Genomic DNA, 144,179 nt, shown 5'->3' with positions numbered 1-144,179 from the left:
ACACATTAGGACATGTTGACACTTTGTGGCTAGACAATGAGATGTTATATTCCTCTATACAAAGCAAATGGACTTTAGAGGAAAGAGGCTCTCTGATGTGCTTTGGAGACATGCAGGTGTAAAGAGGCAATATGTGAAAAACAAACATGTCCGCCTTCTTGTCTACTTGTAGTCCAGATGCAGTCTTCATCCTGAGATCAGTCTGAGCAAAGACGAGGGACAGGACAACAAGCGTAATCTCCTACTGATCTGGTAAGACAAGACAGAAGATGATATTTGATGAAGCAAAGCTGTTCTTGAGACATGGACTTTCTTCTTTATAGATACATGTGCTTCATCATGTTGTACGCGCATTTCAGTGTTGCTAAGATATTCTATATGCACCTGAATTTTCTCTCTCTCACACACACACACACACACACACACACACACACACACACACACACACACACACACACACACACACACACACACACACACACACACACACACACACACACATGGTATTACAAGTTCAAGCCCAAACAGGTGAGAATTTTTTAAAATAAGACCTCTATAAAGTAACACTTTATCATTCAATCTAGTATCAGGAATGCTGTGATTACTCTATGCACAGCTGCTTTGTAGGGATTCAATGACATATTCATACACAACATAGTTGTAATTACTTTTTTTCCAGGTCAAGTCTTTTGTGTTCTGTCTTTTAGTTCCTGGAAGCATGCATGCTCTGTACGTGTCTGTGCTGCTCTATTTTCTTCTCCTCGGCTTCCTGCCTCTTACAGGTATGTCAGCAGCTCATACACACCATTACATATGAGGGGACTTGACATTGTGATACACAGCAATTCTGAAGCGATGGACCAGGTGTGAAATAATGGTCACACCCTCGTTCTGCCACTGTCTTCTTTGACAGGAGCAGAGGAGAGCGATGCAGCTGGCAGGAGGGGGGAGAGAGAGAAACGAAGCCTTCCCTACTGGGGAATGTGGTCGTCAGACTTTTTTGGGTGGTTGGAGGAGCTGCAAGCCCAGGCAGCTCACAACGGGATGCAGGACCTGGCTCGTACCTTCTGGGCTCACTTCCCTATCGGCAGCCAGCTGGGCTACGATAGTCCCGAGTCTGACCCTCAACCTGAGGAGTGAGGCAGAGCGAAGATGAGAGATTTAAGAGTCTGAGGGAGAGTAGAAGTGCATTTGTTTTAGTAGGTGTACCTAATAAACTGGCAACACTATTTTGCGATTAATACTGCTATGCTTTTATTTTGAATGCAGGCCTTTTTCATGTAATGGTAATGGAGGATTTTTACATTGTTGTATTGGCACATTTACGTAATTAAAGAATCGGAATACTTGGTGTTACTTTGAAGTATCTGAGACGCCAAACTGAAGTAATTCATTATTTTCCTGGAGCACACTTCTAAAATATGTCATCAGTTAAAAATCCTGTTTATAAGCAATTCTCATAAATCTAAGAAAAGTGAATGTCAAGGTGATAAACAATGATAAGTGTTTTTTTATTGAGCTGTTAAAGGGGGGAGCATGGGCTCAAACAGAAAATTTGGGTTAAATGGAAAGTTGAAGTTGAAAACTTCACATCTGCACACCGTTTAAGTAATAAAAGGTTTTCATTAGAGGTCGACCGATTAATCGGTAGGCCGATTAATCGGTCGACCTCTAGTTTTCATTGTATTCTGACTTTTGTCAGAGTTTGTATTTTATGAGGAGTGTTCGAGTGAAATTTGAGAGGCATCTGAGATGACACTAAATTAAATTTGATGCCAGTCACAACGCTCAGATAGTCAAGACAAGTGTGGGAATAAAGATGGAAGAAGAGACAAAGAGTTAGACAGAAGTGGAGGAACAAAAGGAGTACATTGTGTTTACTTCAATTATCTTAAAAGCAACGCTCTAACATGTACCTTACAAGAGGGTTAACTTATTCTGCTTTATCTTTGTCTCGTTTCATTGTATATACCAAGGCTCTGATCTTCTAGCTCAGTGTTTGGTACTGTAGATGTGGATGGGCAAGATCAAACCGAATTTTAGGCTTTCAAGTAAATATTTTTGGATTTTATAATCTGCTCATAAATCCACAGACATCTGTTTTCGATGAGTATTTTCTATTTCCCATTGGCAATGAAAATACGTGCCTTAGGACCGTGATCCTGTGATAAGACTCACTGTAAGAAGCCAGGGACTCAGAGGCATCTGATGAATGCAAACACAGGGGAAATCATATCTACAGGCATGTCTGCACTGAGAGTGGAAGCTTTCACTATGTTTGTCAGCACAAGGGTCATGATGACTCAAGACAATTCAGATCAATCTACTTCAGAATGAGCTGACTGCTGTTCTCTTCTCTTCAATGCCCCGTGTGAGTCTGCAGCTGAATTCTGCTATTGTGGGAAAGCTGGAGAAATGCAGGCTTCATAAAGAGGATGTAGCCACTTTTATCAGAGTCTGAACCATGAAAAAAGTAAAGCAAGAGTTCACTCTTCATCTGTATTCTTCAGCCTTCAATCTCTTTCTTTCTCTTGTGTTGTCGCTCACTTTACATTCTTTCCAAATCCATCATGAAAGTAGTGCAATCGTCTGCCAGTTTCTGGGTTTCCTGCATTCCAGCTCAGCTTGTGAGAGACAGAGAGACTGTGTAGTTCCAAACAAAACGCTTTGCCTTTCCCTCTCTCTCTCACACAAGTGAGAATTTATGAAAATAAGACCTCTATAAAGTAACACTTTATCATTCAATCTAGTATCAGGACTGCTGTGATTACTGTATGTACAGCTGCTTTGTAGGGATTCAATGACATATTCATACACAACATAGTGACACAGCAAGGACTAAAATGAGACTGTGTAACTTTTTTTATAAATAATATAACACAATTTTCTTTTTACAAATGAAAAGTAGAATTCTAATGCACACTTTCTCAATTTAATTCACTCAGCACAGCCTTACTTGATCTGGTATGAGCAGTAGCTGATGGTTACAACAGCCCAGTTCTAGGGATGGCAAGATAAAGTACACACTTCGTAAGTAGTTAACGTGGTATCTCCCTGGGCTAAAGGTTTTTTAGTTAATAACCCAAGGGGGAGGTTTAGCTGGAGCTTAAATTGTATAAAACAATTAGCCTGAAATATCTCAAATTCATGCTGAATTCAGTTAATTACATGTGCAGCATCACACTTTAAATTCACTGCAACAACTTTTTAACATTCTTGGCTTCTATGTTGTTGGCTGAAAATGACACTCCCCCTAAAGAGACGCACTGTGCCTTTCATACATGGTAGGCTGAATGATTGTTGTTTTCCACAAGAGGAAAGATATCCTTAGATATTTCACTACTGGTCACTGACTTACTGTTGGATTTAATTTTAAGTAGCTACTGCCACTCCCCAGATTTTTTGTGTAAAGTCAGAAAAGACTGCTGAGATAAATACTACAGAGACACCTTCAACATGCATACAAATCCAGAGTTTGTGATTTTGAATTACTGTGCACAGTTGGTTGCCAGAAAAAACATCTTTTGACAGAACCTTTATGGCAAAACACATTCTGGCACATGCAACTCAGAATTTTCTTCTTTCTCAATGCTGCTCGTGTACCGTTTATATAGGAGATGGAAAAATACCTGGGACACACATGGAAATGCATTTAAGAGCGGAAAATCTCCCAGCTGCAGTCTTGTTTCTGTAGGCGAGGAAGTAAACGACATTCCACCCCATAGGCCAGTTTCCATTTGGAAAGTCTGGGTTGCCGCCCACTCTTTTTCTCTGGTTATGTGCAGCACTTATTTTTTGCACAATAGTTGCTGTAAAGACTCTGAGCGGGTACAAGATGACATCCCATCAGCTCTATTTGAGGTTAATGGGTCTGGCTGTATTGCTGACACTCTTTGCTCTTGGAGGTAAGCTCTATTCTTCTGCTTTGCTTTAAATATGTCACATTATTTAGGTCCAAACTACCAAAACGGTACAAGGCCAGATGGTGAAGGTCAGACTACAATTACCATCTGGCATTGTACTGTAGTGTGTGGGGTATTATTTAAGAGAGTTCGTTCTTAAAGGAGAAATGCTCTGGAAAGAATGACTCATGCTGTACATGTCTGCTATAGTAATTAGAATTATTCGGCAGGAATGTTGTTGCAAACTATTTTCTCCAACTGTATCCTTCAACTTCTTACATCACAGCACAGAAGCTTTGTGCTCAAGCCAAGATAAAGTCCACCTAAAGATATGGATTTCTGTGCATAATCTCAGGGTAGACCTAGATGGTATTCAGAGGCAGCAGAGAAAGACCTCAGTTTCAGGTTTTAACTTTTTTTTTAAACAAACAGATTAAATAAACCCCTCTAAAGACTAAATAAATGCGACCAAGATTAAGCGAGGTATTTAAGTTCACAAACAGTCAATTGCAATAGTACTGTAACAGTTATCTAACTGAATTGGCTGTGTGCAGCGAGGTACAGTACAACTCCTTAGTGCACACTTTGTCTACATGAACATTTGGTGCACACTCCAGTGTTCCAGTGGGAGGGAAGAGCAGCAGGAAGTAACTGTAAATAGATTTACATTGAAATTGGCCAACAGATAGTTTCATTGAATGGTGTGTTGGCAACTTTTCGAGTAACAACACTCAATGCCATTTGCACATTTTTCATAAAGATTATTTTTTGGGGCTTTTTTCCTTTATTAGACATTGACAGTGAATAGATAGGAAAGGGGGAGAGAGATGGGGGATGACACGCAGAAAAGTGCAGCAGGTCAGACACGAACCCGCGCCGCTGCAAAGGACTCCGCCTAAATGGGGCGCATGCTCTTACTGGGTGAGCTAGAGGCTGCCCAGACATTTGCATATATAATAAAAACCGAGAACAAACTTATCCATGACACTGGTTTAGTTAACTGAAATGTTAAGGGGAAAAGTGACAAGTGTAAAACTACTGAGGCTAATCAAAAAAGCTGATGCAGTGCAAACAGAAATGCTTTTTGTTTTTTTTTAAGAAAATGAAGCTAGAGGTTTGACTACCCATCTACAGTATAAGTAGCATTCAAAATCCACTTCACATGTATTCTGCTTGCTTATAACTGGCAAAAACCTACAATTTACACTGAACATTAGCATTGTGACTGAAATGATTGACAGCTGATTCAGTTGTTTGGCATTCTAACTTACCTGCCATCTTCTTAACAGATGTATCCAGTGACAGCAGCTTGCACAATATCTTAAGGAAAAGAGACGGTAACATGTTTAATTAACAGTATGATCATACTGCTGATACAAAGGTCAACTCCAGTAAAACATAAACAAAAAAGCCCTTTCATTCTTTTGCCCAATTGTGCTTCCATCCAGTGGCAGGAGCAGGAACTCCCCCCTCAAAGTCCTCTGTTGCCGTCCCATCTTCCAAGGCTCAAGAGTTCCTTGCAAAACTAAGCAGAACCAAGAGGAATATTTGGGATCGCACTAGACCAGACGTACAGCAGTGGATTATGCAGTTTATGTACATGGGATTTGATGAGCAGGTGGGTTGCGATTGTTCCAGGAGAGTTCAGATTTCTTCTGAACTCCTGAAGACACACACACATAAGTAACACTGGCAAACCTAAATATGTGCAGCCTGTTCACGTCCCCTGATCTGATGTTGAATGTTGGGAAGCGGCTCTTATGCATAAAACAACATGACGGGTCGACCTTAAGTCAAGTTAACACTCATCATAACATGAAATAACTCCATAGCTTTTCATTTCAGAAAGCATCACCACCAGCATCAGTTAAAGCCCCAAAACCAGTCTTCAACTGTCCTATCAAATAAAGGACTAAAATGCCCCAAAAAAGAATGGTCTTCTTGCTACTGAATGAAAACAACCCTCTGTTCTGCTTTGCCATGCATTTAAATGCTATTATCTCCTGATGTGTTCCATCATTCCAAGAACATCTTTCACCATTATGTTAATGCATGCAGACACACCTGCAAGCCCCCCCCCCCCAACAGATTTTCAGACTTTTAGCTCAGAGGATGGGTCAAGCTCTCAATACACTGGATTCTACACTTGTTTTTGCAAGTGTAACATTGTCTTAAACATTTTTTTTTTTTATATTTTCTGATGAAGTTGAAACACTTTTTGTTGTTTCATATTGTTATTTCTTTCTGTGCCATTTTCTCTGTGCGCTTCTAGCTGGTTTGGAGTGGGCGGGCCTTGTGAAAAATGTGTTGTCACATACTTCCATGGTTCTAAACCGTCTCTACTTCCATGCACCAATCAGGATTTTAGCAATATTTGAATCTAGATTTGTTGACACTTGTTGGGTCATTTGCGGATGTTGCCGGGCAACTGCCAATCAAATCTGATCAAACTACACCTACACAATCTGATAAAGCAGTTTTGTTTTTTAGTGGTAAACTCTACGGGGGATTTAAACCTGGCTAAAAAAAATAGCTCAAGCAAAAACACAAATACAGATAAAACAGACAATAAAATCTTTAGTAATCGGGATCTTTATACTTCATAGAAATGTGGATGACAAAAGCGTGGAGTGACATAGCTGGTGTAAACTGTAGTCTGATCTCTAGAAGAATCTTCTCAAAAGGCACAGTTATCCTCACAATGTTTCCGTATGACTGAATGAATAACTACAAATGTGGAACATAATACATGGCAATACATTAATGACTCTCATATACAAATATAATCCCACAGAGCCAGTTTCAGTTTTCTTTCAGGTCAGTGACTATCATGTAGAATTCACCAGGGACACCAAGGAATGGAGGGAACAGATAACAAGGGCAGAAAAAGAGAGAGCAGAGTGCCCGAAATTACCCCCTCACCGACATCATTTTCGTTTGTGAGGCCAGTGAAGCAGTAAATCTCACACAGCCCAATTCACGATGCCTTTTTTTCATGTGTGCCATTGTTACTTCCGTAAAAGGCCAAAGCCATGAAAGCATTGGCCTTTTCAATGTTTGGCTTTCATGCATGTCTATTCGCGACAGCTGAGCCTGCTGACAGTCTCAGCGGACACCTTATCAGCTACCTCTGTGTCTATTAGCTTGAGATTTGTTGAGGCGGAGTTTGCTAACGAGTCACGTACTGTGGTCTTTCTTCCTCACTAGAGGCTGGAGGCCGACCTGTCGTACTGGATGGACCAAGCTCGCTCCACTGATCAAGGGCGTCAGCACCACTACGATGAAAACGCCCCCATCGGCCCGCGTGACTCTAGTTCTTACAGACACGGAGCGAATGTCAACTATGACTACTATTAACTGCATCTGTTGGTTTTAAACCTGCAAATATATCCAAATACTCCACAGCTGCCATGGCTTCTTTGTATTGATTGGTTACACCCACCAGTACTGAGTACAACCCACTCAACACTTTCTCACCATCCTCACATAGGCTATTAGTTAGAGCAGCAGCGATGTTCAATGACAGCAAAAACACGTGTGCTATTTACATTTTTATGAGTAAGGTTTTGAGGCAGCTGATTTGTATGAAATACTGTTAAAATCTGATTTCTCTTATTTTATTATTGTAAATAAAGATGTGGCTTCATATTTAAGTCCCCTGCTTTTCACTTCTACTAAAACAATTGTAGCTGTCCACGAACACACTTGCATGCGCACACACTTGCACACGCACGCGAACACACACGCACACACACTTCCCTAATTACTGTATATCATACGCAAAATATTAGAAACATTTTTAAAAATAGCATCTTTATCTGAAATTGATAATGCACACCCTGACATGAGATTTATCACAAAGTAGAACACAAGTTTCTGATAAACACCTAATGATGGTGTAACAGTCTTCTAGAGGATTTGCCCAGTCCTGCAGTGCGCTGCATGAACAGAACGCCACTGATAAGAAGACAAAACATCCAGTGGAAGTGTAAGTCAGGTAGCTCACCTCTGGAGACAAAACACCATGAAACTGGTTAAATAAACACAAAGCACTGATGCACAGTGCGAGCTGTTTGCAAGATTCTTATGTCTGCAATTTAAATATGAAAAACACAAATTCACAAATAAAATGTAGGCTGGGTTTCAGATTTCTTGCCTGAAATGTCTGTTTTTGATCCAAGCTTGTCCATCCAACACGCAAGCTCCTGTATGGAAAGCTCTTCGCAGTGCAGCTCCAACGCAAGGCAACACAACATTTTTTAAAGAGAAAGTTTTTCTCTACTTTACTAAAAGACACCATTTCCCAGTGCTATATTCAACAATGTATTTTAGAAAACTGTTGCTTTTCGAGGGTCCTCTGAGGAGTCTTAACATCCTTCTGTGTTTTGGGAGTCTGTGGTGGGAATCCCGACCTCAGTTGTGTCTGGGTCGTCCTTTCTTCATGCGGGCGGCTTTAGGTTTGGGGATGTACTGGTTGTTGGCCTGGTGCTCGAGTTCCCTGCTGAAGTACTGGATCGTTTTGTTCAAGCCTTCCTCCAGGGGCACCTGTCCACAAAAGACACAACACATATAACAAAGATACTGCCACCGAATGGCACTATGCATTACAGCTATATTAATATATTGATCGGATAATATGTCAGATATTGTCTGCAAAAGGTCTTTTTAAGACGGTAAGCGTCATTTAGCCTGCGTAGCCGCTTGGATCCGCTTGGTCTCAATGTGCTCCTCGTGTGAATAGACAGGCAGACAGGCGCTCTGCGAGTAAACCATGCATGGTAACCATGGGGCTTCTGTGCACTACTGTATCCCTTCAACTGAAAGACATTAGATGACTGTGGTATCATATTTCCCTAATCACAGTTCTAAACCACAGGCAATCCTAAACCACAGGTATTGTTTATAGCTAAAGTTAGCTGAATTAGGACAGTCTGAACTTTATAGCGTAATTTAAGTTAAAACTATATGTAATGTAACCCGATACATCCAGTCTTGCACCCATGCTCTGCCTTGCAAAACTGTTTTATGTCCCGATAACTGTTTAGAAAACAGCACTGCGCGTCACAAAGGAAAAAGTTAAAGACAATTGAACTCTGGCAGCAGGCGGGCGTGTGTGTGAAACGAGTATAACTGCAACGGTATTATACGGTATATACGAGATTGCACCCACTTGTCACTCGTTTGTCACATTGCACGCCTCCCTACCTGCCCGCTCACCTCTCATTGAATTAAATTACTAGGCGCATCTGCTTCCCGTCTGAAAAAAAACCTTAATGACAGGGTTAACATTTTCCAATATACACTTTTTTTTTTATATATTGTGCATATTATATATATATAAAATATATATTATATATATTACACAAGTGCAACATTTATTAGTAATCAGAGAATGAGAGGCTTCAAATGTGCCTTCTGTTGATGAGACACTTATCAGTTATAACTAGTTGATCAGATCTGCAGCATTATTACACCACACAGGCCCAAAAGTTGTGTTTCACAGTCTGTCTACAGAAGGTTTGAAGGACAGTGCGTGTGCATGTGAGTCTGTCGTGTGTCACATACCACCGGCTCCCAGCCCAGCATCATCTTGGCTTTTCGGATGTCAGGTCTTCTCCTCTGTGGGTCGTCCTGTGCCTCTGGAAGGAACTGGATCTGACTTTGGCTCACTGTGTGTGTGTGTGTGTGTGTGTGTGTGTGTGTGTGTGTGTGTGTGTGTGTGTGTGTGTGTGTGTGTGTGTGTGTGTGTGTGTGTGTGTGTGTGTGTGTGTGTGTATAAGAGTGTTCATGGACAGGTACAAATGTACAGAGAGGAGGACATATTATTAAACTTACTTGGCTGATGATAATATAACAGTAGGAGAGGGTGGGTCAAGGCTGATTGATGCTTCTGTGTGTTGTGGTGGCTTCATGCATACAGTAGGTGAAGTAACTCTGCCAGAGGTATTTCTAGAGCTGCACCTCAAAAATGTAACTATAAATTCTGGCTTTGGATCAGCACAGCTGTGATTGGGCTGCTTGCTTTTCGTCCTTTGTGTTTCTGATCCGTCGGTAGAGATTATTCATATATAGAGATATTGCAAATTTCTACTTTTACTTAAGTACTGAGATTCAGTACTTCCTCCACCACTGTCCCCCATACAAAAACAACTACGGTCAGAAATCCTTTTTCTATATTTACGCCAAAATTTGGAATGACATTCCCCATCACATTCGAACATCATCATCCATCACATATTTTAAAAAGCCATATAAACAGTTTCTTCTTGATAGTCCTACTTGCACACATTGATTGTTCATGTATTGTTTTTAGTCTTGTTTGTCCGTATTTAATGTTTTATTTGTTTGTATCTGTCTAGTCCATGATAATGTCCTGTATAAATGTGCCGAAATTGTGTTCAACGTTCTATGTTGCTGCAGAACAGGAACCTGCTGGAAACCAGTTTTTAAACTGAGCCAGGCCCGTTTATTGTAACTTCATTGTTGCTTTTAAATTTTCCTGTATAATAAATGAAACGACAGCGGCATCAACAGGTTGCTGCGCTGGGTTGTGATTGTTGCCTCGATTTGGAAAAATTGGAAATGGGCTTGAATGGGCTCTTGGCCAGACTGACTTGCAGAGCAAATCTCAAATTTGCCGGAAGTTCGTCAGGGTTTTCCCAGGCTAGCATTGGCCTCTAACAGGTGCGGATGCCAGGGAGCGCACAACTTTCAGCCCAGACACGAATATCAAGAAAAATTAAAATATCTTTATGCAGCAACAAGAGAAAAGTCCCCTTAGAGAATTAAAGAATCACAGTGCACGCCGGCGCGGTGTTGGTGCCGCAAGCTGAGGCGGCAGATGCTTGTGGACACCACACCGCCAAAACGCCTTGAAACTGCACTTCAAATGGCAGAGTTCAGCAACATATCTAACCGTCCTGCGGTGCTCTATGACCGGCGTATATAGACAATAGAGATTGAGATTGATTGTTGTGATGTAACACTAACTGGAAGGGGTCTTTAAGAGATAACGAGACAAATAAGCAAAGCTTGACTGGACAAGGACTGAGATGGCAAGGGTCAAGAGTTTGCAGAAATACACAGAATGACAACTATCTTTATCGATCGGACGCCTTACCGACTAGACTTTTGATGAGACGAGCAAACTCCAATATGGTGTGTTCCTCTGGGTTCCCCTGCAAACAGATTTCATAAACTTTCATCACATCAGTGTCGACATGAGACAGCCACATAAACTGACTCACTGGTAAATTGTCTGCCTATGCAGAATTCATTTTCGCTTTCAATTTGTGAAACACAGCTGGGTATGATGATCTCACCAGATTGACTGGACTGCTGATGTTACTGTTCATCAACAACACCAGGCCGTTGACCAGATCGCTGTAGAAAGATAATAAACAAGAATTAATACAAATTAAAATGGATTCCCTTCTTTTAAAATTCACTCTGTGGCTTTGCTTTGTATGAGGGACATTCCATAAGCATGAACTTTCCATGCAGAGGTTTGATTATGAGAACATTGTATTGTAACATAATACATTTCACATAATTTCTCAGCTGAACTAGACCCATAATTCTTTCAATATTACTTTTCTAATCAGCACATCATGATAGTGGAACAAATCTTTCCAAGACCAGGTGAGACATGTAATCTCTTCAGCACATCATGCATAACAAGTCTTCTTTCAGTGTTGCCATTTATAAAAAATACACTTTATACACTGTATAAAAGTTAGAATTATCTTTTGTTTGTTTAATGTGTCATGCATACAACTATATAACATCAGGCTTATGCTATGTTCACACTATGAGGGACAAAGCAACAGACTACAAGTCAATTTCAATGGAAGCCGGTGACATGAAGCTACACACTAATGCCCGACACTCCAATGACACAGTAAAGCGTCAACCAGTTATATCTTTTGTTTTACAATTTACGGTCACCTTCTCTCTCCCCACAATTCCGGTCCGTTCTCAATGCTATTTAACCCTACCCATTTTATTTTTGACTGACACTAACAAAAGAAATGCAGCTTGGCAAAGGGTGGCAGTTATTACAGAAGTACCATGTACATAAGATACATTTTTAAATGCACAATGGCTAGCTGTAGTACTGTGATATTTAGCTCAGTTAGCTGAAGCTATCGCTATGACGCTTTCGGTGTATTGCGGCGCACACAGGATATGGGAAATGTTAACACAGGACATGTTATCGATATCTATCTAAGTGCTCTCAAATGACGATCCATGTTTGCAGACACACACAAACCCATGACGACATTCACGATTAGGTCAACGAGCACTTGAGCAACACTTCAATGGCAACTCTGAGACAATGTTGCTGGCCACGATTGGCCATTTTGTAGCTTTGTCACTCGTAGTGTCAACACAGCGTTACATGACACCACAAAACAATATAAACCAGAACCAAATTTATTTAAACCAACAACAACAAAATTAATAATTTTCTGATGATACATATAGCATGTTATTATAACCTAGTGGGACACTTTACCACGTTGCCCACACAGTTACACACAGAATTCATTAGCACAATTCTGTCAACATGCATTAGACTTTGACATTAGAAGGCACATTATATATATATATATATATATATATATATATATATATATATATATATATATATATATATATATATATATATATATATATATATATATGGCACAGATATAATGATATGGCGGGCTACTTTACCTACCACAGGTTGGGGAATAGTCGCTGCAGATTAACTATTCTAATCCCCAATGTATCCCCCATTTATATCAATAATATAATTTCTTTTTTACTTAAAGGGGTGATAGAATGCAAAACCGATTTTACCCTGTCATAGTTGAATAACGACAGTTCGGTGGGTAAATAGGACATACATAGAAGCTCAAAATCCCATTGACACCCCTTTACTATGGAAATCTCATTTTTTGAAACTGCCGCTGAAAACGGGCGAATCTCAACAAAGCTGGAAGTTGACGTCAACCTCCCAAAAACTGGAACCTTTGTCAGCCCATGGGTGTATTAAGAGAATGGTCATGCTCCAACATTAACATAGGCTACACAACTGACCTGAGATCAGGTAGTCTTCTGAATCTAGCTAGGTCACGCAGATCTCTGCTATTCCATTACAAAATTCACTTCTGAAACTTTTTTATGCGAGAAATCAACCATATAAAGCTCAAATATGGGCCGCTTTACGAAAATGGGTGGCTAATTGCAAATTTTCTCCGACTGTGTGTCGGAGTTTAGTGCCGGTGTTGGTGCTGCCTGGGTTGCTACATCGCCGCCCTGACCGCAGTGTCAGCGAGCTTGTTACGCCCGCAATCTTTTACCGCAGCCCGCAGGTTCCAGTTAATCTTATAATGGGTATGTGTGTTGAGTTATTTAAACAAACAATCGGGGAAATAAACACCTCTTGTCCGCGAGTCTTATTGATAGAGCCGCGGTGAGATGGAGTCCATCAATGAGAGCTAGCCTCCTCCTAACTCTGACATTCACAAAAATACTTTCAATTGAAATCTGAAATCGGACAAGTGTTATCTAAGCTTTGTAAGACCTTGAGGAACCTGTAATATTCATGCCGTGATGAAATTCAAACTGTACATATACTTTAGTTATGCGAAAGTGAGCAAGCTGCGATATTTCCCGATTGTAATGAATGGGACATATAGCAAGCAGCTGCTCGTCCTACAAAGACGCCTTGCGTTCATAAAAATGCCTTAAAATCAAATCGGACACAACGGTTAGCTTTATAAGACATTGGGGAATGATGTTATATAAGTGGCGTGACGAAATTCAAACCGTAAATATATTAGTTATGCCGGCAGCTGGCCGCGGAGCCCTGTAGTGCAGTATCCACAAAGGGTGACTTTGCCCTGGGTATGGAGCCCAGCAGGCTGCCACTTTCTCGTCAGACTGTGTGGAGCTCCTAAAGTCCGACACGTCTTACCAAATTTGCAATTAGCCATCAATTTTTGTAAAACGGCCCATATTTTCAGCTTTTTATAAGTCTCAGAAGTGAATTTGGTAATGAAACATTGCAGTGTCTGGAATATGAGATTCTGTCGCTTCTCTAATGTATGTGTATTGGGGATTCGCTCAACCAATCAGCGCGCGGCTCTAATGTGTGCGTATGGCAAGTCGCTCAACCAATCAGCGCGCAGCTCATCTAAATATTCATGACCATACCATATTTGGAAGAAAAGCTCTTGTTACAAATAGGGCCAAAACACAGGGATGCATAAGGGCCCATAAAATATCAACCAGGCCATTTTCAGCCCAACCAATGTTACATACCCCATTAGGAGACCATAAGGAACAGTGTGAAATACCCTATATAATCATTCTATCAGCCTCTCAAATGACTGTATAGTTAAACAAACACCTTTCTAGGAAACATTTTTTTTCCTACAAACAAAAACTATTCATAAACGTAGAATTTATTTGCAGGGCTGTTGTATTAGACTGTCTATATGGATATGTAAGTGCTAAAATGCTTTAATAATAATAATTATATTTAATATAGCCCTTTAAAAAAGGTACTGAAAGGCATGTTACACATAAACAAACTGTAAAAGCATTAAAAAAATATACAGCATACAACAATTACAACAATGAGAAAAATGGATTTCAATAGGTAGGTTTTGAAAGAGGGGAGTGAGGGAGAATGTCTAAGGTGTTGTGGAAGAGTTTTAAAGGGGCCGGACCAGTGCTTGGACCGGGAGAGAGGGGTAAGACGTTGGCGTACATACCTCCTGCGGGTAGGAGTATGTCGTGCAGGAGGTCAGTGAGGTAGGAGGGGGAGAGGGAGAGGGCTTTGTGGGTGATAAGGAGCATATTAAACTGTAATTTTGTTGAATGGGGATTTATATAAGAATACGCTTTTAATAATACCTCTTCATACAAAGGGGATAGTTAAAAATGCTGATTTATTTTCATACAATTGTTCTGATTGTCATCTTGTCGTTCAGAAGATTTTGTAGGATCTGAATTCATCAACATTTCAGAGGTTAATGAGGTAGTTAAAGGTGCCCTGAGGAATTTTCTTGTAAACTAACTAAAGTTCGGTTTGCATTCAATCTTTCCTCACTCAAAAGCTGTTTGTATCCTTGAGGTCTAACGTAATCTAGACCTGAATAGTTTTAACATAAAGTTTTAGTAATTGAGTCAGTTCAGCTTTACTCAGAGTTTACTTGAAGACCTTGGCTTTTCACTGTTTACACAACGCAAAAGTCATGCAGGGCGGCGGGTGAATGCTTCGAAGCGATAGGAGTGCTTCAAATGCTCCGTGTCTCTGATCCCTCTTCTTCAAACTGATCAAATTAACCTGCCACGTTCACATATTGCTTCCAGGCAGAGAGACATGCACATGTTGGTATTTCATGATAAACTTCAAAGTCTAATTTAATTCAGTCCTCTGCCTTATTCCAAATTCATGAGTCCATGTAAGCATCAGCATCCAGATATCACTTTGATATTAAACACCAGAAGCTTTAAACACCAGAAGAAATATTGTCTGTCTCGGTAGGAAAAAAGACATTATTTAACTCATAAAATAAAATACCGGTAATAACTAACAGTTAATATGATGTATGATGGCATGGTATTGCTAGAATTCATATAATACGTTATGTAATATGATTATTATTAATGATATTATACACGTATTGTTCTATTGTTTCCTAATTGGTGGGTAGACCACAAAACTAAAGATTCTTGTGACAAATAATTCGGTACAGATTTTAGAGAAGAATGATTGACAAAACAAAACGGGTTTAATTTAGCAATCTTACCTTACATACTGAAAGGCTCTTGTTTGGGAACCAGAACCATACACCTAGAACAACAGAAAACCGCTTGTCATATACACATATACATACATATATAGACACACACACACACAGTATATAACAGATTTCTACTCAGCAGACTTTTAAAAATGAGCACACTGAAAGTTTATTTTCATCATGAGCAAGTCTACTTCATATTTTTGGCCTGATCATGTTCAAATTATTAGAACTCATGAGTTCATTGCAATTTGAAGTTTCCACTTTCTATTCTCCCTCTTAAAATCTTATTTTCAGTATATATATATATATATATACACACACACACACACACACACACACACACACACACACACACACACACACACACACACACACACACACACACACACACACACACACACACACACACACACACACACACACACACACACACACACACACACACACACACACACACACACAGTACAAGCCAAAAGTTTGGCCACACCTTCTCATTCAATGAGCTTCCTTTTTATTTTCATGACTATTTACATTGTAGATTCTCACTGAAGGCATCAAAACTATGAATGAACACATATGGAATTATGTACTTAACAAGTGTGAATATGCGGCGGAAATGTCATGTCTTATATTTTTTACCGACTGTTTTTTACCGTTTTGCTTTTTTAATAGCGAAAAAATTCACTAAATACCCCTGACAAAGCACTACCTCATGAAGCTCATTGAGAGAACACCAAGGGTTTGCAGAGTTATCAAAAAAAGCAAAGGGTGTCTACTTTGAGGAATCTAAAATATAAGACATGTTTTCAGTTATTTCACACTTTTTTGTATATATATATATATATATATATATATATATATATAAAAACACATTTCATATAACTAATTATACTAATAAGACCTGCATCCTTATTAGAAGGATTACACTGAAGTGTCTGAAACTTTTCAGTTACAATCATGTTCAACCAAAGAAGATTGCCAAGTATCATCATCACACTGTGGCTAATTCAGTGTGGACATCCTCACACTGCTAGTACTGAAAAAACACAAGCCAAATAGTGGTTTGTCTCAAACAAGTAGAAATCTTAAAATGCATACATACAGTGAGAGGTTCTCCCTGTAAAGCCTGCAGGATGAAGTTGCTGACAACTCGTCCATCGTTCATGTGCATTCGGGAGCCAAACGTGTTGAAGATTCTCGCTACCCTCACCTCTACTCCTTCCTGTGAGCAAAAAAACAAGAAAGTAGGTGACTCATTAGTCATTTATAAACTTGGGTGTTCCTTGGTTTTAATGCGATCTTTACTTTGATTACTTGTCGTTTTATTATTCAGCATTTTTGTAGTTTATATACTGTATTGTTTTTTAGAATAGAGAATACAAAGCCAAATACAAAATTAATAATTTGTGCCCTTGAAATAATATGTATGTATGAACTAATAACTTATTCCAACAAAATGGCAGCCAGTAGCGGTATAATGCTAATCTGGATGACACCAATAAATTAACTATTGAATGTCAAGATAAAAGAGCTGATTTTAACAGTGTCCCATGCTGTGTTGCAGCATCAGGATCAATTAGCAGCATGTCTGAAATACCTACTACCTGCCATATGAATATACCAGACACAGCACAAGCTCCATTTGGTTAGAGGCACATGTCACATATTACAACAGAAGATGCTTAAAAACAAAGCTGCACGTGTGCAATTCAGTACAGGATTTCTTTATCAAGTGCAGGGGAACATAAAACAAGGCTGTGCACACTTGTCAATCACCCATTTGTACATTGTTTTTTGTATTGATGCATTTTCCAACCAAAGTCATCAGTTAGCCTTCCCTATCAAAGTCTCAATAAAAGTAGCAGCGGTCACTGTAAATGGCTGGGAAAACATATCTTGAAGAGCAGCAAAGCATTCATGTTAAGAGTTTGACAAATGTTTGCATGATTCATTAAAACACTTAGTAAGAGAGCCCGCCCTTTACCTTAAACCACGTTTCTTTGTTTTCCAATTTTCTGGGCAAAACCATCTAGAATTTTAGCAAAATCTGTTTTCTGACCCGATCACTAGATTCAAATAGTTAATTACGTCCTCAGAACAGGAAGGTTATGTGTCCCTCTTGGGGATATTGTACATTTTCCACTCATCACCTTTCCGATTTATTGCCCAACAACTACTTATTATTTAGATGCCCCTATATATCATTCTGGTTTAACAGTGTGCATGTTAAGACTGTCTTTTCTGCCTATACTGTATATGTAACTCCTTGCCAATGAAAATCAGCACCTTTGGCTTTGGCATATTTTACATGCTAAAGTCCCCTTTTTGATCAATAGGAGTTGTCCCTACATATATACATACATACATCTACATATTTGTCACATTTCAAGAGTACAACAATAATTTATGTTACATGCTCTCTTACATGAGCCAAGTGTTATAAAAATATTCTTTGAAAAGAGAACCAGAGTACCAGGCAATTAAGACACTAGGCTCTCCTTATACACACTATTCAACAAAGAATGAATGAAAGGCCAAGTACATCATGGATACTCACACTGATCCCAGAGATGTAGAAAACTCTACCTTTAAAAAAATCTAAGGCCTTCATAAGTCAGCCTTATGCATTAATACATGCTACTTCAGATGGGATGTAAATCAATTTTAGGTCATAGAACATGAATAAAAACATGGAAATTATGCAGATTTTTCTCTTGAAATGTAATTCGATGGTCACAACCTGCAAAAATATTCAGTGCGATGAAGAACAAGGACACAATGAGGACAACATAAGGAGGTAGTCTTGGAAGGTGTGTGTAAAGGTAAAAGATGGTGTGTGCACAGGCATACTTACTATTGTGAAGAAATAAAAAAAGTTAACATGTCAACAAGTGCACAAATTCAACAAAACAAGGATACACCAAAGCCCTGATTAAAAGCAATCAATTAAAATGACTTTATATATGTATGAAGTTTCGTTTATTTGTAATAATTCAGCAACAAAACTTTCAAACCTATTTTTAGCATTTCTAAAAAAATTTACAAAATTATGGAGCATCAGTAAAAGTGCCAAAATCCTAAAGATGCTCATCCCTACATATTACACTACTTTTTCGTGCCTACTCCATAAAATGGAGTAGGCACCTTGATCATAAGAAACAGCGCTTTAAATATTGCTGTGCATGTATGCATGTACATGATAAGATTTTGTTTACATGCATCAACTGATGCAGTTTTCCATCAGCAGGTAAGACAAACAAGACAAGCAAAAACTACTGACATTTGGATATTGAAAACCGTTCATTTCCAAGATTGAAGATTTCCCAATTGATTGAAGATTTCCCAGTGTGATAAAAATAATTAGCAGGTGAGGAGGAGCAGAAGATGAGGAAGATAAATAAATATCACCTGCCTGGAAGAAAGGCAAGGGAAGTCAATCATATCTGATCATCAAAGGCTGGCGTCAATCAAGTCACAACAGGAGACTAGAATTACCACCTTGCGGTTCTATGCCTTTGCCAACCAGTCAAGTTGCAGTTTTCATCCATGTCTATCCATGACTCATATAATATACTGTGTGTAGTGAAGGCTTTGAAGGACTTTAATAAAAAGGTATTAAATGTATTTCTTGGCGAAACATTGATGCTTCACACACATCTTCAAACTGACAGCACAGAAGATCTATACAGTCACCAACGTTTCAATATTAGTGTCACAGATTCAGTCTCTAACCAAATGTTGCCCCGTCTGTTCCTGAGTTATAGTGTTGAATGATGGCCAGAAAAGCATTTTTGCAGAAAATAATTAGATGTTGTCTAAAGTAGCGCAGGAAATCTTGAGTTTCTGTAAGGTCGCGGTGACGTTGACCTTTGATCACCAAAATCGAATCAGTTCATCTTTGAGTCCAAGTGGATGTTTGTGCCAAATTGAAAGAAATTCCTTCAAGGCGTTCCTGAGACATTGTGTCCACGAAAATGGGATGGACAACCAAAAAACATAATGTCGTCGGCACAGAGGCATAAAAAGATTGAAAAGTCTCAACATCATCTGGATGTTTAAAGAAATACGCATGAAAACGAAAACCTGTATCACTACCTTCAGAGTCACTGATATACCTTTACTGATATCAAACTATCTTCTCAAAAACAGCCTATTCACATAACAAGCATCATGGTTACATATCTTATTTAATTATCTTGATCAGTGTTGGGCAAGTTTACTTCTCAGTTACAAATTATAAAAGTAACTAGTTACTTCAGAAAGTAACTATTGCGTAACTTTCAAGTACATTTTTAAATGCTCAAATGTGACCTCACCTCCACCCCTCTTTAACGGAACTTAAAATACATGTGCATGTTCAATTATTTATGAGAAATCTGAATATTATAATGAAATGGACACTTAATACAATACATTATTAACAGAAACAATGTACACAAACCTAAACTATTTTAATGTTGCTGTGGGACAAAGTGAGACTAGCCTCCAATCAAATGCCATGTATGTAGATATTATGTTTATATAGTGGATCGATAAAAAAACACAACACCTCAACAGGCCACAACTGGGCAAAATTAAATTATGCTTGTTAAGCACTATACAAAATAAATAAATATATACACTCTTTGTACTGCAAAATAACGTAAGTGGCCTGATGTTGTAAATGATAAGGCTGGAGAAGTGAGAGAGTGACGGCGATTAGCTTTGGACCGAGTACCGACTCTAGAGTCATAGTGAGAGATAAGAAGTGTCTCCCCTGTGTTTTCTGACCAAAGTGGAAAATCTGTAGCAGGAAAAGTTAACCCGCTCCTTGATATCATAACGCCATACCTGTCTCTCTCTCTCTCTCGTTGACTGACTCGCTTGTGTTGTTCGTTGTGTGTCTGACTATATGTGCTTTCGAACACCCGCTCAACTCTACCTCTGATTGGCTTACCATGACATTTTACTCAACCAATTGTCAGCATTTATGCGCTTGTGTCGTGCGCTGCCCACTAACCAAGGAAGAACTGTTAAAAAAGTCTTTGCCTCTCGGCTCAGACTCTGAGATCTAGTTGGTCTGATGAAGAAAAAAAAAAAAGGCTTCAACTATAGTAAAGCATTTTTTGGCAGTAACGGCGTTATTAAGATGGGAAGAGTAATCAATTAGATTACTCATTACTGGAAAAAAGCAACGCCGTTGGTAACGCCGTTGGTGACGCCGTTACTTATAACGCCGTTATTCCCATCACTGATCTTGATAAAATAAACACGTTTTCTTATTGATAAGATTGTGAAATGCAGAAATGATGTTCTTTTCAACGTCAAAGAGGTTTGGACTATATGGAGCAAGCCGTTAAATTTTCTTTATCATCAAAAAATCCTATAAATCAACCATGATGATTAGCATAATTATTCTATTATTTTACAGTTTAAGCTAATGGCTACATTTGCAGAATTGTAGTGTTGCTCCAAAGCATTTAATTAAAAAAAGTCACATAGTAACTAATGTGACCATCAATCAACATACATCAAATGCATACTGTACAGTTATGATACCTGTTTCATGTAGGCATAACACATGGTCTCTGCTACACGCTTCCCCTCATCGTAGCACGCACGAGGACCAATTGGATTCACATGCCCCCAGTACTCCTCATTTTGTGGGTGTACCTCTGGATCTGAAACACAAACATTTCAGAAGTACTTCAGACACATTTTAAAAGCTAAGGGATCTGGACTAGCATGCTATTCACAGCATGTCTGTCCAGATATTTCTGCTGCGTTTAAGCACTCAACAGATTGCATCAGAATGGATGACTAACCTGCCGTACTAGAACTGGTTTTCAGAATAAAGAATGTCTCTCGGTCATTGTTTTGTACAAATAAATCAGTTTGCGTTTCAGAGAAGCTGGAGTATAGATCGTTATTTAAATAAATGCTAACTCTTAAACAAAACAGACCATCATTGTTGTGCTGCTGAATTGAGAGACTTAAACATGTCATCAATTTATACTTGTAAAGCTGTCCGTTCATGACCAACTACAATTAAACCCCAAAAAGCGATCACAAAGAGAGTCAGATGTGGCAGACAGTTGACTTCCTCAAATTACAAAGAAATGTAGTGTCAGAAATGCTAATGATGGAACATAAGGTACGTAAATACTTATGTACGTACACATGCATACATATGTACACACACACACGACCATCCATCCATCCATCCATCCACCCGCAAAGTAATTGGAAAGCATAACCAGCACCAGAATATTCAAAGATGAGTGGGAGGCATCTGCCTTACCTCCATAAACCTCAGAAGTAGAAGCCAGGAGAAGTCTGGCGCCCACACGTTTGGCCAAACCTCGGAGACAAAAAACACAGTGAGAACAGTTGAAACAGGGTTCTTTGTGCATCTTCCAGCAGCAAGCAGTTGAATCATGTGCCTCTTAGCTCAAGGACAACAAACGTCCAAAGGAAAAAAGGGACTGGAGCACACCGATTGATTTCCTGCCTTTAATAAAGGCTGCAAATCAAGTGTTCTCCAGTCCCTTTCTCTCCCTTGGATATATTGAGAACAGTCTTTGAAGTCTACAAAGTCCATGTTAATATTAATTCAGTGATAGGACTATATTTTATCTGAAATACGTTATCATTCACAGGAGAAAAACTGGAATAAATAAATGCCTCTCAAAGCTCGTCTGTGCTTCTCACGATAAGTCCTATCACCGATTTAATTATTTATCAAATAAAGGATTTGCTACCTAATTTTGAACAGTCTGACTGGGATTTTGACTCTCATTTGAGGCACAAATCATTTTACTGTATAGACTGTAAGCAGCTGGCATTGATAAAAGTTGAAAATGTAATGAAGTACAATAATGGTCTGGAAAGTATTGTGGTTCTCCAAGTTTTGTTTTCCTCTTTCGCGCTACACTACAAGGGAAAGAAATACAATTAATAAAAACACATTTTCCAAAGTGGAATCTCAAAAAAATTCCAAAGAAACTTCTCATCAACTTGAAACTAGATTTACAGTATTTTGTGGTTTATTAAACTTTTATTTTCTTGTTGCATTATAAAATGATCAGACTTGGAAGTCTGAATTGAATCTGTTCCTAGAAAATGTCTCAATATGAAGCCTTGGTACTCACCAAGCATGTTAAGAGTGCCAATGGTGTTGGTCTTGAGTGTTTTGATGGGATTGTACATGTAGTTGGGAGGGGAGGCTGGAGACGCCAGGTGATAGATCTGGTCCACTGTAAAGAGCAGGAGAAACAAAAATCATTTCACCTTGAAAGAACGGAACTATTTCAGTTTTCTAAATGCTGCACCTTTTAAGGAACATTAAAGCCTTTACTGATAGCCAGCTATATTTAAGACTGAAAAAAGCTGCACTGATAGTTTCAAGTTAAAGGAGAGTATAGTATAGTCAAACAAAAATGTCAACCGCTGAGGGAAGCAAATTATATCTATACTTGTGATGTGGCTCAGGAGCACCGGAATTGCAACCGGTTCTCCTGGTAGACACATGACTTACAAAGACAACGTGTACGAGGTGACACACTCGCTACTTTATTAGTATTTACTGAGTCAATATGAATCTCAATCAATCAAGCTTTATTTATATATAACCTTTCAAACATAACAAAATGCAAGTCAAAGTGCTGTAACAGCAGACAAAAAACAGGGGTTTAGAGACCAATGCACACTAAGACAAAGAATATGAATTTCTGACCACAGTAGCTAATATATTTAAAATACTGGTATGTGCAAATGGCTTAGGTCTCACAATATGGGTCATGCACATAAAAAAGAACTTTACAAGAAGGTCTGATTGCCTATGATGTCCTCAATAAACTTTTCTCCCACAACTATTTATGTCCTATTCATCTTCCCATTATCTAAATCATCTCACATCTTTTCTTCTTCTCAATGTGAATGTGATGCAAGTTGATGGTTTGACCTCTTGATCCATGTTGTCACCTTGAGAGCTTGTTCGATTTTCTCTTTCAGCATTTCTATTCATTGTAATACTTCATTACCTCCTTAAATATAGAGACACTGATGTCAGATTTTCATGTAAAGGCATCTGTCAGTGTGTGTTATTAGTTCATGTTTTTTTTAAAGCTACAGTGCGTGGTTTATGTAAGTAATGACAACAAAACTGTTGATGCTTACACATGATACAAGCCTTCAGATCGTGCACCACCCCCACCCCTCCTCCACACAGTTGCTAGTAGCCAAGTAGGACACGGAGGATTAAAAAAACATGATGGACTTTACAAAAGAGGTAATTATCTTCACTTGATTTTCTGCGCGCGAGAGTCTTCTGAACATAGCCATACTGAGAAAGACAGAGAGAGTTTTGTGGAGCTGATAGTCTTAATTAGCTTGTATCAACTCATTTGGCAATGGCTTGAATTTATTGGATGTTCATTAATATAGAAAAGTAACGCACTAAAGCTTTAAGTGACTTCCATTTTCAAGCTTTTCTTTTCTACAAAATTTAAGGACATAACTAACAGTCATGGGACATCATAGTTGCCAAATAATTTTCATGGAGTCCACTTTACTTCTTCAATGAATAAACTGAAAAACTCCCGGCGATTTGATTTCGCCCTGCAGCTCAGGCTGGAAACCTGTACGTTATCTATCCTGCTTCCATTACAATTTTGCGGGGACCAATCACAAACTGGCTTATCCACCACTGGCGGGTTTAACACGATGACAATAGAGAAGTTACCAAGCAGCTTCTTGTTTACATTCGGCCACCGAAGCACAGCAACCTGTTGATGCCACTGTCGCTGCTACGTCACCCGGCTCGTCAGTCTGATTGGTTGAAGGACTATCCAATTTGCGTACAGTCATTTGAACTATACCCGCTGATCACGCCTCTTGTGCAGTAGAAAATACAGAGCAGACTCCCCAGACTAATGTTCAATCTTCAAAGATTGAGCTTGGTCTGGTGATAGCCAGACTACTGAAAACCTGTAATCTTCCCTTGTTTTAACATTTGCATAGTAACATCATAGACTAACGTATGGCATTCAATGCTGGAATATTATTTTACTACAATAAACAGGGATACAGATAGGTTTATTATCCTGATGTGTTCACTAGAGTCATAGATTGTCAGAGCTTGTCTTCTGATGCCTGTGTAACCGTATGCATAATTCTGATTTAATGCTATACAAATATTCAATGCAACCTTTGCAGTTGGTAGGTTATCTCCATTTATGTCAATCATAGCTGACTCTTTTCCTCTGCCAATGCCTTCTATGTCACTTCTATGCTGTTAAGCAAACAAACAAAAGACAAGGAACAGATCAGGCTTTACAGTATATACCCAATACACCTGTAGCATTTTACTAGCATCTTATGCGCAGATTTCTTTTGGTGCTCGGGAGCTCTAGCTGTAAACTACACCTGTGTCCATTTGTATACTTAACTTTCTTAGCGTCCTGACAACCTCCTATAGGTTTTGACTGCTCTGAGGTTTTATACAGTGATACAAAGTGGCCCAAGAACCGCCACTGAGCAAACCGACTTCTGCAGATGGCTATATTTGTATTGTTGCAAGAATTCTTTTATCATGTTACACTCTATTTGCAGCCCTTGTCACGTGTGAAATATTAAATACATCTGTTATATAATTTGAGAACAATCTATACATCTGAATTACTTTTAATGACTGCTTTGGAAAACATTTTTCAGAAGACGTGACATCTGCATTTCACAGGGGAGAGTAGAGAATGATAATTTTCTTAGCTGCAAAAAAATGATGAACAAACACTGTGGAAAAAAAGTAATTGAGAATATAGCCGCAAGAGGCAATTTGCGGGTGCAAACCCTTTTTTCGGCTTCTCAAAGCACTTTCATTTGTTACAGGTACCTTTCACTCACATTCATACACTTTTTCAAATTAGACTGCAGGGCCTGGGTTCGACCCGCCAACCTTCTGATTGTTAGGCAAACACTCTACCGCCTAAGATACAGCAGGCTTGGGAAGCAGCCCAATCGCCAAAAGTCAAAGCAGCATTCCTTTCTTTCTATTTTGTTGTAGGTGTACTGCTTCATTTTTCTGATGGATATGTGTGTCTGTCAAAGCATCATTGAGCAGATGCCAAATCGCCAAGGTCAAATCGCCGCAAGCAAAGTTGAGCGGGTTTGTAGCTTCACAAAGCTGAGCAAAACCAATTCAGATGGTTTAATGCTCTATAGAAAAAGTGGTGAAACCAACCACACACCTGTTTCATCCCTACAACAGACGCAGCAAGTCCCACGATTTCGCCCCCTTTATCGGATTTTAACAAAACTTGGTATGTATACAAATATTGTTCAGAGAGACACAGAAAGCTCAGTGCCAGGGGGCTGGGCATTCCCCTGAGCTATTAATCAATAGCTCAAAACAAATAATTTTTCTGATATTAAAATACTGAGTTAGGTTTAGAAATAATGAACAATGTCTGATGACATCACTCATGTGCATATTACTTAGCCATGTGGATTTACATGAGGGGATGGTTTGTTTATGCCAGCAGCTAAGTTCACAAGAGTTTTTCCAAATTTCAAGATTCATCGTAAAACTAAGAATACAGACAATTACAAACCAACAACTTTCGCTTTATACTGTTAACATTCGCTATTTGCAGAGGAGTGCGTTGTGTGAAACAGCGGTGGCGGCGGAGAAACTGCACGCAGACAGAGAAGATTTAAATATGGCTTCCTACATGTTTATGCCTGTTGTCTAAGCTAATTGCTGATTTGTGATCAAGTAGAATTTAGTTTATGAGACAATAAAATCACTTACTGCTAACAAAGCTAGCCACTATATAGTGAAGTTGTGGGGCGCCATATTGGGAGGACGTGGGATGTTTATCTGTGCCTGGATATGTTTTCTTCCCTTCTACATCAGATGTGACTGAAGCTGTGCTGATTTGCATAGCATTGCACTTATACAATTATAGGGGAAACTCTTGAGATTACTGCAGAAAGCGGCGAGTAACCTAATTTATATGCAGGATTACTCTCAAACCCCATTTAGCTTGGGCAAAGCGGAAAACTAATAATGTATATTTCCATAGAGAGATCCACAATGCTTTTATCTTCATTTATCTCAATTGCATTTACATTTTTTCCCACAGTGTTTGTTCATCATTTTATTTTGGCTAAGTAAATAATCATCCTTTTGATTTAACTTTAAACAACTTTTTAGCAAAAAACAAACAAATAAAAAAACAAGGTAAGCAGGTAACTACCGTAGCAGGCACAGGTAGACATACGCACGTACTAACATTTTAATCACCGTGAAATCAATTTCCCATTCTCTGTACCAGCTGGCTGGAGATAATGTGTTGCTAATGCAACAATTCAAGTAACTAACTGTTAAATTGCTGCGTACTTTACTCTTTTTTTTTTTCATTTACTTGACTCAATGTGCATGTTTACTAGAATAATAACTATACTATATATGCTTCCTATGGAGAATTAATGTTGAATTTTAAATGGTGATATACATATTGTTTCTTCCTGGTATGAAGCACACTTTAACTAATGTGACAGCTAGTATAAACTTTTTATGAATCCAGCTTCTTTGCTACTGTACGAATAATTTTTTTTACAATATCTTTAGTCTTGTTTATAGTATATATTGCTGCATAGCTATGCACCAACAAGCATAGTGAAAGCAGAACATACAGAATGATAATTTGTTTTGCCATTATAGTGCAAATATTATTACAATAATTACTTGTGAGCCCCCCTGGACAACCTGGTCCTGTTAGTGAAAACCAATTCATCACCTCCCACATTAACTCTGTTGCTCACCCTCAATATAGAGAGGCTCCACCACATCATGATTGATGAGCTCAAAGTTTTCATGTCCAATCCAGTGCTCCACATTCCTTTTCCTTCCTGTGAAGAAGTTGTCCACCACTGTCACCTCATGGCCATCCATCATCAGTTTGTCAGTCAGATGGGAACCAACAAAACCAGCCCCACCAGTGATCTAGTGGAAGAATAAACATGTATGATTACATCAGTAAAGGATATTAGTTTATTAGGCAGCTTTCAGTGCTAGTTTAGTGATATAATAATAATCATTTAAATTTTAGAAATGTTGCCGTGGGGGGCCGCCACAGTCAAATCAACATATAGGAAACACTGCACACACATGCTCAGTACCTATTAGAGGATGGATACCCAAACCGAGCCCGTCGGGGCCTGCGCTAATCTGTTGACATTTCCAAATGCCTTCCTACAGTTGCTTAATAAAAGCAGGCTTTCCACACAAACAATGTGCACAAAAATTGATTTTAACTGTCGGGCTCGGACATAAATATCTTACTGCTCTGTCGGACACGGGCCGGGCTGGGGCAGAAAAATGCGGCCCGATCCGCACTCTAGTACCTATACCTATACGTGCACTAATTGAAAGATGTCAGAGTGAGGGAGCTGCAGCTATTGATGGACAGGAACCCCAAAGCAGTTGGGGGTTCGGTGCCTTGCTCAAGAGCACCTTGGCAGTGCCAAGAAGGTGAACTGGCACCTCTCCAGCTACCAGTCCACCACCATACTTTGGTCCGTATGGGGACTTGAACCAGCCCCTCTAGTTCCCAACCCAACTCATTACAGACTGAGCTACTGCCACCCCAATATATATATAGTGCAATTCAAAAAGCTTTACAGGTGACTGACTACTAGAAAAGCTAATAATAAGCCTATATAAACGGTCACAAATTGGAGACTATTGCACACAAAGAAAAAATTATCTAATCAAATGTAAACTATTTATAAAGGAAATTAAAGGAAATTGTACGATACACTACTGTTGTTTCAGCACTGATAGCTAAAGAATACTTCAAAACTTTACTTTGAGGTAAAGGTTTTTCTACAAATCCTTTTTTCAATTTAACTAAAGAAGCCAATATTCTTGAATATTAACGGTGGGAAAAAGGCAAGTATTCGTACAAGAATTTGGCCTAAATGAAAAGGTTTTTAAGTAATTTAAATAAGGGACAATGTGATCAAAGAATAAGTGAACAAGATTACAAATCCGAACAGACATTTTAACTCTGCTTTCGTTTGTGTTGTGGTAGTTCTTAGTAGTTTAAAGGTTTGGATAATAACTTTACAGTTTGCCTTAATTTTCTATTCCAAATATGTTTGGCTAACCTGGGGGTTTACTTATAACCTGTCTGATGCTCTGACCGCTTACATTTAAGTTTCTAATGCTCGTCTAACGTCTTTTTTTTTTTTTTCCTTTTTTTAAGCAATGTAGCCATAGTGAATACAATATTTTTTTTTCTTTTAGGAATGATGGTTTAAACCACAACAAGACAAAGTGCTGACAGCCATTGTAGTGGCTCTGTGAGACTGTACTGAGACACAGTGTTGCTTTGAGCTATAATGCTAACGCCATCCAACAGTTGAGACATTTCATTCAAACCCCAAAATATCACCTTCATGGTGCATGTGATAAAAAGTCAGGGGATCAAGTCAGTAGGATTCATTAGCTGGAACCATTAATGTCTGTGCAAAAATGTGTATCAATCCATCGAGTTGATGTTGAGATATTTGGTAACACTTTACTTGAAGGTATCGACATAATCGTGACATGACAGTCATGTCATAGTTACGAAACAGTGTCATGACATATCGATATCTTCAAGTAAAGTGTTACCAGATATTTCTGTCTGAACTAAAGGGGTGAAAGAGCCGACGGACATTGACCTCCATATGACACATTGCTAGTGTTGGCTCAAAAGAAGATTGAGCTAACGTTGGAGTTTTACTCTGCATATAGCCCATGAGAAATAGTTATTGTTAATGTGATTGTTGTTTGAAATTGTGCATGTTGCATACCAAAATTCTCTTCCGATCCTTTTCTGACAGGAATTTCACAGGTGGGTATTTCTGAGAAAAACTAGAGAGAGAAGGAAAAGAAAGAAAAACTTCATGAGAACGAAGCACAAGAGAACAATATGATTTAGCGAAATGTAAATCCAGTTCTTGAATAATAAATAAATAGGCTTTCACTGCATTTTCCTGAAAGCTCTGTGCTCATAACATGCACCATACATTAAGTGAATTGCTTTGTATTAGAAACTATGCTTTTCTGGTCAGCAGGCACTGGAGTTATATGGTGTCTTATTGTACCTTTCTTTAACATAAAGATCTAGATTTTCAAAGCTAAAATGTTGGCAATTACTTTTGTAAGAATGTTGTTAGACCGGATAGAAACGCTAGCCAAACCAAAAGCCAAAATAACCTCTGAGACATAGGGCAATGTTCGCGATCTAAACAAGTGGCTTTGAATTTCTGTCTCCTTAGCAATCATGTTGTAAACCCGACACAAATAATTAACCTCTGACAGCAGACTTGTTACACGATGAGTAGCTGCAATGGAAAAGTCAATAATGGCTTCATTCATCGATAGCCTGCTATGCGGAAGTCACGTGACTTCTAATTTTACAGTATTAAATATCTGGTAACTAGAGAAGAAAGCTATGTAAAACAGTACAGCATACTGCTCTTTAATGGACATCAAGCTGGTCTAACACTGCTCTGAGCATTGAGTTGGTATTGCAATAAAGAAAATATGCTCATATTGACAGTGAAGAGAAATGCCAATTGTTGTTTCCACAAGTCTTTAGACAATTTTCGCAACACTTTTCGCTTACTAACTTTGAGTGTGTGTATGTGTACAAATGTGTGCATTAAAAAAGGGATACACACCTTTGTTCCAGATCACGAATCTTCTCTCGGAGAGGAGCCACAGCCTAAAATAAGATGAGAAGTAAGCGTAAAGCTTTTTTTTTTTTTTTTCATGAGCACAAGAAGAAAATCGAGAGCCAAATTATGTACTGTATTTTACACCAGCATGGTTCAAAGGTGCGAGACAAGGTTGAGCTTAGGACCACATATACACTCAATACCTCATAGCAAGCAAGAAGAAACAGCATTCCATTAACAGGCTAAACCGACAGAATGATACAATTATGTGAATAAAGACTGCAACTATACATTTCTTTTTAACAGAGCACAGAATAAGTCTACAAAGTGTTTACATGGAGCACCTTACTTATATTTCTGTTGGGTTTTTTTGTCATGCAAGTTATTGATTGAACAGTAATGGCATTTGTCAACATGTGTCATCAACACATTATCAGGACCCACTTGAGGAAATGTAATTCTGGTGACTGACAGCAGGTCACGCAGCACTTGAAAGCTGGTATGTGTATTTATGTTATCTTGTGTTAATAATATACTGTGAATCGAGCGCATGTTAAGAATAATGAGAAACAGGCAGAGACAGGATGAAAAAGAGGCGTCTTGTATAGGGATGGGTCTCGAGACCTGGTTCTATTAAAGGGTAATTACCGTTTTTTTTTTTCAACCTGGACCATATTTCGCTATGTCTTTATGCCTAAGTGACTGATGGGAACAGCAATCATTGAAATTGGTCCAGTATTAAGCAAGATTGCTGCAGTCGGCAGCGGCGAAACAGGCTACAATGCAAGTTATAAGGCAATTGTTTAGCTTGTATTTACCTTCACAATAGTGCTCGTTTTGCCACTGAAAGGCTCAGATTAATATTCTAAGTGTCTGACATTATGGTAAGGATCCCTTCAGAGATAGACCTTTAAAACCTCTTTGAGACATTTTGTATTACTGGACAATTTCAAAGATTGTTGTTCCCATCAGTCACTTAGACATAAAAACATAGCAAAATAGGGTCGAGGTTTAAAAAAAAAAAAAAAATAAAATAAAAAAAACGGTAGTTACCCTTTAAGGACCCGGTTCCAAATTTCTCAAAACTCGAAAATCAATAATATCCGAGCTTATCGATACTGCTAATGAGACTAGTGGATCATATAACGTTATGTCTAAAAATAGATACGTGCGCAAACGGGAAAAATTATTTACGAGCACAGTGTGTGCGTAAAGACCATAGGTAAAGACCACCGCAAATCATTCAAAACATAGTTGGACTGGCTACTGAGAGCACCGCTCTGTGGGCCGCTTAATCAACTCATTAAAACAAAAACAGCGACAGAGAAATCAAACGGTCACAGACTCACAGTTTTTGCAATAAAAGCAATAATAGAATTTGTTGTCTCGTCTTTCCACCAAATAATTGAAAAGTATCGATAATAATTATATATATATATATTATATTATATAATTAGGGGTGTGCAAAAAAATCAATTTGAATTTGAATCGAGATTCAAGCCCAACCAATTCAAAATCGATTCATAGAATTCCAAAAATCAATTCATATTTTTTTTTCTTTTTCGTTTTGACACTACTGTCCTGAAATGACATTACCTCGCCATTCCCATAGATGGCGATGCGTCAAATTCACACTGACGCCTGGGCACTCTTGTCAAAATCAGAATCGGAACAAGTGCAGCGAAAGTAGTTTAGTCTGCGCAAACAATGGCAAATCTCACAGAAAGAATAATGATAGGATAGCATCTTGCAGTTGATGGAGATTTGTGGGATGCACATCCAGGGCACAAAGCTCCCGTTCCACCACATCCCAAAGCTGTTCTATTGGGTTGAGATCTGGTGACTGTGGGGGCCATTTTAGTACAGTGAACTCATTGTCATGTTCAAGAAACCAATTTGAAATGATTCAAGCTTTGTGACATGGTGCATTATCCTGCTGGAAGTAGCCATCAGAGGATGGGTACATGGTGGTCATAAAGGGATGGACATGTTCAGAAACAATGCTCCGGTAGGCTTTGGCATTTAAACAATGCCCAATTGGTACTAAGGGGCCTAAAGTGTGCCAAGAAAACATCCCCCACACCATTACACCACCACCACCAGCCTGCACAGTGGTAACAAGGCATGACGGATCCATGTTCTCTTTCTGTTTACGCCAAATTCTGACTCTACCATCTGAATGTCTCAAAAGAAATCGAGACTCATCAGACCAGGCAACATTTTTCTAGTCTTCAACTGTCCAATTTTGGTGAGCTCATGCAAATTGTAGTCTCATTTTCCTATTTTTAGTGCTGCATACCTCGGTTGTAACGAGTGGTTATTTGAGTCAAAGTTGATCTTCTATCAGCTGGAATCAGACGGCCCATTCTCCTCTGACCTCTAGCATCAACAAGCCCAGAGGACTGCCGAATCCTGGATGTTTTTCCTTTATCAGACCTTTCTTTGTAAACCATTGAAATGATTGTGCGTGAAATTCCCAGTAACTGAGCAGATTGTGAAATAATCAAACCAGCCCGTCTGGCACCAACAACCATGCCACGCTCAAAGTTGCTTAGATCACCTTTCTTTCCCATTCTGACATTCAGTTTGGAGTTCAGGAGATGGTCTAGACCGGTCTAGACCTCGAGCAATAACCAGCCATTTTGCGCTGCACTTCTCTCTCCCGAGGTGAGAAAATGTATAACAGATATCTGTACCCTGAGCGAAGCCGAAGAAATGGCTGTGATCCTGAAACTAATAAAGTCAACGTGGTAGCTGAAGTACTCCTTAAACCAAATTTAGCAGTATTTTTTGTTTGATCCGAGTACAGCACTTTCAAGCTAAATGTAAAAGCTCTTTTTATTTAACAGTTTTATACTTGAATTGAATGTATTTGAAGGCTGGCCAAAGCGTGGCACTTTTGCAGTTTTTAGTTGCAAAAGTTTTTATTTTTGTATGAAGACAAAGTAATATCAAACTACATTTAATTTGTTGTTTCTTTTCTTTTAAAATTGTATGTCTACTGCAATCACATGGGAAAAGTAACTACATTTACATACTATGAATCGTTTTTTTTGAATCGAGAATCGTCTTTTAATCAAAAATCGATATTGAATCGAATCATGAGCCTAAAAATCTGAATCGTGACATTTTCTGAATCGTACACCCCTATCGATAATGGTATCGATAAAGACTCAAAAAGGGTATCAATATAAATAATAATTAACGATCCCCATCCCTAGTCTTGTATAATAATATTCCTGCAAGTAGAGCTGGCCGATATGGAGAAAATCAAATATCACGATAATTTTGAGCAAATACATCAATGTAGAGATTGCCAAGATATTGTAGGGTTGACTATTGGTGCTTTCACAAATTTACACAATGAGATTTTTGATAAATAATCATCAGTACCACGCAGCCTTTAAAACTAGGATTAGACAACACGTGTCATTTTACGATATCCAAAATTTAAGACGATATCTAGTCTCATATATCCATGCCGATATAATATCAATATTTTACCCAGTCTTACCTGCAAATGTTATTGTGGGATTGCTATGTCACAACAAACCAGTTTTAACTACTTTTGACTCAGATTGATCGTACACGTATGTTGCTGACGTAAACAGTGGGTATGGAAAGTATTCAGACTCCTTTACATTTTTCACTCTGTTTCATTGCAGCCATTTGCTAAAATCAAAAAACTTCATTTTATTTCTCATTAATGTACACTCAGCAGCCCATCTTGACAGAAAAAAACAGAAATGTAGAAATCTTTGCAAATTTATTAAAAAAGAAAAACTGAAATATCACATAGTCATAAGTATTCAGACCCTTTGCTCAGTATTGAGTAGAAGCACCCTTTTGAGCTAGTACAGCCGTGAGTCTTCTTGGAAATGATGCAACAAGTTTTTCCACACCTGGATTTGGGGATCCTCTGCCATTCTTCCTTGCAGATCCTCTCCAGTTCCATCAGGTTGGAAGGTGAACGTTGGTGGACAGCCATTTTCAGGTCACTCCAGAGATGCACAATTGGGTTTAGGTCAGGACTCTGGCTGAGCCAGTCAAGAATGGTCACAGAGGTGTTCCGAAGCCACTCCTTGTTATTTTATCTGTGTGCTTAGGGTCATTGTCTTGTTGGAAGGTGAACCTTTGGCCCAGTCTCAGGTCCTCAGCACTCTGGATGAGGTTTTCTTCCAGGATATCCCTGTACTTGGCCGCATTCAGCTTTCCTTCAATTGCAACCAGTGGTCCTGTCCCTGCAGCTGAAAAACACCCCCATAGCATGATGCTGCCACCACGTTTCACCGTTGGGATTGTATTGGGCAGGTGATGAGCAGTGCCTGGTTTTCTCCACACATACCGCTTAGAATTAACGCCAGAAAGTTCAATCTTGGTCTCATCAGACCAGAGAATCTTATTTCTCATAGTCTGGGAGTCCTTCATGTGTTTTTTGGCAAACTCTATGCAGGCTTTCATATGTCTTGCACTGAGGAGAGGCTTCCGTTGGGCCACTCTGTCATAAAGCCCCGACTGGTGGAGGGCTGCATTGATAGTTGACTTTGTGGAACTTTCTCCCATCTCCCTACTGCATCTCTGGAGCTCAGCCACAGTGATCTTTGGGTTCTTCTTTACCTCTCTCACCAAGGCTCTTCTCCCACGATTGCTCAGTTTGGCTTGACGGCCAGGTCTAGGAAGAGTTCTGGTCGTCCCAAACTTCTTCCATTTAAGGATTATGGAGGCCACTGTGCTCTTAGGAACCTTGAGTGCTGAAGAAATTCTTTTGTAACCTTGGCCAGATCTGTGCCTTGCCACAATTCTGTCTCTGAGCTCCTTGGGCAGTTCCTTCAACCTCATGATTCTCATTTGCTCTGACATGCGCTGTGAGGTCTTATATAGACAGGTGTGTGCCTTTCCTAATCAAGTCCAATCAGTTTAATTAAACACAGCAGGACTCCAATGAAGGAGTAGAACCATCTCAAGGAGGATCAGAAGAAATGGACAGCATGTGAGTTAAATGAGTGTCACAGCAAAGGGTCTGAATACTTATGACCATGTGATATTTCAGTTTTTCTTTTTTTAATAATTTTGCAAAAATTTCTACATTTCTGTTTTTTTCTGTCAAGATGGGGTGCTGAGTGTACATTAATAAGAAATAAAATTAACTTTTTTGGACAGCTTTTGTAAAAGAATGCTGTTGCTAAGTAACAATGCACAATGCTTATAGGAGTCGAGTTATGTCACTGCTAATGAATCCCCAACATTTCCGGATTTTGCTGCTTCATAATAAAAACATTTAAATAACAAAATAACGGAGGACTTTTATTGTGAAGAACTTATAGGAAATGAAACTGTTCACAGCCGGGGCTTTGACCACGCATATTTCCGTCAACTCCAGACTTTTGTCGAGTAGTTTTCAGTGCTAGTTCGTGACACAATGTAGCTGAACTAAGGTACAGACGAAACCAAAATTATCGGTTAAAAAAACGTGGCGACATATCCCCGGTGTTAAGAGGCCCTCCGCGGAGTCAGCAGAAGCTATGACTGTACAAAATCTTGAGGGCGAAGTAAAGAAAAAGAGAAGGTACTTGTGGAACAAGTGGCACATTGACAAAACTAACAGCGAAAGATCGTGCTAAACATTTCAGACCGTCCTGCCAACCTGTATTAAACTTCAATGTATGCTGTAACAATTTTTCAGTCGCTGCTGCTGTTTAAATCCTGTCGACACTGCTGCTCAGTTCCCCCCCACGACTGACTGACAGTACAGATCCACTTGTCCGTGCGACGCTTCTGTCGCGCTGCGCTCCACTCTATTCCTATGGGTGACGCTCCTGCAAAGCATTCCGGGAAGGCAGCGCTACATTGGAAAAAATGCTGCACGTCAAAAAGCTGGCCGATGCCCAGCTTTATGCAAATTATTCCTATGAACGCGACGCGACTATCCAGTAGAAGTAGACGAAAATCTTTCAAACTAACCTTTGTCGATCTGAAATGAAGACAAATTCAGCAACTGCATGGCCTATTTCTTGCTTAAAATGTTTTCAGAAACATATTTCGGTGAACTATTTTTGTAAAATACGAGATCATATTCTCAACGAGCCACCATGACACTCTTTTGAAATTCTCGAGTAGCCACACCCACGTCACGCATTCGTCCAATCAGCTGCTGGTCAAGGGCGAGGAGCATCAAGCATGGCTGTATGACGTCGCGACACCACCCGTCAGTCATGTCGCAAAGTGGATCTGTACTGTGACACACACACACACACACACACACACACACACACACACACACACACACACACACACACACACACACACACACACACACACACACACACACACACACACACACACACACACACACGGTGGATGTAGGAAAAACCGGCGATGAGACGTACAGGATGACCTAAATTGAGGACAGCTACACTTGTTATTTTAAGTGAAATGATAAATAAGTTAAAGTCCTTTATCAAACCGTATGAATGGGTGTCCCAGGCCAGGTTAGGAAATAAACTATTAATGCAAAGATCAACACGCCACTGACAGAAATGTTCAAATGTATTCATTCAATAAATAATTTTTTGTCTTAAATCCACCAGCCATTTTCATATTATACCAACATTTGCAGCATCCTGAGCCTTTTTTGAAAGGTTACTAGGACAACTCAGCCCAGAGTAATTTTATTCCCTCCAAAATAAGTTTCCTTTTTATTTTTAAAGAACTATACATAAAAGCAACTTTCACTGTCTCTCGCAACTTCATTGTAACAAAAATACAAAAGGCATCACAACTTTTATCGCAATTTTTTACAAAAGCCCCCGCAAAATCAGGCATTTTGGGCCGCAACAATCTAAAAAAAAGGCCGCAAAATCCTGGAGGGACTGTTTAATGCTAGGTTACTGAGAGATGAGTCAATATTTTTTCTGTTCATTAAACATGTAGGCCTACAATTACTGTAGATTATGATTGACCAAACAGAATTTAACCATGGTCTCACAGGCTTTTTTCACATCACTTTATATTTGCTTATATTAATAACATATGTATTAATAATAAAAAATAATGTATTGAAGCAATTCAAAATATGCTAGTGCACTTTTTATAAATTTGAATTCCGGAAAAAGTGGCTGGTAAAAAATTAAAGTGGCTGGTAAAATTGGGCATCCACCAGCCACTGCGTTAAGTTAATTTCCCACCCTGACCACACGCCTGCCGCCTTAACTACGGCGTCAAAAAAAAGTGAATGATTTAAATCTAATGAAGCAGAAACGCTTAATGTCAGATAGCATCCATAATAATTGGACTTTGGGTTAGATTTTTTTGACAGTTTTCAGTGGTTATGAGGAGCAATATGTCGTTTATGCACATTTAAAGGGATAAATCGCGATTTCACGGGGTGAGTGGACTTAATGGAGCGCTGGCATATGGCAGGCAGAGAGCATTTATGTATCGCTGTCCTGTTCTTCACATCAGTGAGGCTTTCTTCTCGTTTCAACGAAGTGAATGCATGACGAAGTAACTGGAACTATCCATCACCTCTCACGCGTGAATTCTCAACGTCCTGGCTGTTGCCCGGTCTTTGAGGCACAGCTGTTGTCTGTTGTTTTTTTGATCATTACACATTATTACAGTTAGTTAGCGTAGTTAAAGATGCAGTAGGTAAGTCTTATAAAACTAACTTTCTGTCATATTTGCTGAAACTGACCCTATGTTCCAGTAGAACTACATAAAATAAAATACGTAAAATTAAAAAACTCCTCTGGCACCTCCTACAGCCTGTAGTGCCATTGGCAAAATTCCACCGTTCCCGGTTGATTTTCTCCAATCAGGGCCACAGGGGTGGTCTATCTGCCTGTCAATTACTGCTCAGGCACGTACACGCATATATAGCGTTCTCCCCTCCCCCCTCCCCGCGCACGAGCTGCAGAAAGGTTTCCCAAAACTCGGGTGAATATTGGAGTGGCTTTTCAGAGGTGGCGTGGCTGCAGGATTTTAAAGATCTGAAGAACGATGCAGATGTAGCCACATTTCCTCTCAACAGGTAACATAATTACCATGAATGATTTATCTTTCACTTGGTTATTAGCAGTCAAAAGTCCATAAAGCTACGTTGGTGAGGATGATAGTAACGTTAGCACAGTGGTCGGTCAGATATGATGCTGAAATGGCTAAGGGTAGCCTGCTAGTTAGCATCGTTTTACTGTTGGTGAGTAAAGTTAACGTTGTGTTAGTGTTTAGTTATTGAACATGTTGTCTGACATGCCGGCCGGCAGTTCTGTCAAACTCCGTTGTGTGGGAGGGGCTTAGGAGACGGTTTTGGCTGCAGCAGAAAGGGGGGAGGGACTGAGAAGTTGTCGATGTTCAAATTTGTTGGCAAAGTCCTGGATCTTTACAATTTTACCTACTGCAGCTTTAACTCTACACACAGTGAAATGATGTGTCCTGTTTTTATTTCACGCATACTATCTGCTTTGAGTGAGTGAAGCTATGGGCTGAGCTCTGTTATCTCAGTGCTGTTTGTTTTGGAGAAGAGTTGTCAGGCAAAGTGGAAGAGAGCGTGTCACGGAGGATAATGGGAGCCATGCGAGTAACACTGTTTTTAAATTTGTTTTAAATAGTGTTCAGGGGTAGGAATTGCACAATCAACGTTTATATCAAGAAAGTCAAGGTAACAAGGTTACTTGCTGAATAGATCCCATCGTTTTAATCCTAAAACTTGCCAACAGCCATTTAACGTGCACACATGCTTCGATTGTGGGGAATCAATAAAGTGTTCATCAGAAACAAAACCACAAGATTTCCCCTTTTTTCCTCAAGACTATTGTCTAAAAAAGTATAAAAAGCCATTGAAACGTCAGGGATAATTCACATACAATATAAAACTGAGTTGTACTTATATAATAAAGAAATGTTTCCCTTTGTGTGTTTGTTTTAATATAAGAAATTTAATTTTAAGAAAAAATATATGCTAGCCTGACAAGCCAGACCCACATCAAGATGCTGGGTCTGGGAACTCACCATTGACAGGGCTCAATCCAAGGGGCGGGATAGGTGGGATAAACGGTTGTCTTTCAAATTCCCTCTGCACGCAATAAGATAGCGCTACAACCAGGCAGAGCAACAAAGAAGGTAGCAGAGCCAGTTGATAGATTAAACTTTTTCCGTATCCGGTCGGCAAAACTCCGAACACATCTTCCTTTTTTAAGAATGATTTCTGTGCCGTTCTTTGTTCATTTCTCAAAGAAAAGCTTAACTCCAAGTCTTCCAGAAGACCACTGTTCCCAGCAGCAGCAGCAGCCATAAGCCCGCCCACCGACTCTATACACGATGTGATTGGCCTGACTAGAGTTTGGTTTTTCCAGCTCGGAAGTCAACGGAGAGTGCCTAGACCCCCCTGGCTGCAAATTAAATTTGCTGCCGCTAGGGTGCGTCTAGATTTCTAGGCTAAATATATACCTATTTTACTTCTGACTTTTTTACTTGGCTGCTGACTAAAGTTAGTCACCATGGTGCAGTTTAATTGTTTCAAAATTCCCGATTCAGGAGCATTAACTTTTTCTCACAGAAGGGAAATGTTTGTGAACAACTTTGACATTACTGTTGGCACTTACCTAATATCTTTGTCAAATTTGTGTTTGAGGTGGACAGACAGACAGACAGACAGACAGACAGACAGACAGACAGACAGACAGACAGACAGACAGATAGATAGATAGATAGATAGATAGATAGATAGATAGATAGATAGATAGATAGATAGATAGATAGATAGACAGATAGACAGATAGACAGATAGACAGATAGATAGATAGATAGATAGATAGATAGATAGATAGATACTTTATTTATTCCAAAGGTATAAAAATATGTGATGGTTAGGCTAAAATTTAAGCAACACGATTCAGGCCCGGCTGCACCAGATTTTTTTGGGGCCCAGTCAAAAATCTAGATTTGGCTATGGTATGTAGAGGTTGCAAATTAGTGTATATCTAGTAAATGTGTAATATGTGCATGAAAAAGAGAAATACTAGCTGATAATATACATATATTATATATAGAGCTCCTTTGACCTGTAAAATACAAGGTGTTTGACCACATGTTAAACTCACTTCATCAATCCTCTGCTCAATCTTCATTTCTCCGTGTTCTTGTATTGATCTATGATGAGAGAAAGACAAAGCCAAGGAGAGGGGGGGATGAGATGATGGCAGCAATTATCACAAAGCCAAAGAAAATAGCTCGACTTGAAAAATGCTTTTCTTTAGTGACACGTGGCGCACCACCCCCATCCAACCATTAACATTTTTGAGTAAAATCCTCTACACCAGTTTATATAGCCTTTATATCACAATATGTAGGCTATTTAATAGTCGCTTCTGTATACGGATTGTGGATAAAAACACACCATGAATGTGTGTTTTGGGCTAATTCAGCAAATTAAATAGCTGTCAAATTATGGTAATAATTACAATAATGTTAAATCACATAAAAGTCTGATACTGCCATAAAGCAGTGCGGTTCACTGGTTTGCAGCACTGCCAATAATGGCCTAATACAACCAGGTACTATGTAAACAGTTGACAAATATATATATAGTCTCATATCATTACAAAACAAAGAGAAAAGATAGAGCTCTGATTTTTAGACAGAACACGCATTAGTTTAATTATATAAAAACATAAAATTGATTTACATGAGATTTTGGCATGTTTACCTCTCACATTCAGAGAGAGAAATTACATTTGTCTTGACAATTTGAACCTTTATTAAATAAATAAATTAATTCAGTGCCGCTGTCATCTTTGATCCAGATCAACTAATTCTGATACTACTTTTTTTTTAACCATCCCAATCCCAACATAATATCACTAGAGAGAAGCTGTTTTGTGCTACGTATATACTGTACATGTGTATGCAACAGTCTAATTACAGTCCAGTCTGCTGCTGATGATAGCTTGCGCTTATCACAGTGCCAGATCAGGAGTAGGGAGACTGTGTAACTTCATGAGAATTATGTGCTCAGGATAGAATGGATTTGGTCCATTTATAAAATGACAGCAATGTATTCAATAATTGAGCATAAAATTACTTTTAATATTTCATATTTTATGACCGAAGAAAATCCATTACAGTAAAATTCTGATTTTGCCCAGTGGGTAGCATTTGTGCATTTACATTAACGTTTACATCATGCCTAAGCGCAAATCAGTACGGTCAGCAAGTCGTACCAAATAGAGGAGATAGGCAGTAGTGAATCTCCAGGGAAGTCAGATTAGCCTATCATGCATGGTGTCCACTATAGGCATGTTACAATTTAGTCTACAGTATGTGTCAAAACCTATACAGACATTTTCATGTCATTATTAGTTTATTGACTACATTACTACATGATGATGCACTGGATTGTCTCACACAACAATCTGAATTTTCAGCAAAGCCCCATTAGGAAAATCAGCAGAGAATGAGGCTGACCTGAGGGGTATTGCACAAAAGTAGAATTTATAAATCCAGGCTAACCGATAAAGCGAGGCTTGACCTAGTCTAATCTGTGCATCCTGGTTTGGTGTGTTTCACAAAGGCCAAGCCAGGCTGAGAAGGAGCGACTAGGTCCAGCCAGGCTGAAGTAGCACGGCTTTCGTTAACAGACCGCAAGGTCGAGCACAGATTTACAGATGCTAAAATGGATAATACGTATTGTACATACTTTATGCAGGGTGAGCAGCAGCTTCTTATGGAAGTGAAACACATTATTTGTAAAAAATAATGTGTTTTTTTTTTACACAAATTATTTATGTGTAAAGGCTGTTAGCCTGGTCAGGAGCAGGCTAGCTGCACAGAATAAATCTCCATGGTAACTTAGGTGCCTCTGCTTTTGTGCAAGGTTAGGCAAGGCTAAACATATTGCAATACCCCTCAGGTCACTCGAGCGGAATTTGTGTATGCAGTGTGTATGCTGTGTGTAAGTGTGCAAGAATGAGTGAAATGATCATGTAACCTTCCCAGAAGATGCACAGAAAATAAAGGCATTTTATTATTACTGCACTATGATGTGAGAGTTGTGTGTGCTTTGCAGATGTGTCATGCACCTTTCGACACATCCCTACCACATTCACCATTAATACTGCTCTGAGTTCAGCCCTCTGCACAGGATAATTTATAGGTGGCAGAGGGTCAAGGAAGATCAGGAGAGGTGGGGAGTCGGGGGGGGGGCACGCGCGTGCAATAGTGAGGGCTGGGGTAGAGGGGAAAGTCTCAGGTATCAGTTGAGGTTGTTGTTTCTTCAGTAGTTAGGTAATAGAGAAATTAATTACTGTACCTCATGTTCGTATATGTTCCCCAGACAGCTGGAAGAGAGAAAGAGAAAACTTGTCACAAAAATGGGAGCATTATGAATGTAAAGTGCATGTATAGTGCAGTATAGCGTTCAGCGATATCAGTCTGTCTAACAAAGCCAAAAAGCAAAACTGCCAAAGAGACACAATCGAGGAAAAGAAGCTCCAGCAGTTATTTTCTTTTTTTCTCGGCTCCTAAAACTGTACTGTCCTATGAGTGGATTGTAAATGATTGAGCTGTAAACAAATGTGGCAATTTTCAAATGGATTAGCATGAAAATCCAACCCTGTCTCTCAAATCTGGGTATTTCCCATTTACTTCCTCTGACCTTCAATTTAATCTTCACACTAAAGATTCAGATATTAATAAAGACTTGAAGATCAGTCTCATTTTATATGGTCTTTTGTCTTGACCATGTCCAGTGTTACATAATATATTAACCCCTCTTCTGCCTCACAATTTTGCCTCAAATGTTACAGAAGTAAAAAAAGAAAACGTATACAAACTGCACCAAACCCAAACTTAAGTGATTTTCTCAGGGACCCTCAGGAAAGACAGAGTTTTCTGCATAAAAGGTGACACTCAATCGTTAGCAGAAAGATGTGTACTTAACAAGAAAACTACTGTTTTAGCTCTGTTGCGAGGATGTTTGACTATACAGTGCATACATTTTCCAATTCAGAATTCAGACACTCAAATAAAATGGCAGAGTGTAAATATAGTGCACTACAGAAAATAGGGAGTGATTTTAGACAGTGAGTCTATAACTTTTAAAGAGCGGGAGACAGAAAGATGGTCGATAAAATTTCCCACTGTCAATCCTTATTTTGTATGTGTGATGCAACATTATTTTCTAATCTTACTAGATAATCTGTGAGTGCGTTTACATTAGGGCTGCACATTATATAATTTTGTTTTATCGTCTTCATAACGCTTAAGGCTCTGACATATTGCGAAACACACTCAGAGATTTTTGTGTTAGTTAAAAGAAAATATCAGTAGAAAACTGTACTTTAAAATGTAACTCATTCTTCTTTTAGTGGTGCCTTTTATATTCAATTCGATATTCAATTCGATGTTCAATAAAATAATGTTGGAAATGATTTCCTTTCATTTGTTTTAAATTCAACAAGCAATTTGTTGTATTTTAGTAGAATACTCAAAGCAGCAGAAGTGAGTACACTTTAATATCTGTTTATTTATGGCAAGTAATTTCGTTTTCGCAATATTCAACAATATTATTGCAGATTTTCCACATATAATGTAGCCCTAGTTTCCATGGACATGAATAACCCACTTATCTTGTTTTTGGAGTATCTCGTTTATGTGTTTTAGCATGTAAACCATAGATAAAGGCTAAACAAACTGGTTTATATCTATTATGTAAACACCATATCAAGAATATGATCATAAACGGAATAAGCCTCATTAATGGGTTAATTATGTCCATGTAAACACACTCACTGTGGGTGACGCAGTCTGTCTTAATTGGTTTAGGATTTAGGTTCTCTAATCTAATCTTGAAACTAAAGTTATATTATATTGAAGTGTATTTCTTCAGTTCAGCAGAGGTGAAATTGGTTTATGACTTGACAGAATTTCCAGTAGTGTAATCACCTGATAGCAGCAATGTGTGAGCTCACCTGAATTTGGAGCAACATCGACACAATGATCTACATTACTAAACCTAACTTCTGTCAGTCTGCCCACAACAGAGTACACTGCTGGTTATTTTCTGATAATGCATGTTTAAAACCAGGGGACTTTTATAATTGATTATTGAGGTTATATCCTAGTCAACTGTTAAGAACAAACTAAAATTAATAACAAATGACTGAATAGATGCTGTTTAAATCCTAGTTTAAATCTTGGTCTTGGTGTAGGACTCAGTTTTGTCTTGAATCTGACTCGGCCTTGTCCCGGACACAGCAAAGGCAATGTTGACTACAGCCCTGCTGTAACAACAACTCATGCTTAATAGTCAGCCACACTATCACAGTTAAAATGCCAGTTCAACCTTACAAAGCATTAGCCTACTAGTTACCTGTGATGAGAATCAAATAAAATGAACAGATGAGCTCAGCTTCTTATCAAATACTACCTGTTTTTGCTGCCAAATCTAGTCAATAAAACTAGTTCTATGAATATAAATCAACATGGTAAATGTATTGTGAAAACTTTGCCGCCACGCCGCCTGATGGGCACAAAAGCTGACATCATGGGTTTTACAGACACACCATGTTCATTATGCAACACAATCTTCAATACAATAACTCAGTTGAGCAAAGCAGGCCAAACTAACATTTCTGCCAATGTAAGCCAATCAAAAATTCAAATAGGTCACTTGTTTGACACTTGATACTTTTGGGAAATGCATAAACAATTACTTTCAATGTTGATTAATCCGGCGCTGATTATATTTCAATTAATTGTTTAGCCTTTCAAATGTCAGAAAATCATGAGTTGTCCATTAAAAATTCCCAGAGACAAAATTGAACTCTTGAAAGTCACAATATCTATCTATAAATTGCAGGAACGTCTGTCTGTCTGTCTGATGCGCATATCTCTCAAACCGTTAGTCCGATGGATTTCAAACTTGACAGGGGTTTTGCTACAGGCACAAGTAAGTGCAGTTTGACGTTGTTTGGATTAGAAATGCAAAATATATCGTTAAATAAATAAATTATATATATATATATATATATATATATATATATATATACACACACAAATAAATAAAAGAAGCACACATTGGCTTGTGCCGCTCTAGCCGCTGGCCACTCCCCCTCTCACACTGCAACACTGATGCTACGTTTACATGTGGCCGGCTATTGTCATAAACGGACATTTCAACCTCTCAGTTTTCAGAAAAGTGTTCGTTTATATGTACCCGTGTATATGCCGTCAATGCCGTCAAGAGCATGCCAGACCTGTAGGTGGCAGTGTAACGAGAAGCTCAAGCCCACATTAGCAAATCAGAATCCCGACAATAGCAACAACAGCAAACAATCACGTCTTCTTTCTCTCTCTCGGCTGCCTAAACCTCCGTTTGTCTCCGTTTACATGCAAACGAAGTTTTCCAAAATCTCCACTTTGGCCGGAGTTTTTAGAAATAATCGTTTTCTGTGATAAAAACGGGGTTTTCGTGTAAATGAGAGGCCAAACCGCAGGAAAATATCTGCGTCTTCCCTTCGTGTAAACGGGTCCTGAGTGAGTACAGGGCAGGACCAGAGACAGAGAGGGTCGAAGAAAGCAGCAGAGCTGTGGCAGCTAAAATGTGAAATACACCTCAGACCCACAAAAATGTACAAAGCAGCACTACTGTCTTTGACTTTGAATAAACAAACGACAATTCCCAAATTTAAGGACATTTCAGAATCCCACACATTCAAAGCACAACCAGCTACAGACAACAAGTGGCAGACAGAGCGCGATGCCACTTATAGGCAGGCTACCAGACACTGTTTTTGAGTCACTATACAATATTAATATTAAGTTGCTGTGAGCTCTAACCTACATTCACCACTTCTAACCAGAGGCAGAATATAAAGTAATCTTGGATAATATTCCTTCACAGCGCTGTGCAATGCGAGAAAATCTCAAGAGCTGAACTGGGCAGACACAGCACTTTTCATCGGACTCACCCTGGGTTAATTAAGTCTACTGCTAACTAATAACATGACCATCGCCAAAATACCCACGCGAATCAAATCCCCTACTTCACCGCTAACTTTCAAGCCACTAAACCTCTATGGAAATTAACACCTCTGCTGAAATGTTAAATTGGTTAAGAGACAACACCCTCTCTCTCCACACACACGCACGCACGCACGCTCTGGTGGTTGATTAACGCAAATATGTGCTGATTAGCTCTCATAACGGGCCGGGTGGGTAGCGCACTGCCATGAGTCCATGAGGCTAATGTCTGATTACTCCACATATATGATATGTGATATTTTGTGATTACATTCTGAATCTGCACCATTCTGTCAGGCAAATACAGCAGTACAATGTCTTCCTCTGATGTAGAAGTAGCCTACACTGTAAGTCAGTAGTAGGCTATACAGGGGAGTTGCATATTAAGTGGTTTGGGGTCCTTCTGCAAGTAATTTTGGGGTACAATTTGGTTTTGATGAATTCTACAAGCAGCAATACAACCGGCCAAGCAATCGGCCCGTTCCAAACAGGCACATTTTGAACGGGCTCTGCACTAGTATATTTAATTTACAGTGATAGTTATTAGGGGTGGTACGGTTCATGAAAAAACATCCGAACCCCTCGGTCTGCTTGTCTCGGTTCGGAGCGTGTGTGTGTGCCACACGGTTCGACGCATGCGTGCCCGTCAGGTGCCCGTATGTGACCTCAGACAGTGAGTTTCCCTTTCACGCGAAAGAAGAGGTGTGGACAAGTTACCAACAAAACGTACAGCGAAAGACCGTGGAAAACATTTCAGACTGTCCTGCCAACCTGTATACTTTTTAACATCAATGTAAGCTGTAACAATTTTTCACTCTAAAGTTTCTCTGTCGGCTCTCTGCAGCAGGCTGGGCTGCTCAGTTCCCCCCGTGACTGACGCGCGCACACACACAAACACACACGGTGGATGCAGGAAAAAACTGAGATGAGACGTACAGGAGGACCTGACAGCTACGCTCATTATTGTAAGTACAATGATAAGTTAAAGTCCAACAAGTACTTGTCAAACCGTATGAATGTGTGTCCCAGCCCAGGCCAGGATAGGAAATTAACTAACAATGTAAACTGTTTTTATGTTTAACGTATTCTGACTTATTCAAAAGACAGAGCTTTTAGAGTTCCTCTCTTTTTCTTTTAAAGGATTACATTTTTGTAAGAGCTACACTGAAGTTGGCAGTTTGATAAAGTTATTTCAATTGATATTCTGTAATATTTCAATCTTCATGTGCTAAAAAGGCACATAAGTTCCTGTAGATGGCAATACGAATTCTCCTTTTTTTGCCAAATAAATGAAAAGCTTGTTGAAATCATCAATGTCTTCCCTCTTGCTGTATCAAAATCTCACCTAGCTTTCCTCAGAAATGGTCCCAATAATGTGCTTAAAGTCAAGTCAAATTCAGTTTGTGCATGATTACATGATATAACAATATAATTATTTAATACTGTATCTACATTGTGGGTAATTAAACTATAATATGCTGAAGTATATTTCTGGAGTGTTAAATATTAAAAGAAAAAAATAACAAAAACCGTACCCAAAAACCGTGATACGAACCGAAACGTGGGTTTTGTGAACCGTACCACCCCTAATAGTTATAAAAAGCAAATCATCACATTTGATAAGCAGAAACCAATAAATGTTTGGTATTATTTCTTAATAAATAAATCAAACAATAGCAAAATTGTTGGTGATTAATTTTCTGTTGATAAATTAATCGTAATTGTCTCTCAACAATAAATATCATAGCTTTCTGGTTGTAAATTCCCTTTACCAATTCATCACATTAAACTGTAACTCTCTCTCTAATGATAATGGAACACCTTGAAAATGAGATGGTACACCATCCTGAAATGCAACTAATTTGTATTGTATGTCGACTGCTTCAACACTTTACCAGAAGGATGATTTAGGTTTTTCGATGTATGAACTCCCAGTACTCGTCTTGCAAGGTACATTGTTGGGGCTTGGCCACCAAACAGTTAGTGGTATCGGTTTAAACTACTCACACAAGTTTACAGTTTGGTTGGCAACAAAGTCACAACAGGTATGATACCAATTTAAGGTGAGATACGTTCAATTACACAAATCGTGCACTTACAGGCAATGTAGGCGATCAAAGCGAGGGCAAAAAGTAGCTTCATCATTCTTCTGTTTAATCCTGATATCAGCCAGATGACCCGCTTCATCATCCGCTCAATGCAACAGGACCAAGAACCCAACGAGCCACACGTTCAAGTCCAGCTACAGCATTTTGAGTCACAATTGTACATGTCCTCGGTGGAGTTCGAGTCTTCAGGATGTCTTGGTTTATTAGGCAGACTGTCAATGACTTGGTGCTCCTAATTCATATAAAATAGAACTAGCTTGACAGGACAGGCAAGCGGCTGCTGCTACGTCAACACCAAGCAGGAGCAGTTTACGTGGCTAGCAGGGTAACTGTACACATTGGTAGCAAACAGTAACGTTAAGTTACCAGGCTACACGGTGTAGTGTCAACACTAACTACATATAAACGTATTTATCAGCAGCATTTGTCCACCGACTAAGTAAACAGGTATATTAGCTACAACACATCATGTTTACGTAAGTGGATATCTTAAAGTTACGTTACAAACTGCAGCAAATAATACTGTGAAGCCAAATGGATTTGCGTTAGCACCACATTAGCAATCAGCTACAGCTAGCTAGCATGCTACTAAACTGACAGCGTATATTTCTTCCATTCATAGCCGCCGCTTATGAACAACAGACTCGAATCCTGCCTCACGTTTATATTCAGGTAAGTACCGGGAAAATAAAAAAGCTGTTCATTTTAACGACGTAGAGTTGCATACATGCCGGAGTTTGCTCTTCACAGTTGGGCCGAGGAATAGCAGATGAGCGATTAGTCTTTGCTCGATTTCGCAGCCTGACTTTTCCTGCAGAGACTGCGTGACGCTCGTTTTAGTCGTTTATTTTATTTGTATGAGCTTACTAAGGCCGTTGCCATTAATAGACTAATGGAACAGTATACTATTGTGACAAATATTTAACATACTTTATAAGGCGTAGCTTTGAAGTTGCAGGATAATTTATTCTGAACACTGACACAATGGCTCATTCATTCCATCACACGAAACTTTCCACAGTCCAGTAAACCAACCTTGTTGAACACCTTGTTGATTTTCCCATTTCAACAACTGTAACCTGTTTGGTGCTGTAAGCTTTTGTGTGGTAAGATGTAATTAGCATTTGCTAAAAGTGTACTATACTGTATGTTATTTTATACTGCAGGTATTATTTCACTCTGGTTAGAGAACAGGACTCACCTCAACGACATACTGTACATGTTTTCCCTTAGCAAATATTTTAATTCCTACTGCAATTTAAACTCTTTTTATTTTCATTTCAATCAGATGGTAAAATATTAACTTTTGAGAATTAAAAAAAAAAGAAAAGAAAGTAAGAAATTGCAAATGACTATGTCATAATAAAGTTTGTTTTGTTTAATTTTGAAAAAAATATGTTAATGTTTTAACACGTGTTGTATTTGTTACGTCAATTTGTGGATCAAGCTTTTATCATATATGTTTATGAGGGAGACATATACTGTATTTCTAAACATATCAGGTACCACATTCATGCTCCTCCACTGTTTACACACTGTTTACCTCCACTGTGCACCATATGATGTAGGAAATTATAAATAAATAAATACATGTAAAGACAGACAACAGACTGGTGATCTGTTTCATCCCCGTCCACACCTCCCTCAAGCTTCCTCCTGGAGGAGTCTTTAAACTCCCTCAGTTTCTCCCGCAGTTCTTGCTGTACTTTCCTTAGCTTCTGTCTGTCCCATGACCTGAAAGCTTTCTTCTTCTCATTTAGAAGAACTTTAGGCCACTAGTGATTGCTTGTTATTGGGAAGGCAGCGTACAGTCCGGGAGGGCACAGAATTCACAGAATTTAATGTACTCTGTGATGCAGTCTGTCAGGTTATTGATGCATCCCATGTGGCCCCAGAGCACATCCCAGTCTGTAGACTCAAAGCAGTCCTGCAGTGCCTCCTCAACCTCCTGAGTCTACCTCCTCACAGTCCTTGTGTGGACAGGCTGCCGCTGGACAAGAGGAACATACTTTGGAGATAGAAAGACAAGGTTATGACCCCATTTGCCAAGTGGGGGAGGGCAGTGGCACTATGTGCATCCTTAGCATTTGCATACAGGAGCTCCAGAGTTGTGTTGTCTCTAGTGGGGCAGTTTAAATATTGTTGAAAGTCCGGGAGTGATATGTCCAGTGAAACAGGATTAAAATCCCTAGTGATAACCATGAAGGCATTGGGCTGCAGCGTCTGAAGTCGTGAGACAGTGGTGTGAATGATAACTGATGATGTTGAAATGTGTGGTTTTAGGTGAAATGGCTCTCAACATATTAGATGTATGAAATTTGGTGCACACATCCAGTGCTCTCAGAATTATTTGTTTTCTGTTTTATTTTTGCTTAGCCCTTTATTGTCTTCACAGCCAATGAGCGGAGAGAGACAGAGACTGGCAATGATCACTTAGTTGAATTCAACTAAGTGACATCTGCCCATCTGAGTTAAGTATACACAGAGGCTAAATGCATTAGGATTAGATTCTGATAAATATGGGCTGAAGACAGTCAAAGTTCAACAATTCATTTCCTGGCCATCTTTGTACTCTGAGACCTAGCAGAAGTTACAGATATGAACACTCATCTGAGGATAATCCAGTTGTTCACATCTTGGCGCATCTAATTTTTATTCTGAATGCAGCTGCCCATTTTGAGTCACTGAGATGGCAGAAAACACAATTAATTCATTAAATTACTCTGCAATGAAACACATCTTTCCAATTGACTGTTTTCTTTCAAGACCATGAATATCCTCACAAATTGCCATCCACTGTAAGACAAGATAAATTAACTAAATTAGACCGAAGCATCGGAGGTTAGATGATCACAGCGTGATTATTTGTAAGGACTTTTTAATAGAACCTTACAGCACATCTAAAGACTTATTTTGTGTCCGGAAGGTTTGTACATTGACTGGAGCTGACTGAAATAAACAGAAGCAATTTCCCTCATAAATTACTCATGTATAAAATTATTCCTTCGTCAGCAGATAACTGCTTAATGCAAATTAAATGTCAGAGGAAGAGGGACACATTTTCATTTTATTATCAAAGACCATGAGGATGCATCACACCTTATCTGCTTTCTGTATGTTTGTTGTTTTTTGGCATGTTTTGATATGGTTACACCATTGGCTGATAGAATCCCTCAGAGATCATTTTCAGAACAACCCACCTGTGGACGGAGGTGTTTGGTAATTGACCATCTGACAGTTGTTAATATTGGATGAAAACACAGAGCTTCTGTTTCATAATTTGTGGCCCTGCTGCATCATCAAAAGTAAAAACTTGAGGAACTGAACTGACATTGGCAACTGAATACCAGAATTGCAGGGTCAGTGCAGAGGGAAAACACAGTTATGATCCAATGAATTGTACATCACCCACTTATCAACAGTGGATCTCAGAGATTTTGAGTAAACAAGGATTATCAGGAAGGTCAAGATAACTATCATTTTCTAACTATTAAAATATATGTTTTTCAAAATAAAATGTGTATCTTTAAATTGTACAGAAATCAACCGCGTAAACCAAAAGGTTTCACACTTTCATCAACATGCCTTTTTACATGAAATATTTTGACATATCACAAGCAAGGATCTGCTTAGTATATTATTAGTCTTAACTATACAACATCAGCAACTCTCATGTTGGACTTTGCTTTTTATCAGTATAAAAACTACCCAACAGTGATAATAAAGAACAAAAGCATACATACAGGCAGCCACATTAAAAGCACCATGTTAAACCAGAGGTGTGATGTGAGGACATGCACAGATGGCCTGCAGGACAACAGATATTACCGGCTTGAAGAGATTTTGGTCAGTTTTACAAATAACCATTACATGCCAAATATGTCATAAAAAATATGACATTCCTCCAGCGCACAAACTACAGAGACTCAGCCATCTACTGCTCATTTGGTGCTTAAGCTACCTAAGTGACAGATAAGCAATTACATTTACTGCAAATGGATTTTAATGTGCAGCTATGTAGCCTCAAAAGAACCATGTGCAATTGAACAGGGTTGTTGTAGATTTCCCTTCCTTCAGCAGGTCTGTATTTTAAAAGCAGCTGACCCTGCTGTACCTGAATACATGTACAAGAAGCCTCTCTCTCTCTCTCTCTCTCTCTCTCTCTTTTTTTTTTTTTTTCTCTCTCTCTCTCTCCTTTACACGCACGCGCACGCACGCACGCACACACACACACACACACATTTCGTGACGTAAGAGTTGCCTTTAAAAGATGCTGGGTAGCGGAGAAGAGCGCTCTTCACGCAACACCTTTCATCTTGCGAGTGTCTATGCGCGGATTAGCCTACTATTCATCTAAAAGTGGTGACTTGGAGATGCCAGACTTCCCCAAGCATAAAACCACAGTCAGGAAAAGATTGAGTGTTGTGATAAACGGTGATGAATAATGACAGTTTTGGCCAAATATTAACGAGGCTTGTGCGCTACTACTGAAATGTGCTGAATACGGAGAAGGGGACGCGCGATGCGTTAACGTAACAGGTGGCACTTTATGGTTACAATGGGGTTTTTTAGCATTTGTGTCAGTGTCAGTTTTATAGTAACAAGTTAAAAGCTAGCTACATGCTGCAGTGGAGGAATGCGCTTTTTTGAAAACATGAAGCGCAGGTCTTAACGTCCCAAAGGAAAAACAACGTCGAGAAAGACTTGAAAAGGAAGCTGCTATTCATGAACTTTCCACGTGAGCAAAGTGACTTTTTAACTACCAAAACGGTTCGAGGGAAGACAAGTTTTGATTAATGGACAGCAGGATGTTTTCTGGTCAGGGTGGTTTGAATTACAGCTTCAACATGAGCGATGACCGGGAGCTGGTGGACGCGCCGGCGGGCACGGAGAGGCTCTCCCCTACGGGCTTCGTAGTGCTGTCCGTGGTGCTGGGCTTCATCATGATTTTTGGCTTCCTTAACAACTTCATTGTGCTGCTGTTGTTTTGTAAATTCAAGAAGCTGCGAACACCGGTGAACATGCTGTTGCTGAACATCAGTGTCAGTGACATGCTGGTGTGTTTGTTCGGCACCACTCTCAGTTTCGCCTCCAGTATTCGGGGGAAGTGGCTGCTGGGACGCAGCGGCTGCTGCTGGTACGGCTTCATCAACTCCTGCTTTGGTAAGGTCCTTTTATTTCCTGATACTTTGCAGATGCCTGAGCAAAAACACGGTTTCAACCGGTAGCCTATGTTTGAGAAACTAATTGTGGTTTACCATTTCTACCATATAGCCTATTAAAAATTACAAACACATTTTTTGTCTTATAAATAATTTAGACCTACAACCGTCATCATCCGTTTAGTTATTTTAAATAGGGCTGTCCTCGACTAAAGAAATTCTTAGTCGACTAACACTTATACGATTTTGTCAACTAATCGATTAGTTGATTTAACTGACAGAGCTGTGCGCTTTGAGAGGTGGTTAAGACTAGAAAAGCACAATATAAATGTAGTTAATTAACCATCTGTAAAACTGAGTTTCTCCACAATTAATCCTGCAAAAGCACCACTTTAAATCTTGTGTTTACCATAAATGTGCTCATAAGTTCCTTGGAAATGAGTAATTAAACATGAATAAGCATAAAAAATGACTTATCAACTAAAGAAATCTTAAACGACCGATGAGTAGACTAATCAACTAAGAGGTGGCAGCCCTAATTTTAAATAATAATTAAATGAAAAAATAAGACAAGATAATGTGAAAGGCTATAGCCTACTGTAGCGTATTACATTTTTTTGGGAAACTCAAAAGTGGAAATGTCTGCTTTGTTGCTACATTACCTACAATAGCTACGACCTGAGATATTTAAGGGTAAGCGACCTCAGTATAAATAGCATGGCAAATCTCCATCGCCCCAATATCGCCAATCCTATTGTTGCTTTATATTCCCTGTTGCAGTATAGCCTACATCAGTGACTGGATTGGATGCGTTAATGTTTTCAGTGGTCATCTGCACCATCTGTTTAATGACTTTACTAAGGTCATTCACACAAATTACCCATGCAAAGGTCAATGCTACTGGAGTGGGTTGAATAAAAAGCCCAATTTGTTGTCCCCCTGTCCATAATTCCTGACGTTGGGCCTGCCAATATCCATATTTTACAGTGGGACATTGTAGAGTTTAAAAAATACACAATACACGCTGGTGGACAAAGTAAAAGTGACACTGTTTCTTTATTACCTCTAGCTCTACTTTGTATTTGACCTTTTCTATCCGAATGCAAAAGGGAATAAGTATATTCATGCACCATGCTGTTTATGATTCGCAGAGGCATCTTTCCAAATGAAACCACATGAGATTGTTTGCTTTACTGCAATAGCTGAGCGTTCTGGGCAAAAGTCCTATACCTTATGAGTTAACCCCTCTGTGAATTAAGGGTCAAACATCCGCATTTTTATATTTTACTTAATACCTATCAGAATTTTACTGTTTGTCACACAAAGACAAATTTGCTGCCTTTATGCAGTCAAGTCTGAGCTTTTTGGTGGTGTTTATTGTTCTATTCCTCCTCCAGGAGATAGTGTGATAATGTAAGAAATTGGATGCATTGACCTTTAAGCCTATCTCACAATCTTTTAACTAGCCTATTTGATGAAAAGAAATTACTCATTGATCCTTGCGGACGTCTGTCTTTGCTTTTTTAGAGATGTTTATCTATTGATCTCCGTTTCAATAACGTTTTAAAATGAGATATAGTTTTCCTAGAGCTTTAAGCCAGGGGACCTCATGTAATTTAGAAATTATAGTAATGCTGACAAATATGCACCATTGCCATGGTTGTTAGTTTATTCTTCCTTTTGTTCCCTTTTTATTATAATTTCCCCTGTCTATATTTCTAGTTTCTCAACCCTCTCACATCCTTTGACAGAATATCTTGTATTTCGCAATGTTCTGTTACGTTTGCTGTTGTTTATTCACCTGCTGTGCTTTGTTATGCCTCACTGATAAAAAAAAGAGAGGGAATTTTGATTGAGACAATTTCAGACTGTGTTTTTCAAATCAGCAGATGTTTATTTTTACTTTGTCTCCCTCCTCTGGGCTCCTCTGGGCTCAGTATTTGCCTATATGCAGGACTTGACTCAGCATGGTGCTGAATGCTGGAGATAGCGCTAATCTCATTGGCCTGCTGTCCAATGATTAAGTCAGTTGCCAGACACCATTAGACACAAACATTACTTCTCTCATGACACCTGCAGGTATAATTATTGCAGGATATTGTTCTGCAATGCCAATGATAATATGCTGCTGCATATTAACAAGACATTGTTACAAATACACTCAGGTATACTTCTGTTCTTCTTCTGTTGTGACATGAATTTCTACCCGGCCATAAATATAGTTTCTAGAATAACAAAGATTACCGAATTCAGGAGATATAAAAGCTTTGGCCTTAAAAAACTGGCAATGAGAATATAAAGAACATTAACGTTTATGTTAGAAAAACTCTAAAGCAGATACAAACGGATATAAGTGATTCCTAAGTCCTAAGTCCTATTTTACAAATGTTTAGACTTTTATATCATAATATCTTCTTTTGCTTATTTTTCTACCATTGTGAACAAACATAAAGATGCATAAAGATAATTTCACCTTGACATTCTAAGACGCATCTGCATGTAAATAACAGAATGTGTGCTTTGTTGTGCATATCTGTGTATCATGTTAACACTCATGCAGTGATAATTCACTATAGTTTTTGATTCTCATCCTTCAAATAAAATTAATGATGAAAAAGTAAATGATTTCTTATTACAAACAACATTTTATCAATGGAAATTACATTAAAAAACAAATAATGCCTCTGTATGTGTCTTAGTTGTATTAGTTATTTTTCTTGTCCATGTTTTCTTTTTGTTTTGACATGTGATGGCGCATGGGTCAAAATGTTTAATGCCTAAAGTGCGTAATGCCTAAATTTAAACACACAAGCAATCTCACATCCTGATTCACAATAAGTTCTCTTATACCTGAATCAAGTGTATAAAAGATGTTATTGAGATGTGTTTACGTGTTCACCAGCATCCAGCACACTCACATCTTCCAGAACATCTTGTTCTAGCAACCGCATTACACATTACACATTACACATGTCTGTTTCACATTTCCATTGATGCATGGCTACACCTTAACATTAAAGTGCTTATATTATGCTTTTTGCCTTTTTCCCTTTCCTTTATTGTGTTTTATATCTTTTTTGTGAATGTTATAGGTTTACAAAGTGAAAAAGCCCAAAGTCCACCCCAAAGTCACTTACCATCTCCAACAGAAAACACTGTTCACAAACTGCTCCAAACAGCTCTATTGTAGTTCAGCCTTTAATTTGGTGACGAACGTGCGTCACTTTGTAACACACGTTATAATGTTCACCTAGCTGCTAGTGTGGCACACCCTCAAACTCTGCTTCTGACTGGGTAGTAGTCCTTACCTAGCTATTGCGCATGTGCGACTCCCAACAAAGATGGAATAGAAGTGTGATGCCTCACTCTGTAGCTAAAATGGAGAGCTCAACAAGCTGAAAAGAGGAGCTGCAGCAATCTGCAGTACAACAAAAACTGAGGCGGCGTCAGCCGATTTTGCCGGGGCTTCAGCCCCGACTGTTTTGAGTGTAGCCCCGAATGTATTTTGAAAAGTTGACTGACAAATATGAAACCGGACAATAGCCTATGTAAACGTGCCTGATCGCATGGCCATTCATACCGGACGCTTATTTCCTCTCTCTCTCTCTCTCTCTCTCTCTCTCTCCAATTGACCCTTCGCTAAGCCCCGCCCTCTTTAGTTACTGTTGCTACGCCTGACAATCTTTCCTGCCTGGCACGTCTATTACAGTATGTATGCACCGGTGTCAGACATTCCCAAGGAGATAATTAGTATTTTTTGGCGAACAGTTGAAATATCTGAGAGAGCAAGACAAAAGGGACTGCAGTATGCATTTGAGGGATATATCCATGACATAATATGCAACCCATTGGCGATTAATGTCATCAAAATTGAATGTGTTTGTAGCTTGAAGCTAGCGAGGACTGCTGATTAGCTTACAACGCTAGTATTCGGAGCACAGGGAAAGTAAAAACAAATCGCTATTTATACCACTAAAAAGGCTCAAATATCACCACACGTCAACGGTAGTATAATGAGGGTCCCTAGATGTTAACCGAAGCATTGAGAACATTGTAAGTGTACAGTTTTGAGAGACAGTTTATTAAGAGACAGTTTATTAAAAAGATAGATTAGAAAGACCGTAGCTCCCAAGACGGCGGCTGCCTGTATACGAAAACGCGTCTTTATAATCTCTCTTTCTTCAATTTATTTCTCAATGCTGCTGTTAACATTTAGATACCCTCATTATGCTACCGTTGAAGTGTGGTGATATTTTGAGCCTTTTTAATAATAATAATAATAAATTGAATTTATATAGCGCTTTTCATGGACTCAAAGTCGCTTTACAGGGCAGGGTAGATTATAAAAACATAACAAAACAAAACGAGCAAACAAAACAAGTAGAACAAAACAAGATACAGATGAAAAAGGGAGGGGGGCAGGTGGACTATGGGTAGGCTGAGGTGAAGAGATGGGTCTTGAGGCGGGACTGGAAGATGGTGAGGGACTCAGAGGTGCGGATCTCTTGGGGGAGGGAGTTCCAGAGCCTGGGAGCTGCTCTGGAGAAGGCTCTGTCCCCAAAACAGCGCAGGTTGGACTTTTGGATGGAGAGGAGACCGGCTGAGGTGGATCTGAGGGACCGTGAGGGTTGGTAAGGGGAGAGGAGGTCAGTGAGGTATGAGGGGGCCAGATGGTGGAGGGCTTTATAGGTGAGGACCAGGATTTTGTAGGTGATCCGGTGGGAAATGGGAAGCCAGTGGAGTTGTTTTAGGACTGGAGTGATGTGGTGCCAGGATTTGGAGCAGGTAATGAGGCGGGCGGCTGAGTTCTGGACCAGTTGGAGTCGGTTGATGTTGGTAGAGCTGATGCCAAGGAGAAGTGAGTTGCAGTAGTCCAGTCGGGAGGAGATGAAGGCGTGAATGAGTCTTTCAGCAGCGGGGGGTGTGAGAGAGGGTCTGATTTTGGCGATGTTGCGGAGGTGAAAGAAGGAGGTTTTAATGACTTGACGGATGTGAGGCTCAAGGGAGAGGGTGGAATCAAAGATAACGCCAAGGTTGCGGGCCTGGGGAGATGGGGAGACAATGGTGCCGTCGATGGTGAGAGTGGGGTTATTGGTTTTGCTGAGTGTGGATTTGGAGCCGATCAGAAGGAATTCTGTTTTGTCGCTGTTGAGTTTGAGGAAGTTGTGTTGCATCCAGGTTTTAATAGCTGACAGACAGGAGTTGATGTGGGAGAGGGGAGGATTGTGGGGGGATTTGGTGCTGAGGTAGATCTGGGTGTCGTCAGCATAGCAGTGGAAGTCCAGGTTGAAGTGGCGGAGTATCTGACCAAGAGGGAGGATGTAGATGATGAAGAGGAGGGGGCCAAGTACGGAGCCTTGGGGAACACCTTGAGTGACTGTGGCTGTGGCAGAGGTGTGGTTGTGGAGAGAGATGAAATGGGATCTGTTGGAAAGGTAGGAGTGGAGCCAGCTGAGTGCAGTACCGTCGATACCGAGGTCTTTGAGTCTGGTGAGCAGGATGTTATGGCTCACAGTATCGAAGGCTGCACTCAGGTCGAGGAGGATGAGGATGTTGAGGGAACCGGCGTCAGCAAAGGTGAGGAGGTCGCCGAGGACCCCGAGGAGAGCGGCTTCTGTGCTGTGTAGGGGGCGAAAACCAGATTGGAGAGGTTCGAACAGGTTATTGGCAAGAAGATGGGTTTGTAGTTGTGAGGCGACTATGCGTTCCAGGGTTTTAGACAGAAAGGGGAGGTTGGATATTGGGCGGTAGTTGTTGAGAGAGGAGGGATCCAGACCAGGTTTTTTAAGGATTGGGGTGACAGCGGCAGTTTTGAAAGCAGAGGGGACAGTTCCAAGGGACAGTGAGGAGTTGAAGAGGTTAGTGAGGTAGGGGCATAGGACCGGGAGGCAGGACTTCAGAAGTGGATAGGGAGGGGGTCAAGGGAGCAGGTAGTGGGTTTGGAAGAGCTGATGAGTTTGGAGATTTCAGGAGGAGTGACTGGGTTAAACTGGGAGAGGAGGAAGTGTGGAGGAGGGGTCGGGAGGTCTGGAGGGATGGAGAGAGGAGGGTCCAAGGTAGGTGCTGGAGTAGATCCTGGAAGGTCAGATACAGGGGATAGGGATTTGTAAATGAGATTGATTTTGTCAGTGAAAAAGTGGAGGAATGAGTTGCAGAGATCCGGAGTAGAGGTAAGGAGGCTGTTGGTCCGAGGCGTGATGAGGTTGTTCAATGTGGAGAAGAGGGTTCTGGGGTTTTTGGCAGGGTCGGTGAGGATGGTGGAGAGGTAGGCAGATTTTGGCAGCAATGAGGGGCATCTTTGTAGGCGATGAGATGGGATTTATAGGCTTCATGATGGACTGTGAGGGATGATTTCTTTGTCAGACGTTCAAGTTGGCGGCCAGTTTGTTTCATTTTTCGGAGTGCAGGTGTGTACCAGGGTGAAGAGGTGTTAAAAGTGAGCGAGTTTTGTTTTGAGGGGGCCAGGGTGTTGAGGGAGGTAGACAAGGTGGAGTTGAGGTGGTCTGTGAGGTCATCGGGTGAGGTGAGGTTTGAGTCCAGGTGGAGAGTGGTGGAGAGCAGGTCAGAGAGATGGTGGGGATTGATAGATTTGAGGTTGCGGAAGGTGATTTCTCTGAGGAGGCGGGGGCGTGGGGTTGGAGAAGGGATGGTGAACCGTATCAGTTTGTGATCAGAGAGGGAAAAGAGGCATGGATGGAGGTCGAGCACTGGTTGGTTGGTGGAGCAGACCAGGTCGAGGATGTGACCTTTTCATGGGTGGGGAATGTGACATGTTGGGTGAGAGAGAAGTTATCCAGTAAAATTTTGAATTCTGATGAGAGCTTGCATGTGGGGGAGTCCATGTGGATGTTTAAGTCACCGAGTAGCAGCAGACGTGGAGAGAGAGATGAGGCTAGTGTGAGGAGTTCAGTAAAATCAGAGAGGAAGGAGGGATTGGTTTAGGTGGCCGGTAAATGAGGATGACTGTCATGGAGGAAAGAGTTTTGAAGGCGAGATATTCAAACGATGATACTGAGGGGAGGGTGAGTTCTGTGATCCGGAAGTTCTGATTGAAAATGACGCGGCGCGCCACCTCACGGTGGGAGGGGCGGGGTTTGCAGATGTAGTTGTAAGCGGGGGATGCTTGGTTGAGGGAGAAGAAGTCGTTGGGTTGTTGCCAGGTTTTGGTGAGCAGAAGGAAGTCAAGAGTGTTGTCGAGGATTAGTTCATGGAGGACAGGGGCTTTATTGTTGAGCGCGCGTGGGTGTTGAGGAGGGGCAAAGTTGGCATGGTGAGAGGGTGGTGGGATGGGGGCAGGCTGGAGAGATCTGAGGTTGTCCCGGTTAGCAGTGCGTGTGGTCGTTGGGGTGTGGGGGTATTGCAGTTGAGGGGGGACAGTGAGCCGATTAGCAAATGATTGGAGAGTATGATTGAGTGTATGTGAAGTGGGGAAAGCACTGTAGTCCGGTCCGGGTTTTCTGTGTAGCCTGATGATGCGTTCAGCCCTATGTGAACCAGTGGGTGAAGCATTCAGATGACGTGGGACAGGTGCAACAGAGCGTGCAGGTGACCAGATGGATGGAATGGATTGTCCGTGGTGGAAGAAAACAAACTTGCGGCGAGAGCTTCTGTGGATGTAACGGCGTCGACGTAGAAGTCCGAGCTGTTTGATGACTGGGATGCAGGATGGAATGGAGTAGTTGACGAATTGGACCAGTTGCAGAGTTGAATATTTGATCATGATGCCGAGCAGAGGGACGGAGAGCTCCGTGATAGTGGTTAGCCGTGGGCTAGGAGCACAGAGGTGGAGGTGGAGATGGATGAATGAGGTGATTGCCAAAATGATCCACAGCATGACATTTTTAGTGGTATAAATAGCGATTCCCTGTGTCCCGAATACTAGCTGGCGTTGTAAGCTAATCAGTGGTCCGCACTAGCTTGTTTCAAGCTACGAACACATTCTATTAGCATGAAAACATGTACCAGAGAGCGATCGAGTGGGTACACATCTGTTATTATCCCCTAGGTTCGTTTTGCGCTGAAGTTTTCCTTTATTTTACGTTCAAATATATGCATTATGAGCAAAGAACCGTCATTATTTCCAAGCAATGCTGTGCTGAGTTGGCTAGCTAGCTAACATTAGCGTGTTCTAGCCTTGGAGCTAACGTAGCTAGCTAGGTGTTTTTGTTAATCTTGTCGAGATTTAGTTGTGAATGGGGCCTCCCACACTGCTTGATACACGCCCGGCATTTCTCCCCTTGGGTTTTGGGAAGGGAACAAATTCCACCACCCTGTCCAAACTTTTAGGATACCGGGTATCGGTTTTGCACTTCGGCATGTTTCCCTCACTTGAAAGCTTGACAGACCTCCTGCGCCTAGTTACGGTTGCTAAGACATGATTGGCCTGTGGCGGTTTTCAGGTGTAGCTTAGCGAAGGGTCAATAGAAGAGAGACAGGATGAGTGGGGAAACTGTGGTAATTGTAGCCTATATGTGGCTGTGTGTGTGTGTGTGTGTGTGTGTGTGTGTGTGTGTGTGTGTGTCTCTCTTCTCTCTCTCTCTCTCTCTCTGTCCGTCCGTCGGTCTCTCCCTCCGTGTGCCTGATCGCGTGTCTCGCTGTGAAAAGTCAAGACTACCAAAATCACCATAAACCTACAGTGAGAACTCGCCCTCTCAACACGGGTAGGAGAGACTACAAGACCACCGCCGCGGTACCGTCGAAGATCCAGGAGATCAGATAAGCAAAGCCCATGGCGTGTTGTCGCCATAGCGACTGCAAGCAACGGTGATTAGACGTTGTTGGTATGGAGGAAATATTCATTCATAATTCAAATTGAAAGTCCAAAGAGAAAACGAAGCGAGATCAAATTAAAAATATTATTATTTGACTATGCTACTAGGAAAAATCATGCCATAATTAAATTTAAAAAAGAAAAAGGAAACTGAAAAAGTAAAGTTGATATGTAAAATGATTTATCTTTTGAATTTTCCATTTGGCTTTTCCATTTGGATTTAATATTTGGCTTTTCAATTTCAATTTAACATTGGCTTTTCATTTGGACTTGACACATGTCAATGTAAATGAGGAGGCGTGGCCCAAAGGCTGGTGGGAGGGTCTGAAATGAAAGTGGTGCAGAGGCACCTTATGAACAGCAGGGGGAGCTGACTGTTGAGGAGCATCTGTCTGCAGCTTCGCCACCAGGCTGACTTGGCCTCTTGTTTCACATGATAGAAACTGATGATGTAGGCTAAACACAAACGACATTTCATGCAACAACAGTGAAGTTTTCATGTAGTTACTATAATTGGGCATGTGTTAATGAGGACTAGCTGATTCTGGTTTCCAACTTCGCCCCAGGTGTGTCTGTTTAAAACACGGACGGAGACAACTTCTCTCTTTTGATGTTTTATTTAATTAAGCAACAGTAGAAACAGGGTACAAGCGGCCGGAATGGGTTTCCTCAGGAGGGTGGCTGGCGTCTCCCTTAGAGATAGGGTGAGAAGCTCAGTCATCCGTGGGGAGCTCGGAGTAGAGCCGCTGCTCCTTTGCGTTGAAAGGAGCCAGTTGAGGTGGTTCGGGCATCTGGTAAGGATGCCCCCTGGGCACCTCCCTAGGGAGGTGTTCCAGGCATGTCCAGCTGGGAGGAGGCCTAGGGGAAGACCCAGGACTAGGTGGAGGGATTATATCTCCAACCTGGCCTGGGAACACCTCGGGATCCCCCAGTCGGAGCTGGTTAATGTGGCTCGGGAAAGGGAAGTTTGGGGTCCCCTGCTGGAGCTGCTCCCCCCACGACCCGACACCAGATAAACGGATAAAGATGGATGGATGGATGGAACAGTAGAAGCATGGGTGTGGGTAGCTCTGCTACGTGTGTTTGTGTGTGGTCAGATCTCGAGGACGCACGCACATACACAATCTCAACCGGGTAGTCATCGTCCAAACTGCGACCTCTCCTTTTTCTTTCTCTCACTTTTTTCTCCGGGTGGTGCGTGCGGTGTGAGGTGCGTGTCCGCGCTATTCTCCAACATGTACTCACAACAATCACTCCTGATTGATGGCCTTTTGTACAGCCCGTGTACTTTTTCCTTCATTTGATTTCCGATTTTGAAACGATATCCCAATTTGAAAAATGGGTAATTTTAAACCTTGTTAATATTGATGACTGTGTTCAAACGGAAAATGAGCCATATTTCAGGAAATAAACTTGTCAGTGTGCTCCCCAGCAGTCAGCTCCCCCTGCTGTTCATAAGATGCCTCTGCACCACTTTCGTTTCAGACCCTCCCACCAGCCTTTGGGCCACGCCTCCTCATTTACATTGACATGTGTCAAGTCCAAATGAAAAGCCAATGTTAAATTGAAAAGCCAAATGTTAAATTGAAATTGAAAAGCCAAATATTAAATCCAACTGGAAAAGCCAAATGGTATATTCTAAAGATAAATCATTTTACATATCAACTTTGCTTTTTCAGTTTCCTTTTTCTTTTTTAAATTTAATAATGGCATGATTTTTCCTAGTAGCGTAGTCAAATAATAATATTTTTTTTAATTTGATCTCGCTTTGTTTTCTCTTTGGACTTTCAATTTGAATTATGAATAAATATTTCCTCCATATGTTGAAAGTACAACTTTTCAAGCTGAAGCCAAGAAGCGCTCTACCATTAGGCTACATTGAAGTTAAATGAGAATTCCGGCCAATTTTTACATTAACCTTGATCGCTATAAATATGCGTTTACTTTTGATTGAAAAAAACCCGACCCGAATCAGTGCAAGAAACACGGAGTAGCTGCAGCTACGTGTATGAGCTTCCACTGAGCTAAAACAGCAGTTGTCGGGGCAAGTTTTAGAGTGCCTTTGTGCCTCTTAACAGACACAAAATGCAATTAAAATGTCTGTGTAACATGAACAGGGCCCTTACATAACAACAAGATGCGTTTTCAACTCAGACATCGTTTAAATTCACCTACCCTGTCTCGATCCTGCCGGCAGGTAGTTCGCCCTGTTAGCTGGTAGCTGCCATCTCTCTTCTCTTCTCCTTTAAAGTGGTGTGAGAAGTGGTTCAACTTGGAAATTGCAACTAAGGACTCAGCTCTATTAACCTTGCATTACAGTGCTTTGGGGATGACTCTAATTTGCTGCTGTTTCTGGTTGTTACATGCTACAAGGTGTAAAGGGGAATCTAACTCCATAAGGGAGTGAATACGTTTTTAGTATAAGGTGAAAGAAAAGGACAACATAAGTTTTAGTAGGCCTACTCCTCCACGAATCCTCTAAATCACAGAGAACACAGATGGGATGAGTTATATTTTGAATGTACACAAAGTTTTGAACATGAGCAGGCCTACTCCTGCAAAATCTTGCTCGAACACATCTGAAATATTACAGTTTATTAATTCATTAAAATGAATTAATGTATCATTGAGATGAATAGTTGTCACATGCACATTTAAGGAGGTTACTTCCCCAACAAAAGACGCAAAAGAGGAGGGAAGAGTAAATTATGCATGGCTATGTGCTGACTCAGATATAATTAGAAAAGTCAATTCAAAGGAGAATAAATAGTTGAAAGCAATACAGAATGCCTTAGAGCCTTACTGCAATATATTCCATTATGTTTTTATATTTGGATTGTAATCTGTTTCCCTTTACATAAAGATATTTCCAGCATGTTAATGAGCTAGTATGCCAATACTGTTACACAATGTTGATAATCATGATTAAATCAGTTCTGTCTGAAATTCATATGGATTTTATGTGGATGGTAATTAGCCATGCTGTATATTAACCTTTGTAAAATAAAAAGATTGTTAAGGTTTTCATCCCTTAACCCTTTAATTGGAAAAGATAATCTTTTGACACAAGATAGATCTTTTGACACATTACACAGTTCAAGGCACTTATGGCTTTTAATCTTAAGTATTGTAGCACTTGAACCCCAAAATGTTTTTGGTAAATACACCACGTCTTCATTTTTATTCAAAACATGTTGCTGCAATCAATTTATTCATTGTGAAACTATCTGTCTCTCTGATGCGTTAAAATAAAAACGTGTATACCACCACTCATCAAATTTTTGATTCTACTCTCATGTACCATAGTTAGCTCTCCATAAATTAGCTGGAAAAGATTACCCTTGGTGTGACGGGGCGCATAGCTGCCGTCACGGTAGCGATACGCTACCTGTTTTGATCTCAAAGACTGAGTAAAGAAGTTGCTTGTAGATGTTTGTTTGACTGTCTATGTTCGGTTTGTATACTGGTTTTATATAATCTGTCATTCATCGTATTCTCCATATTAATCCCGTTGTTGTGTGCACATTTTTAACATCTAATACTGCGGTGATTTGTTATCTAGGCCTAGTTATATTCCTCTATACATTGTTTATTGTTTAAGACCGTACGGATTGTCACAAACTTCACTTGTCATAATAATCAAGCGACCATGTATTTATTAACTATGTATATTTATTGAGTTTAGAAGTCTGGTGACTTATTTATGAGGACGTAAGTCTGCTGTCAAATGTTTAGCTTTATAGCTTTATGTATTTTTGCTGTATTAAGCCATTACGGCCTACTCACCTGAGCCACCCCTGTGTTTTATAGGTTGGTATGTTCCAATTTGAGGGGTGGCGTCAGGCTATATAGAGTGGCCATGGTATTTGCTCGAGACAGAGCTGGAATGTACTGGGAGGGAGTAGGACGTAAGTCTGCTGGATGTGCTCTACGTGTTAACCTGATTTAAGGTCTATTAGGACATAGTTGTGTATTTATATTTCTGATCGTTTTGACTGGCAAGTCAATTTTTATTTAAATTCTTGAAAGTGCTTTTTAGTTACTTTCCTTAATTTTGTTAATTTTTTTCTATTATCATTTTTGCCTGTGGGCCTTAATTGGGTCAGCTATAATAAAAGCCCATCATTTGCACATCACCTTTGACGATAATTTAAAGGTCATGGTGCTACGGATGTAAAAACCTATAGGAATTATTTTTAATGATACCAAGTTTTATCAGTCTGGGAATGTCAGTCCTATGAGGGAAACGTGTAATTAGATAGTTTTTGTGTTTTGCCCTCATACGAAAGCATTGCATCTGATCTGCCACTCCTCTGCTTAAAGTATAAGTTTGGCTTTATTCTTTCATTTTCATGTTGACAACAAATACCTTGAAAAGACCGAAAGCAACAATGCATTATCTGTCTCGTAATACTTTCCGGCTCCCCCACCCTGTTTGTAGCCCCTTTGTGTCAACTGAAGACACAAGTCTTTATTTCATGAAAAGATTAAGTAATTTCCTGAAACAACACTGTAATTTTAGTTGCAGTTAGGAAAGAAAAACACCCAGTCTGAGTAATAAACTAGGCTTGACCACCTCAGACAAGCAAAATAGGTTCAAATGTGTTACAAAAACATACCACAAAGCCTATTTTGCACACCTGTTGGCCATTGCTAATCACCAAATCACAAATTTGTGGCAGCTCACATGAATGAGGAGAGTGGTGGCCTAGAGGTTAGAGAAGCGAGCTTGTGACCGGGAGGTCGTCGGTTCAATCCCCAGACCGACAGGATAATCTGGTTGGGGAAAGTGAAAGAACAGCGCTTTGCCCTTGAGCAAGGCCCTTAACCCCAACCGCTCCAGTGGAGCTGCTCAGTGGCCAGCAGATCAGACTGTGGTTGAATGGGCAGCTTCCAGGTATGAATGTGGAACTGTGTGAATGTGACAGGTCGTTATTGCAAATGAGAAGTTGTTCTCAATTGACTTACCTGGATAAATAAAGGTTAAAAAAAAATTTTTTAAATGGAGTTTTAACAGGAGGTGGCTTCAGATGTACGGCACCTCATTGCAAGCAACACAAGATATTTTAGGTTCTTTGATTTTTCATGCTTCAAGTGGTTTGTCTATCTGGTTTCAGTGTGCTGTGTTTTTCTTCCCAAGACATACAGGATTGGATGCCCTCTAACTCCCCATTCACTGAATGCCACATGGTAATACGGTGTAATTTAAAGCATGAGCATGACTACTTTCTATGTACAATATATATAAGGGTTTTGTCACTAGTCCTTCCTTGTTTTGCTGAGCTATGAGGGCAATTGTTGGCAACATCATGATGCCATGAAAAGGGAAAATGAGAAATGTCAAGAACTCCAAAGAGGAAGAAAAAGCAGCAGATGGGTCACAGTGTTGGATTTGAAAAGATCAGGCAGTGAAATGGCCATTTCAGGAAGCATTAGTCCTCTATCGAATAGCTGTTCTAAATAATACATTTTATTTTGTCTGAGTGCTTTATAATGCACAACAAATCCCACAGAATCATAAGACATAATGCTGGTGCTAGGACCTTGTGACTGCTGCTCCATCACATGTCTGCACTGGAAACCAGTAACATGTAGCTCTTATCAGCCGTAGATAAAAAGGCAGAGGAACTATTTGATATAAACATATAAACTTATTATTTCAGATGCATCACCAAATGTAAAAATTCAGATACAATTTTATAGCTGATATATTTTATTATTTAGCTCACTTTTCTCACATTTAGATCATTTTTCTCACATTTGAGACAACAACAAACTAATTAGAGTGCAAAATTTCAAGCACAACAACCCTGCCACACTGAATAAAAAAAAAGGTTAGACTACAAGAGACATACACTACAAGAGAGGTTATTTTGCATGTGGCACATGTGGTAACATATTTATATTATGTATTTCTATGATGAACAAAGGTAGAGATTTCACTGACTCTCTATCTAGGACAAACCACCACCAGTAAAGCCTGCTTAAAGGGGGGCTCTTATTTCAGTATGCAGCTAAACACATCACAGCTCAGCACATCTCTGCTATGGCACCATGACAACCTCTTCTGGCTGTTTTACGGGTTCAGTATGTGCTACATACATGCTAATTAACGCATATTAAAGGACGCAAAATCGTCAGCGTGTCAGGGTTACATTGGAAGTAGATGTTGCTAGAACATGAATAATTATTGCTAATTAGTTGCAAATGAGTGGAAATCATGGGAGACATTAAGAGCAAGTGAAATGATGACATTAAATGATCTGACTTTGAGTTATCAGTGTAGCTTTGCCCTCAAACCAGCAGAGTTGTGAAAGCACTGAATATGAGTGTAGGGCAGAGGCAGGTCTTGCATAAAGTATCAGTACAGCTTACCCCCAGGCTACTCTGTCTCATTGGAGCTTCTGAGAATAAGAATTGATGCTGCTAACCAGAAAGAGGACCATGGACCTAGTAAAACTAGACCTAGTACATAGTTTATATGCATGCCCACAATCAGTGGTGAGTTTAAGGAACATTTTGTGGTTGTCTTCGTGATTGACACCACTAGATGTCGTTGTCCTTGTCGATTGACACCAATAGACACAATTTTACACAGACACTACTGATTGATGATATGAAATAATGATTTTTGGTTGCTTGTTTTGGCACACTGCTTTCAAAGCTGTTGGTTGTTAGTTTAGTGAAAATCGCATCGTCTAAATCCTGTCTGACTGCAGGTTTTACGTTTAGGTCAAACACACTAACAATTTGAATGAAAGTCACAGTAGATCTCTAACTGTGGACTTCAGTTGGTGTTGAACACAAAATAGTTAGGAAACCCCAAATGAAGCTAAGTAACTTATGTACGGCCAAGAAAAGTTACTACACAGTACACTAATACACTAAGTATTACATTTCAATAATAATTTATAATTAATAAATAACCAGCTTTTCAAGCTAACGTTATCTTGCTAATTTCACCCACCCAACATGCCTTCAACATGGTTACCGAAAATTAACTAACTAAATTGTCACTCATCTGGCTATAGCAATGTGCTTTCCTATGATGTGACAAGAGCATGTGAATTAAACATTAAATTACATCTATCTATAAATTGCAGGAACGCGTCTGTGTGTGTGTGTGTGTGTGTGTGTGTGTGTGGTGTGTGTGCGTGTGTGTGTGGGTGTGTTAAGCGCATATCTCTCAAACTGTTAATCCGATGGATTTCAAACTTGACAGGTGTCTTGCTACAGGCACGAGTCAGTGCAGTGCCAAGTTTGACGTTGTTTGGATAAGAAACACAAAAGATATCGTTAAATATATCGGTAAAAGAAGCACACACTGGCTTTTGCTGCTCTAGCCGCTGGCCACTCCCCCTCTCACACTGCATGCAAACACTGACTTAGCACCTGTTTGTGTCGTGACTCTCTACACCGTCTCTCTCTTTCTCTCTCTCTCTCTCTCTCTCTCTCTCTCTCTGCGCTCGCGCGCACACACACACACACACACACACACAGGTTCTAGTGGTTGATGATCGCAGATATCTGCTGTTTAGCGCTCATAACTGGCCGGGTGGGTAGCGCACTGCCATGAGTCCATGACGCTAATGTCTGATTACTCCACATTTTCATTGTGATATTTTGTTGTTACATTCTGAATCTGCAATGTTCTGTGTCAGGTAAATCAGTAAGTTAGTAGTAGGGTGTACAGGGGAATTGCATTTGAAGTGGTTTGGGGTCCTTCTGTAAGTAATTTTGGGGTAGGCTACAATTTGGTTTTGATGAATTCTACAAGCAGCAATACAACAGGCCAAGTAATCGCCCGTTCCAAACAGGCACATTTTCAACGGGCACTGTACTAGTTTTACTAATTTAAAGCTTTACTGTGTAACTTTTTGATATTAAAGAACGTCCGTTACATTCAAACCATCGCCAAATGAGTTGCTCCACAAAACACTCTCTGTATTTCTCACTATGGCTATGTTCAGAAAATTGTGTCGTCCGGTGACTTTCCCACGCAGAAACTTGAGTGAAGATAATTACCTCTTCAGAAAAGTCCATGTTTTTTTAATCCTCCATGTCCTCGTTGGCTACTAGCAACTACATGGAGGAAGAGGGGGAGACAGAAAGCATGCACTATAGCTTTAAGGCTAGGCGGCTGGCTGGTAAGCTAGCTTGCTTGCTAGTGGGGTAAATGTTTAGCGGTGCAGAGGGCACAGAGAGAGAGAGAGAGAGAGAGAGAGAGAGAAAGACGTAAATATCACGGTATAGGATATTAGTTTATTAACGTTAGTTTATTTTGTAATGTGTAGGTATTTAGAGATCTTTTAAAAGACATGTTATTGTTGGAATAAATATGATCAGATGAGATGAAAAATGAAAGGAGCCTTGGGTGTGCCTGTCACAGTTGTTTGTTTGTTTGTTTTCCTCACTCTTGTTTCCAAGCTGAGCAGCCAATCAGATGAATTGACTGTTCAGCGGATGGCCGACAACCGCTGACTTAACATGGGGAATCAGCGTTGGCGGCCCCAAAAACAGACCGACGAAGGCCGATGGTGTGGGACACACTGCACAGACTAGGCCGACGGCAACCAACTGCCTAACTAGGACCGACAGCCAACTGTCGGCTTGGTGTGTCAGGGCCTTTAAATGGCTGTTTAAACAAACCCCCGCAAAGCAGCCGGACAAGATTCTGTCTCTCCCTCCACCTTGAAGCACTGCACTGATCAGCTGTCTCCAGTGTTCACACACACACACACACACACACTCACAGACATCTTTAACACCTCACTGGAGACATGCCACGTACCAGCCGGCTTCAAGTCCTCCACCATCATCCCTGTCCCCAAGAAAGCAAGTAGTAGTAGGACCCACGGCCCTGACCTCTGTGGTCATGAAGTCTTTTGAGCACCTTGTTCTGGCTCACCTCAAATTCTTCACCGACCCACTCCTGTACCCCCTGCAGTTCGCCTAAAGAGCCAACAGGTCTGTAGACAACAAGGTCAACACGGCTCTTTATTATATCCTCCGGCACCTGGACACCTCAGGAACCTACTCCAGGATCCTGATTGTGTCTTCACCTCTACACTATTCTCCCGGCTCTGCTGCAGGACATGCTGACCCAGCTGCATGTGCCTGACTCCACCTGCAGGTGGATCACAGACTTCCTGACTGACCGGAAGCAGCGCGGGAAGCTGGGGAAACACATCTCTTAGTCTCTGACCATCAGCACCAGTTCTCCTCAAGGCTGTCTCCTTTCCACTATGCACTTCTTCCTGTACACCAACAGCTGCACCTCCAGTCACCAGTCCGTCAAGTTCCTGAAGTTTGCGGACAACACCGCTCTCAATGGACTCATCTCTGGTGGAGATAAGTCCGCCTACAGGTGGGAAATTAACCACCTGGCGACCTGGTGCAGTCATAACAACTTGGAGTTAAATCCTCTGAAGACAGTGGAGATGGTTGTGGACTTTAGGAAGGACGGAGTCCCACCCGCCCTCATCACCCTGGGTGACTCCTGAGTCAATATTGTGGAGTCTTTCTGCTTCCTGGGCTCAATCATCTCCCAGGACCTCAAGTGGGAGCTGAACATCAGCTCCCTCATCAAAAAAGCTCAGCAGAGGATGTACATCCTGCGGCAGCTGAAGAGGTTCAACCTGCCAAAGATAATGATGGTGCACTTCTACACTGCCATCATTGAGTCCATTCTGCTAAGAAGGTGATTGGCTGATACCTGACATCTCTCCAGGACCTGTTTGCCTTCAGGACGTTGAGGCAGGCAGGAAAGATTGTGGCCGATCTCTCTCACCCCAGACACAAAACAGTTTGAACCTCTCCCCTTTGGCAGGAGGCTGCAGTCCATCAGGATCAAAACCTCACGCCATAAAAACAGTTTCTTCCCCTCTGCAGTCAGCCTCGTTAACAAGTCCCCGGGACCTATGATATTGAACCTTAATCCTACATCCTGTCCTCTACACATTCTATATATCCTGAACTTTTGCACATCCCTCTACATTTTTATACATCCTCCACCAACCCATACAGCCTCTTTTTTCTTTCTTAATGTAAAATAGTTATATGTATGTACTGTGTGTGTTATTTGTTTCTGTATTTATTGTTTGTGCTTCTTACCTGGCAATAAATGTCTTTCTGATTCTGATTCTCATGTTTCCCACAGGATGACAACAATATCTGCTGTGAATATCTTAAGTATTGTCTTGATGAAAAACAGTTGCCCACTCTCACTTCTCCACCTCTCTGTCCCTCTCAGGTATTGTATCGCTGATCTCTCTGGTGATCCTCTCCTATGACCGCTACAGCACTCTGACTGAATACAACAAGCGTGGGCCAGGCTATCACAAGTCTCTGCTGGCTATCGGCGGCTCTTGGCTGTACTCCTTTTTCTGGACAGTGCCCCCTCTGCTGGGCTGGAGCAGCTATGACATAGAGGGGGCAGGAACCAGCTGCTCTGTGTCCTGGAAAGTTCACACGGCCCAGTCGCACGCTTACATCATCTGCCTCTTTATTTTCTGCATGGGTCTACCCATCCTGGTGATGATCTACTGCTATAGCAGGCTGTTATGGGCAGTCAAACAGGTAGAGAGATATCAAAGTGTGTGTGTGTGTGTGTGTGTGTGTGTGTGTGTGTGTGTGTGTGTGTGTGTGTGTGTGTGTGTGTGTGTGTGTGTGTGTGTGTGTGTGTGTGTGTGTGAATGTTTATGCTTTTTTCCTGTCTGGTGTTGCAAGCAATATTTCTGGTCTTCTTAGGGACCAAGAAGTATCTAGAAAAAAACCTCCCTGTCATCTGCTGGGACCACAGAAATAGCTCCTCTCTAGACAGCCTCCTGTATTTTGCCAGAGGTAGCGATCACTCCCTTCTGGGATGGCATGTCTGTCTCTCACAGGCTTTGTTCCATTCTTTCAGTTGGACTGCATAACTGATTGCATAACATACCTAATAAATTAATCTGTTATGAAGCAATCTTTTCATGATTGTTTTGTGGTTCGTATCCTATCATCTACTTGCTTGACCTCTGTGAGTTGACTCTGAAAGCAGTTACGAGCGCTCGGAGAACAAAGTGACACGAAGCAAGGTTCAGTTCAGCAATGTTTTAAAGGTTTAATGAGACACACAAGTAAATATACATTTTCTAACAATCACTCCCCATTCACTTCAATGACGTGAGAGTAAATACATAAGAAAGGGGCACCAGAGGAAAGGATGATTGGTTCAAAGTATAAGTTCATGCTGATAAATATTCAGGGAGAAAAAAATGTTTTTATGATGCCAATTTATGATACTAAGACTTTGTTCATTTATCACAGACATGGAATGTAACAGATTCACAAAGCCTCCAAGAAGCCAGGGTGGCCTCTAGCTCACCCAGTAAGAGTCCTGCAGCAGCGCAGGGTTCAAACCCAACCTGCTGCCCTTTGCTGCGTGTCATTCCCCATCTCTCTCCCCCTTTCATATCTATCCACTGTCTAATAAAGGGAAAAGCCACAAAAAATAATCCAAGAAGCCCACAAGCCAAAACTTGTTGGTCTGCCTGGTGCATTGAATTTTGGGGAGAGACTTTACTTGCTTTAAATAGTTAAATCCTTAGCACTCCCAGAGATTTAGACTGTTTATTTCTGAGAGCAGAGGGGGTCAGCAGGGTAGGGGATTATCCCAACATTACGCCCCAGAAAGATCAGCTGCACTGACAAAGCCTAAAGCCACTTGCGCATGTTCTTGTTTATAAAGTACTTTGGACCTCAGTTTTTTTTATAGTGCTAACCAGATTAAGATTATTAGAAGATGATTGTACAGTATACAAACACAGAAAGACAATAGACAACCTCTGACCCCTAAGGAGGAGGAGGAACTGTTGCAAGACTGTTGGCACTGCTGTCGATGTCTCAGGGGTGTTCTTCCAATGGTCTTATCCTCTAACTGCTGGGTGGCTCTTTCTAAAAATAAATCAAATGATCTGCTTGTAATGACCTTCTGGTATCAATAAGCTGCTTTCGCTTTACCTATTACCTCTGTGTGGGTCACATTAGTTGAATTGGTTTCAGTTCAGTTTTATTACTTCTGTTCACTATAATTTAGCACACTAACCCTTTCTCATTTGGAGTACATCTTTGGAACTAATAATTTCACATACCGTTGGCTAGAGTGTATTCGATTTCGTGCAATTAGCACTGCAGTTTAAAACCTCCAGTCTATTCAAGGATTCATGATATAAATCATTAATCGGAAATTCTCGATCATTCTCAATAGGCAAAAGAATCAGCAAAGGAAACTGGATGTGCAGCTTTTGCTAAATGCACCCACTGTTGGCTTGTTAAACAGCCCATTGACTTAGAAAATGGTTTCATTTTCTAATGATATCAAGAAGCAGCCCTATCTGAGCAGCTGTCCATTGAAACTAAACAGACCCGATCCTGAAACAAACCAGAAGGAAAGCAGTTTTTTTTATATAAGACAAAAAAATATCACAAATATAGCTGCAAGCGGCGATTCTCGGGTTCAAACCCTTTCTCAGCCAACAGAAGGATGTAAATGGACTGTATTTATTTAGCGCTTTTCTATTCTTAACAACTACTCAAAGTGCTTTTACGTAGCACCATTCCCACACATTCATACACTTCGACATGGGACTACAGGGCCCGAGATTGAACCACCAATTTACCGATTTTTAGGCGACCGCTCTACCACCTGAGCCACAGCCGCCCCTAGAAAGCAGCGAAATCGCCAAAAGTCAAAGCTGCAAGTGGCATTGAACGGGTTTCGGTCTTTACATAGCTGAGAAAGTCACTTCAGCCGGTTTAATTCTGTAATGACGAAGAGATGAGATCAACCACACACTTCTTTCAGCAATACAATTGATGCATATAGCCTAATAAGTAGGCCTACTGCCATTTTACTCCCCCTTTTCAGATTTTAACAAAAATTAGCACAGGGTTTTGCGGTACAACTTGTTGTGTGTTTGGTACCCCCTATGGGTTAAACATTCAAAGTCTTTGCGTAGGCCTATTCCTCAAGACTACTAAATATATGTTACAATTGTATTGATGATTGGATAAACTGTTATGCCCAATTTCCTGCTAAAACTGCCCTTTGCGAAGTTCTTTGATTGATGGCGGCCATGTTTTTTTATTCTTTCACAGATGCGGAACGGTAATTACTACGTCACTTCCGGAGTATTCCGCTTATTTTTTAAAACATTATTACGGTGCATAACTTACTGGAACAAAACTGAGACGTGTTGTTGCTGGTGACAAAACCACTGATTAAATAAGTACATTGAAGCGATACTGGCATTAAAGACCCGCTGATCGCTGTCCGAAATAATAACATTAAAAGAAATACATATAAACCATGATAAGATCTCGTGAATAAATATTGATTAAAACAGCGGTTATACGGCTAAAAATACCAATACTAGCAAAGCTGTATACAGCTTCTCTGCTGCAGCCCGACTGAAAGAATCGTGCTGTGATCACGAAAGATGCTTCCCATTGAAATACATTAGTTTAAAAAACGTGCCGACCATCACGAATGGGGGATGCGATGAACAGTGGCGATAATAGTCACATTAATAATGGAACAGTGACTTCAAATGGTAGTCGTAGTAGTTCATGTCATATCAGGGTGCTGCAGGGCGTTACAGGATGTAGCGTGGCCCAGCAGAGCATGGATGGACGTAGCAGGAAGCAGCAGGGTTTAGCAGGATGCAGCATGACATTGCAGGGCACCGCTGAGCTCAGCAGGGAGTGCAGCAGGACCACGGCGACAGCTGCAACCAGGATCTTGGTGCCAACATTCTCCAAGGAAATATGATGATTAAAGAAATTCCGCACATGCACAAACACCATATCTAATATGATGCATTCCCTATATACTGTAGATTCCTGTGGAATATATTGCAAGTAGCCTATTGAAGGGATTTATTTCTGCCAGTGAGATCCCGGTTTAGCCTTGGCTGCTAAAGCTTCCCCCCGGCTTTTAATAATGTAGGCATTCCTGTTCTTGTAAAAGAGATTTAGATCTTTGTGAAAGGATACGTGTACATTATTTCAAGTCCGTCTTAAAATAATTCTCACATGCCACATGTCCCCTGACAGCATTGTTTTCCTGTCTATACTGGCCACAGAGAGACTCCTTCCTTTGAGAAATATCAGTGTAAGTGATGGTTGGCAAAATCCTCAGCCCATTTCTGTGCACCAATCAAGTAGGTATCTCTCTTAGTGTTTTCAGTACAAAGTCTCTTTTTGCTATTGATGCTTCAACTCTCCAGTTTGTTGCATGCTCGTGGTAGTCCAAAAACACCCATGTCAATGAATTTATGGCAAACGGTTGTACAGAAAAGGCTTTGCTCTTTGAGGAAGCTTTTGAAGAATCCGAGCAGCAACAATGACTCTGCTGTGAGAAGTAATCCCCATTAGCAAACACATACATATAGCATTTGATCTTGGTAGGGTCAATGCAGAAGCTCAGCACATACAGAGGAGGTTGGGGTGGTGGAGGAAGATGCATATCAGGAGAGTTGAGACGTGTCAGGTTATATAGCTTTCTGTATGCAACTGTATGAATATGATTGGGGGGTCTTTGCCAGCCAGTGAACGGAAAACTTCTACACAGGTTTTTAACTTTAAGATCTCGTTTTGCTCTTGCTTCATCGACCCTCTCTGACTCATCTACAGGTGGGTAAGATCCGGAAGACTGCCTCTCGGAGGAGAGAGCACCACATACTTTTTATGGTTTTGACCACAGTGGCCTGCTACATGTTGTGCTGGATGCCTTATAGTGTCGTGGCCCTGATGGCAACATTCGGCCCTCCCAACATCATTACTCCTGTGGCCAGCGTGGTGCCCTCACTACTGGCCAAGAGCAGCACTGTCATCAACCCTCTCATCTACATATTCATGAACAGACAGGTGAGTCAGCAATGGGACAGTTGGACATGTACGACAGCTTTATTTACACAGTAAAAAAAGACAAATTACAACAGCTGAAATCATACAAATGGTCTATTTAAATATCAATTCAAGTGTAAGAGAATTCACTGACAAATCAAAGTCCAGAAGAACATCCTAAGGCTGTTGGGAGTAAAAACAGGACTTTCACTCTTACTATGTTCAGCTATGGATGCATTTTTTTCCTCTTCCTCTTTTCATGAGTACTGCAGGAAGCCGCAGAAGGGAAATGTAAACAAAAAAACTTAAAATGTTAAACAATCCTTTAGAGGCAGTGTGGTACAGAAATTCCCACAATACTGAGTAAAAACATGGCATGAAAACTAGGCCTCGGGAGTAAAGAGTGGAGAGAAAGAGGCTGAGAGGGAAAAACGTAATAAACAGTGGCTGCAAATTTCTCATGGATTTTTCTCTAATCTCACCACTCACGTTTTAGCACAATATCCTGTATGTAATCCTGGCAATACAATTGTTATCTTAAAGAGAATTAAAATTTCCATTAAATCCCACCTTAAAACATTCCAGAGAGAAGCAATAGCACCTTAGAAGTCCTGCTATTACTTAGAGTCCGTTAAGACATATTTAAAAACGGAATTTGGCACAATATTAAGATGTGAAGACAAAGTTGCCAGAATGCATAGCACTAAATCAAGTGCTCCCAGGGAACTACTTACAGCTGCACCACTGCTGAATGGGATTCCCTGTCCACAAACATGCACTAAAATCTGCAAAACAACACTTAAGGAAAAAAAAAAATCTTATAGCACAATTGCCTCTCACAACATTAATGACAATGGTGTCTACTTGCAGCACAGTACAGCACGGACAGTTTAAGACTCTTACCCTGATCCTGATTTGCATGCTCTGTGCATTGGAAAGTAATCCAAGTTATTAGAAATATACATGTACAATATGTTCAGGGGTTTTTCACCTTCAGTGTGTTACAATCACAAGCAATAAAACATTTGATTATTTATCTGAACAGAGAAACATAAAACCTACAGCAGAGCTGAAAACCTGCATGATCCAAAATAATTGATAAATCTCATTAAAGCAACACTATGTAACTTTTAGCGCGAGCTGTAGTTCCAATGAGACAACCTGTAGGGGGACCGAAGCGGGAAAAGTTACATAGTGTTGCTTTAAGCTTCAAAAATGTTTTCTATAGTCCATTTTTAAACCTCCTTTACAGTCATCTACCTGTTTTTACCAGGTTCCTTGTTCCAAAAATCTTCTAATGACATGCCAGACAATCCACCTGAAACTGGGGCTGGGTATCAAACCTCACTACGTTTTTGTATTCAAAATGCATCCATTAAATTTAGTATTAAAAACTGTTGAGTAGGGCTGGGCGATATGACCATATATGTAATGTGAGACCGTTTTTCAACTGTCAGAGATATTTCTTTACAATTTCTACTAAGGCAGCTGCGTATCAATAAGGGCAACTGCTTTGTGGCAATATTAGATTTACAGAATTTTGCATCAATGTGATGAAATACCTATGTCATGTATGTAATTCACTGAATTAGTCATTACCATCTGGTTATTTTATCTACATGTACACTCAGTTTCCAGTTTTCCAACTAGCTAAAAGTAATGCTGTCTAATAAATCCTGTTTTAGAGAGATGTTGATTCAATTGTAGGGTTTCTAATATTTTGTCCACTGTGATTCATTTTAATGAATTTATATTTATTTACTAGACTTAGTTTTAGCAAATTGTACCTACTGTAATAAACTGGCAACTGAGTATAGTTTCTCAACATAATTTCCAGAGAATTTACTATATCTCGATATAGTCAATGTTGCAAAATAAAATATCATAATAGAGGTTTTTATCTATATCACCCACCCCGACAAATATAGAAAATTTGCACCAAAAACTTGTTCAGGTATTTTTTCTATTCTTTGATCAGTTGTTGCCTGAGTTATAAAAGGGTGTTTTGTAAATTTAAAAAATGCATTGTTTTGGTATCAGCACTGTACTTGTTTGTAGTACTACTGACACATTTTGGATGATACCCAGCCCTACTCAACAACAAGTAATGTTAAGCCCCAGAATCATCTACATAATACTACTACAGAGCCATCTAATTCAACATACACTATTCAAAGCAACATTTCTGAGACACGTTTTCACATCTTATAACGAACCACAACCAATGGCACAAGAACATTTTGAAAAGCACACTAAGCAATAGAAATCTCTGTTATAGGCAAGATTTTTCTGAATGTCTACAGCAAAAATCACAACCAATCTTCCTCTCCACGCTGACCTAATACCTCTAGAGCTTGCCGCAGATGTGGCACTGACTCACTGTAATCATAAAAACCATCCTAGTTGGAGACAAAGCAAATCTGCTAATATTACCGGTTCAACTTCCTCTTTTATAATCGTCTCCACTCTGAGCTGTGAATGGGCACAGACCAATATTAAAGAATTCAGCAAATATGAGACATTAATAGTTGCAGGAAATTAGCTTTATGCTGTTACATGATAAAGAAATAACCCTGCACATGCGCAGACCATACTGTACTGCATTGGTGAGCTTCAGGGAGGGTTTGGCCATTACACGCAGTGGGAAAATTACATTCAATAAAGAGTGAACTGACTGTCATAAACAGGGGCTAGTGATGCCAAAGGCAGAGCTGAGAATCCCCTGATACAGCTCACTGACACCACAATATCAACTGCTTCATACCTGCGTCCTGCCACAGTATGTACTGCATGTACCTGAACAGTCACAAGGCAACCCGAGGAACGTGTTCAGTCGACCCCTAGGCACAGGGTTACAGCTGTTCTGAGCACCAGTTTGTTCTGAAGATCCATTTAGGCCCCATTCACTTTGATTTAATGACGCTTAAAAAAAAATGTTACTATTGGTAGGATGAATCCATAAAGGGCAACCAGTGTTTTCCTTCCTGTGGGCTAGTAATTGAGAGACAGGCTTCTTGACTCTGAATGAGGAATCATTTAAGTGTGAACAAGGAGCGACATACAGGTGGTAGTGAGCTGGCAAGTTGGCATGCACAGAAGGGTAATTTAATAGGCCTTATAAGTGTGAAATAAACCCCTCGTGACAACACAAAACATGTTGGATTTCACAAGACGATAGAGGAATGTCGGACGGCAACACCTGCTGCAGAGCGTAATCTGACTGGTGTGACTCCAAACGGTCTTTTTACACTGTGCGATCTTCTGCATGAGTTGCTGCTCTATGTAAGTGTGAATGTTTGTATATTTGTGAGTGTATGTTGCATTTATGACATTCAGCGTGGATGACTTCTTTGCTTATTCACAACCCTTTGGACCATTAAAAAAAGAAAAAGCACAAGGATCCACGTTATAAACAGTGGCATTTCCTTCAAGTGGCGAACCACCCATACTATTGAAAAACACAGAGTTTACCACCATTGACACAACCCAGTTATTGAAAATTCACTTGTCTATCTAAAAACACTTATCTGTTGCTACCCTAGTCAGCTCCACAGCTAACGTGGCTCAGCTAAAGCAGAGAGAAACGTCTTTTTTTAGCTTCATCTTGGAGACTCTACCTGCCAGTCTCTGGCCTAGTAAACCATTTAAAATGAAGAAACATTCTTTCAGAAGTCTCCACGTAGATCCCTCCCTGGAGGGCTATGGCTTATGTTCTTCATGGGTCTAATGTGAATATTGTAAGCTCCAGCCTCCTTGTCGCCAGTGGCTTTATTGCACCTCTCCCTTAGTCAGCCAGAAAAGGCCGGAGTGTGTGTGTATGTTCGGGCTCAGAGGGGTCAGGTTTCATATCTCAGATTTCACAGTTGACGGTGCTGAAACCCGGAAGAGTGACCCGTCCCTTCCTCCTGAGGTCACTCTCGGGGCCGGTGTTGATCCGCTGGATCAGGCTCTTCTCATACAGGAGGGGATGGTAGGCACCCAGTGTACAGGCAGCATCATAATAACGCTCATGGTAGTGGCACAGGTCTGTCTGCCTCATGGAGGGAATGTACTCGTACACATGCACCTGCTCGCATAGCGCCATCATCAGGAGGATGCCTGCAATGGTAACAGAGGGAGGGAGAGAGTGTTAAGGTCTATATTAAAAACTATTTTATGACTTATTTTAAAACCTGTTGATACTCAACTGCAAACTAGTTTAGGGTAAAAAATAAAAGTACAACGCTGAGCCTTTAAACAGCAGTAAATCAATACCACATTACACTTGGAAAGACAAAAGTATAGACTGCCATCTTTTACCTTATCTAAATAGTTTATTTTGTATTCAGGGAAGTTTAGCAGTGCTCTTTATTTCAGGAGCTCTCTGTTCACATTCCCACCTGAAAGCTGCCCAGTACAACCACAGTGTGATCTGCTAGCCACTTACCAACTTTACTGAAGCAGTTGAGGATAAATGGAATAGTTAGACATTTTGGGAATTATGCGTATTGCCGTCTTGCTGAGCGCTATATGAGAAGAGCTATACTATTCTCATACAGTATCTTCCCGTTTATTATGAAGCTACAGCCCTCAGCTGCAGGGGGGAAACTGCTAGCCCGTTCAGCTAAATGGCTAGCTGGTTGTATTATTGGATTTAATGGACATATATCTTAATGATGTTCTTATTTCACTCAAGAAGAAAAATAAAATATTTCCTAAACTGTGAAATTATTCCTTTAAGGTCACCTCAGTAGTAATGAGATTTCATTGTTTTCATCTGGTCCGGAGACTAACCAGAAAACTGGCCACCACTTCTCTTAGATTTTCACGTTACACCACTTGGGTCCATAGTATAGTTCTGCTGTTTTTTTCTCCTCAGTTCTCCATGACCTCAAACTCCTCCCGCCTCTGCACTAATTGGCCTTTCAAATGTTTCCAGATTTAATTTTTTTTAAGCTTAGCGTACAATAAGTACCTTACCAGTCCTCATATATGCTAGTATTAATATACAGCGATCCTAAAAATGCAAGTAAAAGTGTCTTCTTCAGCATCTGCTACACATGCTCCTTTGGGAAAACAATCATAAAATCTCCACTGGATATACACAGTGTCAAAAGTACAGGACTGCAGTTACACTAGGCAGTTCAAAGATGCAAATGTGATTATAAGTGTAAATGTGACGTTTGGTTGTGCAGAAAAAGAGCATGCACACTCAGCAAAACCCTCCTTTAGATAAAGATAAAAACAGAACTGAATACATTATGTATGAAGACGGTGAGTTTGACTGCCTCAACATGCTCTGCATTGGTATCTTTCATACACTGTGACATCCTGCCAACACAGAACAGTCAGCCCCCACATATAGTTTACCCTTTGGTGTTTTTCATTCCACCTTGCTTTAAACATCGCTGCAGATTTTTGTTTATTAGTTCGTCTCTGAATTATTGTTATTCTGCTCGCAAATCTCCACCTTCTCCATTGTTGCTCTCCAGCTTGATCACAGTTACCACATATAACCAAGCAAAAGCCTTCCTACAGAATGTATACACAAGTTGTGTACATTGATTTAGCCTTTCCTTAGCTGTTTGTAAGCCAGTTGGTCCTGTAATGTTTTTTTGATAAGATCCAAAAATTTGAACCTCTAAGTTGTCCAATCTAGACCTAACTTTCTCATAATTATCAACATACTAATCAAATGTAAATAAAATCTTATCAGCCGCAATGTCATTAGCCTTTAAAACAGTCCTTCAAAACCAATAAATACATGTTTTTCTAGTAAAATGACACTATAATTCAACATATTTGTACATAAATTTATGTTTATGTATGATTACTGTAAGAATATGTCACTATAAGTGGATTTAAATATTATGCAGTAATTGTTTAAGACATAGTTGTATACAAACATACAAAGACAAATGCATGTATGTTGAATGTTGATAATTGATGCTACCTTTAATAATATAGTGAGTGACTTCATGTGCAATAGACTCGAACAGTTACTGTGTCTAAAGCCCGTTTGCAGCTTATTTTGATATCTAGACAGCACAAAACTACAATTTCTATTTATTTTACACTGCTGTCCAAAGTTGTAGATAATGTAGATAAGCCATCGGAACCAGCACAATAGTGCAAAAGTAATGACCACTGCATAACAAAAGGTACCCTTACATAATTATTATGTAAGGGTACCTTTTGATATTGTTATTTACATTTGTCTTCACCAATGTGTCCCATTAATGTGCAAAAAGAGTGTGTTGACAAACACCTGCCTTAAGTTGTACTAATGTATTTATTCAGAAGCAAAAGAATGACAAAGAGAGAAAGAAAAAAGGCAGCACCGTGACTCACGTCAGCGCAATATTCAGGAAACACAGAGCAAATACCTATATTTCAGACAGCAGCTCTCAGACGTTTCCAACTACTGTGTTGAATAAAAAGGTCAAACTAACTGGACCACTTACTTTATCAGTTCAACAAGACATTAAGGGACCATTTTGCCCTTTAGGCACTAACAGTAGACTGTGAGTAGTGAGGACATGAAAGTGCACTAAGGCATGATTTCTGCCTATTCAAACTCTGAACAGACCTGTACTCGGAATCTCTCTAAGCAGGGCTCCAAATAACTTTTTGCCTTGGTTGCACTGGTGCACCTAACTTGTTTATTTAGGTGCACCAGCACAAAATTTAGGTGCACCCAAATTTTTCCTTGCGTCGCCATTTGCGCTGAATGGCAATACACGATATATAGCTCTGTATTTTTTTGTGGGCTAAATGTTCAGTTTTAAGTCAAAGCCACTTTTCACAAGCTCTTTTATTAAAACAGATTGTGATTAAAATAAAATGCAAAGACAGTTTCCTTTACCAGTTTGAAAATATACAGCTGCAACACATGTAAATGAAAGTTATCTGAAATAAATAGCCTATGATAAAAAATATAAAATATATTATGATAAATAAAATTATTGTTATAAGTTCAGAAAAGTACATCACTTTACTGTAATGCAGCCTTTTAAACCAGTAAAAGACAACACTTATGTCATATTACGAAAATCTAAGACGATATCTAGTCTCATATCACGATATTGATATAATATCGATATATTGCACAGCTCTACGTCAGAGCAAGTTGGGATCAAGTCGGACACAAATCTAACCGGCATGCATTGGGCGGCGATCGCCGGTATCTTTCATACACTGTGACATCCTGCCAACACAGAACAGTCAGCCCCCACATATAGTTTACCCTTTGGTATTTTTCATTCCACCTTGCTTTAAACATTGCTGCGGATTTTTGTTTATTAGTTCGTCTCTGAATTATTGTTATTCTGCTCGCAAATCTCCACCTTCTCCATTGTTGCTCTCCAGCTTGATCACAGTTACCACATATAACCAAGCAAAAGCCTTCCTACAGAATGTATACACAAGTTGTGTACATTGATTTAGCCTTTCCTTAACTGTTTGTAAGCCAGTTGGTCCTGTAATGTTTTTTTGATAAGATCCAAAAATTTGAACCTCTAAGTTGTCCAATCTAGACCTAACTTTCTCATAATTATCAACATACTAATCAAATGTAAATAAAATCTTATCAGCCGCAATGTCATTAGCCTTTAAAACACAGTCCTTCAAAACCAATAAATACATGTTTTTCTAGTAAAATGACATTATAATTCAACATATTTGTACATAAATTGATGTTTATGTATGATTACTGTAAGAATATGTCACTATAAGTGGATTTAAATATTATGCAGTAATTGTTTAAGACATAGTTGTATACAAACATACAAAGACAAATGCATGTATGTTGAATGTTGATAATTGATGCTACCTTTAATAATATAGTGAGTGACTTCATGTGCAATAGACTCAAACAGTTACTGTGTCTAAAGCCCGTTTGCAGCTTATTTTGATATCTAGACAGCACAAAACTACAATTTCTATTTATTTTACACTGCTGTCCAAAGTTGTAGATAATGTAGATAAGCCATCGGAACCAGCACAATAGTGCAAAAGTAATGACCACTGCATAACAAAAGGTACCCTTACATAATTATTATGTAAGGGCACCTTTTGATATTGTTATTTACATTTGTCTTCACCAATGTGTCCCATTAATGTGCAAAAAGAGTGTGTTGACAAACACCTGCCTTAAGTTGTACTAATGTATTTATTCAGAAGCAAAAGAATGACAAAAGAGAAAGAAAAAAAGGCAGCACCATGACTCAGTCAGTCGCAATATTCAGGAAACACAGAGCAAATACCTATATTTCAGACAGCAGCTCTCAGACGTTTCCAACTACTGTGTTGAATAAAAAGGTCAAACTAACTGGACCACTTACTTTATCAGTTCAACAAGACATTAAGGGACCATTTTGCCCTTTAGGCACTAACAGTAGACTGTGAGTAGTGAGGACATGAAAGTGCACTAAGGCATGATTTCTGCCTATTCAAACTCTGAACAGACCTGTACTCGGAATCTCTCTAAGCAGGGCTCCAAATAACTTTTTGCCTTGGTTGCACTGGTGCACCTAACTTGTTTATTTAGGTGCACCAGCACAAAATTTAGGTGCACCCAAATTTTTCCTTGCGTCGCCATTTGCGCTGAATGGCAATACACGATATATAGCTCTGTATTTTTTTGTGGGCTAAATGTTCAGTTTTAAGTCAAAGCCACTTTTCACAAGCTCTTTTATTAAAACAGATTGTGATTAAAATAAAATGCAAAGACAGTTTCCTTTACCAGTTTGAAAATATACAGCTGCAACACATGTAAATGAAAGTTATCTGAAATAAATAGCCTATGATAAAAAATATAAAATATATTATGATAAATTATGATAAATATATTATGATATATATATATATATATATATATATATATATATATATATATATATATCTGAGAAAGCTCCTTCACTTGTTTTCAACAACAATAACAGACTGATTAAAAGAAAAAGAGGATGCCCGAATAGCTCAGTTGGTAAATATAGAGGTTCGACTCGACCTGCGGCCCTTTCCTGCATGTCATTCCCCCCTCTCTCTCTCGCCTTTCATGTCTTCAGCTTTCCAATCAAAATAAAGGCCGAAATCTTAAAAAAAAAAAAAAAAAAAAGAAAGACATAGGGAGACAGAGGAAGAGAGGGGGAGTGCGATGGACTGAAACGTATGCTACTCAGAGAGTGATGGCTGACTCATTATGAATGGGTCCAGAACGGGTCGAATGCGCTTTGGCAGGTCAGCGGCGTTACACACGTCTTGTGTAGGCTATGAAATGTCTGTGTCGTCACTGTGCTGTATTTTTATGAACTATGGTCCAGCATGGTCTTACACGCTATTACTCAACAAACTGAAGTCAGTTGCATTTAATAACTTCTAATGTGTTTTTCGCCGTGGCGGCCGCAATAACAGAGAGTTACCAGCGGAAATGCAGGTACAGGTTTCCCTCTCATACTTAATATACAGCTGTGTTAATAACAACTAAAACTGTAGACAAATGTCAGCAGTTGCAGGGGAGCCGTGTGTGAGTGAATGGGGGCTGCGCGGAGGAGTGATCCAAACACAGGCACGGCTTTACAGAAGGAATGGGTCATGTAACGCAACATTAAACCATAGGCCTATCAATATAGACGACATCACTTCGTACGTGTGGAGGCAGCGGATGCGAGGACGTTAGGTGCACTGGTGCGACCTAGGAAAAATCTTAGTCGCACCCTTACAAATTTTGGTCGCATTTGAAAAAATCCGCTGTCAAGTCGGACAGTTTCCAGCCGTTTCCAGCAACCTTCAGGCTGAACAGGAAGTCACATAAACACTGTGGTCCAATTCCGATTTAATAAAATGTTATCAGACCCATATATCAGGTTGTACACAGTCTCCAGTTGTTTTATTATGATAGAGTAACTCTCAAAATGCTCTACATGTGATCTGTTTGATGAACAGACTGTAGATGATCAGTAATCTGAACAGATTTAGGGCTAGATTTACTAACATTAGCGCAGTTTGCGCTGCGTCCGTTTATGCGAGTTCGGTAATAGCGCACGCTATGCTTCCACATTTTGCGTAGTATTTATCAACCCTGACACCCATCAGGCAATCAGCGTCTTTCTCCGCCCACTATACCGTAAATTGCGCTGTAGCAAAGCGGTACTTGTGCTATGATACGGCTGAGTGCAGACTGCGATATTCCCACTGCTGATGCTAGGACTGTTTGAAATGATCCTGATGCCAATATTTGTAATGTAGCGAGGAGTTTAACAACTGCTGGAATGGGATGTGAACGCTGAGTGGGAGATTCAATTTCATCTTTGATTTCTTCCAGTAACTCTAATATTGCATGGCTGCTTGATCTGTAACGCTAAATGATGTTGTGTTCACTGACAAAGTGTGATTCTTCTGTTAAAAATATTTTCAGCCCCGCCTATGTCTTCGTCTTGCTCAAATTACTGTTGCCATTTCACCAGCGGCATAAGGTCTACGAAGGAAACTTCGAGCCGGCTGGTTTAGACCTGCTTTTAAGAGGCGGAGAATTTCCCCGCAGAATAGAGGCCGCTCTTACTGACAGTCTTTGTAAAATCCACGGAATATATAATTAGGTGCACTTTGGCTTATCCTCCCACCTTTTTGGGTGGAACTCCCACTTCCCCACGACACCCTCAAACGATATTGAAAAGCGCCAAAATTGTCTCTTCTCGTTCATGTGGCAGACAATCTGCGATTTTACCCAAGTGCGCCCTGTTTGTAAATAGCCCGCATCGGTTACGTCCGTCTTTGCGACCAATTAGCGCCTGGAAACAGGCGCAAACGGCTTGATAAATCTAGCCCTTAGTCTCTCTGACTCCTAAACTAAAATAAACGTTTAAATCAGAGAAATAGCAGTTAAAATCCCTCCAATTCAAAATCAATAAAGTTCATATAAAACGTCATCCTGTTGAGTCGATTCTGAACCAATCAGCTGTTAGATCAGCTGAGAGGCCGCGTTTCCCAGCATGCCGTGGGTCCGCCTGGGTCTTGCAGTCAGTGAAAAGCAACTGCGCTGCCTGCGTCTCAGAACTGCTGCCGTCTAGATCTTGTGAGGTTATTGTTGCCCACATGTGCATGACGTCAGAGTAGAGCTGGGCGATATGGAGAAAATCAAATATCACGATATTTTTGACCAAATACCGCAATATTGATACTGCAATGATATTGTAATGTTGACTATTGGTGCTTTCACAAAATATATACACAATGAGATTTTTGATAAATAATCATCAGTAATGTGGATATAATGACTACGTGGGTAAAGGTAAATAATAGAACAGCTACAACAGTCTGGTAAGTTCAGAAAAGTACATCACTTTACTGTAATGCAGCCTTTTAAACCAGTAAAAGACAACACTTATGTCATATCACGATATTACGAAAATCTAAGACGATATCTAGTCTCATATCACGATATTGATATAATATCGATATATTGCCCAGCTCTACGTCAGAGCAAGTTGGGATCAAGTCGGACACAAATCTAACCGGCATGCATTGGGCAGCGATCGCCGGTAATCGATTCTGCGCAGACCTGGCTCATCTCGAATGAGCCTACTATCTGTCTTTCCATCTCTTTCTCAGTTCTACAGGTGTTTACTGATTCTGTTCCAATGTGACCACTGGTCAGCAGAGAACAGCAACATCTCGATGCCCTCCAAGACCACGGTGATCCAGCTGAAGCGCAGAGTCTACAGCAACACGGTGGCCAGCACCGCCCACATCTCCACTGATGCTCTCAACCAGTGTGGCAGCACCTCGGCCATCAAGCACACAAACCCCCCCGAGGTCACAACTTGAGCCTGAATATTCCTTAACAATGGAGCATTAACTCAGCTCGACAGCCACACTTACGTGAACTGCCGTGGATGTGAACTAAATCATGATGCATTTAGAAAGTAAATGTGCTTTATGTGAGTGTGTTTGTCCTAGAGTTATTGACTACTGTTACGTACAAGACACAAAAGTACTAAATGTCTGGAGGCATTATATGGTCAAAGGTATGCAGACACCTGAATATTACACCTACAGTATTGTTTGTGATTGTTGAACATCTCATCCCTAAACCAAGAACATGGTATGCTGCTATAACAGCCTCCAGTTTTCCAGGAAAGCTTTCCACAAGATTTTGCACCAATTTAGCCACAATGTAAACGTCAGGCACTGAGGGGGATATGGCCTGGCTCGCAGTCAAAGAAAAGGTGTTTGAAGGGTTTAGGTCAGGGCTCTCTGCACCAAAATCTGAAAACCATTTCTTTATGGTTCTTCGCTTTGTGCACAATGGAATTGTAATGTTGAAACAGTTAATGTTGTTCATGTTATTTATGTGTTATAGCAATGGGATTTTCCTTAATTGGAACTAAAGACAAAAACAATACTCTTAATTAAAAACAAAATTCTACTCCAATGTTTGCCATATGGAGTACTTTACCCTTGTTTATAGGTCTATTTATCTTTTCAATATTCTGTTTGACCAATTACAATAAAGTAATAGTTGATATTAAAAGGTTTAATAGATGTATATGATTTTTATGAACTCACCTGTCAATGTTATCATCTACAAAGTACATTTTCTCTTAATTACACAGGAATCAGGGTGAAAATACGTTACACATAAGTGAAGAATGTTGTTTGTCAAAAACTCTTGTTAATTAACAAAGATTTTCAAAACCCAGGTGCACACTTAAAAAATACTTTTTTTCTTCAACCATCCAATCTAAAAAACAAAAACATAGTGCCTATTCTCTGGTGATTGTTGTTTGTCATTGTGCTGCTGTAATCTTCAGTGGATTGATGTATTCATCATGTAATGTAAATGTAAACGTCTTTTCCTCCTCTTTACTCCAGCCTCTGCTGTGCGCTGACTGCAAATGTTGCAGAATCCTAAAAATTCTCACAAAGATTTGCCTTTTAACCTGTATATATTTAAAATTTATATTTATTTTTATTTCTGGAATAGTGATCTCTTTTGATATAATTGTTTTGGGTTATTGCATGATATTGTTAAGTTTCATTGCTCTGAAATCATGGAGAGACATTTGGAGAATTACTTACACCTGTATTCAATTAAAGAGCTCCACCCTCTCTAGGAGTGTCTGGTCACACCTGTGGTCTTACTAGTAAGTAAAAGCTGTGACACAGAAGCTGTGCTCAAAACCGTTCCTTATCACGGAAATAGTGTATATACTATATAGTGTGTTCGCAATTTTGTAGTGGTGTTCGAATTCTCCGCAGTCAATTTCACTCACTATATAGTCCACTATAAAATAGCCACAATGCACAGCTGATTTGAGTGTACATATGATATACCCTACATTTTACTCCCGTATACCACAATGCAACGCGGTCGTGTTTTCCCGGAGGAGAAGAAGAAGCAGACGCACCTGCAAAAACTGAAAAGGAAAAATGGAGCACGCTCTCATTTCTAAACAGTGGAAATGTAACATATATACAACATTTTACTTTCCTCCTGGGTGCTCGGTGTGTTTCAGGGAGGTATTAGAAGTATTTTTGTTTTGGTTTGTTGACATGATGCTGGGCGGGCCTGCTTCCGTCACACAAATAACGGGCGCATCTCCTGACCCAAGTCACACAACGATGTCTTTTCAGTGAGTGTCCGAAGTCTTGTTTGGTCGTTCCCTATATAGCACACTATAGAGGGAATAGTGAGTGAGTGAATGAGGGAACGGTTTCGAACACAGCTAGAGAGTGGAGGCCATGGGAGGTTTCCATCATGGAGCTTTTGTCCTGCAAGACAACGATGGCGATTACAGCTACAACAGGTTAAAAAAAGGGAAGCACAAGGAAGGGGATATGGGATACCAAATGGCTCCTATTTCACTTGCTTTTAGTTTCCCACACCAGGAAGGGTGAAGCCAGTGTGAGATACTGTACAGTATGGCCAGTAAGAGTAATGGTGTGCCAAGAAGACCCTATATGATCACTAATAGGAACCCATTACACACCCCTCTAATGCATGTTGACATGTGGTTTACAGGGTCTCTCAACCGACAAACAGGATGCAACATCAGGGATTGGAATAAACTGCTAAAATTGAATAGCCCTGAGTGAAACGTGAAGCAGATACCAGGTGCATTTGATACAGACTTTCTCAAGATGCCTTTGTTTCGCTCTGATCTTCTCACTGCATGGTAGTAATGAGGCCCTGCAAAATGAGTATTCTGACAATATGCCTTAAGCCTGTCTGGAAGCTGATTTGAGTTAGTTAGACAGTAACCCTAAGTGACAGGTAGTCATTTTATTGTAGGTTTTAATGATTATTAATAAATATAATTGCTGTGGAAAATAATTATTGTGTTGTTGTACGGTGGCTCGGTGGTTAGCACTGCTGCCCCACAGCAAGTAGACACTGCTGAGTACTGGTTGATCCGACAGGGCCTTTCTGTGTAGAGTTCTCCCTGCGTTCGCGTAGGTTTCCTCCCACCATAAAGACATGCATGGTAGGTAATTTCTGCCATTGCCCTTAACATTGGCAACATTACAACTGGAGTTGATCCCCGTGCACCAGACTGTAGGTGCGCAGTGCTCCTAATTTGTTAAGTTGTTGATGGGTTTAATGCAGAGGATACATTCCTCATATGTGTAAATTTACATTGCAAATAAAGGAATTATTATTATATTATTATTTAGAAGAGGCTGGAGGTTCTTGTGAAAATTATATGAAAACAAAACTTTGACTCTGAAAAATTGAATTTTCTTAAAAATGACATGTTAGGCTCTAATGTGCCACATTACTGTCAATAGATTTTTTAAATTATCAACAGCTCGAATGTGCCACACTGATCGGTCTTTTCTGTGATGATGATTTTGTGATAAGTCCTGTAGAAAGAAGAAAAATCCCACCATGACATCTGTACTAGCAAATTGCAGTGCATCTCCTCAGTCTTGGAGCCATAATGACTATTTCTTCAAAAAGACAATTAGTAGCCATGGCCTTCGAGTAGAAGAAATCGATGCCCCATGCACCGCACGTACTACTTTCCAGTAAATCTAGCTCTTGTTCCTTTGAAGGTTGAACACACTTAATTTAAGTTGCTTTGTACAAAAGCATCTGCCAAATAAATGTAGTGAAATGTAATGTGAGTGTTTGGAAGAAAACACAGGCCCATTTGCACTCCTTTATAACTCAGCGATGGGTGACATAGAAAAAAATTACTATTACTAAGTCTCAAATAATGGACATGTCTCCAACAACAGATCAAAGTGTATCCTGTGTAGTTAAACTGTGCTTGTGTGGAAACATGTTGTGGTGTTTGATTGTTTTTAGTTCTGTTTTTATTCTGTTTCGATGCTTTATTTGTTATGCTTTGCTTAAAAGACTGTTGACCAGTAGATTCTGACTGTCTAATGGTATGCTGTCAATAATAAATAATATTTTTGTGAGGAAGTAATTTGTCTGTTTTTCTGTCAAATAAAACCTTTTAATGGTTTTGAGTCTCTGAAAAACTAATGCCGTTTCCTCATGCTTTTCTTTAAAATATAATAATAATAATAATTATATATATATATATATATATATATATATAAAAATGTCAAAAGACAATGTCAAAGGGGACACTTGTAGTGATAAACAGATGAATTATCTAAATCTGCAGCTCTTCTCAACTTTATGAAGCTTTGTAGTGAGTTTCAGCTCATTGTTTAGTTGTTTGGCCCACAACTTTATTATTGTTGTGGTTTATTCTCAACGCTGTCATAACCTTTTTTTTGTCCACAGCAGGCAGCTGTTTTCAGTGGGAAAGAAAGGTCTGAATATCCACTCTAGACCTGCTCAGCACCAAACAGCAGACACACAGTTAGAGACTAGCTGAATATAGTGGAGCATTTAGCAGATAAAAAGCCAGATAGTCCCTCAGGAGATGGTAGAGGTCAAAAACAGCGCTAAAAAAAAAAAGAGTGAATATTGGACTTAACACAACTCTAAATAAATGTTGCTTAGTAACTGCTGGATGTGTAAATAAGCAACGAAAAAAGGTGATTATGTTAATGTTGTGTTTCCGACTTATTTCTGTGTACCCTAAATGGCCGAAATGAATGTTAATGAGCACATGTTAGCATGCTAACACACTAAAGTAAGATGGGGGACGCTGTAAACGGTATACCTGCTAAACACCAGCATATAAGCATTGTCATTGTGAGCCTCACAAAGCTGCTAGCATGAATGTAGACTCTTATTGCTGTTTGATACTTTTGCCTAAACATTCAAATCTAGTTTCTAGCTTTTTATCTCCTGCTTTTTATCTCCGGCAGCTACAGTCTGGTGTTACAATCCTCTCCAGTGAAATACAGACACACTTTTACACCGTTTAGCGGTCAGCATTTTAACCGTGTTTACTCCAGCTGCTAGCTAACGGTAGTCTAACGTTACCTGCTGTCAAGTGTTTGTTAACTAGCGTCCCGTGCGGCGATGTTTCAGTTCCCTCTAACTTTTCGAAGCATCGGAGAGAAGCGTAGGCATTTAAGTGGCACCTAAATAAGGCACCGAAATCCGCGTTGCTATTCGGTCCGGTAGATAACGGTCGTTAAGGCACCGCCGCCGTATTAGCACTGGGTCTCGGTAATTCTTGACAGTAGAATAAGACAGTCAGTACATTTAGTGTCACTGAAAGTGTCACTCGATACTGAGGCTCAACCATATGAATAATGGTCTGTTGCTTCTGAGGTACTCCTGGTGTAATTTGATGTTTTATGTTATACAGCTGTGTGAGTGAGAAAGCATACTAAATTATAGTGGAAGAGACGGACATGAAATGGTTATTGACATGCTGGAGAGTTTTTAAGATGAGATTAGTGTTTACATTTCTGCCAACCCCTGCACATATGTGCTGCCTTAGAGTGCATTGCATAGCGGTGCTGCAGGCTGATAATTTCACTGTGCAGCCTGAATATAAAAATGTAGCTTGTGTGTGTGTGTGTGTGTCTGCTTGTGTCTACATCTGCTTCAGAAACAGGCAAGGAAATGGATAGATAAGAGTACAGAGATAACTACAAGAGAACAGGCTTACACGGCATGCATAACAGCTGTACGTATCCATGTGCATGTATCGTGTATGCACTTACCTATGAAGCCAGAGGAGGGAGGATTGGGCTGGATATTCTCCTGAGTGTTGCCCTGTATCACATCCCAGAGTCGCCACACATAGCTCGGGTGAAGGATGTAGAAGGGCTGGCCGGGATGGAGCTTGCGGTGCTCCGTGTACGGACCAAACAGGTTGTAGTCCGGACTGGCATACCACTGATGAAGAAAGAGATAGACAAACACCTCAGTTACAGGAAGGTTGAATCATGCAGTGAAAACAACATCATTACTCTTCTCCACTTTGGTGAATAAACATGTTTTGTACGGTTTAAAAAAGCAAAATGAAATCAATATGGCAGTTATGAAGTGCCAGGATTTCAGTCCCCCTCCAAATCACCTCCAACAGGCAATGATGCATTGCCATAGAGAAAGTAATTAAGTAAGCACAAAGGCGGACCAGGTGTGCAGAGTCAATAGAGTCCCCTTCCACTCAAATGTGTTTTTTCTTACCGTTCCTTCACTTGAATGTTTGAGCTTCACTGTGCAGAATGATGTTTGTGCAAAGACTGTTTCTATATTTATTTGCTGAAGAGGGAAAGTTTCTCTGTGCTCACTTTAAATCTGAGATCAAAGTCTGAACATTCAAGCAATGTTTAAGTGAAGTAGGGGACATCTTTTGTCCAGCAGTTAAACTCTTAAGACTGGAAAATATTTGCATATCATAGCTTTGGATTTTACAATGATGGATAAGGAGTACATGTCATTTTAAAAACTTTTAACTAAGTAATTGTAGGCCTACATGTAAATACAAAGTAGTATAATGATGTGCTTATATTGCTTGCTGAGAGAAAATGATAAGTCAACTTGATAAACGATAAGTTAACAATGTTTTTCTATGGAAATGAATACTCCAAGTGGGTTGGCAAACTGAGATGCAAGCTAGATATGGAACTCTAGAGACTCCTTTCACTGCTATTCCTCTGACAAATATTTACTTTGAGATTTCTGATTAGAGCTGCAAAGATTAATCAAATAATCGATTAGTTGTCCACTATTAAATTAATCGCCAACTCTTTCGATAATCGAATTAAGTCATTTTCAGAAATTCTCTGATCCCAGCTTCTTAAATGTGAATATTTTCCATTTTCTTTACTCCGTTTTGACGGTAAACTGAATATCTTTGAGTTGTGGACAAAACACCACATTTGATGACGTCATCCTGGGCTTGGGAAAACACTGACTGACATTTCCTGCGATTTTATAGACCAAACAACTAATCGATTAATCGAGAAAATAATCGTCGGATTAATCAACAATGAAACTAATCGTTACTTGCAGCCCTACGTGTGATGCAATACAGATCTTTCCAGATGGACAGAGCATGCTTTTATCAGAGCTTCATGCTGGTTTCTAAATTACAGTCAACCTTTTGGACTGTATCTCACACTTTTTTACAACTGTAATGGAGAATGTTCTTTTTTGCAAATATCAATGATGTTATTGCCACTGAATGTAAAAAAAAAAACATGTTGAGGTTGTACTTTAATGACTTCTCTTCAAGGAAAATAACAGACTGCCATTTTATGCTTTGTCGTGTTGTGTGGTCATAGAGTAGCTGTGGCTTTGTACTACATGCACATGTGATTTCATTTGTGTATTCTTTCACAGTTAGTGGGCTGATGTTTTATTTACAATATTCACATATTGTTTTTGTTGATAAATAATGTAGATATACGTACATTTTATGCATTGAATAAAAATACATATTTTCTGCCATAATGGATAATCAAGTTGATTTTATTCTATTCTAATGTACGTATTCAGTACAGTACAATTGTTCAAACTATAAGCAATCAGTGAGTCACTTAGTCATGGAAATAAATAGCATTTATAATGGATTCAAGGAAGAAACCCATCCTCATATATAATTGATCCTTTTCATACTATAAATGAAACTGTGATTTTCAGTAAATTGTTTCCTTTCACCTCAGATTTCTGAAGGACCTTCAATTATTGTCTACCATTTGTTGTCAATGGCAATGAGAAAAAATGAGAATAATAATGGTCTGTCGCTTTTAGGGTAAACAAATACTCCTGGTATAATTGGATGTTTTAATGTTATACAGCTGTGTGAGGGAGAAAGCATTATAAAATAATAGTCGAAGAGACATGATGTGGATACTGACATGCTGGAGTTTCTAAGATGAGCTTACAGCGTTTACATTTCCACCAGCCTCTGCACAGTTGTGCTGCTTTGGAGTGCATTGCATAGCCACACTGCATGCTGATAATGTCACTGTGCTGTGTACTGAAGATAAAAATGTCATCATGTCTTAGCATATGTGTGTGTGTGTGTGTGTGTGTGTGTGTGTGTGTGTGTGTGTGTGTGTGTGTGTGTGTGTGTGTGTGTGTGTGTGTGTGTGTGTGTGTGCGTGCATGTATGTATATCTCCTCTAAGGAGGCAAGGCAAGGAAATGGAAAGATAAGTGTACAGAGGCAACTACAAGAGAACAGACGTACACTGCATGTATGTGTCTGTTGTAATACACTACTTGTACTACTACAACCATTCAAGGCAGAAACCCATCATCATATAATTTATCCTTTTCATACTTTTTCTTTAATAAATTGTACCACCTCTAATTTACCAGTAGAGACAAAATGAACATTAGATCATTGTCTACCATTTGTTTTTTTCAAAAAGCAAAGAGAGCCTCCTGAAATACTGGGCTTTTCCATAGATCCATAGTTATGAATTACTTTGTTTTGGGAACCGAGCAGTGTGGTTAAACACTATCTTTTAAACAAAGATCTCAGAGCATGTGACCTCTGAAACAAAGGAAACCATGCAGCCTGAGCGCCCTTTTCAAACAAAGAGAATGCGGCCTCCATGCAACTGTAAAAGCCTAAAAGTCACACCAGAATGAGAAAAGACGGCCGGAGGACTAAGAACTACAAAAGTGTAGTTCACACCTATATGTCACCTTCAAGAACTCTGACTCCCTATTTACCACAGCAGGGGTCCGTGCCCAGGTGACTGGGGATATAAATACTCTGGTCACCCACTTCTCATTGTCATCCACTGCACGCAAAAGCTGCTAAAGGGTGCTCTCCTCTGTGCTTTTCGATTGCAACCCCGTTGCTGAATGAAGGCACGCAGCCAAACGTTTGTATCTAATTAAATAGTTTCATTTTCCGGATGTGTGGTCTATTTTTGGTGTTCTGGGAACACCCTGGATCCTGTGGAAACACGCATCAGTGTTTCATCTCTGCAGAAGAGAAAACGTTAAGAAATCGGACAACAGGGACACCGCTTTTCTTATCGAGTCAACTGAACTGGTTCTTCGCTGCCTTTGGAGAGAAACCACTTTTTTCCGTGAAATGCTGATGAGTGAGACAGATAAGTTTTATTCACCATGGAGTATCTATGGGACCAAACAAACCGGAATACACACAGTTAGGAGGCTGAAGTTTCTGGGCAGAGAAATAAAGGTGTGTGTTATTAATGTCAGTAACCACTATTGCTGCAACTTATTACGACATTGAATGTGATTAATTAGTAAGTGCTACTGTTGCAAATGTCTTACGATTAATGATTGTGACCACCAAGTCCAATTTATTGCTGTGAAAGTACTGGATCACAGTACTTGTTGATATATGTTGTGTTTGATACTGTAGCTTATTAAAACTATAATGCTACACTGCTAGTTAGTTACTGTACAAGCGAGATAATAAACCTTCCGTTCATCACTCGAACCACGGCACCGCGACGTAACGAGACTGTTACCTCGTGGGTATGTGTAGACAGAAGGATTGGTTATTATTTCTGCAAGAAGGCAGCTGTTGGCCTCCACCACCCCAGCCTCCACCTTTCTAGTCCAGAGACCTAACATGAGTCAAAGTTTAAAATTATTTTCAATGTCTTTCTTTTGGCTCACTCTTGTATACAGGGGGATTACTGCATGGCGCTCCCTGTCCCAGTTTAGCATGCCACTTTATATAATTTGGCAAAGTCAATAGTAAAATTCAACGGGTCTGTATAGAACAAGGTCAGGAGTCAGTGACGCGCATTGTGTCCTTCAAACCCCCTTCCAGTACCTTTCTTTTACCTGTCTCTGTTGGCTTTGTTCAGCTTTCCCTTGTTTATTGTTGGGTAACGTGAAGCATGCTGCATCCACGTAATGTGCTCAACATGTTTGTACTGTAGCTCATTTTACAAGAGCAGTAACACACTAACTGATCAACCTTTTTGTGTTAATTCTTAAACTAGCTGTTTCAGTATTGGGCTTCAAAGCAAGGGAGTATTTTAGGAAAAGGTTGCCCTTTAGGCAAAAAATAAATAAAATCATATTACAGGTAGCCCCTTTCATTTTTATACATTTCTATTTGAGTAATGTTATATGAAACTCCAACACCACAGAACAAGCAGTATTTTGGGAAAAGGTTTCCATTTATATGTAGGCAGGAACAAGGCTGTGTGCTTTACAGATACCACCCATTTATTTTCTATACATTTCTATTTGAGTAGCCTATAACGTTATATAAGGCAAGAGGGCTAATGTTGGGTGCATGAAAGAAAGAAAACCTTTATTAGTCCCTCAAGGGGAAATTAATTTTAATAGGATAGAATAAGATGCTCAATATGGACACATCTTGTCAATTTATTCTTTTAAACTATTTGTTTGTTTAGAATTATTATTAATCTATTTCCTTAATAAAATATTGTCCTCTGGGGAAAAAAATAATATCTCTTTTATTCCTTTTAGCTCTCTCCGAACAGGTACTGCAGCTGCAGAAAAAAAAGCTTCAGTCCTCGCAGAAGTCTTGGAAATTATTGACCATTCACTTAAATAACAATTATAAGGTAGCATGAAGAAGATGAGAAGAGAGGGTGATAAAAGAATGAAAAAGTGAGTCACAATAAAAACGTGTTGTTTTAAACCTGTGCTAACATGAATCAGAGTAATGTCAAGGGAAGGTGAAGGTTAGATAGATAAGAGCAAGCAGCGGAAATTAGTGAGAAGGGGGGTGGGGAGGAGAGGAGGGTCAGCTGCAGATTTCATGGGCACTTTGTGTAGCTGAAATGGTCTAAATCGACGAGGTTTCATTTCCGGGATTGTTCAGGTGCAGCCGGAAATTCCACTGGATGTCCCTCCTTCGGCCGGATGTCCGTTACCTTCCGCTTTCTTTGTGTTGGAATTTTAAACTCCGGTGGATTTATGAGGACTATGGTTAACTGCTCCTCAGATCTCTGCAGGATAAATCCAGACAGCCAACTAAACAATCCGTTGAATCTGAGTTTTCTGTTGCGCTTAGCACCGCCCAAGACGATTGTGATTAGGGCTGTGTATTGGCAAGAATCTGGCGATGTGATACATGGGCCATAATTCAATATATTGCAATATATTTCGATACTGTGCGTAAGGTGATATATTGGGATTTTTTTTTTAAAGTATAATTTTAGAAAAAATAATATTTAAATAAAGACATCATGATGTTCATAAAAGTCAAAGAAGTTTACTTTACGTAAACAATTCAGTACACAGAAAATCAAACTGCCAGTTTGGGATTGTGGGTCACAGGTTCTTAGTGAGCTAATTTTGATATGCTAAAGTAGGCCAAAGTTCAGCCATAGCTACATTGTTAGCTTCTAGCAAAAAGTCAGGCACTGCTAGGCACTGTTAGCAAGGACACTAGTGGTGTGTCTCAGCATAGCCATCTAGCAGTAGGGGGTCTAAACACAACATAAACATGAACCACTGTCTTACATGAATATTTTTGAACGTTTAAAAAAAGACTTGAGGACTAGCCAGACCCTCCTTTGCAGCGCGACTGGGGTGGAATGACAAACTATGCATTGTCCTACTTTACTGAATGAACTGGAAACATAATGAACTGGTTATGTTTTGTGTGAGCAACAGGCTCATTTGATACAAAGAAAACATACCTTGTGTAAGTTGACAGTGTAAGGTGCAGGATCCCAGGCCACCAGAGTCACATTCTTGTAGATTGAACTTGTGTTGAATCGATGCTTAGGATTGGCCAAAATCTGTAGAGGGAAATATGCATAGTTGTAAAATTAAGCCAAACAGTGTGTTAACAATTATTTTAACCAAACTAAATCAACATCAAAGCCCAAATCTCCTAAAATAATAGTTCAACATTTTGGAAAATATATGCTTATTTGACAGTTAGCTTAGCATCAAGACTGGAAACAGGAAACAGCTAGCCTGGCTCTATCCAGATGTAACAAAAGATGTCATCAACAAACACATTAAATTTAGATTGATCAACCTGTACAAAACTGAAGTGTAAAAACAGCAAGTCTGCTCTAACTTTGCTCTCAAAGGTGCCCATAAATAAAAATAAAAAACATGTTATTTTATGTGCAGTTATGTATTCTTTCTTGGGCCGGCACAATAACATTTACAGTCTTGTCATCATCGCAAGGTTGCCAGGCAACCAGCGGTGACTAAGATATATAACATTTTAAATATCAAGCTTCAGAGCTGCTGGTACACATACTTTGTTACCTTTGTACAGAGCCAGGCTAGCGGTATCCCCCTTATTCCAGAGCTGAGGAGAACTGTAGAGTCGGGTGATAAATATTCCCAGGTTTGTCGAAGGTTAAAGGTGCCTTTATTTTCATTTCTAAGCACTTACATACATATACACGAAATACGTCCGCTGCATTACACCCATCTTATTTGGTAAAGGGTATGACATCCACAGCGCCCGGGGTCCAGTTCTTTTGCCAGGGGGGCACTGACTTAGCTAACATTCATATTTTTGGTGGTGGGAGAAACCGGAGCACCCAGGGGAAGAACATGCAAACTCAGCACTCAGCAGTGCCTGTTTGCTGTGAGGCGACACCTTTCACATGACACGACAGTCATTTTATCCATTGTAAATATAAAAATATTGATTAGAGCGGCTTTAACAGAAATAATTTAACACAGGGATCGTTCAGGTTCGGGCTGACAGATGATACTTTTCTGTAGTTTAATGCATTGTTAAAACATGAGAACATTTACTTTGGAGAGGATAGTCTTCCAGTGCCACCGACACGGTGGCACTGGAAGACTATCCTCTCCAAAGTATTGTGTCAATTGTTTGTAACTATATGTCAAGAAATAAGTGGACTGAAGTCATAAATCATTTATACTTCTAACTTTTGCCACTCCACATTTTACATGTGTTTCAGCAACACAGCTCTGAGGTATACATCTATCAATAATTTATTTATGCATGCCAGACTCTTGCTCACCTGTGAGTTGATGATGCGGATGGTGGTTTTGTTGCCCACGTCTCTCTCATATCCCTCTGTAGGTGCAGCGTTAAATCGTAAAACTGCATCATGAGTATCTAAAAGAAAAACCACAGACCACATCACTTGAAGCAGGTAATTAACTGACCTTGAGGTATACATGTTATTGTGTGCCATACAAAGAGCCAAAAGATTTCCCATGATGCACTGGGATGAGCGGCGCCTGGGGAGGCTCGATGCTGGAGGATTTGGCGTCAACTTTGACCTTTTTAAATATATACCGCTGTTGTTTTGGTGTGTGTGTGTGTGTGTGTGGTGTTGTTGTGTTGGGTGGGGTGTGTGTGTGTGTGTGTGTGTGGTGGTATGTGTATATATATATATATATGTGTGTGTGTCTATCTATCTATCTATCTATCTATCTATCTATCTATACACACACACACATATATATATATCTCTATCTATATATAGATATATATATCTATATAGATCTATATACACACATATATACACACACATATACATATGTATATACATATATATATATACACACATATACATATGTATACACATATATATATATATAATATACACATATACATATATATACATACATATATATATATATACATATATATATATATATACATATATATATACATATATATACATATATATATATATATGCCATATATACACATATATATAATATATATATATATACATATATACATATATATATATATATATATATATATATACATACACACACACATATATATACACACACATATATATACACAATATATACATACATATGTATACATAAATGTATATACATACACATATATATATATATACATATATATACATATATATATACACATTATATATACACACATACACACATACATATGCATATATATATGTATGATATACACACATACAATATATACATATATACGCTAACACAATATATGTAATCTATATGCTCGTTACTATATGTATATACTATATATGTATACATACATATATATAAACTATACATATATACATGCATATACATGCAACATGTTATATACATATACACATATGTGCATACATATACACATATATGCATACATATACACGTATATACATGCATATACATGCATATATGTGTATGTATGTACATGTACATAAATGTAATGCAATACATGCATGTAATGTATATGCATACATATCACGTATATACACTACACACATGTATAGCACACATATGTATGTATATACACATACATATACACGTATATACATATACATATGTATGTATGTACCTATATGCATGCATGCATGCATACATGCATACTATGCACATGCATGCATGCACATATATATGCCTTGCATATGTATATATGCATGTATACATACATATATATATGTATGCATGCATGTAATATGCATGTATATGTACCGCACACATATATATATACGCACACTGTATATATGCAGCACACATGTATATATGTATATGCTTTTTATAACACACACATGTATGCACACTACACACATATGATAAACACACATGTATGCATGTAATAATTGTATGTATATAGCTGCATATGTATATATATATATGCATGTAATACCGCATGATATATATGCATCGTATGTATGTGTATGCACATATGTATACGTAGCATATAATATGCAGCTTCATATGTAATAATGCAATACACACACATATGTATAGTGTAATCACATGTATATGCACATGCGTATATATGTATGTAATGTGTGTATGTGTAATGATGATGATGATGATGATGATGTGTGTGTATGCACATATGTATGTCTTGCATACCTACACATGTATTTTTTGTACACACACTATATGTATGTGCACATCAATATATACATGCCATGCATGCAATACTATGCTATGCATATGCGTACTGTATGTATACTGTATGCATGCATGTTATGCATGTGTCATGTAATAATCATTGCATGTGTATGTGTGTATATGCATGCATGTATGTGTATGTGCATGCATATGTATGTAATAATAATAACACATGCATGCATATGCATGCATATGCATGTATGTGTCATGCATGCATGCATAGCGTATGTGTAATGCATGCGTAATAGTAATATGTGCATGCATGTATGTATGTAATATGCATGCATGCATAATAATAATATGATGCATGCCTCTGCACTACCTGCCTGCCCTCTCCACCTATGTATCATCTAATAATAATAATAGCCTAATATATTATATATATCATTATATATCATTATTTTATATATATCACTATTATTATCACTATCAATATATCACTATCATTATCACATTAATTATTACTATCATTAATACTTCATTATTATTCATTAATATATATACTTCATATTATTATCATTAATAATACTTGTATGTATGTATGCCTACTATCTGCTGCCTGTCTCTCCTAATAATACTCCTTTTTGTGTGTGTCTCTTTTGCATGTGTCTGCACTTAATCTGTCTGCACACGTATGTGCCTGTATCGTGTATGTGTCTGCATGTATGCATGTACACCTCACTGCCTCTCTCTCTCTCTCTCTCTCCTCTCTCTCTCTCTCTCTCTCTCTCTCTCTCTCTCCTCTCTCTATATCTCTCTCTCTCTCCTCTCTCTCCCCTCTCTCTCTCTCTCTCTCTTTCTCTCTCTCCTCTCTTTCTCTCTCTTCTCTCTCTCTCTCTCTCTCCTTCCTCCTCTCTCTCTCCTCTCTCCTCTCTCTCTCTCCTTATCTCTCTCTCTCTCCTCTCTCTCCTCTCTCCTCTCCTCCTCTCTCTATATATATCTTCCTCTCTCTCTCTCTCTCTCTCTCTCCTCTCTCTCTCTCCTCTCTCTCTCCTCTCTCTCTCCTCTCCTCCTCTCTCTCCTTCTCTCTCTCTCCTCTCTCTCTCCCTCTCTCTCTCTCTCTCTCTCTCTCTCTCTCTCTCTCTCTCTCTCTCTCCTCTCTCTCTCTCTCTCTCCTCTCTCCCTCTCTCTCCTCTCCTCTCTCCTCTCTCTCTCTCTCCCTCTCCTCTCCTCTCTCTCTCCTCTCCCTCCTCCCTCCTCTCTCTCCCCTCTATATATATATACACTCTCTCCTCTCTCTCTCTCTCCTTCTCCTCCACTCTCTCTCTCTCTCTCTATCTCTATTTCTCTCCCCTACTCTCTTTCATATACATATATATATATATATATATATATATATATATATATATATATATATATATATATATATATATATATATATATATATATATATATATATATATATATATATATATATACACACATACATATATAAACCAGTATGGTACCAAAATATCAGGCAATATATGTTTGGTGTTTGAGGTTTGACACCCAGCCCTGGAGTTGTTCAGAAGAATGCGAACTAGGACAAACTGAGAAAAAAATACAGCAATTTTAAATCTGGTTTGATATCAGCGGGGCAAAACATCAAGGTTTTGATGTAGTCACAAGTGTGTTTGGAATTGCTGCTTAGTCTTTTATTTTGAAGGGGTACTTCAAAAAGAAAAACTACATTAAATGGCAACAGGTGTTTGCATTTGAATGACTTCCAACTGTAGTTTGATCAATGCTTTTTGTAGTCAGACAGATCATCAAAGTCTTGGTGGCAGAAGTAATTATAGAGACAACACGCTGCTGACTGCAGTGATGTAAATTATAATCACATTGACCCGTTAACGATGTCTGTCAGGCTCACAGACATAACCAAAGTGCTCTCTAGTGGTTAGCTCCTGTAACTGAAGAGCCACCACTAATAAAAAAAAAACATAACGGTTTCATCTTTAATACTATATCCAGATTTTTGTTTGTTTTGTTCATCCTTCACAGTTCACACACCAACATGAAATCCTCAGCCTGATGGATGGTTATAGTAATAATTACAAACTTGTTTATTGATCAATCTGTCATTCCCACGGTTCCTCCACATGCGTTGATCTGACACCAGAATGTAAGATCTAATACTCCTAATTGCTTTTCAAGTTTTTCTCAAAGCAGGGATCATTCTTTGTCCACTCATCTTTTATTTATTTATTTATATATATATGCATATTTTATATATATATGCATATTTTATCATTATTTCCATTTATTAAGGTTATGTTCTTATCTCTATTTTTATTTTATTAATTATCCATTTTTACATGATTTTTTTTTTTAACTTGCAGTTAAAACAATTATTTATTTTCCATTACTGTAATCTCATTATATTTATATATGTATATTGTAGTGTTTCAGTCATTTATTTTTTTGATGGTGATGTTTTCATCACTAGGGTTGCTTTTATCAGTGTTCTTTTTTTTCTTTGAAATGAATGTAAAGAACTTTGAAATTGAATTTTACTATATAAATAAACGTGCCTTTGCCTATAGTATATTTTTATCAGCTGACTAACTACATATACTTGTGGTTCTTATTAAAGAATAGTTTGTGTTATAGTGCTGCTACTACTTTTACAGAATAAGCAAAAGATGGGGCACAATTACTGTAAGCCTACTCATAAATGCTAATAATAAAGGCCTATATACTCTAAGTATCTTTGTGTTAGGAAACTCACTAAGACTGCCTGATTGACATCAATTATGTAACATGCCACAGGGTACCCTTCCCCTGAATTGAGTTCATGACAAATCATTTCTATGGATATTTTTTTCTCTTGGCCAGTGATTCTCCATCTTGTCCAACTGTGACCCCCTTAAAATAAAGTGATGCCTTTCTCATGACCCCCACTACAGGCAGCAGAGTGGTGAGCAGTTTCATCAAAAGATCATTTGATTCCTTCTCTGAGAAGCCCTAGAGGTTTAAAACTATCAAGTACTTCCGGAGAAATTCAAAAAACATACCCAATTCAAAAAATATACCAAAATATTAATAGTAAAATAAAACAACTATCTCTTTAATCATAATTCTATAACCCCCAGGTATAAAACTGGTCTAGATTAACCTCAACCTGACCAGGATCGATTTCTCATGAGTCATAACCCACTTCGCATTTCTTTTTATTGATTTTTTAGAAAAAAGCATTACAACTTAGTAACAAGCAAATGAGTACAATAGTATAAGCAGTATAGTTGATATCACACTCTCTTTTTCAAGAAGAAATGCCTTAAGTTCAGAATGAATTTAAATAGTTTTTTTTACACAAAAGGTAGATGTGAGAAGAAGTTTGATATAATATAGAATTTGTTTAGCAGCATTTAGTGGCAATATCCTCTTGCAATATACTGAAGTAAAAGTTTATTGAAGAACACATGTTCATTTTCAGGTTAATACTTGTATTTTGGGTTTCTACTACATGTTTACATGCTTTAATGTACAAACAATACTCATACTGCCTCTCTGAATATACCTGTATTCACACTGTCTGAAACGCTCTGTTATAGCGCCCGTCTCTTTACAGACCTACAGATTTACAGACGTCTCTTTCGCCATGTAAGTATATGGGGGAACGTCTTTTTGGGCCCCATGGCATCACGTTACGGACACAGAAGTTGTAATTCCACGACTTCAACGACTTCAGCGATTTCAACGCATCTAGGTAGCCGACAAAAAATGAATGGGTTGTCTTATTTCACAGTTTGAGGGTTGGTAGGCACTCCAGATACCCAAATGTACACAAGCACTTAAATAGTGAATTGATATGTCCTCTTTAAGTATGTGTACAATCCATAGTTAATATTAATGGACAGAAGATGACTTACAGTGGGAAAAAAACAGGTGCCAACCATGTGTGACGTCACCCATTGGTTTGTGGAGATCTGTTATGACTCATCGAGTTTGCCGTTATGGGCGCAGCCATCCTGGTTGCGGATGTGACGATTTTAGATGAGAGGGAGGAGTGAGGGAGGAGCTGCTTACACTCTATGTTACGTTACCCACTTTCACTGGCAATCACATCATAGCCACGCCCTAAAACACCCCCTGCTTTATCGCCAATTTTAAAATCAACAAGACCATAATTAAAAAAATTATCATTCTGTGTTGCAGAAGACTTAAAACTAGCGATTGAGACCATAAACACATTATGAAAATGTTTACTGAAGTAATAAATCAAGTGAGAAGTGGGTCACTTTCTCATAGACTTCTACAGAAACCAACCTCTTCAACGCATGTGTCGCCCTCTACTGGAATTCAGATAGAATGCAGGTTTAAGGCACTTCCACATTTGCAGCACTTCGCCAAACCGGATGCGTTGTCCATTAATATTAACGGTCTATGGTACAATCCCATACATGAAATCAAGTCAAGAGTGTGCTACTCCTATATTTCTAGACAAGGACCAGGAGTTTATGAATTTCTGGTGACATCGTGTTTACTGCATTACTAACGGATCAACATGTTTAAAAGCTGAGAGCTTTACCTTGGCTTTTTTATTTATTTTTTTACTGTAAACAGATCTACCATAAAGCATGTGAAGCTTGTGCCATATACAGTGATTAAACTAAAGTATCACAACACTATTGTTCATACTCTGTCATCAAGAGTTAGATTAATTTAAGCTAAAGAGTGCATTTGTCAGTGTCTAAGATTAAACTTGAGCCCACTGCTCCTCTGTTGATGCAGTTGGTTCATGTCTGACATGTTACATTCCTTTTATCAGATGATCAAGGAATTTTACAGTTTGAGATCAACTGTGACTGAGTCTATTCTGGCTCTTTGGGACCTGTTAATACATCATGTTGCTTTGTAAACTCAAATATAGATAGGTTGATTGTTAGACCTCTTCTACAGCTGACACAACTTAATATAACTGCCCCTGTGTAGCTGATTCTACGGTTAGGATTTATTTACTTCAGGTAAGGTGTATTTATGTCTAAAAGTGTGAATGCCAACATCCATGCCTGACAAATAAAATCAGAAGAGGCAAACAATGCCATAAGCAGGCTGCTGGATGTGTGGCAGTGAATTAAATGTTTTTTAGCCAAACAATTATAATGCACTCTTCTGGTATCAATAATGGCTCCTGTTATTACTTAACCATGTTTCCTCTGTGCTGGCAACCTTGAATTAGCTTTGTGTCAGGATATTTTCTGAGATGACTTTACTTAATTAAATGGCTTTGTTTCAATTACATTACTAACCTGTTCAGACATTGTGTGCCTGAGGCATATGCTTGCGGTTCTGAAGATGTAAAATAAAAGTTGTAAAAGTAGTAGCAGAAAAAGATTAAAACAAACATTAACTAAATGCCTGCCTGAAAAAGTATGTATTCAGTTGATTTATTAAAATGTTAACAGAGTGTGCATATGTAGCTGGGCAGGGTGGTCTTGTACAGTCTTGGAGTGTAATAGCTAAAAATAGTTTCTTTGTTAAGAGTCTGGCGTCAAGAGTATTACATTTTCTGTCTTCATTCAATCAGAATATAAAGACTAAAGGCAGAGCAGTGCCACAATACTGTATTGTCACATACAGGAGGTAATAATAATAATAATAATAATAATAATATAATAATAATAATAATAATAATAATAACAACAACAACTAAATACATTTTATTTATGAGCGCCTTTCATAGCACTCAAGGACACCTTATAGTTAAAACAAGCAAAAATACAGTTAAAAAGGCAAATATAAGTAAATTAAAACAAACATTTAAAAGATTGAGATAGAAAATTAAAAGAAAGCAATCTATCGATGATTTTGATAGAGGGTGGAGTCATGTTGGGTAGACCTTTCGGAATATGTGGGTATTGAGGGAGGTTTTAAAGGTGGGTAGAGACTATGGTACGAATGGACAGTGGGAGGGAGTACAAAATAACAGAAAAGCAACATAAGAGAAGACATTTGGTTAAAAGGAACACGCCGACTTATTGGGAATTTAGCTTATTCACCGTAAGCCCCAGAGTAAGACAAGTCGATACATACCCTTCTCATCTCCGTGCGTGCTGTAAGGCTGTCTGACGGCTCCAGCATTAGCTTAGCCTAGCACAGATCCTGCAGGTGAATGGTTCCAACTAGCCTACTGCTCCGAATTGTGACGAAAATGACAAAATAACGCCATGTTCCTATTTACATGTTGTGATTTGTAGAGTCACAGCATGTACAAAAAACAACGTAACATGAGACACAGCCATCTTCTAACCGTAAACAAACCGAGAACTATATTCTCAGACAGGCTTGCTGCAAAGCAAATCACTCCGCCCAAGTACTATATTCTTCCACCTGAGAATATAGTTCCCGGTTTGTTTACGGTTAGAAGATGGCTGTGTCTCATGTTACGTTGTTTTTTGTACACGCTGTGACTCACAACATGTAAATAGGAACATGTTGGCATTATTTTGTCACTTATTCGGAGCAGTAGGATTGCTGGAACCATTCACCTGCCTGTTCTGTGATGGGCTGATGCCGCTGGAGACGTCAGACAGCCTTACAGCACGCACGGAGATGAGAAGGGTATGTATGGACTTATCTAACTCTTGGGGTTACGGTGAATAAGCTAAATTCCCAATAAGTCAACGTGTTCCTTTAAAGTTGAATGCCACTTGAAGATGTGTGCATTTATAAATTAAATTCCTCTGATGGCATCACTTTTTTGTAGAAAAAAGAACACAATCCCAGTGAAAGTCAGTTAAATCTATGTTTTTTTTCTTCTTCTTTTTTGGCAGATTACTACTTTTGTATTATACCGCCACCAACTGTACAGGAGTGTGTAATACCATGAACTTCATAGAATCTAGGCTTGAATTAATAAAAAACTAAAAAAGTATATACATCTCACATACAAAAAGTACATGTTCTACATCTTTGTCTTGGCATTCTATACATAAGCCAGTACCAGTACCTACTATTTGTAAGGTAGCATTAAATCCTGTGTGACCTAATCGAAGTCTGGCATAGACCACTTCTTCCCTTCTGTGTAAACTCAGCGAAGTAACCCTTTTCCCGGTCACAGTCTTCTGTATTTTATGGTAGTGTCTAGCATTAAACTCTGCCTCCCATTCAGTTTGCCATCTTTGCATACTTTCAGACGGATTTGGCTTCACCCTTCCCCAGTGGAACATTAATTCCTATACATTTGTTTTTCAGCATCTTTTTCGCAATTTTATCAGCCTCTTCATTTCCTGTAAGACCTATATGAGCTGGAACCCAACAAAACTGAATAGTGATTCCATGGTTCCTGAGATGCAATAGTAAATGTTTAATTTCAATAATCAAATCTTCCCTTGATGAGTGACCTGTATCTAGGCTATGAATAGCTGCCATGGAATCTGTACAGATTACAGCTCTCACTGGTTTAACCTCTTCAATACACCTAAGAGCTGTTATTATCCCAGTCATCTCAATAGAGTATACAGATAGAAAATTACTTAACCTATAGCAATCTCTTTTATTAAATTCCGGAATACATATCTTTTGTGGATCTTTCGATCCATCTGTATATATATTTTAACATAGCCATAGAATGACGATTTTATATATCCCTGGCAATATGCTGCAAAACTTAGTTCATTTGGATACTCTCTCTTTCCTTCCAAAAATGCACTGTTAACCTCTGGTGATGGAAGAATCCATGGGGGAATATCACGTAGAACCAGTGAAGGACTACATTTCAGTTCTTCAATTCCATATTGTTCTGCTATACTGTTGATGTTCCAACCAAAGCCTTTTGATTTTGTTTGATATTCCCAGAGTTAAATCTATGTGTTGCAACTAAACCCGTTATATCCCAGTGTCCCCAGGTCAGATCTGCTAGGACTTCCACCCAAGTGTCTTGGTGTAATTCTACCACTGGGGGGCACCCAATCAGAGATTTGGTAAATCACAGTTACAAAGACAACACAAATTAGTCATATTTACTTCATAAAAAAAAAAAAATCTAAAATCATGAGCCAATTTTGCACAAAAAACCAACATTAACAAAGATGGGTAGGCTGATACATCACCAGTACAGACTGAAGGATCCGAACAGTATATTTACCAAAAACTATGATCTAAAAAATGTAAATTGAGTCAAAACTATGATGTGTCAAAAGCAATAAACGCTGTAAACGTCACAAGGAGGAAATTTGTTGCAGGGCATTTCATTGATTCATGTAACATGTTCCTGTTATTTTCTCCATCCTACGTTGCACTGGGGATGCAGTTTTTCCTGTTCACCACATGATGGCAGCCACACATCACACACGCATGACACTGAACTGAACCAAAAACCTCAGTTACAAAGCTCTCACAGGATGAACTCTGTGCTGCAGCCAATGAGAGAAACCCAATAATCTAAATGTCAGCCAACCTGCAAGTGGCACAGAAAAAAATAAATAAAAAAAGAGTACGATGGTCACATTCATCTTTTGGCTATTTGTCACAATTCACAGCTGAATAATGAAGGGTTAATGTAGGGTTTGATGCAGTGCAGCCTTTTGAAAAGGACAGCAGGGTGAGAAGACGGAGTGGGATCGATGCAGTCTGATTTCATGTTGAGGCTGAGCCTGAGAATTAATGTAACAAAGTCAAGCTTTTCCAACACCGTTTAATAATTAATCAGCTCAATAACATTTATCTAATTTGTCAAGTCATTAAGTCCCCCTGTCAATGCAAAATCTATTTTCTTAAGAACTGAATAACATGATGATGACACACTGAACCAATACCCTGACATTAAGATGTATGCGTTTGCCCTCAGAGAATAAACGGTCATGAATTACAATTTTTTATTTGACGAGTTTTCTATATTCTCATAATGACTCTCTGATGGCGTATGTTAGGCTTAGAATGGCTTTTTTTTTTTTTACATGGTATGCATGCTCAAAACAAAGAAAACAATGATGTGTGGTTCTGAAAAGACACATTCACTTTCTTTGGTTATGAGCATGTGCATTTGGTTGACATTACTGGACAGAAACCAAAAACAAACATGGGGGAGATTTAGAAGCACCTGCCGAGTTTAAGTCCAAGGCCTGGTGCTGAAAACTGCCTCGCTTTTCTTTGCTTCTAAAAATAAGAAATACCACGCAGTCAAATATTCTTCATCCTCCAGCACTAAAACAGTAAGCAGATACACCAAAAACACCTTAATAATCAATAATCCAAACCTCACTTGGAGGTTTACTGAAGGCAACTTTAGTCTGTGATTCACCTACAGCTTTATAAATAAATCTGACCTTATAACGCTCGGATTTCTTTTGCAACAAAAGAACTTTTCCTGCAGCGAGTGGAGGCATCAGTGTCGAAAGGCTGCAGCGTTGATGTATTCACTGACACGGCATCACAAGTTAATCCTACTGTTACCACAGGGTCAAGTGCAGTTGTAGGTTTGCAACACTTGTCTGCATTGGCTTTTCAGTGATAGTTGTTTGCTCGGTTTCTCTTTCTGGGACAGTGTTAACTGGGGCTATCCTGTAACGCTGTTAGGATATCGACATATTATGTAAATATAGAAACATAATTCATAAAGCCAAAGCTCTTAGTATTAAAGATTTTGCTTGCTTTGAGACACTGATTCAGAAGGAAATGCAAGGAAGCTATATGTGATGTGAAGGAGCCTGATCGGTTAGCAGAGGGGGTTCAGCTTTTTCTAGTGAGCCATCTGTCATTGAGTTCACACTCTCCCCACTTACCAAATAGCTGCCAAAGTCTGTAAACCAAGAGCACACGCATTCAAACACAACGACATACACCCTACTAGGCACACACTCAAGCCTGCTCACAATCAGCTTGACAAGTTAATCAGCAAATGCTCTACATATGGATATTATACAAGTGGATATTTGTTGACCTTTATAATGCAGCATTAGCGGGCCACTGTGCGTAAAGCATTACAGATCAAGCTAAATTAGTTAGTTTACTCGCTAATATGGTAAACAACTACCTGATTCATTATGTTGGTCTTGTGCTGTAGTTGTTGACAAGCCGCAGTAAACATCTTAACACGGATCTTAGTAATCTTGTTACATCTGTACTAGTCTCGCATTGCCAGACCTTATCATGCAGAGATCTGAGGAGCAGTTAACCTCATAAATCCACCGGAGTTTAAACTTCCAACACAAACCAAATGGAAGGTAACATCTGGCTGAAAAGAGTGAAATCCGGTGGAATTTCCTACGGCAATGGAACAATCCCGTGGAACATCGTGGATCTAGACTACACTAGTACTATTCCGGTAGAGCTACTGTAGCTATGCTTTGTATTGTTTGATGATGTAAAGCTGCTCCTAATGAAAGTCTACACTTTTTCCAGAAGTTTAAAAAAAAACAATACTTTAAAGTAAAAAATTACACCCCCTGATAGGAGTGTTTGTATTTGAAAAGGATTAAAGATCTCGAGTTAATTTGCCATGTTTGCCGTTAGTGTAAACTGACACACACACTTAATAACATTAAGGCTTTGGTCTCTAATAATATCCTGTCACAAATAAAAATTATTTTTTGAGAATTTATGATACAACTATTTCTCTGTTGGCAATAGTATTATTTACTGCAGTAAAGAAAAGATCAGGATCACCCTCCAACAATTCTAATTATTTATATGTATAAAAAAGAAAAAGCTCACGCAAGTAAAAACAAAATGAGAATTTAAACATAAAATAGTTCGAGTGACACTAGTCAAGTTCAAATTTAGTGCAAACTTAGTGCAAATTTAGCGCAAACTTGAACCAAATGAAGTCTACCTGTTCATCCATACAGAGTTGATTTGTTTTCATTTGCATCTCATCTGCTTCTCATCTATTTTCCATCTCTGTATGGAGTGGAAACTTTAGGGACTGGTTTATTGTGGGTTGTAATGAAAATCGCAGCCTCTTGGTAAAGTATAGCAGATTTTTGCCAGCAGTCTGATCACAAAGAGCATTAACTAAAAATCCTGGTCTTTCAGCTTATATCTCTGGTTAAAGTTTGTCATACTTTATCTTTTCTTTTGTCAATTGTCAGGCTGGGTAGGATTACCTTTGCTTTATCATTATTAAGTTTTGGTACCGATACATACCTCGCTTTCAAGAATACAAACTGCTTTTTCTACAAACCCTTATTTCATTTAATAAAAGAACAAAAGAAGCCCTGTGGCTCTTACTCAGAATCTTTTCTCTCTACTCACCGATCTCTTTGCCCAGTCCTGAGCGCAGGATGGCACCCGCCGAGGTGACCACTGCACAGGTCTTGAAGCTACTCTGGTCCTCCCGCCTGTGCAGTCGCTTTAGGGGAAGAGACGGCACAAGACGAGCCCAACCAAGTGAAGAGAAGGGCTGCTCCGACCCGTCCACTGTCCTGAGCTGGGCCTGGGCTTTCATTTGACACAGTAGCTCCTTAGCACTCTGGGCGGCACTGCGATGCCCCTCGTAGGAAACATGGTGTTTGTTGGCACTAACGTAGTCCTTCATGGCGCGCTGCAGCCGAGGACTCAGCATGCCGGCAGACACACGACCCCGCCACAACCTCTGCACCACAGAGGCAGACTTGGAGAAGTAATATTCATCCAGATCAGAGGAGTCGCCACCGAGCCTCCTGCCTCCTGTAACCCTTATTCTGTTTTCTAGTTGTTCTTCTTCTTCGTTGTCCCTGTCATCTTCTTCTTCTTCTTCTTCTTCCCCCCCACCGTGATAGTGTGTGGTGCTGACGTGGTTCTGGTACTCTGTCTGGGAAGTTCTCTCACGACTCTGGACTGAAGGGTCCGAGTGAGAACCCACATTTTCTGTACCAAAGGAGGACCAGGCAGCCAGGCTCTGTGGGTCCAGGTAGTCCTGGTGGCTGGTCTCCTGGCTACCATAAATGGCATAGGGAGCAGTGTTGGGGCTGTGGCTCACCTCCAGGCTGAACTCCTGGGTCGTGGAGCGGGCAGAAGGCTCTGGCTCTGGCTTATCTCCAGGGTAGGCTGTCGTTAAGGTGGAAACCAGCTCAAGTCGTGAGCCCAGGTTGGCATTTTGTTGATGGGAGGCCTGTATAGAAGCTAGGCGACGGGTGTCCGGGTGCTGGGAGAGTAAAGAGCCAACAGAGGTCAGGGGTTCATTCACACGAGCATCCAGAAAGTAAGAGAGGAGGGCTAGGAAGAGGAGAACCCAAGCCAGCATTCCCACCAGCACTATCCTCCGCCACTGCCTCATCCTGGACTTCATTACCTCTCACTCACATACACGCCTGTTCAGCTGGCCCATCAACAACAAAGCCCCACGGCCAGGACTTAGCCCAGAGGTCAGCTGGAGGGCCTGTAAAAGACAAAAGCTCAAAATAAAACTGCTCAGGGGAGAAAAGAAAAATGGGGACTGGTGAAGCAAAAGTTTGAGACACTCACCTCAACTGATACTTCTATTTCTTCATGACCATGTGTCTTCCAGGATATAACAGGACCCTGAGAAGAGGAGTGGTACAAATTAGGGAAGTCAAGAGCACACATGCATACATGAGGCTGTGTGTGCATGAAAAAAAACAGTCACACCACAGGAAAACACCTCCTGCAGGGCAGAAGTTGGCTGCTTTCCACTCTTAACAGAAAAGGAGATATTTCATTTCTGACCACTAGAATCAAATTTACAGCTTCCTTCATTAAATCCTTAGCACAACAAGAACTTAACACTCAGACAACAAAGATCCCACAAAATATGAATCATTTAAAGAACCCCTTTGGTTTTATAAACAAACATACTCCAGGGTTTCACCCAAGGAAATTGTCAAGTGTGAAGATCAGTATGAACTTTAACTTCAGACTCTGTTCGGTAAAATGGTGATTATCAATCACATCCATAGACTGGTGTATAAAGATGGATGGATGACAGCTCCCCAAAAGTGAAGCCAAAACATCTTGATCGCCCCCTGGCGGCAGCAAAAGCAGCAGATGCTTTCACATTTTGAAACCAGAAATTTTCAAACCAAAAATTGGTCCAGTAAAGCTCACCGTTTTTGAATAGATGTGAATTATCTAAATAAAGATAAACATCTGCTCTATGGTCTGTTTTTTTTATTTTGTTTGGCATTCCATTAGCTGTCCCCATCGTATCAACCACTGTTCCAGTGCTCTAATGAAATGCACTACAATTATGACACTACTTCAAAAACCCAGACTCATCAACATTTCACATTTGCATCAACATGCTGTACAAAAAAAAAAAACACAATCATTAAAATAACACTACCATTATCAGCATGACTTACTCTAATACTCTGGTTTACAACACATTAGGTTCAATGATGGCTTACAGACTGAAATACACAGCAATGAAGGTGAATAAATGAAGCATTAAATTGCCTCACATCAGAGGAACTACAATCCTCTCAACCACATGTAATTATGAGTTTTGGTCTCTTAATGTGGGAGCATTTCTTTATCCCTAGAGAGAGAGTGGCTGGGTAAAGCAGGAGAATAAAAGATCCTGAGTGTCAAGCCTCCTCTAGTCCTAATTACAGCTTCCTGTCTCTATAGCTGCAGAGTCCTGCAGAGTGCAGCAGAAGTGATCTCAGGCGCCCCCCCTCCCCATATACCCAGACATTCAGGCCTCCCGCGGCCACACAGGAGGCCAAAGCTCATCCACATACCCTGGTCAAACACTGGGGAGCAACTGGGCCAGAGGGAGAAGAGACGGTGTGGGAGAAAGAAAATAACGGCAAAGAATCTAATGCAATTACTCAGACAAAGGTACATCTGCACAAACACACAAAAATCTGACTACTTTCCCAAAACTTGCAGTTCTGCCTAAGGCTTTCAAGTCATTGACAGGTGGGGTAGGTGTCAGGCATCCCAATCCCCTGTGTAGCAGTTTCAACATGTCTACTAGGCTGGGGCCAAATGTTACTCAGTTAAAAATATGCCATTTAACATCTGGAAATAACAGAAGGCCAGACGCACAAAAGCAAAACAAAGAAAACAAGCAGGAAAACCCACAGCTGCCCAATGACATGTTGTCAACAAATGGCATCTACATGCACCACTGTTCAACATAAGCCCACTGTGGAAGTGGAAGTGGAAGTGTGTGTGTGTGTGTGTGTGTGTGTGTGTGTGTGTGTGTGTGTGTGTGTGTGTGTGTGTGTGTGTGTGTGTGTGTGTGTGTGTGTGGATGCGCAGCTAGTTTGCCTCACCTGGCAGCGATCAGGATGTGTGCTTCAGTAACTGCGGTGAAACAACATAAATGTGTGGCACAGATGGAGAGGCGGGGGTGGAGGACAGAGCTAGTTTTGTGAGGAATACACAAAGACACAGTACAAAACGGGAAACATGGAAACGAGCCACTGCCAGGCAGCAAAGGACGACTAAATGACTTAGTGGGAGTTAGCAGGAGATGGCGATGAACAAAGGAGCCTGATGAAGATATGTCATAGAGAAAGAGAGAAGAAGCTTTTGTCATCTGGGAAAAGGAGATTGGTTAAACACTGTATTTGCAGGCCATTTGCCATCAGGAGGATAATTATGTGGTTTATGACCTGCATGAAAGAAGAAAAAAAAATCTGTATAATGCAATACAATTCAAGAGCCCCACAAACTACATCTTCCGAAATGACAAAGTTGAATCAACACTTATTTAAAACTGTTTCAACAAGAACTGAACATTATACCATTAGGAAAAAAAAGGAAAAAAACTCTACAGGGCTACATTTACTCAGGCTGAGAGCACAAAGCTAGAAATGCATTGGTCTTATTTGTACCTATTGTACTTTGTAGATTTGTAGACAACTTTAACCATATTTAACTGAAATAACAGTTTCATCAAGTGACCTTTATTATTAGACTTCACTGCTTGTAGGTGAAAACTGTATTATTACTTTATTAAATGATCCATTTTAGGCATTCTTTATTCAAATGTTTAACGTTGAACACATTTGATCATAACTATAGAGTACAAGCAAGCCTCCATGTCTGTCTGGTCAGTCAGCACAGCGGGCCGATGTAAATTTCTTTCAAAATCTCTATTGCTTGAAACCAGTGTTAATTTCGTCACCGAAAAATAAAAAAAATATTTGGTTGCCTATTTTCAACATGTCATCATGACTTTGCGTAAACTTATTGCGTAAAAAATTTTCAGCTATCCATGTGTATGTCTACGCTGTATACAGCGGATGTAAACATACCCACCACGTGGTGTTGCCACGTTGCGTGTTATCACGAGAAGGTGACGTACTATTGCGAGAACAACGTCATGCCTGTTAAAAAAAAAACACAGGGAAAGGCTTTAATAACAAAAAAAACGAGAAAAAAAACACAAAATAACAAAAACACGCTTAGGAAAACAATAAACGGTTGGGTTTAGGAAAGAAACATTGGGGAAGGCTTAAAAAAAATAAAACGGCTGAAATCCACCACCCCAACCAACCTCCTTACGCGGACCTACGTCCCTTCATACTACTCGCTATGGCGACAATACACTCGCTAAAAAACGATTATGCAATCAGTCTGCTATTTTAGTGAACAAGTGAGTTAATCCAGCTTCTGAAGGATTTGTGGAGAGAACAGGTAGCTGCGATAATGCTCGGAGAGTAGGAAGGACGTAGAAACCAGATCTGATCAAACTGTAAGAGTTTGTAAAAAAAAAAATGCTTAGGAGACATAAACATTTAAAATACATGAATACAAAATTAGACTAAAATTTCACTGACAAAAACTAACAAAAATCCATCATTGTGGACTATTGTTTGTCAACAGACTGCCAAAAATGAACACGGCTTGAAATAAAAATAGCCGATTATAATATGACTGCATCTCTTCAAGGCAGCCAAATGCTGCTAAAATCACAATAAAACCAGAAGAGTAAAATATAGAGACTATATAGATAAAAAAAAAAAAGTTATGTAACCACATTCCTTGAGTCCCAGCATGCCCTGGTGCTGCCTGCTGTAATATCGTCTACAGTCCAGGCATCGCCAGAGGTGACTGACAGCCCTTGAGGGAATATAGCCACTCTGAAAATTGGTCAGTACACAGAAGATGTCGGGTTATGAATGCTTTAATCAAAAAATCTCTAATAAATGAACAGTTTCCGTAGGAAGTAGAGGTTCTGACTGTGACATAGGAAAATAAGGGCCACACAAACTTTACAGAAAATACAAAGGCCATGCTGTGAGGTTGGCTTACAGGAACATGGTCTCAATACCTGTATTTAAGCATGAATTAAATTAATTCACAATGAGTGGGTAGAGTCTGATTAGTGAAATAAAAAATAATCTGTGGTGTTTAACACATGAAATTACAAAGATGCAACAATAAAAGAGTCTTACAAAGGAGGTAGTGGATGATTGAGGTATTCAGTTCTGCAAGAGAACATGCTGTCCTTCTCTATTTTGCACACTGCATGGCAATACATGCAAGTGTGCACGTTCTCTCAAATAAAACAATAACCTTGTTACTCATGAAATATTGAAACCACAGAGTGAAGTTGTTCTTCATCTAAAAATAAAGCTGATTTACTTAATATTCACCTCACAGCAGTTCTATGAGGTACAAGCTAATACATTGTGTGGTTAAAAAAAGGCAACAGGACAAGGTCTGCTAAGCATTTGTGGACAGACAGAGAAAAGTATGGACTGTATGGTCAAGAGATATTTTAGATTTCTGAACTCATTTGCGAACTTGTCCAGGCCAAATCTCCCAGGATTATGTGAATAGAACATGAAAAAAAATACAATACATGCTTCATGTATTAAAAGTGAGAAAAACAGATTTTCCATTATGTATTACATGAGGGAGACACATTTAGAAACCGGCTGGGTGTATGAACCTTTATAACTGGGGCACAAGTTATTTATGAATTTGAGCTTGAGTGGAGCAGCAATGCGCTGCAATGGGCAATCAAATCAATGCAGGCACACATTCCTGGTGAAATACTTGAGGCCGTATTTCTACTGTGTACTTCATGATCATGTGACATATGCACATAACAAATTAGTTAATTTCCAAAACACTGTTTCCAAGCATTGCTTTTAGCTTAGCTGCTAACAGCTATAGGCTACTTCTGTTTCAACGAGGCAGTGTGATACAGTCAGGAGGGAGCTACAATGGCAGGCTTTTCACCCCACCTTCGACTGTAGCCAGGTATAAGCACATTGTACGAGCACACTGAACTCTTAACTCCACCTGTCTTAACATGTTGCCTAAACCTAGTTGTGTTTTAATTGCCTGAACCGAAGCGTAAGGAAGTGATGATACAATGAAGACATTCTGTCTGAATCACGCTGTTAACAGAACCCAGTTTAAAATGGAGGAGAGTACTATCTATCCAATTGCACACAGTCCTCAAACTGTCCTCTGCGTTGCAGAGTTCATGCTCCACTACTGAAATTTTACAAATTCCACTTTAAATGAGCACAGAGTTTAAATTATCATTCAAACAGGGAGCCTGTGTAGCTGTTGTAAGCACAGAAGAAATCAGAATTTAATCCAAAGTCAAAAACGTCAAGGTGTAAACTTGTGAAGCAAATAAGAAGTGTTTAATCTCACCATTTCAACTGCTATGAATGTATGTGACTGAGATCACACTTATGTAAATTAACCATGTGATCAACACCTTTCTTACATGCTTAAGTTTGATTTACAGCCTCAAGACTTTTGGGCTGCATCTGATAAAAAAAATGAAAATGACATCTGCAATTTAATCCTAGAAATAATTTTTCACAAATGGAATTCCAGTAACAAAACGGTCATTAACGGAGAGGCAATAGAGGCGGTAATACGAACTGTCCAAACTCAGCCAATACAAAGCATAATATTTCATTGTACTGCTCACACACACGTCTGTGGTTTCTCATGTCAAGCAGAGATGACATTTTTTGTGGTTGCAGATTAGACACTGCAAATACAGCAAAGGTGGACTGAAACAGGGACATTAGAAGCCACTTAAAGTCTTGAACTGAAGTGAGAAAATTGAGTTACAAAGAAGGCATAGGCATATGCACAGACTAAATGAACCGAGCCACTCTCTCTCTCCTCATTTAATGAACCCCCTGCTACAGGCCCACCCCGCTTTAGCCTCAGGAGGCAATGAGGTTATTACCAAGTAGGACATCAGACTTTACCCTGTGTAATTAAACTGCCAGTGTCCGATCGCTCCGAAGGGTCCGCTGCACTTCATCACATCTTGAAACCCTAAAGTGCAGCTTAAGAATAGCCTGTAGACTGAATGACTGGGCTACCTAAGTATATATGTATGAGCAAAGAGAGGACGATGCCGAAGCTAAAGCGCCATCTTGTTGTGTAAACATTTTGTTTCAAATCTGCTATTGATGTTAATCCTGTAGCACAGTTTCAAGGCCAAAGGAGACGAGAGAGAGAACAAGACAGGACTGATGATATACAATATCTTTGTTTTCCCTGATGGATGGAAGAATTACTACTTTTTACTTCCAAGACAAAAGCTCAAATTTCACAGGTTAAACTCTCCCTATATATCCTGCCAAACCCTAATCCTGCTGCTGCTCCAACATAATGACATAATGAAAGGCTTCCTCCTTCCTTCAATGCTACTTCCACTCCTCACCTTCTTTCCTTCCCCCACATCTGCCTTTTTCTGTGGCCTACATTTAACCATGGTGCTGTGCATGCAGATGTATGTGCAGACACCACTCCACTGACTTTGTTTGTGTCTATGTGTGTTTGCTCTAAAGTCAGACATTTTTTGCCTTACCCGCGCAAAGAACCAAATTAATATTGCATTCCCTGCTGCATCTCTGTCCACATGAGCAAACGTGTGTCGCTACTGTACTGTGGCTCTGCCTGCCAGTCTTGGAAATGTCGTGGTAATGTGACTGCCAGCAGTAGATCAACCAGCTCTTCACCACTGGCACCTAGCATGTGGAGCTGAGAACACACTGCAGGCGATACAGCTCATTCCAGCCATCCTACTGCCTGCCAATCACATACACTAGAGCATGCAATCGCATGGCTGCATGCACGCATAAAGAAGCACAGCTTACAGAGCAGCTTTGAAACCTGTAGTATAGCACAAATTAAATTTAGCCACCAATACATTGAAGCATTTCAGATCCTTCTCCTCATAAGTAAGGAGGCTAAAAGGTGGCACAGAGCAGGTCACTTAAAAACTTGTTAAAAAAAAAAAAAAAAAAAAAGCCAGGCATGTCTAGTTTTGCCTGACCACAAATCAACTTGCAAGGACTTGAATGTAATGCAGGAGGCCAGCATGAGTGTTACTCTCCACCAGTATGATAGCACTGCTTTCAAGAATGAATGAAAAAAAAACATCATTCCTTGTTGCTTGTTCACTATAACAAGGCAATAATATGACATTTAATATGACAGTTAATTACTAAATTACCAAACTGAGCTTTAACAAGCCACACAGATGCACACATCTGTCTGTATGATCTAACTTTCCACAAAAAAATAATAAACAAAATTTGAGCTAAAACAAGTGATGAAAAATTATAAATCGGATGATCATAGACTTAATTTTTTCAAGCAAACATGCCAAATATTCATTGGTTGCAACTTCTCAAAATGTGCATATTTTCTGTTTTTCAATGTCTTCTATAACACTAAACTAAATACCTGTGGGGTTTGGACATGGTCAGACAAAGCTGTTTGAATATGCAAAATTGCGCTTAAAGAACTCACTATTTTCTGACATTTTATAGCCCAAACAGTTACTTGATTGATCAAGAAAACAATCATCAGATTAACTGATCATGAAAATAAGAATGTTGCAGCCCTAAACAAAATGATTGAACCGCAGCCAATACTGACTTTTCAAGGCTAATACCTACATCAGTATTGGGAGTCTAGAAACCAGTTTGTGTATAATCCCCTACATGAGTATTTTTTCAAAGAAAGGAGTATTTCCAGTAAGTGACAACGCATATAGACATGGACAATCTGCTGTTGTGTGCTACATGTCAGAAAGGACAACTAGGGACAATGACCGGACCTGATTCGTTAAGAGTTGATATGAGAAAACAGCTTAAAAACATTTAACGTTAATGCAGCTTAAAGTTTGCTCCTTAAAGCAAGTATTTCTTTGGTTATGTGTATCTGATGTTAGATAGTTTTTGTGGCAGTCTCCACGGTAAAGGAGAAAATATATGTTTTATATTCTTCCCTCTATGTGGTACATACACACAAAAACAGGAACACATCAAATCAGTCTTGATTTTGTGAAATGATCAAAAGAAAAAGAAAACATCTTTCATCCTGGTTTTCCCTTGGTGCTAGCAGAATCATGAGGGTTGGCTTCATGCTGTTGTAATAACAGGTCCAGCAAGGTCAGTGAAGAAAGTACTAACTCCATTAAAGACTGATCCCGCTGAGGCAGATTTGCTCTGTCCTGTCCCCTGCTATCCTCCTTCAACCACAGCACAGATAATATCAGCAGAGCAAAAATGTCTATTTTTGCAAAGGTGTGCTTAGACACTCATTAATCTTAGTCTAAAGAAGTGACTATACCCAATAATGGCCAAAAGGTGTGAGGAGGAAGTCCCTCACATACCCGTCACAGTCCATCTTATGTAGTAAACTTACAACAGATCCACAATGCGGAGAGTTGACGACAGGGTCACATGCTGCATCTATCTGCACACAATGAGCCTCCATTCTGAAAAGAGCAGTGCATACATCCACCTGGGGACACACACAGACACACACACGAACCAGAGCCACACACACACACACACACACACGTTAAATGTTCATGCCCCTTGTAATTACCAGAGCAGAGGACGCGTTTCATTTAAAAATCAGCACTACTGACACAGCCCTTGAGAGAAAACAATCCCCTGACTCATTCCAAGTGAGTACTGGACAAGAGAAAGTCATCAACCACCAGACATCCGCTGGCTATTCAATATCTAAACAAGAGGCAGACTTAAAAGTTTAAATCTAACAGCGCTGTACTCAAAGCACCTCACAGAGTAACCTCAACTTTAAAAAAAAAAAAAAAAAAGTTATCTGACGTAACACAAGGACGGGAAGAGTTGAATCATACTGACCTTCTAAGCACATCCTATTCTGATAAATCACACAGGGCAGTGGTTCTTGATGACAGGCTTTCACGGTGCACAGAGACCTCTTCAATACAGCCTGCCAACAGCAAGGTCCTATGAAGGAAATGCAGCTCTACACCTCACATTATGGCCCATAAATACAGCTGGGAGCACTGACGACCCCAGCGGGCAGGCGTTTGATATGAGAAAGTAGAGAAAGTCCACTTAAAGCTCATTTCACTGTCTGTTCCCCTTCTTATGGAGGCTGAGAGGACATAATGCTTGTACCGTCAGATTGTATGACTAGTCACCCTCCAACACAGTGACCCTAACTCCATTTGTAGTAAATTGTCTGCTTATCCATGTTTGGGAAATGCAGCTTAGAAAGCTGCTATTACTCCAAGAGCTAAAACCAACAACATTTGTCTGGTCCAGACCCAATTTAAGAGCAGATTTTACAGGTTAACACGTGCTAATGCTTCAACAAAAAAAAAAAACAGACGCGGTCAGGATTTGTTCATATAGGGGCCTTACATACTGGCTTTTAGATTTGTGGAGAAAAATCACATTTGACTGCCCAGAGAACAAGCCCACTAATCTACAGCTCCACAGCCATTTCAGACAGCTTAACCTCTCTATAATCTGCCTGAATTCTAAACACAGACTGAGATTACAGCCTATCAGAGATTTATAGAGCAACTATGAAATCTACGCCACAATAAGCTGCTCAAACCTTCCCATGTCGCTGTTTAGGAAGACTCAACATAAGGAGCAGAACACACAGAAATTAGTGCCTAAACAACTCCTCTCAGGAAGTTTACAATATTGTGAAGACATCTAATAACCCTGGACATCCATGTGTTTGTCATGGAGAGTCCTGTCCTCCGAGCGCTCACGCACTCAGCCAGGAGTGAGGGGCACAGCTGGTCTTGATGACTCCAGCGCTCTTGCCTTTGAAGGCTAAGCTCAGATAACTGCAACTCTGGTCGGTTAGCGCACATCTGAAATTACACCTTCACCTTCCCAGAGTGCCCTGCCCATGCAGTCATTCCACTCCTCTGTACGGTCTCCACATATACAGCCTGGAACAGATCAAAATGAAACTCTAGCTTTGGCCGACAGTAAAAAAAAATATGAGAATTTTGAGAGTAACTAAAAAGAAACCTAAATGTTTGGCCTTGCCATTTCATGACCATCTGTGAGAAACTGAGCACAGAATTTTGATATACACAGTAAGATGAGGAAATCATCTTTTTCCTTTCTTTTAATGGCTAAAGAGACAAATGTCCTTAAGTAGTTGCTACTGACCAAAAACAGAGCTATAAGAGAGGTAATATTGAGAACAGTGTGCTGTAGCTGCTGGATGTGTAAATAGATGTAAATAAATGTTTGCTAACATGTTCACTTTATCAACTTAAGGTGGTGATAGGTCATAGTGTTCAAAGCTTATGTATGTGCTCCTAGGTAGCCCCAAATACCCCCAATATTAATCGATTTATATCGAAATAAAAACCATGTAAAACCTTCTAATTTTAAGTTTACAGCTTCTAGCCTCATTCTTTTGACCGGCAATATCATCTTATGGTTAAATCAATGAGACTGTTCTGAGCAGCCTCAAAGCTGCAGTGGTGCCATATTAAAAAGATGCTTCACTGCGCTGCTGCTGGTGAGATGATAAACTGTCTTTGAAAAACAGAAATCTGTATCCTTTTACTGTCATGGTGCATCAGTAAAGAAATCTGTCGTTGAAGCATAGCCCCTGCCTTTTCTGTCCTGCAATTTGTTTTCCATTTTGCCCTCAATGCTGTAAGGTCAATCAGTCACACACTCAACCTCTAAACACTAACACATTATCAGAAAATATGTGCTTATTCCATAATGTTTTGCTTTGTTCAGTATCGATTTAACTAATGTGAACAAAATAATTCAGTTAATACTTCCACTGGGATTTATGTACATCCCTCTCAGACTTCCTCTGGTGCGATGCTAATCAGAGCAGTCACTCTTTGACTAACTAGTTACCTCTGTTACTGGGTCATCCCTGACAGCAATTATGCATTCCATCAATTGGTATTTTTAGAACAGCGGCACTTTCTCAATGCTTTTTTGTGGCTTAAAAAAAATATATATATATATATATATCAACCTCGTTTTTGATGTGATTGATGTGGTGGTTTACAATGACGATTCTCACTGTTTTCGTATAGTTATTGTACACTGACCATTGCTTTAATGTATTCTTGTTTAAGTCTTCTCAGCTGGGTGCAGCTGCATGTTCGAATTCACTGCTGTGTACATCTATTCCACAATAAATCTGAAATATGTCTGGGAATGGACAAATTGAGATTTAACCATTAACATACACTATCTCATCTCAGTGAGGGCTGTAGGGGATACAGTCCTTTCTTTTGTACATTATGTGTAATTTATGTGCATAGTAATTTCTTTGGAAAAAAATGGGGGTTACCTTCTAATCCCGCTGCCATTTTTGTCTGAACAGTATAGCCTGTTTAGTGTTCACGTGGATATGCCTGTCAAAGACCTTGAACATCAAAATAAATTAAGGAAACTTGAAAATATCAACCTGCCGAGTAGGGCTGCAACTAACAATTATTTTCATTGTTGATTATTTTCTCAATTAATTGATTATTTGGTCTATAAAATGTCATAAAATGATAAAAGAAAATACATTGATTAGTGTCATCCCCAAATGTCTTGTTTTGTCCACAACTCAAAGACATTCAGTTTACTGTCATAGAGGAGTCAAGAAACTATAAAATATTTACATCTAAGAAGCTGGAATCTGAGAATTTTTACTTTACTTTCTTAAAAATTTATTCCAAAAAAATAGTTGCTGATTAATTTAATAGTTGACAACTAATCGATTAATCTTTGCAGCTCTACAGCTGAGCAAAATGCCAGTAACTCTATAGTGGATCAAGTCTTAGATTTTGTTGAGAATTGATATATATGGGATGTAAAAACATGACAAAATATAGTCTTTGTGGAAAATGGCTGCATGTCTGGTGTGTAGTGGTTCACCATTGTAGCATAAAAGTGGCATATTGTTAGTGCATACAAAGAAAGCTGCTCCCCTACAGTACACACCTGCACTCTGTCAGCACACGCAGAAGGAGGCCGCCCCGTTTGAGACAATAAATATCCAGCTGCAGAGACAAGGGGGTGCGAGCCGAGTGTGTAGTGATAATTACATAAAAGCAATAATGCAGATGTTCTGAGACTCACAACTCTTTCACACATTGGTGGTGGGTATATGCATTTATCAGGTAGCCATTAGCATATTAATAATGCATCGTAGGTGAGAGTGGGTAGCAACATCTATAGTTCACTTACTATGAAAGAAAATGTCCTGCCAAAAAAAGAAAAGAAAAAAAAAAGATGAATAATTCAGCTTTAGTTTTATATAATGTGTGTCCTTTCAGCTGTAGCCTACTCTGGTGGTTAAAAAAATAATTTGGTCCTTGTCGCAACCTCTCAAAAGCTTTGAAAAACAAAATGCACATAATTATTCAGCAGCTGCACACACAAACAAAGACACTTTTCTGATGCAATGTCACTATAACCTGGGGAGAGGCTTTGTATTGCCTTTTCTGTGCCGTTTTTGCTGCAAATAAACTACAAAAGGACACACTGGTGTTTATTCCGGTCGACTACAGTGAAGCGTGAATGTGTGTGTTCTTTTTGCAATAACTGTTTCGGTCTACTTTCGACCTCCTCCGCTGCTGCTCTTGAAAGTGATGTGAACCTGCGTTTTGGTGACATTGAGATAAGCCTTGATAGCGCAGAGTGCCGAACTTCCACTTTCCTGTTGCTGATATCAGACAACTCACACTTGAAAGGAAACACAACCCCCCACACACAAATAGAAAACACTTAATTGCCCAGTTAACAGTTGTATGTTTTCCTCTGCGTTTAAATGATTTCACTGCCCTTAATCATATGATGTGAAGGTGATTAGGGAAGAGGGGACACTTTTGCATTTAATTTAAAACACTTAGTCCAAAAGCTGAAATGTTATCTGGTTTGTCACTAATAAAACTGCTCCAAACAAAAGCCTGCTACAGATGAGAAGCGATGCAGCTGTGGATATGAAAGTGCACTGATGTGAAACAAACACATTTCAACACAGCTCCTAAAATTAACCAAAGAGCAAAAAAGTAGATTATACATCATGACAAAATAGTGGCACAGACCCGTGCATACCTAAGTTTCCTCTTCAAATATCCATGTGGAATCAGTGGGTTGAAAAGGACACATTATGGTGCCATCATGCCTTTCAGATATCTTTGCCTGGAGCTCCTTTCTTGGCCTGGGTTTCCTGTTTTGAATGAAGTCTCGGCTGCTTAGCAAAAACAGAGTGCCAAGGGAACAATAAACCTCTGCATCTTCTCCTCAAGTTGAAGAACAGCATGGAGCATGCAGGCCTGCCTTCACTGTGAGCTGCGAATCAACTCTTCAGTGTGGAGAACCCCGATTTTGTTAAATAGGACACAAAGTCACCATACAGATCAGCGTCATTAACTGATGCACATTGAACTCTGCTGCATGTGACAATTATGCTCCTAATGTTTATTAAACCAATTGTTAGTGTGGACCTTAAAGAGCCGCGCGTTGACTATATGAGCTGCTGTTAAATGAGCCTCCTGTTATGATCGCCGTGATCCGGGTTAAGTAACGCAGACAAAGGATGTTCTCCGAGGTTTGATCTAATAATAAATATTCAATCGTTTTAAGCAAACATCATGCATGCACATCCTCCCCCTGTGCTGCTCTGTGCCCTGCACAAAGCGCACTGAAGCAGCTAATGCAGATCTGTATGGAAATGCTGCAGAAAGCGAACAAAGCCTTACCTAGAAACTGTATCGGTCCTCGCGGGATGCTGGTACTGGTGCTACTGTCCGGCGGTCCATTTTGCTCCTGTTCGCCTTGTTGCACAGCAAGCATGCGGCTCGTTTTGGCTCGCCTCTGCTCGCCGTATACAGAGAAGATATCCACTACTACGCTGAGCGGAGCGGAGCGGAGCGGCGGGGCTGCGATGTCTGTCACTCTGTTGCTGGCCTTTTTCTCGCATCCACATCCACTGAGTTTGAGGGGCGGAGTCAGCGCGGGCTGATTTCGTGGCTTGTTGGGCCGAAGGGAAGGAAAGGAGCGAGTAAAGGGAAATTGATATTGAATTTGATACCTTCCCTGCAGTAGGCAGGAAAGGGAAAGAGGACGAAAAGCATATTATCAAACAAATAGCATCCCAGCAGGTCATTTTGGGAAACCACTTATTACTTAGGCCTACCTATTGCCAAACGTTAGATGAAAAGATATGCTATATAAGTCTACAGCCAGCAGCCGGTTAGCTTAGTTTAGCTTAGGTTGCCTTGGTCGAGTAGTGACTTCCTGATGTCTCTGCTGGTTGCCTGGCAACTGCTCCCAGCCAAGAAATAGTTCAGCACATAACCCCCCATAAAAAAAAAAACTGTTGTTTTACATTTCGTTTTTTCTACATTTACAAAGCCAGGCTAGTGGTTCCCTTTGTTTTCATTCTTTAAGCTAAGGTAATAGGCTGCTAGCTGTAGCCTTATATTTACGAAACAAATATGAGAACGGTTTCGATCTTCTAAACCGTGTATACATGATCTGCGGTAAAAACGTTCCATTGTTTTCCTATAGGGACAGTGGTGCCGCCCAACTTGGCGCTTCCCTTGGCGTGGCCTCCGTGCGCTGCGCTCTAAGTACGAATTATTTCAACTTTGACCTCGTTGCCGCTGACCTTTAAGGCGCAACCAATTCCAGAACGTTCCTGCCCTCTGCTTTGCCTCTTTGCTTTAGGCCTACTCTATGCAAGAAAGCAAATAAGCAAATTTCCCTAAATTTAAGGAAAGACAGAAGTCAACTTAACCTTGATCTATTTATTCAGTGCTTTGATTCCCAACCTTTTTGGCTTGTGACCACTTACAACGAAGGAGCTTATTTGCGACTCTTTGTCACAGATTGCATAATATGAATTGTGTGCAAAATGGGGCAAAACTATCCAATAGGCTTTTTCACGAGAGAAAAAAAGCTACATTTAGAGAAATAAAATAAAACCCACAAAAAAACAACACATTTGACTCATATTTGCTGAAACTGACCCTATGTTCCAGTAGAACTACATGAATTAGGTAAAAAAAAAAAAAAAAGACAGCTCCTCTGGCACCTCCTACAGCCTGTAGTGCCATTGGCAAAATTCCACCGCTCCCGGTCGATTTTCTCCAATCAGGGCCACAGGTGTGGTCTATCTGCCTGTCAATCACTGCTTAGGCACGTACACGCATATATAGCGTTCTCCCTCCCCCCTCCCCGGGCACGAGCTGCAGAAAAGTTTTCCAAAACTCCGTGAATAATGGAGAGGCTTTTCAGAGGTGGCGTGGCTGCAGGATTTTAAAGATCTGAAGAACGATGCAGATGTAGCCACATTTCCTCTCAACAGGTAACATAATTACCATGAATGATTTATCTTTCACTTGGTTATTAGTAGTCAAAAGTCCATAAAGCTACGTTGGTGAGGATAATAGTAATGTTTGCACAGTGGTCGGTCTGATATGATGCTGAAATGGCTAACGGTAGCCTGCTAGTTAGCATCGTTTTACTGTTGGTGAGTAAAGTTAACGATGTGTTGGTGTTTAGTTATTGAACATGTTGTCTGACATGCCGGCAGTTCTGTCAAACTCCGTTGTGTGGGAGGGGCTTCAGCAGAAAGGGGGGAGGGACAGAAAGGGGGGAGGGACTGAGAAGTTGTCGATGTTCAAATTTGTTGGCAAAGTCCTGGCTCTTCACAATCTTACCTACTGCAGCTTTAAATCCCTTTCCGACTGGAGGGATTTTTGCAGTTCCTAGAACATAACGTTCCTAGGACCCTTTTTTTCTTGTGTTCCGACTGGACCAATTTGGGGATTATTAAGTTCCTCTGACCGCAGTTCCTGTAACTCTTTCAGCTCCTACTTCAGGGCAGGGTCTTTTCCCTTTTCCGCATAGGAACCCTTAGTGACCTAGAAACGTCTGAAACACAAACAGTACACATTCTTCACTGTCTGTTGCAATTCGCCTATGCTAACTCATAAGACAAACATCACTCAAGCTAGTTAAACTTACCCGTCGTTTCATTTGCCTGTTGCGCTCTGCTCTTCGATCTTCTTCCATCATATTAATTAGAATCATATTATGCTGGAGCCTTCGTCTTTTCTGTTTCTCTGTTAAGTACTCCAGCCTAGTCTTTAAACGCCGCCGTTCAAACTCCATTATGAGGATCCCGGCAAGGCACAACATGCTGGTTTGTTGTTGTATGTGGCACTAAAGTCAAGTGACGACGCTATAAAGACCGTTGCTGTGCTTGCATCACTCCTTTACCCCTCCTACCAGTTCCTATGGCCACTTGGCCAGTGCCAATGCAAATGGCAAAACCAGTTTTGGGGGAGAGTAATTAGTAGAACTGTTTAGAAGTGGACTGTTCCTATAACTACATTCCTGTAACTACTTGGTCGGAAAGAGGCTTTAGACTCATCTTGTGACCCGGAGGCGACCTTTGACCCCCAGGTTGGAAACCACTGATTAACTTATCCAAATACTTTGCGGGATAGTGATGAACAAAAATAACAAATAATGAATCTGAACATTTTTAAATAATCACTCACACAACACTCTAAAGTATTTAAAAATAATAAGTAATAGCATGTTTAATGTTTTTTCCATTGACTGTAAATATTAATGGACAAAGCATCCGGTTCGGCGAAATGCTGCAAGTGCCTTAAACCTGCATTCTATCTGAATTCCAGCAGGGGGCGATATGTGCGGTTGCAAAAGGAGTTCGGTTTCTGTAGAAGTCTATGAGAAAGTGACCTACTTCTCACTTGATTTATTACCTCAGTAAACATTTTCATAATGAGTTTATGGTCTCAATCGCTAGTTTTAAGTCTTCTGCAACACACAATGATGTTCATTTTTTTTAAATTATGGTCTCGTTGATTTTAAAATCTGCAATAAAGCAGGGGGTGTTTTAGGGCGTGGCTATGATGCGATTGCCAGTGAAAGTGTGTAACGTAACGTGGCTCCTCCCTCACTCCTCCCTCTCGTCTAAAATCGTCACATCCGCAACCAGGATGGCTGCGCCTGTAGCGGCAAACTCAACTACTCATAGCAGATCTCCACAAACCAATGGGTGACTTCGCACATGGTTGGCACCTGGTTTTTTCCCACTGTAAGTCATCAGTGGGTTGAGATCATCCAACAGAGGGAGAGAGTTTTATAATTTTGGTGTAGTTACTGATGAAACTGAAACCTTTGTCACCACACAGTAACACAGAGGGACGTCTCAGAGGACGTCAGGTGTTTGGCAGGGTGATATAAGGACAGAATGCTGTTTTTGAAACTATGGTCCTTTATAAACAAATATCAAGATCTTACTGTCAACTCTGACAGGAAGCCAACGATGGGAGGCAAGACGTTTGGTAATATGGTCCCTTTGGTCTTGTTTAAAGCTTTGCTGCAATGTTTTCAGCCAAGTGACCAGAGCATTTACTGTAGTTACAAGGTGGTTAAGGAAATTGATTTTTAGATGAAAAAAGTATTTCATGGTGTTCTACAACTGATCAGAATGGAAAATAGGTTTTTACATCAATGTTCATACACATAAATGAAAAACAACAACTTTAAACAGCTCCAAGTGTGTTGTCGTAACAGTGAGGCAGGCAACCAGAAGAGACTTGAGGTCACTGCACCCAGCTAACAAATAACCCCCTGAAAAAACACAATTGTCGTTTTTGTATTGATTAAATATAAATTAGATATAATGTGTCATATTGTGAGCTTCGCAGGTGCTTGCACTGTAGGAGTAATTTGTTTCCCATGGACAGAGCCAGGCTAGCTGTATCTCTGTGTTTCAAGTCTGTATGCTAAGGTAAGCTAACCAGCTGATGGCAGTAGCTTAAAGGTCTCATGACATGGTGCTCTTTGGATGCTTTTATATAGACCTTAGTGGTCCCCTAATACTGTATCTGAAGTCTCTTTTATATAGACCTTAGTGGTCCCCTAATACTGTATCTGAAGTCTCTTTCCTGAAATTCAGCCTTGGTGCAGAATTACAGCCACTAGAGCCAGTCCCACAATGAGCTTTCTTTAGGATGTGCCATTTCTGTGTCTGTAGCTATTGAGGAGGAGAGAAGGGGGGGGCAAGGTAGAGGGTGGGGGTGTGGCCTTGACCAACTGCCACTTTGCTCGTTTGAAAGTCATGATGTCTCTCTCTCATGGGTGGGCCAAATTCTCTGGGCGGGTAAATCAGAGAAATGGGAGGTAACCTTGCTTGTTATGACCTCATAACAAGCAAGATTCCAGATCGGCCCATCTGAGCTTTCATTTTCTCAAAGGCAGAGCAGGATACCCAGGGCTCGGTTTACACCTATCGCCATTTCAAGCCACTGGGGGACCATAGGCTCGAAACCTCATAAAGTGAAATCTTCATGCCATGGGACCTTTAAATTTAGTATTTTTAAGTTATGCACAATCAGGGTCCCAATCGTTTATTTAGAATTTTGATGTGGGGCTACCCTTTTTTGTTTTTTCTGTTAGTCCGTTTGTGTGTGTTAAAAAGAGAAAGTAGTTTGCTGTTTGTGTTATTGTGCTCTGCAAGGATCAACCAGTGTATGGCTGGTTGCGCGTTTATGCGCTGCTCTCTTAATTACCTCATCAGTAAATGTCCAATGTTAAAATGGCTTCGCCATCTAGATTTATTCATTCATTTGTTCTCCATCAGATGCAGGCGCTGCTGCATGCTGCAATTCCTGCTGCACAGCCAAATGTAATGAATAATACATCACAATACAAAGACATCCTTAAAACATAACACCAACTGAAAAGGAAAAAAAAACATGGTGTTTACAGTAGAAACATTCTCTTTAACCATTGATACTCTGAAGGATGTTCAGATGGCCTTTTAGAGAACAGAGGTGGGACACTTATAGTGGTAGAAAACTTGCAAAATGTGCCCCCCCCCTCCACACACACACACACACACACACACATTCAGATACACACACACACACGCACACACACACACACACACACACACACACACACACACACACAAATATTCAGATACACATGCATATAGATCAGGGAGTTAGCACGAAAATTCAAACTGTTGCCTCAAAATAATGTAACCAGAGGCATTGGCTCCGTTGCACACTGCTGTTCTCTTCAAAGTGAAGCTCAATAACGGGGCATTTGGAGGGAGATGACTCACACAAACTTACTGGTGTGCTCACAGACTGTGACTGAAAAATAGAGTATGAGTGGGCTGTGGGAATTGTGTTTCTGGCCCAGAGCAATATGTTAAGACCTGTGTAATGAAATGTCTCCTAGAATCATCCCCACCGCCCCCCAGCATGTCAGCAGGTCTTTGTTGAACACCTGACTCAGGTGCTTATCGTCTTCCTCCAGGTGCGTGTCAGTCAACCACGCTTCATTATACAGTTGCCTTTGTGGTGGACAACCAAGAAAAAGAATCTTACAATGAGGAAAGAGGTGTGTAACTAGGTGTGTGAAAGTGTGTGTTATGGCAAAATAATGATTTACATGTATGTAGTATGTGTGCATGAAAGTGCATCTGGTTCTTTTTATCCCAGCTGCAAAGCTGTTTCCCTTGAAAATGACTAATGACAGTAATCAAAGGGACCAATTAACCCTTCCCTAAGCCTGCTCTCTAGGGACTATCTGCCTGACAAGTTACTGCATTGCATTTGAGTTTAGCTAGCTAGCTAGCTAAAGTTTGCTTCGTGAGATGGTTGAACTCCATCTTCAGCTTACTCGTTTTAAAACCAGTAAAAGGGTCTTAAAAATGCACTTCATTGCTACATACATATATCATGCTGAAAGAAAGAGGCTACACCCAAGGACAAATGTTAGCATCCTCACCAGTTGCAGTTGAATATTTAAGAAATGGAAATAAAGGGGCAGAAAGAAAGAGTTCTTTAATTGCAGAGTAGCTAGGTAGCCATAATACTACAGTATGTAAGATTAGACTGTTATTTCCTTGTAACATAGACCATGTTTGGATGTTTACCATAACATTATTTTTTTTTTAAACGAATTGTATGCTTCTTAGTCTTTGAAGTACACTTGGTTACTACTGATGAAGCTAGTGAGCCGGTCATGCTAATGTTTGCAGTTTACGTCAGACCAGACAGACACATGCTTGGAGAAATTTTAATTCATCCAAAGTTTGACAGGCTTGTCATGTCTAGTTCCAGTTGTTTGGCTATGATTGACAACTGCTGTTAGAGGAAATGTTTACTCAAACAATTAACTGCTAGGTTTTCTTTTTAGCTTTTCCCTTAGACACACCTCAACTTCATGTGACACCATGAAATATACAGTAGTTCTCTCAGTTTATATTGTTACATAGCTGAAATCATCCTTTTATGAATTAATAAAGGTATTCATTCATTTCTGCAAGGTGTAATGCAATAAAAAAAAGGTGCATTGAGCCAGCACTGACATCTATTCTGCTGTTTTCTGTGTGTAGGCTTTTTGTCTGTGCTTTAAAGTCATAACACCACCACCAGCACTACCCTCATCATCACTACCTGCATCATCATCACTGAGACACACAACAGTGGGATTGAGATGAATCAGAGCAGTCAAAGCTCTCTGCCACCGCTAACATATCAGAACATCTGGCCATCTCTCTGAAGTACCCCCACTTTGCTGTTCCCCTCAACTAATTGTGGCCATTAGAAACCTGGGAGAGCGTGACGGTTTCCATGGCAATACATTGATGTGCTCGGGTGTTTCGAGCCTTAAATATCCCGGTCATTTCATGCCATCTGTTTCCCCTGATCACTATATCTCGACTGATTTGAAATTATGGGAGTCAACACATCATGAAAGCCTCGCTGACTTAATGGGCTCGTTCACATCAACAAAATGCTGGTGGAGGTGTTTGGCTGACAGATTGAAGGATAGGACTTCTGAGAGCATTTTATTAAATATTAAATCCCCACTATAGAGAGATAAGTAAACAGCATATTATCTAGTGAAATTACAGCCAGTGGGTAGAGCTTAGATTCTCTGCCCAAGCCCGAGCCCGAACTCAAACTTGACCCGAACCGTGGGCCGGACCGGGCCGATATTTCCCGCCACTATCCTCGGGCCGGACCGTGCCGGGCCCTTGATCAAGCATTTTTTTAATCATTAGCCTAATTGGGAAAGGCTATGCCTCTCCAGCTTCTCCCGTAGCTCTGGGTATATGTCCTGCACTGACTTGAGTGTGAGGTAAACTGTGCTATTTTATAATAATCCTTTAAGTGTAATCACTTTAAGGGTAAACTTGTTTACAAGTTGTATTATTGTTGATTTGTGGTGAGAGTCAGCAGAACCATATTAAGTCTATAGCCATGCTAGTTGCTTTGTGCTACAGGCAATGTACGCCATTGCTGTTGTTATGAGACGTCGTCGCGGGATAAGAGGTCGAAGGCTAGAGGTCGAGGGGTGTGGCGATTACATCATCGATACGCAAGTATGCGGCTTCGCCGTCCAAACGAAGACACAAGGGTGACGTTTTCGAATTTTTTCACCCTGGGACCAGGTTTCAAAAAAGTGCGTCTTCAGGCATTGTGTTTACAGGATTCGTTTGGACGATTGGCTAAAACGATGCAAAACATGTGCGTTTACACCAAAAAGCGTCTCCGTGTGGATGGCCCCTTAGAAACAGAGTTGTAAAGCCAGGGCATTAAAATGTCGGCCACAATCTTTCCTGCCTGCCTCAGGGTCCTGGAGGCGTTCACATATCTCTATCAACTTCATCAATAGCAATCCATCCAACATTTGTCAAGTTATTTCAGTTTAAGCCAAAGTGGTCAACCGACTGACCAACCAACAGTGGCCTCTCCACTGGCCCTAGCGTGGTTAAAAATACAAACAAGTGTAGCAAATAGCAAAGAGGAAGAAGTTTAGACTAAAAGGTTGGCATGATTTAAAGAGCAGTTTTATGAAAACATAACTTAAATACAGAATTATTTTTCCAATGAAGTTTTCCTGAGAACTTACATTATAAAGTGAAGACCCTCTTGTTGGCCTTACAGTACAATAAGTAATGTGATGTTTATCATCATTAAATGGTTTTATGGTTTTATCTGCTACACCTGTGACACAGGTGTAAATTCTACCTTACCAACCACTAAACACTGCTATAATGGAAGGCGAATTTCCCTCCAGAGAATTTTAGATCCTTTTACTCTTATTAACCTTATTGTGAGTCAGAGCATTTCTTTTCAGGATGAGTGATTTATTATAAAAGAACACAAAACTAACAAACACAAAGACACACAAGAGAAAGAGAAAGCTGGACTATAGGAGGACTTGAATCAAATTATTATATAACAGAAGGAGACAACAGTCAAGTGAGCCCACAGGAACCACTTACACTTCTCCAGTGTTAAAGCCTTGGGCTGAAGGCTCCATGAGGAGTCCGAGACAACCACAAGATGACAGATACCACACCAATTTAATCCAAAAATAGTCCAAACAAAAGATTATGATTTACTATGGACAAGTATATAAACCTCAAAACACAATTACTTAACTTCCAATGTGGTACATGTACGCACACTTCATCTGCTGTTTTATTATATTTGTCCACACTGCTACCTTAATACCTTATGTTGTGAAGAGTAACAGAACCACAGGGCTTACTCGAACGATGCACCACACCGTGATCAAACACACTCAAGACGATGAGAAATGTCTCCACTGGAACTCATTACTGAGATAATGACCCTGCAACTCATCAAATAGGCAGAAATAAAACAGAAAAAAGGCTTTCTTAGATTCTAAAAGGTAAGGTAGGCTAGTGACTGTCTGTCCTTTCACTTCCTTTGTTCCCACATTTCTTTGTTCCACCTAAATATTACATGTGCATTAGGAAGACCAGTGGATGATGGATGTGATGTAACGGCACCTGCTCTTTTCCACATTTCCTCCAGTGCTCAACATTGCTGGATGAACTCAACGACTCAAGAAAAGAAAATGTAGGGAAAAACTGTTGGATCAGCCCTGTTTTATAAACCAATCCCCTCCAGTCAACGGTCAGCCACCTGAAACAAGCATTTATGATCCTATATCAAATCTATATTTATTACTGGTGCAGCTTTTTACAGCCTACCTGGTTGTAATATGCTAGACACACTTTGGACATTTTCACACCTATACTGTAGTTCATTTACTTTGGTCCAAATCAGTTGATGAGTTTGTAAATTTGTAGCGCTTTGCCCTTGGCTTGGTTTCGTTCCACACCTGTAAAAATCCAAGCGTACCTAACAGGTTATTACAAATCATGCAAGAACATTCACTGTGCCTATAGGTCAGATGTCTCTGTGGCGGGAGCAAGAAAGTTCAAACAGGAAGAAGGTCCTGTGGACTCAAGGGGGTAGGCCAGCTTCCACAAAGCATACCTCCTATGGCGCCATTTTGATGCTACTTAGCACTCACCCGCCATTAGCATTCCATTGACTGCCATTCATGTTGAAGTCACTTTGACAGCGAATAACTTTACATCTGAAGCGTTTAAAGACTTTATTTGTCAATTGTTTATTTCTAAAGAAACACAACAATGTATAAAAGGCTCCATTACCTTGTACCTCACGTTATGGCTCCGTAGCAAGCGCCTTATTGTTGCATAGTAGAGGAATTACCGCATAGTACAGGAGAAGCTCGCAGGCAGTTTCGACTTACATTAGCTGTTTAAGTTTAATTACTAATATTAAGATTTTAGTTAGCAATAATTTGCCTGTGCCTATGTTATCTCCTTACATATACCTACGCTCTCCGTCTCTGTAAGATTGGGAATGATTGAGATTTCTCTTGGCACAGCTACCAGAAGACTTACAACTTTCAGACAGGTTGGTCAGACAGGTTGGTCACGTCACATCTACGTCGTCAAGCTCAGTTGGAGGCTGCGCAGTAACGCTCAGCCCTCACTCACTGCTTATAATATCCTTCACTGGTCTCCGTAGAAAACAAATTATCCATTTCTTTTACTGTCTATGTGTGGACTAATGCATATTTCTTGCATCTCCATGGTCAAACCAGCTCATGTCATTTAAATAATCAGACAATGTCACCGAGACTTCGCTCTGCTGTGCAGGTGTCTGTCTCCAACTCCAACAGCGGCTGCAAAGCTTTGACCACGGAAATGCGAGTGACGGCAAACTTGACTGCAGTCTGTTTCTGTGAGAGAAACATTGCGAGCTGCTACAGTTTGCTGCTCTGCGTATCACAGATTGCAAGGCACAGCTGACCAAGGGGGAAAACAAACTCTAGTGCAATTCAACCGAACTAAATAAGGCACGTGTGAAATCCCCCTTTGACCTCATAAAGGGCAATACAATTGCTTGAAAGTAATATGGATGTAAATGCAGATTCACAACGTTTCTCAAATAAACCTTTGACCTTGTTTTTCTCCTGCTTCTCTCCACCCTGTGACTGTTTTCCATCTCTTGGATTCTTGATACCACAACACAGGAATATTAATTGATGCACATGTTTACTGTTTTATTGCCCATTATGAACAGTGCATATTTTTCTATTAATGCTAAATGAGAAATACTGTTTATCCTACCATCAACCTGTTTATTTTACGAACCTGTTAACTTTTTGGCATGTGTATATTTTTGATTTGCACCTCACTGTTAACCAGTTATATTTATGACACCATTAACCTGTTTACATTTCTGGCGTTTGTACATTTGGTTTCTGCACCTTATTGATAAACTTTATATTTTGTTTTATTTGGACTCTTTCCCACTTTGTATTGAAAACTGCAGCACAACAATTTCCCTCAGGATAAATAATCCAATCTATCTTCAGTGAAACCTAAAAAAAATACTCACCTTGATTTCCTTGGGTCCAAGGTTACATTTTCAAATCTCTAACTTTCGTCAAAACACGGGCACCCAGATGATGCGTTTTGAGAGTAATTGTAAATCATACAATGTCACAGTGGCATAATTTTTTTTATTGATTACATGCCACTTACAATACATTAATACAGCAGAGACCTTATTTATTGATATTGCTTGATTTCATTCTCCATCGATCCAGCTTAATATTAGGCTATACTACAATCTGCTGGTTGACAAGTAGCTAATACTAACGCTTAGTGGGTAACATTATATGGTCAGACATTGTTCAACATGCTCATAACATACGCCAATGGCAGACTCTGTCAGCTCACCTTTTGTCACTTTTAGTACTCTCTCTCTCTCCCTTCCCCCTCTCTCTCTCTCTCTCTCTCTCTCTCTCTCTCTCTCTCTGTCTCCCGGGCTTCAGGCTTGTTTTCTCATTTATTTTCTCCTCACAGTATTTCCTTCACAGGCTTCACACTTTTCAACACAGCAATTAGTTTCCTTTCTATATGTCTGACAGTGTAAGGTCCCAATCATCACCATACTGATAAGATTTCAGTTTGATGTCACAATTCTGCAATTCCTTAGAAACTCTACTGTCATCCCATCGCAGGCTTACCAAGTCTGTCTATTTCAATGTTACATCCTCCGTTCTACATCTCTCTCTTTTATTTTGTGGTTCAGCTGGTAATCTGCCTGTTATCTGACTGATGTAAGCTGGGTGTAATACCTTTAATGATTACTTGTTGATAAGCTAAGCCTTTTGGAGCTCTTTGAAACTCTTGTATAAACCTCTCTTAACCTACGCCATCGTTTCCCGAGAAACGGTGGAAGAGTTGTCATGTGGCTCGGGCCTAAGTATTCAAATTAATTAATTTGAATAACAACCACTTATAATATAAAGGTGCTGTTTGTTTGTAATTGCGCAGACATCAGCTTGTTTTCTAGTTGTGTATATTTTGGGTACTGTAGCCAGATGCTGTATCACTCTGTCTCTCACCCAGTCTCATTTTGTCTAACTGGAAAAGACGAGGATGAGGGTGGTCGCTTTAAAAGCAACACATCCCCAGGCAGGCATGGCTCTGTCTGGTCCTCCATTATATCGCTGCGCCCGCCTTGCGCTTGCTTGGAACTAGGTTGTTTCCATAGCGACCAAGTATTTGATGGACAGGTCTGTGTATGATGGCCGGTCCGCTGTGAGAGCTTCCACCTTCTGCTGTCATTCACACCGGATAGAAGGATTTAGCATATCTGTAACTCCTACACCTACATACATATACATACTGTACATACAGTAGGCCTACATGCAATGAAACAATTGCATTCACACCCCAAACTAAGCTTGTCTACTTTTAGATACAAACCCCTACATACATTTTTTTTTCAGCCGGTGCTACACTGAATTTACAAAATGTTGCTTCATCATGAGACAGCACGCAGAAAACAAACACAAAGCTTGCAGATTCAAACCTTGCAACCTGTTATGTTTCTGAGTCTCCTCTTGCAGTATGCATATTCATGTACTGCGTGACGTTATCACTGAGTGATTGAGTCATCAATAAGATGTAACTAAGATCCCCTACAGCTATGCTCAGTGGTGGAAAACAGTACATTTACACAAGTACTGTTCATAAGTGCAAATTTAAAGGTACTTGCACTTTACTTGAGGATTTCCACTTCAAGCTACTTTAAACCTTTACTCCACTTCATTTCAGAGGGAAATATTGTCACATTCACAGGGGCCATGTTTCTGCTCATGATTAAGTTAGAATGTGACAGCACCACTGATGTGTGATTATGAATATTAGTGCAACACAGTTCAGAACGGTTTACTCATCTTCAGTATCAACATGGAGAAACTTAAAGATTTCAAAGTCTGCCATCAGTAGTTGCACTGAGCAATGAAAGTTTAATTTCCTCTAAAATAGACCACTTAAAAAAAATGCATGCTGAAAACAGATGTTTAATAACTGCAAATCTCTTTCTATCTCTCTCTCTCTCTCTCTCTTCCTGAATCCCCTTAAAATTACTCTATTCCAGCCCTTTTTCAGTTATTTTCAAAATGGATGTATCAAAGTGTTTGGCAGTGAGAGGCAGCAAAGCCCTCATTAAAGGATTACTGTGTGAGTAGGATGAGATTTTTCACTTCTTTTCCCTACATTGCAAGTGCAAGAAAACCATATTGTTATTATCATTCGTTTTTTTTTGCTTTGTTTTTAAGTCAGGTTGCTAAGAAAAAGCCAATAACAATTCACTTTTGTAAACAATAACAGCTTCATCAAAAAAGACTGCAGTTGAACCAACTGTAATACAGCACCAGAGCGAATGTATGTTTGACAGTGGCACTATTCCCCTCCTGTTGGACTCTCAGCACACCTGCAACTCAACACCTGCAGGTCACAAACACCATATGCTTTGGATAGCAATTCACAAGAAGATCAGGACCCCCACACCCACACACAAGAAAGCTCATTTGGTTATGCTGAAGTATGGTAAGCACAACAGGTAAAGCAGCAGACGTGTGCACTGTGAGTCAGCGCTGTTAGTAATACATAATTCATTCTCAGTGTGGCTGACTGTTGCTAGAAAGCACATATTTTTGCAGTGAGACAGCATGTATGGCATCCACTACATGTATGCAACATGAACTATACACACAAAACACAGACAGACATCCACACAAGTATCCGTAAACTTGGTGTGTGTCACCACGTTGACCACCAACACCACTATTGTTGCTTTATGGGTGTGTGGTTTTGAACGGCGCTGTGTAATTTCACTTGAGCTCTGTATAGGCTTTGAATGCCTGCTTCCCTTTACCCAAACTGGCCAGACAGACTCATATCAGATATAATGAGGGAACATGGAAGCCAATCTAGAGGTTTTGAAATGGTAATGAGTAAGACTACTAAAACAGAGAGGACTGATTTAGCCCAGCAGAATTAGAGATTGGAAGACAGTAATCGGACACATTTAAATGGCAGCCATATATTTAGCTGTGGTGCCCAAGAAAAGGAATGTAGTGAGTTCAGATTTTAGCCCTCAACATCCATAACATCTATTTATACCAGAGCGAAATGCTAGCACAGCTTTAACGTCATTACTAGAAAACTTGCATAAAAGATTGTTCCAACAATCTTAACCCATAGATTGTTTGTTGTTCCTATAATAGAAAAATGGACAACCAGATACTACACAACAACTTTCATGTCATGCTTGTTCAGTCGTCATTAGCACAACTAACACCCTGGCCACATGCTCATGAAACAAAGCCTCACAAGATGCCTTTAAGTCCATGTGAATGTACAGCTTTCTCCAGTTAATTGTCTCTCCCGCTGCCACTCTAATTAGCAAAGTATGTACGACAGATTGCGTCCCAGTGTGTGCTTGCCTCCTACACATTAATTCTAAATACATGGAAAAGGCATGATGCTCATATGACTGCCGAGAGCTGTCACCAACATGCACTCTGACCTCAGAATGCCTTTAAAAGCACTGCTTATTCTATTTTTTTACTATGACTATGTACACTGATTAGTAATGTCAAGAGTCTACAGCTCTGCCAGACCGACAGCTCGACACTGCCATCCCAAAAGCAACGCTGATCACATGGCTAAAGTTAGAAGATACCTTTTTTCATTTTGAAATACAAGCAGAAGCGCCTGAGTGGTCTAAGAAACCTGACATG

General features: G+C 39.8%; 5 protein-coding genes across 8 annotated transcripts; 3 read left to right on the top strand and 2 right to left on the bottom strand.

The window, feature by feature from the left end:
• The first annotated feature begins 156 nt into the window (after nucleotides 1-156).
• On the top strand, nucleotides 157-1,519 carry otos2 (otospiralin 2). Its single transcript, XM_039818544.1, has 3 exons — nucleotides 157-252; nucleotides 708-782; nucleotides 914-1,519. Exons 2-3 carry the CDS (start codon nucleotides 719-721, stop codon nucleotides 1,138-1,140), a joined length of 291 nt encoding a protein of 96 aa, XP_039674478.1. The 5' UTR covers nucleotides 157-252; nucleotides 708-718; the 3' UTR covers nucleotides 1,141-1,519.
• Nucleotides 1,520-3,754: 2,235 nt separating this feature from the next.
• Nucleotides 3,755-7,550, top strand: ecrg4a (ECRG4 augurin precursor a). The gene is made up of 4 exons (XM_039818025.1): nucleotides 3,755-3,905; nucleotides 5,192-5,239; nucleotides 5,351-5,520; nucleotides 7,110-7,550. Exons 1-4 carry the CDS (start codon nucleotides 3,836-3,838, stop codon nucleotides 7,257-7,259), a joined length of 438 nt encoding a protein of 145 aa, XP_039673959.1. The 5' UTR covers nucleotides 3,755-3,835; the 3' UTR covers nucleotides 7,260-7,550.
• Nucleotides 7,551-7,698: 148 nt separating this feature from the next.
• On the bottom strand, nucleotides 7,699-49,363 carry uxs1 (UDP-glucuronate decarboxylase 1). 3 transcript variants are annotated; one of them, XM_039818022.1, is made up of 15 exons: nucleotides 48,538-49,363; nucleotides 42,726-42,753; nucleotides 40,519-40,567; nucleotides 30,425-30,468; nucleotides 29,552-29,612; nucleotides 27,515-27,695; nucleotides 22,840-22,944; nucleotides 21,990-22,049; nucleotides 21,248-21,369; nucleotides 16,812-16,931; nucleotides 15,713-15,756; nucleotides 11,225-11,285; nucleotides 11,023-11,080; nucleotides 9,468-9,571; nucleotides 7,699-8,447 (listed from the first exon to the last, which is right to left on the bottom strand). In XM_039818022.1, the coding sequence occupies exons 1-15, from the start codon at nucleotides 48,626-48,628 to the stop codon at nucleotides 8,316-8,318; spliced, it is 1,260 nt and encodes a 419-aa protein (XP_039673956.1). In that variant the 5' UTR covers nucleotides 48,629-49,363; the 3' UTR covers nucleotides 7,699-8,315. The 3 variants fall into 3 exon arrangements, with proteins under 3 accessions (XP_039673956.1, XP_039673958.1, XP_039673957.1); XM_039818024.1 differs by having other exon boundaries at nucleotides 49,274-49,357; XM_039818023.1 differs by having other exon boundaries at nucleotides 49,264-49,356.
• Nucleotides 49,364-52,837: 3,474 nt separating this feature from the next.
• On the top strand, nucleotides 52,838-90,656 carry tmtops2b (teleost multiple tissue opsin 2b). Of its 2 annotated transcripts, XM_039818014.1 has the most exons (4): nucleotides 52,838-53,709; nucleotides 72,731-73,056; nucleotides 77,152-77,385; nucleotides 88,951-90,656. In XM_039818014.1, the coding sequence occupies exons 1-4, from the start codon at nucleotides 53,343-53,345 to the stop codon at nucleotides 89,164-89,166; spliced, it is 1,143 nt and encodes a 380-aa protein (XP_039673948.1). In that variant the 5' UTR covers nucleotides 52,838-53,342; the 3' UTR covers nucleotides 89,167-90,656. The 2 variants fall into 2 exon arrangements, with proteins under 2 accessions (XP_039673948.1, XP_039673949.1); XM_039818015.1 differs by lacking the exon at nucleotides 77,152-77,385.
• LOC120569870 (beta-galactoside alpha-2,6-sialyltransferase 2-like) lies at nucleotides 77,401-129,665 on the bottom strand. The gene is made up of 7 exons (XM_039818013.1): nucleotides 129,419-129,665; nucleotides 115,930-115,986; nucleotides 114,739-115,843; nucleotides 101,673-101,770; nucleotides 100,353-100,454; nucleotides 94,447-94,621; nucleotides 77,401-81,462 (listed from the first exon to the last, which is right to left on the bottom strand). The coding sequence occupies exons 3-7, from the start codon at nucleotides 115,751-115,753 to the stop codon at nucleotides 81,215-81,217; spliced, it is 1,638 nt and encodes a 545-aa protein (XP_039673947.1). The 5' UTR covers nucleotides 115,754-115,843; nucleotides 115,930-115,986; nucleotides 129,419-129,665; the 3' UTR covers nucleotides 77,401-81,214.
• Nucleotides 129,666-144,179: the final 14,514 nt, after the last annotated feature.

Source organism: Perca fluviatilis, chromosome 12 (genome assembly GCF_010015445.1).
Source record: "Perca fluviatilis chromosome 12, GENO_Pfluv_1.0, whole genome shotgun sequence".
Taxonomy (NCBI): Eukaryota; Metazoa; Chordata; class Actinopteri; order Perciformes; family Percidae; genus Perca; species Perca fluviatilis.
The sequence above is the reverse complement of the archived record's forward strand: the minus strand, read 5'-3'. Positions and strand labels throughout refer to the sequence as shown.

What these genes read in the sequence shown, in the direction of transcription:
- tmtops2b (XM_039818014.1), top strand. Translation starts at nt 53,343, where the DNA reads ATGGACAGCAGGATGTTTTCTGGTCAGGGTGGTTTGAATTACAGCTTC. An exon ending in TGTTATGGGCAGTCAAACAG is followed by an intron (nt 73,057 to 77,151) that starts GTAGAGAGATAT and finishes ACTCATCTACAG; the next exon opens with GTGGGTAAGATCCGGAAGAC. An exon ending in ACATATTCATGAACAGACAG is followed by an intron (nt 77,386 to 88,950) that starts GTGAGTCAGCAA and finishes TCTCTTTCTCAG; the next exon opens with TTCTACAGGTGTTTACTGAT.
- uxs1 (XM_039818022.1), bottom strand. Translation starts at nt 48,628, where the DNA reads ATGATGAAGCGGGTCATCTGGCTGATATCAGGATTAAACAGAAGAATG. An exon ending in TACAGGGAGAACCTCTCACT is followed by an intron (nt 15,757 to 16,811) that starts GTATGTATGCAT and finishes CTGTTGTTCTAG; the next exon opens with GTGTATGGTTCTGGTTCCCA. An exon ending in AGAGCCTTTCAGTATGTAAG is followed by an intron (nt 11,286 to 15,712) that starts GTAAGATTGCTA and finishes ATCTTTCTACAG; the next exon opens with CGATCTGGTCAACGGCCTGG.
- ecrg4a (XM_039818025.1), top strand. Translation starts at nt 3,836, where the DNA reads ATGACATCCCATCAGCTCTATTTGAGGTTAATGGGTCTGGCTGTATTG. An exon ending in TATCTTAAGGAAAAGAGACG is followed by an intron (nt 5,240 to 5,350) that starts GTAACATGTTTA and finishes GCTTCCATCCAG; the next exon opens with TGGCAGGAGCAGGAACTCCC. An exon ending in ACATGGGATTTGATGAGCAG is followed by an intron (nt 5,521 to 7,109) that starts GTGGGTTGCGAT and finishes CTTCCTCACTAG; the next exon opens with AGGCTGGAGGCCGACCTGTC.
- LOC120569870 (XM_039818013.1), bottom strand. Translation starts at nt 115,753, where the DNA reads ATGAAGTCCAGGATGAGGCAGTGGCGGAGGATAGTGCTGGTGGGAATG. An exon ending in TCCGCATCATCAACTCACAG is followed by an intron (nt 100,455 to 101,672) that starts GTGAGCAAGAGT and finishes TTCCCTCTACAG; the next exon opens with ATTTTGGCCAATCCTAAGCA. An exon ending in ACACTGTCAACTTACACAAG is followed by an intron (nt 94,622 to 100,352) that starts GTATGTTTTCTT and finishes TTTCTTCATCAG; the next exon opens with TGGTATGCCAGTCCGGACTA.
- otos2 (XM_039818544.1), top strand. Translation starts at nt 719, where the DNA reads ATGCATGCTCTGTACGTGTCTGTGCTGCTCTATTTTCTTCTCCTCGGC. An exon ending in CGGCTTCCTGCCTCTTACAG is followed by an intron (nt 783 to 913) that starts GTATGTCAGCAG and finishes CTTCTTTGACAG; the next exon opens with GAGCAGAGGAGAGCGATGCA.